General features: G+C 43.9%; 1 pseudogene across 1 annotated transcript; it reads left to right on the top strand.

Annotated features, from left to right (window-relative positions):
* The first annotated feature begins 8,426 nt into the window (after positions 1-8,426).
* On the top strand, positions 8,427-114,347 carry LOC110502224 (neural-cadherin-like; annotated as a pseudogene). Its single transcript, XR_016490523.1, has 33 exons — positions 8,427-9,877; positions 22,797-22,994; positions 24,251-24,476; positions 24,822-25,026; positions 26,438-26,549; positions 30,290-30,539; positions 35,539-35,681; positions 38,781-38,953; positions 39,902-40,070; positions 41,870-42,040; positions 42,347-42,519; positions 42,791-42,958; positions 43,299-43,548; positions 45,711-45,838; positions 46,169-46,355; positions 51,630-51,773; positions 57,282-57,565; positions 58,192-59,800; positions 60,600-60,693; positions 65,579-65,763; positions 67,072-67,298; positions 68,124-68,401; positions 73,539-73,753; positions 74,459-74,586; positions 74,726-74,853; positions 76,828-76,951; positions 77,505-77,685; positions 81,699-81,865; positions 102,828-103,092; positions 104,322-104,511; positions 105,600-105,850; positions 112,669-112,823; positions 113,702-114,347. The product of XR_016490523.1 is annotated as a neural-cadherin-like (transcript).
* Positions 114,348-144,179: the final 29,832 nt, after the last annotated feature.

The following is a 144,179-nucleotide window of genomic DNA, read 5'->3' on the forward strand; positions in this document are numbered from 1 at the left end:
AAGCATTTTGCTATGCCCACAATAACATCTGCTAAATATGTGTACAGTATGTGACCAATAACATTTGATTTGATATGACTGTGGGCTACACTAGTTAATTAAGCAGAAAAGATTTGCTTAGAACTCCTTGGCAGGATTTTAAAAGTATTTTATAGTATGAAGAATTCAATTGAACACAGCTTAATAAAAGAGAGGATATTTTCTCCAAACGATTTCAAAGGAAGTGCGCACATTCTGTGTTGAGCATTAACAAAGAAACAGGTCCTCCTATTTACTTAATTTGGAGTTATTTATGTAACTTCAGTTGTGATACAAACGTTGGTCTATATGTTTAGATTTTTACTACATTCTAAGGCTGCATGATGGTACTCTAATGATGATTTGAAAAAAGTTGCAAGCTGCACAAACTTCATCAGTCTCTCATTCACAATTTGACAAGCACTTGGTAATATTCTCACCAGGCCTCACATTTCCTAGTGGCATCCCCCTTGTGTGGCCGTAATGCACACTAAAAAATCCATGCCTTTTGTGGCCAAAGTGGCTGTTGTGCCCTTGGGTTGAATATAATAGGCTAATTATAATTCCCTTCTCCCAGCTGCCATGCTCCAAAACACCTCTCACTCATATGGCTCTCTCAGATGTAGCCAATGCTAATGAGGCGCTCACCTGGAATGCATTTAATTTAGCAGGTGTGCCTTGTTAAAAGTTCATTTGTGGAATTTCTTTCCTTCTTAATGCGTTTGAGCCAATCAGTTGTGTTGTTACAAGGTAGGTGGTATATTTGGTAAAATACCAAATCCATATTATGGCAAGAACAACTCAAATAAGCAAAGACAAATGACAGTCCATCATTACTTTAAGACATGAAGGCCAGTCAATGCGGAAACATTTCAAGAACTTTGAAAGTTTCTTAAAGTGCAGTTGCAAAAACCATCAAGCGATATGATGGAACTGGCTCTCATGAGGACCGCCACAGGAAAGGAAGACCCAGAGTTACCTCTGCTGCAGATGATACATCCAACTTCGGCGGAAGTCGTGACAGTAGTCTTGACACGACAGTAGTTGACAGTAGTCCAGCAGCGCGCCGACACCGGCCTCGGGGACGACCCGGAGGGCAAGTGCCAGGGCGATCCGGACGACGACGGTGGAACTCCTGCAGCATTGAAGGGTCCAACACGTCCTTCGACTGGAACCCAGCACCTTTCCTCCGGACCGTACCCCTCCCACTCCACGAGATACTGAAGGCCCCTCGCCCGACGCCTCAAATCTAGTATGGTGCGAACGGTGTACGCCGAACCTCCTGGACTCCTGGAGCGGGCCAGCCACCACCGGCCTGAGGGGAGACACATGGAACGAGGGGTTAATACGGTAATCAGGGGGAAGCTAACCTATAACAAACCTTGTTCACTCTCCTCAGGACTTTAAATGGCCCCACAAACCGCGGACCCAGCTTCCGACAGGGCAGGCGGAGGGACAGGTTTCGGGTCAAGAGCCAGACCCGGTCCCCCGGTGTGAACACTGCGGTGACGGTCTGCGTTCTCTTTTAAGGCGCAGCACAGCCCGCTGAAGGTGAACACGGGCAGCTTCCCATGTCTCCTCCGCGCGCCTGAACCAGTCGTCCACTGCAGGAGCCTCGGTCTGACTCTGATGCCAAGGCGCCAGAACTGGCTGGTACCACAGTAAGCACTGGATGGGAGAGAGGTTAGTGGAGGAGTGGCGAAGCGAGTTCTGTGCCATCTAGGCCCAGGGCACGAACACCGCTGGTCCTGGCAATAAGACCGCAGAAACCTGCCCACATCCTGGTTTCCTCTCTCCACTTGCCCATTACTCTCGGGACCCCCAGAGACCCCCAGACGTTCCATGAATGCCTTCCAGACCCTAGACGTGAACTGGGGACCTCGATCAGACACTATATCCTCAGGCACCCCATAGTGCCGGAAGACGTGCATAAACAAGGCCTCCGCAGTCTGTAGGGCCGTAGGCAGACCGGGCAGAGGGAGGAGACGAAAGGACTTATAGAACCAATCCACAACGACCAGCTTCTTCGAGAAGAAGGAACAGAGGCGGAGCTTCGGTGGCGTACCCGAGCGCTGAGAGAGCACAGCTCCTATCCCAGCCTCGGACGCATTCACCTCCACTATGAAGGCCAAAGAGGGATCCGGATGGGCCAGCAAGGGAGCCGAGGTAAACAGAGCACTCAGTTGACCAAAAGCCCTGTCTGCCTCAGCCGACCACTGCAAACATACCGGGCCCCCCTTCAGCAGTGAGGTAATGGGAGCCGCTACCTGACCAAAACCCTGGATAAACCTATGGTAGTAGTTGGCAAACCCTAAGAACCGCTGCACCTCCTTTACCGTGGTGGGAGTCGGCCAATTACGCAAGGTTGAAATGCGGTCACTCTCCATCTCCACCCCTGAGGTGGAAATGCGGTACCCTAGGAAGGAGACGGACTGCTGGAAGAACAGGCAATTTTCAGCCTTGACGTACAGGTCATGCTCCAACAGACAATCAAGCACCCTGCGCATCAGGGACACATACTCGGCGTGTCTAGTGGAGTATATCAGAATGTCATCAATATACACCACTACACCCTGCCCGTGCAGGTCCCTGAAAATCTCGTCTACAAAGGCTTGGAAGACTGATTGTGCATTCATCAACCTGTACGGCATGACGAGATACTCATAGTGCCCTAAGGTGGTACTGAAAGCCGTCTTCCACTCGTCTCCCTCCCGGATACGCACCAGGTTGTAAGCGCTCCTGAGATCTAGTTTGGTGAAGAAGCACGCCCTGTGCATTGACTCAATCGCTGTGGCTATGAGCGGGTAACTATACCTCACAGTGATCTGGTTCAGACCTCTATAGTCAATACACGGGCGCAGACCTCCCTCCTTCTTCTTCACAAAAAATAAACTCGAGGAGGCAGGTGAAATGGAGGACCGAATGTACCTCTGATGCAGGGATTCGGAGACATATGTTTCCATAGCCGCTGTCTACGCCTGTGAGAGGGGATACACGTGACTCCTGGGAAGTACAGCATCTATCAGGAGACCTATCGCACAATCGCCCTGTCGATGTGGTGGTAATTGAGTTGCCTTCTTTTTGGAGAAGGCGAGAGCAAAATCGGCATATTCAGGGGGAATGCGCATGGTGGAGACCTGGTCTGGACTTTCCACCGTAGTAGTACCGACAGAAACCCCTAAACACCTCCCCGAGCACTCTCACGACCACCCCGTGAGAGCCCTCTGTTGCCAAGAAACAGCGGGTGGTCGAAGACTGCCCGGAAACGGCGGGTGAACTCCTCAAACTGGTCCAACACTGCATCTCCCTCTCTCCACACGGCGTTGGCCCACTCCAGGGCTTTCCCGGTGAGGCATGAGATTAGGGCGGACACCCTCTGTCGGTATAAGTCTAGCTGCAACAGGAACCCCTGGCAGTTCACAGCCGTCCCATTGTATTCCTGGGGAAGGGAGAGATGAATCCCACTGTGACCAGGAGAAGACCCTGGTTGTGCTGGTGGAGGCGCTGGTAGAACTTCGCCGGAAGTCATGACACACTTCTGTGAAGCCATTTAGCAAAATCTTCAATGGGGGGGGGGGCATCTTACCCCGGTAGCTGGGCAAAATGCCCCTTTCCTAAAAAATGTATTTGATTCATTAACAAAAACTCTGTAGCAATTTATTTTCCTTTATAGTTTGTTACCATAAGCATGACCATCATCCAACAATTTTTTTTATCCAAACTGCGTTTTTTGTGTCAGCAATTAGACATTGATCTTAGATTTGATGATGGATTTCACAGAAGCGTCTTACCCCCCCATGTTACCCTACACGTCTCTCCCCCCTAACAATGGTAATCATTGTCAGTAAAAAGCTGCCCTGCGGGTGGTCTAGCTCCCGCCTATCCTTTATTTGGATTGGTGGATACATCTCATTATTGTAAGCCTTTTTTGAATATTCAATGAGGGCTGTTGACAATAACCGCTTGTATTCAGCAGAGAGAGATGCTATGCTACTAGCCTCATTTTGTGAATTTGCATACTCATCTCTAGACAACTCCGCTACAAAGTGTTTTTTCTCAAAATTGCCGGTATGTCATGTGCCCTACTCATATCCGTACACTCATAACATCATTTTCCCATGCGCTCTCATTGACATCCATACAAAAACTCTTTGCTTGGTAGGCGAAACAACAAAAAAACGCCACCTGCTGGAGGGGAGACAGATTTTCCTCCAGGTTGAGCCTCTCTCTTCCTCTCTGTTGGAGACAGCTTGTGTCATTTCCTATGACTTTCTGCCTGCAGTAAACCCAGTGTATAATGCTGGAAATAATGGTCAAAGCAAACCCCCCACAAAAAAACAACCAAAATGCCTGACCCTAGTAATGGTAGCTAAGATAGGTATGCTGTTTGTATAAAAACATTATGAATCTACCTGAAGTAATCTTTCAAAATAAGCAAAGGCCTAACATGATAGTTTGTGCCCAGGTATCCCCTACATCATTATCTCATTCCCACATATCCCTTTTTATTTTTATGGGAGAAAACATCTTAGCCTAGAGCTGATTATCTTTTTCTTTCATTTTTATTGACAATCATCTCCCAGCTTCTCTGATAGTAGGGAATTAATTTAGTGATCTTATAAGTGGGTATGATTCTGTAAGTTATCCTTTAAATCAATGATTCTTTGTGAGTGTAATCACTTAGCTAGTGCTCAAGCTCCTCTAATCAGGGGAATCATAATAGAGTCTCTCCTCTGAGCTTCACAAAAGGCCCTGATGGCGCTAGGCCTTGGATGTATTTGTTGGTTAGAACCACCCTATTAGGCAGACAATGCAGGTCTTATTTATAATTTCAATGACATAGCCCGATGCTATTTTCTGGGCTTCCTTCGTGAGTAATTGTGTTTGAGGGGGAGGACTGTGAGGAATATTATTCACACACACACACACACACACAAACGCACACGCACACAAACGCACACACACACACACACACACACACACACACACACACACACACACACACACGCACACAAACGCACACACACACACACACAAACGCACACACACACACACACACACACACACACACACACACACACACACACACACGCACACAAACGCACACACACACACACACACACACACACACAGACACACACACACACACACACACACACACACAAAGCACCCCCCCAACAATTACACATTCACTCCTCTCAATCTGTTTTCACTTTGATACTTTGTTACAGAAGATGATACTGTATATGACCCCCAAATGATAGTCGTCAAACATAAAATACTTAACTTGATTTTGAATATGGTGCTTGTTTCATTACTTATTAGTATATTTTATTTGTATTCATTTTTCTTTACAGTTCATTAATGCACAGTGATTGTTTCTATACCGTAACAGTATAGCTGAAGTAGTTCAGAAGGTGGTCGCTTGAGGGAGGCTTACCGCTCTGGGCCATTTAGAGATAGTTGAAACAATACAGCTTATATGCTGCTACAGTAGCTATGGTAGTTGCCAAAGGCTTTTGTTGAGGAATAATAGCTTGAACCACCACATGCACAGGAATACTACTCAGTGTGGCACCACATGCCTTGCTATAGTGGTGTAATAGTACCTCCCTGAGTGTGGCGCTGCATGCTGTTCCCTTGAGGAGGGTGTGGGACAGGGCATCTATAAATGTGCATGAACTACATGAATAGTTCTGAGGTTTAGTCATTCACTTCGGGTTTCAATCATTCCTGGGTTTGTCTGTCCGTCCTTCCATTCATCCATCCATCCATCCAACCATTTTTTTCTGAATACAGTTAACATTAAGCACACATTGTCAGTAACCCATGGTTACCCTCTCGCTCCTCCGTTATTGTTCCAGACTTCCAAGAAAAGTGTGGTCATTCCCAGGTTGGTGGATTCCTCCTCAACCCCTCACTCCCTCTCTCTCGCCCTTTCTCTCTCTCGGTCTCTCTCGCCTTCTCTCTCTCTCTCACTCTCACTCTCTCTCACGCTGACTCTCTCTCTCTCTTTTGCCCTCTCTCTCTCTCTCTCTCTCTCTCTCACTCTCAGACACAGACAGAGCACAGACACAGGTAAATATGCAACACCAGTTTCAACAAGTGCTGCTCCTGTAACATACTTCAACATTTGCCTTTTTGAAGCTAAAACCGCTTCTATTTGAGTGAAGGGAATGGATTTGGTCAATTATTCATTAAGTAAGCATAAAGCTAATGCTGGCTGTTGGCTGGGTATTCCCCCCTGGTACACTAGGGCTCTCTGTTATTTCTGTTGTGAGAGGGATGATGAAACGTTTTCTCACAGATTTCATATTCATTGCAGGTTTGTTGTTTTTCATGTGTGTGTGTTCAACCTGTTGGTTTTCCATCCCTGCAGGCAGAATCTCAGCCTCACCCCCCTGGGTGTGCCAGTTTGATCTTGTTCGAGTCATCTCTCACACTGACAGTCGCAGTAGTAAATTCAGTATGTAATATACATTTTTATTTTAATGACATTCAGATTTGTATTTATTTATTTAAAAAAAAAATGTATTTCCAGTTGAATAAAGGTCAAATATATATATATTTTTAAATCATTCAAAATAAAAATATAATCATTATGAATATGGAATGAATGTTTGTCATGTTCTGTCTTGCAACCAGTGGGTTAATATAGGAACAATATGCACTCATAAAGTATTCATCATTAATTGATGTAACTAACACAGTGGTAACCTCATAGATCTCATTAGGATGGAGAAGGATCCTAATGAGCCCCCATGTCTCTTCACAGTCCCTAAGTCCAGAACAGAGTACTGCATAGAGCCATGACTACATGGAACTATCTTCCACATCAGGTAACTGAAGCTAGCAGCAAAATCATATTTAAAAAACAGATAAAACAACACCTCATGGCACAATGCGGGCTAGAAGAGACACAAAAACACACACGCATACGCACACACACTCTAACACATGCGCTTTACACACACACAGATTGTATGGTTGTGGTATTTTGGTATTGTGGATTTTATATTGTACATTTGTAATGAGTGACTAATAATGTAATAACATAATATTGTGTGATGTATAGTTTTATGATGTACACTGTTGTTGTGTTTTGTTGTGATGTAATTGTTTTAACCTTGTTTGGACCCCAGGAAGAGTAGCTTCTGACTTGGCAGCAGCTAATGTGAATCCTAATAAAACCTAAGTACTAGATCCTCTTTTAAAATGTACTGGTCAGGGAGGAGCCCTTGACTCCTGTTCATAAATGTGCACTTGCACACTCCCTGTCATTTAACAATGTTGGAAACTCCCTCCAGTCAATGCTTACACTAATCCAATGTTTTTCAATCTGTGACAGGAAATGCAACTTTGAAAGAAAGTGTAGCCTATTGGTCAGGGAAGAGCCCTTGTTCCTCAATGTGTACTTGCACACTCCCCATCATGGATTTAACAATGTTAGAAACTCCCTCCAGACAATTCTTACACGAATCCAATGTTTTTCTGTGACAGGATATGTTATTTACAAAGGAAGTGTGGAGAATCGAGACTCACCTCAATAGACAGCGTCCACAACGTCTCTGTGCTGAATGACAACAAGGCAAACAGTTCCACTATACCTTTATCTTCTTATATATTTTGTGTCGCTGAAAACACATTTTGCAACATGGAACAGGCCTATGCACAGTCCATATCCACATATTTAGCTATCGCCATATACTGTAAGAATCAAGAGCCATAACATTTCTGTGAGGATTTGTATGTGTGCAGATCTGGATTCTGGATTGTGGGTGGGTACACTAGCAGGGGGTAAGGAGCAGTGACAGTGTTGATCATTAACACTCTGCTGAACACAGCACACAGGCAGCACAGAGATACTGCACAGTTTGCAAATCCCTTTTCTCACTCTGATAATAGGGAACAGGGATATCTAGTCAGCTGCACAACTGATTGCATTCAACCAAACTGTGTCTTCTGCATTTAACCCAACCCCTCTGAATTAGAGAGGTGCAGGGGGCTGCCTTAATCTACATCCATGTCATCGGCGCTTGGGTAGTTGTTGTTTCAGGGTTAACTGCCTTGCTCAAGTGCAGAATGGCAGATTTCTTCCACCTACTCGGCTTGGGATTCAAACCAGCGACCTTTCGGTTATATCTCACAATGCATGTTTTTTTGTTGTTTGAGGGCCCATTTACAGCAGCCTAACCTTGATTCCCCATTTGCTATTATGCTGTGTATTCATATTGTCTCTACCATTTGTCATATTCCTAGCTTTCCACATCAAATTTAATCTCTGAGTTGAAATGGACTTTGTGCTAGGTTTGTGCTAGGAGAGAGCTGCTTCACTGCTCAACTCCCACTAAGGCTTCGGACTGAAGAGTGGAGATCAATAACTGAGAGTGCTCAATGGTTCATGGTTGTACTTGTGGTTTGTTTATTGTCGCAGACGTCTTGACCGCATTGGAACGGACTTGATCCCAACGGACTTGATCTAAGCATCCTCCAGGCGGTCACATGGGGTGCGAGGATTCTGTCCCCGTGCGCCACGCCCCCGCGCTTGGCGCTGTCCAGCACGCCAGGACTGAAAGCTGCTGGTTGCGAGCAGCCAGTAACTGCCTGCAGCGGTGGACTGCACGTAGTGCTGAATTGAACCAGCGACAGACAGTCGACAGATCTCACCGGATACTAAGGTGAAAGTTCAGTAGAAATAAATTCAATTCATGGAGTAGACATCGTACAAATATGTGACAGCTTTTAGATTTTACCAGACGGGGACATTTTTATTTTGCCTTTCAATGATTTGCTGTCACAATTGAAACTCCTGAACCACTTGGTGGTAGGCTAAAACTTGTTACCACCATGATTTGGGTTATTTTACTGTCTTATTGCCTGACGTTTGTTTTTGGATATAATTCGGATGATCGACTGCCTTTCTTTTATGGGCATGCATTTGAGAACTCTCCGACGGCATCAAAAGTGAACGGACTAAGCATTCCTGTTAAACGCATCAACCCACAAAAATGGTGTCCAGAATCGGGAATGCACTTTAAACTGTATGGAAATGGCAGCGAGGATTTCCACGTCTTTGCCCACCACAAACGGGGAAATATATTACTTAAAACTTCCAAGGTTTTGGACAGGGAAGAGCGTTACGAATACCTACTGAGTATATGGTTATGTTGCCAAACATGCGTGTCAGCGGACCATGTTGTCTTTGAGGTTGCGTCGGTGAAAGTGGACGTTTTGGACACCAACGACCACGAACCCACTTTTCGCAGTGCAGACTTGAAATTAACTTTGAATGACGCGACTCCACTCCGGTCTGTGGTTCACACGGTAAATGCACTTGATGCAGACAGTGGAAAGAACGCAGAGTTGACATACTTCTCCGTTCCCAAAAACGGCATATTCTACGTGGTACCACGAACGGGTGAAATTTTACTGGTGGACTCCATACTGGGGCTTCCATCTACAGTCAAGTTTTATGTTTTTGCAAAAGACCACGGTTGGCCCAGCAGAATCAGTAAGGGGGTTGAGGTCACGGTTATCCCACGACAGTGGTGCCCACTGCGCCCAGGCCAGACAGGGGAGTTAGGCCGCCTGGGCAGGGCAGGGCGGATGCAGAGGGCATTGTTGGACTCTGGTAGCACGGTCTCCCTCAATGTATCCGAAGATGTAAGCATCGGTTCAGTCGTTATGAACCTGAGCCCAGCCAAGTTTCAGGCAGCCTCATTTGAGCTGGTTTACCCGGAGACAGATATCACCCCAATCAACGTGGGCAAGGAGAGTGGACATATCGTGGTAGCCAGGCGCCTGGACAGGGAGACTGAACCGTTCGTGGAATTTACTGTCAAAATACAAGATCAACAAGGTGCGTACTAAATCTGCACTTTACTGGGCGCTTGTCTTCAGTGCGATATGTGCGGAGTGGTAATGCCCTTATTTAATTGGCAAACGTCTATTACGCATGCATGATGTCACTTTAATAGCGCAGTATTTTGCGACCATCTGGGTGGCTGAAATAAAAGTCCCCCTGCAGTCACTATCCCTCAGTAATGCCCCAAAAGAGCATAATGTACATTGGGATAAATAGCCAGGTCGGAAAAAGCTATTAGCGCAGGCTAGCTACAATACATCCAACAGGTACACAAGGTATCCCTTTACCTGCTTCAGTGGAAAAACAACAACAACATGATTTGTAATTATGACATGCTCATACAATAATATGATGTATCTCATGTTTATGTATAACTCTAACAGCTATTACTTTTTTAAATTAAGGCCAAATAATTATGGTTATTTTAATTAGGGCCAAATATTCTTCTTCTTAAATAGACTCCAGTCAATTTATGGCTACCATAGACTCTACTGTAGACTCGGCTGTGAAGTTGTTTCCAACATGAACCATTTTGGAGTGGAGATCCAGTGTGACCCCAATGCTGTCTGTTTCCTTGAGGGCTGGTCTTTTTAGTTTTATTTTCATCCTTGAAAAAGCAGACTACCCATCACCCTTTTTGTGTTTAAACACATATTCTGCTGGATTTTTATTTTATTTTGAGTCTGTTTTGCACCAACAATTAGTAACTTATTAGTATGCTATACTGCATGTGGTTTGCTTGTGTTCCATTTTTCCCTTTGGCTGTGTGGTGATAGCAGGTGGGTCCACAAGGATATTAGTGTGACTTGTGTCACTAAAGCTGTGTGCATGTGGCCCAGTGGCCACTTGTCTACACCCCAAGGCTGTCCTCATTGGGGAACTCTTTGAATAACCCTTTTTGATTCCAGGTAGAACTCTTTTGGTTCCAGGTAGAACTCTTTTTGGTTACATGTAGAACCATTTCCACAGAGGGTTCTACATGGAACCAAAAAGGGTTCTCCTATTGGGACATCCGAGGAACACTTTTTGAACCCTTTTTTCTAAGAGTGTATGTGTAGTCTCTCTCTGTCACCTCTACACCAGTAGCTGGGGAATCGGCATGGAGAGACAGAAGGAGAAGCCAGTGAATTAGGTCATCATGATAGACACTAGTAAGGTGTCATGTTGGAGAGAGGTAGAGAGAACTCTACATTCGTCCTGTGTAAAGATTTAGTTTCCACAAAGGCCATCAGCTTAATAGCTTAGTTTTATTGGAACAGAATGTAAAGTATAAGCTGTTTCTCTTCGACTGTGACTTTTTCCTGCCCCTGTGCTTGAATCAGTTAATGTTATTGGAAGGGGCAGGATAATGGAGAAGTATTGAGCAAATGGGATAGTCCTTGGTGAGGTGGAAGAGAGGGGATGGGATTGGACTGAAGTGATTCCCCTTTTGGCAGGGGGGTGGTTTGGAGTGGAGCTGTGTCTCAGCTTGTGGTAATCACCAAGGGTCGTATGTATGTTTTTTTTTTCTACTGTGTTATTGACTTGTTAATTGTTTACTCCATGTGTAACTCTGTGTTGTCTGATCACACTGCTATGCTTTATCTTGGCCAGGTCGCAGTTGTAAATGAGAACTTGTTCTCAACTAGCCTACCTGGTTAAATAAAGGTGAAAAAAAAAAGAAGAGATCTTCTAACTGTAGGAGTGCTGAATTAAGATCAGTTTTTCCTTCAAGATCAAAATGAATAAGATTACCTGACGAAGATCCATTTAGGATGGAAACGTTGTCAATAAAGCAGTGAATTGGGAGCTTTAACAGTGTGCGGGCCTTCTTGTTCTTTACTGGGATCTGATTCTATATCAGCTCTCCATTATCCATATGGCACCTAAGCTCAGCCTGCTTTGTCAGAGAACTTCAGCTCTCTAATTCTAGTCAGCCTCTTGTCTAGTTGCAAATACATTTGCATGTTCATAATGTGATTTGAAATTAATTGGGATGAGACCTGATCTTAATTCCTGTGTAATGTGTGACTCTGGGGCTGTATATTTAATACAGAAAACTATTTCACAATGCCATGCCATCTGCATTTATTACATTTGTAAAGAAACCCAAGATGTGTGTGTGTGTGTGTGTGTGCGTCCATGCATGTGTGCTTGCGGATTTGTGTGTATGCGCACGCCCATGTGTGTGTGTGTGTGTGTGTGTATGTTTACCTCCCTGTGGTGGGACATAGCTCCTTTCTGCTTGAAGTGCATTGTCAATACATTTACAAGCAGTTGCATGTTAGTTTCCACCCAATCTATTTCTGCTCTATGTTCTGCTTGGATATTGTCTTTGCCCCAAGTGGCACTCTATTCCTTACATAGAGCTCTATTGGCCTTGGTCCAAAGTAGTGCACAGTATAGGGAATACGGTGCCATTTGGGGCGCACATTTGTCTGTCTGGCCGTGTCAGAGGAACATTCTTCCCTGCAATGCTGTCTCCTCCAATGTACAGCACCACACCACACCACTGCTCATCTGATGGCCAGGAGAAAGGAGAGGTGTAGCCTAGTTCCATGAGGATGGGTCCAGGGCAGAGGGTTTATTAGACCGAGAGGTTGCATTATTTATGTCCATTATTACAGAAATTGTCAGGCCCAAGACATGGCAGCCAGGGAGGAAGATAATAGTGACAGTCAGGGGCAAATGCCTCTCTCCTCCTCCTCCTCCTCCTCCTCCTTGGAGGAGTATTCCTAAGGCACAGATTCCCTGCTACGTGCCCATGCACCATGCTGAGTGATAAATGACTACAGTGGTCCTTACAGTAGCCCCAGTCACCACCAGCTGAGGTGGTGTTACACAAATGACAGATTTTACCGATGGTGCAGCAGTACAGATCCAGAAGGGCGGGTGGGGGTGTCTGTGCGAGGAGATCCTGTCTGTTGTTTTATTTGTCTAACATTCTAACTGGCCTTCTGTTCTTTTGGAATGCAGTTGACACCTAAACATAGTTGTTAAGTTAAGGTAGACTCAACGTTATAATGTTGCCACGAGCAGCTCTGTAGATATTGCAATGTGCTCGAACACAGTCACACAGAGTGTCTGGGCATGTGCACGGGTTTGCTTCACCCTGCTACAACGTGGTAGCTACGGGACCATAAAGCAGAAAAGTTTAGCCTCGCGCTTCAATGCGCTTAGTTGTTGCATAAATCTCGCCGGCCGGGTCTATACCTTGAACAATTCCGGATAAAGATTTTGAAGGGCCACAACCCCTGTCTGTCAATCCAGAAACATCTTTGTTTACTGAGTTTTGTTTTGCCTCAGCTCCACATCCTCGCTGTTGGCATTTCCCCTCTGGGCCAGAATCGATTTGCCGCTATTGATTAAGCAAGCAGGCTTCTGTTATGTTCCAGTCACAAAACATTGCTTTAAACACAATTTATGTGTCAGAGAAGGCCTGCCATAGACTGCTACTAATAGTTTGCAAACTGGTAAAGAGTTAGGACTGTGATTGAGCGGACCACAGATGTAACTTTCTGGGACCATTTAATGAATCAGAGCCAGGCGTTTCAGACTAGACGAGCCAAGACCAGACTGAGCATAGAAAATTGGTGTTGGCACTCAGACCTACCAAAGGAATTGTCTGGTCTGTGTTTATTTATCTATATTGTGTTGAGTTTCTTTACCTTTTTCCCCCTGAGGTCCAATTAACTGAGTAAAACAATGGTTGCGGCTCAACTTTCAGCCCACGAGAAGAGCTGTTAATTAAAACCAAAATACAGGGTGTATAGACAGCTCTGAAAATTTTTGTTTTGTGGACAAAGAGATTTTGCTGCAGAAAAATGACATGTCTGGCAGAGTTGCTTGGTACAGTATTTCGATAGGAATTTCCATAAGAGAAAATACATGTAATTGCCGTAATGGCGTAACATGTTGTAAGGGACTTCTGTCAAAAGATGAAATGGCAGTTTGATTAAAGATTGAAGGAAGAAATTTGAAGCTGGCTTGTGATCAAAACAAAGCAAGGCTGACATGAGTCATCAGTATGCACAGTATTGGCCAGCTTGTTGGTGTGTGTGTGTTTGTGAGTGTGTGTGCACAGAGAGAAAGAGAGAGAGAGAGAGAGAGAAGGGGAGAGCCCATGGTGATGTAGCCTACCCACAACCTAGGCTGATGTGTGAACAACTCTGTGTCTACTGCTGACTGCTTAGCATTCCATTTGTTGCATTCCCATTACAGTTGGAACATATACTGTATCCTATGCTTTTTTTTATGGCTTCCGCGTCTGTGGTCGGGCTACCCCCGTGTGTGCTTTAATCCAAGTTTGACAGTATGTCTGTGCATTGTTCTCGTCATGTGGTTCGACATGTTGTTCTCTATGGAACAAATGAATGTGGTCCTCCTCTCCATATCGTCAGTGTGGGGGTCCGGCTTCATGCTGTGGACTAATAAGAACATATGGTCTCCACAGTCTTATGATGGTCTGAGGAGGAGGATGGGACAGTAGTGATGGTGGTGGAGTCATTAGTAGTGCTTCCAGTGGACACGCACACACAGACACACACACACACACACACCAAGCATAATGATCCAGATCTGGGTGTAACTTCCATCTTAGGCTACTGCAATACAGTACTGTACTTAGAGTTCCTGGTCTTAAACTCAACACATAATACACTACAGAGACGCTCAGGATAGAAACCATGAGAAATCATTTAAATCAAGTTTTTTTCTGTGTCAACGCTTTCGAGAGGTTCAAATTGTTTCACATCGTGACTATTGCACAAGATGTGTGGCGTCTAATTACTTGTGCTCTTTGTGCCCCAGGAGGCCAGAGCGATAGCATTTTAATCATTCAATTTTAATCATTAATTGCATGAATGTGTGTTAAGTTGCTTATGATGGATCTCTTGGGTGCATAACATTCACTGCATCTGTCAAATCCTTAATTTAGTCCCTAAGAATTGTATGGTAGTTAATAAAATAATCATACATTTGTCATAATTAAGTCATACTTTTATCACGTTGATATTAAACATTTAATACCAGAAAGTCATGCATTTAGTTGTAAAAAATTAAACACCCCTGATAATGCATTAATATTGTACTATGAGATATAGGATAATCAAAGATTTGGGGAATTAAGTCCCCTTAATAGTCCTATTTACCATGTAAATAAGAGATCATCATAGATTTCTGTTTTTAATATGTCACTTCTGTCACACTAATATAATCATCCAAGTTAGTGATCAGGGGTGTTAAACGTTGGGTGTTGATACCTCCTCCTCTACTCTCCCGCTGTGTGATGAGCATTGATCTGGTTTAATCACGCTGGCTTCCTACTAATGCAGATTAGGATGTGTGTGGGGAGATGATGGTATACAGCACAGGCTGTTCACTGGATTACATTCAGAAAATGAGGGGTTTATCCTCACTCCTGTCCCCATTAACAACGCTTCTAAACACGCTGCTGTCTTAATGTGTGTGTGTGTGTGTGTGTGTGTGTGTGTGTGTGTGTGTGTAGGGGAGAGGTGTAGAGAGTGTTTGTGTCAAATCAAATCAAATTGTCTTTGTCACATGCTTTGTAAACAACCGGTGAGACCAACAGTGAAATGCTTACTTACGAGCCCTTCAACAATGCAGAGAGAAAAATATAAATATAATAGAAAGATAATAACACAGGAATAAATACACAATAAGTAACGATAACTTGGCTATATACACGGGGTACCAGTACCGAGTTAATGTGCAGGGGGATGTGGTTATTGAGGTAGATATGTTCATATTGGTAGGGGTAAAGTGCCTAGGAAACAGGATAGATTATAAATAGTAGCAGCAGCATATGTGATGAGTCAAAATAGAGGCAGTATGCTAGCTAACACCTGTTGTCTTGGTTTGGTAGAGGCAGCATGCTAGCTAACACCTGTTGTCTTGGTTTGGTAGAGGCAGCATGCTAGCAAACACCTGTTGTCTTGGTTTGGTAGAGGCAGCATGCTAGCTAACACCTGTTGTCTTGGTTTGGTAGAGGCAGTATGCTGGCTAACACCTGTTGTCTTGGTTTGGTAGAGGCAGCATGCTAGCAAACACCTGTTGTCTTGGTTTGGTAGAGGCAGCATGCTAGCAAACACCTGTTGTCTTGGTTTGGTAGAGGCAGTATGCTAGCTAACGACCCATTATGTTCGTTAGGTAGAAGCAGTATGCTAGCTAAAACCTGTTGTCTTGGTTTGGTAGAGGCAGTATGCTGGCTAACACCTGTTCTCTTGGTTTGGTAGAGGCAGCATGCTAGCTAACACCTGTTGTCTTGGTTTGGTAGAGGCAGTATGCTGGCTAACACCTGTTCTCTTGGTTTGGTAGAGGCAGCATGCTAGCTAACACCTGTTGTCTTGGTTTGTTAGAGGCAGCATGCTAGCTAACACCTGTTGTCTTGGTTTGGTAGAGGCAGCATGCTGGCTAACACCTGTTGTCTTGGTTTGGTAGAGGCAGCATGCTGGCTAACACCTGTTGTCTTGGTTTGGTAGAGGCAGTATGCTGGCTAACACCTGTTGTCTTGATTTGGTAGAGGCAGTATGCTAGCTAACGACCCATTATGTTCGTTAGGTAGAAGCAGCATGCTAGCTAACTCCTGTTGTCTTGGTTTGGTAGAGGCAGCAGGCAAGCTAACACCCGTTGTGTTGTGTCAATTTGTTAGAGGCCTCTCAGTGACTTAGTGTTGGAGTCGTTCGGAGGGTGAGAGAGTTCCAGAGAGGCCACGTCCGCTTTTAGAGCAGCCCCATTATTCTCCATTACGATCCCATTCTAGACCTGAGAACACCACTGAGAGTGGATCCTCCAAATTGGCCCCATACTTTACGCTCCTATATCTACCATCACCATCATAACACAAACATGACCCCTCCCTCCACCACAGCAGCACAGCATAGAGCGTGAGCTTTCTGAAGCCTCGAACATAAACAGATAGCCACAGATAGAGGTGAATGGACAAAATAATTCTGCTTTATGAACAACACCCTCGGTTCTGGTTACAGAGGTGGATAGATATCTGGAAATATGAAGAGAGAGAGAGAGAGAGAGAGAGAGAGAGAGAGAGGATGGAGCAAGAGACGGAGGGGGATGCTCCCGACCTGGGAATGTCCACACTTTTCCTGGAAGAGATATGACTCTCCTTTTAGCCACAACCCTCTTCTGGCTCTCTGTTGTGAAGTGGCTTTTACAGAGTCTTTTCTTAGAGTTGTATAGTGTTTCTATGAACTCCCCACTGTTCCCAATCCACTTCAGGCCCAGTGTGGTGATAACAGCTGGAGGGACGAAAGAGCCTGAAGTGTACAACTATCTCCTACTGCTAGTGTCCTTTCTCCTCGCAGCACACAACAGAAGACAATAAGGAAAGCCCCACAAGGAAAGCAGGATAAGGCTAAAGAATATTTGACTTTACATTAGATTCTGTTATAGAGGATATTGTGTATATATATTCCATATGCGTGAAGCCATTTAGATTCACTTCTGTGTCACCTAGTCAGCAATGCATTGCATTTAAATGGTGTGTTAGATTGTGTGTGTGCATGCGTGCACACGATTACAGTTAGTGAGTGTGCCTGTGCCTGTGGAGCTCTGTGTGTGTCCGAAACTTGGAAGCCTTGAGCCACTACAATACAGAGTGCAGAGGACGGATCTTAATAGATTTCAGTCCTCTGAGCTTTCAGTGTGTTGATCCTATGCTGACTGGTCCAGACTCACAGTGCTTTAGGCTCACAGTGGGGGGATTTACAATAGGGCCCCTTTAACACGGCAAACGTTTGGTTAATATGTCTTAATTCTTCCCTGCTGCGCTGAAATTCACTTTATACCCACAGACTGCTAAAAAGCCTAAAAGGTCTCTGATGCACCATCGGGTATTTATGTTTGCAGATGCAATTTCTATTAATTTGGTACCCAATTGATATATTTGTTTCATGTTTTATTTTCCTGCAACGGGCTCGAAGAAGAAGCAGTAGGCAAATCAGTGTGGGGTCCATATTATGTGGAGCCTTTGAAATTACAGTAATTAGATGGTATATCGCAATACAATTCTCTCCTGTGCTGTGTTCGAGTGCTGTCCTGTATTGTGTACTATACACAGATCATGTTCACTTGTGTGTGTTCACATGTAGTGTTTTGTTTAGCTGTTCGTGTAGTGCCATAGACTACTTAGGCTGCTCAGTTTCCTTTGTACTGTCCTCTTATACTACTCTGTTCTCTTAGGCTTCTCTGCCGTGCATTGCACTCCACATATGAACACACACACACACACACACACACACACACACACACACACACACACACACACACACACACACACACACACACACACACACACACACACACACACACACACACACACACACACCCCTCCTTGTACCGTGGGCAGTCTATGAGAGCACTTGAGAAAACTTTTTTATACCAGCAAGCCACTTAGCAGCTTTATATAGCTACTGCCCAAGGAGAGGATTACCAGCAGGCAGCAACAACACAACATCCCTGCAGGGAGACAGTGGAGGGAACAGCACACTGTGACACTCCCAATGTGTTATACCTGCTATCCAATTTATCACGTTACATTTCATTACAGCCATTTAGCAGATGCTATTTTTCGTTAGATACTGAACAGTAGACCTTATTCATCCGATTGACCTACAGTTAACCTTTCTGATCTCCCCATCCCGGATCCGGGTTCGTGAATACAGACTCAAGCTCATTACCATAACGCAACGTTAACTATTCATGAAAATCGCAAATGAAATGAAATAAATATGCCATCTCTCAAGCTTAGCCTTTTGTTAACAACACTGTCATCTCAGATTTTCAAAATATGCTTCTCAACCATTGCAAAACAAGCATTTGTGTAACAGTATTGATGGCTAACGTAGCATTTAGCATTAGCATTCAGCTGGCAACATTTACACAAAAAAACAGAAAAGCATTCAAAAAAATCATTTACCTTTGAAGAACTTCAGATGTTTTCAATGAGGAGACTCTCAGATAGCAAATGTTCAGTTTTTCCTGAAAGATTATTTGTTTAGGACAAATCGCTCCGTTTTCTGCGTCACGTTTAGCTATGAAAAAACCCCTGTATCCAGGATTGTGTAAATCTATCAGCAAGCTCATTAGCATAACACAACGTTAACTATTTATGAAAATCGCAAATGAAATGAAATAAATATGCCATCTCTCAAGCTTAGCCTTTTGTAAACAACACTGTCATCTCAGATTTTCAAAATATGCTTCTCAACCATAGGAAAACAATCATTTGTGTAAAAGTAGCTAGCTAGAGTTAGCATTTCGCGTTAGCATTTAGCGTTAGCATTAGCGTTAGCATCCAGCACGCAACATTAACAAAAACATAAAAGCCTTCAAATAAAATCATTTACCTTTGAAGAACTTCTGATGTTTTCAATGAGGATACTCTCAGTTAGATAGCAGATGCTCAGTTTTTCCAAAAAGATTCCTTGTGTATTAGAAATAGCTCCGTTTTATACATCACATTTGGCTACCAAAAAAAATCCATAAATTCAGTCCTCAAAACGCAAACTTTTTTCCAAATTAACTCCATAATATCGACTGAAAACATGGCAAACGTTTTTTAGAATCAAGCCTCAAGGTGTTTTTCACATATCTCTTCATTGATACATCGTTCTTGGAAACATGCTTTCTCTCCTGAATCCCAGGAGAAAATGACCGCACCTGAAGATTACGCACAAATTTAGACAAAGGACACCGGGCGGACCTCTGGAAAATGTAGTCTCTTATGGCCAATCTTCCAATGATATGCCTACAAATACGTCACAATGCTGCTAAGACCTTGGGCGAACGACAGAAAGTGTAGGCTCATTCCTTGCGCAATCACAGCCATATAAGGAGAGAATGGAAAACAGAGCTTCAGAAATTCTGCTAATTCCTGGGTGATGCATCATCTTGGTTTCGCCTGTAGAATGAGTTCTGGGGCACTTACAGACAAAATCTTTGCAGATTCTGAAACTTCAGAGTGTTTTCTTTCCAAAACTGTCAAGAATATGCATAGTCGAGCATCTTTTCGTGACAAAATATCGCGCTTAAAACGGGAACGTTTTTTATCCAAAAATGAAATAGCGCCCCTAGAGCTCTAACTGGTTAATACTTTGTATGGGCTTTGTAAATTCAGAGGAGACTTAAATCTGATTCGTCTTACATTCATTTGATTATAGCACTTGGTCTCAGTCAGGTGAGATGCTGTGAGGCGAGTTCCAGCCTGAGTGTTTTTATCACTGCTCTTTTTGTGGCTCCATAGATCATAGGAGCCTCATGCACACGCGCACACACACACACACGTCGGCTTTGACACACTCTTCATTATCATTCTAGTCCGGATGGTCTGTAATTATGTGGCTTGGCACTGATTAGACGCTCCATAACAAGCTTATTAAGCCAGCCTTGTAAAATCATCACCACCATTAGCTATAAGAGACATGGCTGGGAAAGGCAGAAACTTGCGAAAGCACTGCACTTTCTCCCCCCGCTTGTCACAACATAACGATATTTAACCAAATGTAAAGTGATTTGTCCTTGATAGAGTGCCTCTTAGACCTTCCAGATCTGAAAAAATACATATCTGTGATCATTGCTCAGCATAAATGGGTTCTGGATTTCTTTTTTTACAGCTCTTTAGCTGGCGTAAACTGCCTCTGTCGACATTTCCACAGATACTATCTGAACATTGATGAGTTTCTCTGCCCCCATGATACTGTTCTATTTATCCAAATGAGCTATCGCCTGATCCGCAAGAACTTTTCTCCACAAACAGACTTCAAAGCGCCGGTAGCAAAACTAGATTAATTATCTCCTCTAGCCTCTGCCTTTTAGTTATTATCCTTCTAACAGGGATTTTTCTGCCACTGAAATCCTTGGGTGGGCCGTCTGAGTGTTTTTCTGGGTCGCCTAAGTACAAACAGTGAAAATAAAAGAATGTAGAAAAGATAATGGACCTCTAAATATATATATAAAATACATAAAATACATAAAATTGCAAGAACTTAGCTTTAAAATTGCAAAATGTCCTCTCAGCTCCATGGCAGATGATGTACTGTAGAATCGCAGGACATGTTCTTTAAAACGTGGCAACATGACATAATTTGTAGAATTGCAGTAAATTAGCTTTAAAACTCCTAAAATGTCTCTCAGCTTCATGTAGAAATTTGTACAACTGCAGGAAATTTGATTAAAAATGCTAACATTTCTTTACATTGGCAAGACGTGAGCCGTCCGCGCCATATTTTTATTTTACCTTCATTTAACTAGGCAAGTCAGTTAAGAACAAATTCTTATTTACACTAACGGCCTACCCCGGGCCAAACCCGGACGATGCTGGGCCCATTGTGCGCCGCCCTATGGTACTCACGGCCAGTTGTGATACAGCCTGGATTCGAACCAGGAACTGTAGTGACGCCTGTGCGCCACTCGGGAGCCTGCATTGTTTAAACTCTGCATCGTTGGGAAGGGCTCGTGATCAAGCATTTCACAATAAAGTCTACACCAGTCATATTGGCACGTGACAAATAAAATTAGATTTGACTTGCCACGCCCCCTTCCACCCCCCCCACCACGCCCACCAGCTAAGCCCCTTTTTTATCCAGATTTTTGTAGTGCTCTAACAATTAAATGACAGATCATACAAACTCATACAGTATACAGTATAATACAGTATAGCACATCATAGACCAGGTAATAGACTGTGAGTGACGGAGGGTTAGAGTCGGGTTAGAGCAGAAATACAGCTCTTTCTCCTTGGTAAACAACAGCTGTCATGGAAACCAGTAAAGGTGAAAGTCAGTAGCTACTTCCTGCAACAGTTGTTTAGATTGTTGAAGATCAGGAGACACGTTTATAGCCTGTAGTCAGACAGAGGAGGTTTAAGACAAATCCTCTGTTACCTTTGACCCCGGGATAACGTGCGTGGGACTCTAGCTACCTAACCTTGCTAAGGTGAAACAAAGAACAACTGAGGAGAGTGTGATCGTCCCATAGAGGTGGATTTAATTGATGGCATTTGATGAGTCAATATGTCTATGTCCTAGTCTTAATCTCTCAATATCTGTAAAACGTGCTTAGCATTCAAACTGTTTAATTTCCTGACAATGCCATAACATTCTTGATTATATATTTAGCATACCCATTGTTTGAATGTGCTTTTCTGTCTAGTCCTTCAGTTTCAGCTCTGAACAATACAGTATCCTCTTCAGCCCTTTCCAGCTCACTTCAGAAGTCAACTGAGCTCTGTGGACCATATCCACATCTCAGACCATGCATTCTCTCTCTCTCTCTCGCTCTCTCTCTCTCGCTCTCTCTTTTTTCACACTCCCGGTTCCTCCCTGCAGATTGATAATTGGATTGCAGGAATCTTCTTATTCATTCCAGCGTGGAAGGAGCATGGCAGTAGCAGTGTTCAGGTGACAAAGAGTCTGTGGACGTAAGGCATTATCGCCAAGCTCCTGGGAGATCACATAGGCTGTGCTGGGTCAGGGCAGATCAGCTTGTGGCTGGGCCAATCTCCCAGGGGAGTCAGGGTTTCAAGAAGTCTGCTGGGCTGGCAGCTGTCCTGAATTGAAGAACCATCTCCTCACCCTTGTGACATTGTGACATCCATCCTGCACTCCCAGAAAGGCCTTTAGTCATGTAGCGCAAGAATCAATCAGAGAACTATATCGGTGATACTGTTGTTATGTAGCCCTAGACTGCACTCATTTTGATGAGCAGTTTACTATGTGTAGCTCATAGAAACAGAATGATTAGAATAGAAATCCCCATCAATTTTCTTTGATGGGTGGAATGGCATGGGTATTGAGTGTACCCATAAAAAAGCAGTAAAGCAGGAAGTACAGGATTCTATTTCTATGGTCTAGCCTCTTCAGTTGACTCAATATCTCTCTCCTTTCCTGTCCTCAAGGGCCTGACTGGTACCTTACCAAGGTGAAGCTGATGGTGACAGATGTCAACGACAATGTCCCCGAGTGGGCTATGGAGCCATACCCCTACCTGGCCGTGGTGTCCTCCGAGGCCCCCCCTGGGGTGCTGGTTTACCTGCTCCATGCCCGCGATGGGGATGAGGGCAGCAATGGCGAGGTGGAGTACTTTCTGGCCGATGGTACGGAAAGCACACATAGACACACACACGGTGGGCCAAGCCCATCACTTAATGATTCATTAGTATTGTACATAACAAACCAAATATAATAGCATAGTATAACGATAGGCTCTACTGTTAGACCAAAAACACCACGTAATTAGGCTATTTGTTACATTTTTCTCCTCATGAGACCAGAACTCAACAGCCACGCAACTAGGCTAAATATGCTTTGATTGAAACAAAATATGCAACTTACATCATTCAAGAAGAATAAAATCAAAATGCATAATCCCATGAAAGTGATTGGGATCAAATGGTTGGCATGCAGATGGCTCATGGACGTTTCACCTGTAAAACGTGAACATTTTTCTTTCATGATTGACAGTGATGAAAGCCTAATTTATAATAAGGTAGGCCTTTTATGACATGTTATTTGAGCCACTATGTGTATAGGCCGTCATTACATTTTCATTATGCATTATAGTATATGTATATTCTAAAATGATATCATACAGTAGACTAATAAAAAGGAACATGTGCTCTTGTGGCTAATAAAATAGCACTACACCACTGGGTCCAGTCAAGAGATCTGCATCTGTGGAGCCCCTGTGGGCTGCGGAGGGGGTTCTGGAGTGGGGGTTGGGTTGATCCGTCTGCCCTCTTCTCTGACCTGCATGAACTCAGTGCACTACCACTGATGCAGATAAAACCCTCACCAAATGACCAGTCAAACCCACCAGTACCACTTTTGGAGTGGATTGACCCACTTCTCTTTCCTCATTCTACTCAAACAGATGTTGAAGATGAATTGTAACTAAGCACTGACATCAGATGAGCCCCAAGTGGTACAATCTAAATGGAAACCAGCAACCACCCGCTTAGAATTTTTAAATCAGATTTAACAATGATTTATATGACTTAATCCTCCAAACATTCCGTAGGTTTAACTCTTCATCTAAAGAGGATGACAGCCCTGATCTTGCACAGCAGCAAAGTCTACTGGCTTACATTTGACCTCGTTCTATACAGTGTGATTGTTGGTAGCCTTACTGTATGTTACTCTAATGTACTGTCCATGCATGGATTTACAGCAAGACTAGGATTAGGATGTTGCTACTGTATATGAATACATTAATATGGAAATATTACCCTCAGTCTATTTGTCAGGTGAAATATGCCTTTCACATCAATGCCACAACACACAAGGGCTTTACAAATAAATCTGACTGATTGATTCATTAATATATGTATTGCCTGATTGATGTACCTAACAGGTGGTGATGGCTGCTTTGCAGTGGACAAGAAGAGTGGTCACGTCCTGACCACGGGTCTCCCCCTGCAGAGAGACAGGGAGTATCTGCTGAGTGTTGTGGCCTTTGACAGGCTGGGAAGCCGCAGTGCTCCGGCTATGGTGTCGGTCATAGCAGGACCCAGAGCACCACAGTTCACCAACGCGTCCTACGTTATCTCCATACCAGAGAACACCCCAGAGGGACAGTCGTGAGTACTGGGAGTGTATAGGTTTATACACATATGAAATAGATATACACTAGCCTGAGTGCCAGTCTGTTTGTGCTATCACACAAACATGGCTTGACAATGACAGCAATGGAGTTGGCAAGAGCACAAACAGATCTGAGGCCAGGCTAGATGCATACACACTCAACATGTTAACGCAGGTGCACACACGCACACACGCATATCACACATTGCCACATCAGTGAAAACAGCAACGTTGGGAACATCCTTGGTCCCACAACAGGCACAACTTCACTTCTTTTGGTCCAGAACTGTAGCACTATACTATTAGTATACTGTTAATGACATATTTCTGTTTCCTCTAAGCTTCCTGGTGGTGTTGGCCATCTCCTTCCAGAAGCAGCCAATCTGCTACAGCCTGCTGATCAACCCCAGCAGCCTGTTCAGCATGCAGCAGGAGACGGGGGAGATCAGCCTGACCCGCACACTGGACTATGAGAATGACCAGAGACGATACCTCCTCATGGTCAGGGCCAGTGAGGGTCCAGGGGGCCTCAGCAGCGCCATCGAAGTTAGTGGAGTGTGTGTGCAATTGGTGTGTGTGGGGTTAAAGGAGGGATGTATGTGTATGTGTGTATGTGTGTATGTGTGTGCATTTAGCCTCGATTTCCAGACTTCCTCACATTCGATCCAGTGAAGAACGGGACTTGGAAGGAAGGCATTGTGAAACTAGGGATGGTCTGGACACCTAAATCTCAATTTGTCACACTACTTTCTTATCTATGTCTCAGTGTAAGTGTTGTATGTACAGTAAAGACTGTCACGAGGTGTCGAGCAAATCTATAGCAACCATGAAGTTGACTCAATCAGACAGCCATCTCCCTATAGAATTCAGCCTGGAAGTCAGTTTGCTTACCAGAATTATTTAAACCTTCTCAATTATTTAGTAAATGATTTTGTCATCCAATTATCAAAACAGAACTTTATATCTGACTTGGTCTGTTGGACGTAGAGTGTTGGCTTATAGGAAACCTTTCCAGCTATTTTCAGTGCTATTATTCAGCTGTCACTTCACGCTTTACACTCTTACAGTGACAGAGAGAGAGAGAGAGAGAGAGAGAGAGAGAGAGAGAGAGAGAGAGAGAGAGAGAGAGAGAGAGAGAGAGAGAGAGAGAGAGAGAGAGAGAGAGAGAGAGAGAGAGAGAGAGAGAGAGAGAGAGAGAGAGAGAGAGAGAGAGAGAGAGAGAGAGAGAGAGAGAGAGAGAGAGAGAGAGAGAGAGAGAGAGAGAGAGAATGGAGCGAGGGACAGAGCGAGTGAGTGAGTACGGGTGCAGCGCTAAGGGCCTAGTTCTGCCAAAAAGACAGGTCGGGAACATTTCCATTTTAGAAGCAGAGTTCATGAGCTGGAAGATAAAGGAAATGTTGAGGTGGCAACTTTTAGAAACTAAAGTGCAATTTAGTTTTTCTCCTCCCAGTATGATATTTCAGTAACAATTGACTTATTGTTTATTGAAATGTCATACTGGGAGGAGAAAAATTTACCGATGCGGTCATAATGCATTGCAAGACGTCATGAGCATCAATAACCCCATTTTAATGACACATTTTCATCTCATAATGATCTTGACGAAATTTTGAGTCAGTTGAGATGTTGATACATAAAAATATAACCTATTATAAGCTTTGTTATAAGACATTATAAAGGCTTATACGTGCTTATAAATAGTTGTAGGGCATTATACCCGCAGGATTTTATATAGTCTTAACAAAATGTCCCACTTCTGTGTCCTAGATGTAGAACTATGGGTTACGAGAGACTTGCTAATTTTCCATTTATTTCCCTCTCTTCTCTGTCACCTGTCCCCCTCATGTCTCTCTCTCATTTTCCCATCTCCTCTCCCTCTTGGCTCCCTCCCTTCTAACTTTCCCCATATTATTTTCCTCCTCATCCCCCTCTTCTCTCTCTCGTTTCCCCTGAGCAGGTCCAGGTGGTGATAACGGATGAAAACGACTGTGTCCCAGAATTTCTCCAGTCCATTTACAGCGTTGATGGAGTCTCTGAGACAGTCACCACAGCAACCTCTCTCCTGCAAGGTAAGATGAGAATGCAGCTCTGTCTTCCTAGTGTGTGTTGTGTGCTGCGTGTGTGTGTTTTACTATACCAGAAGTCCTCACAAGAATAGTAAAGAATAGTAAAGGAGAATTCAGACAAGTGAGGACATTTGGCCGGTCCTAAAAAGGACATTTTGGGCTTAGTGATTAGTTTAGGGTTAGGGTTACAATTAGGGTTAGGGTTAGTAGTTTGGAGTTAGGGTAAGGGTTAGAGTTAGGTTTAAGGTTAGAGAAAATAGGATTTTGAATAGGAATCAATTGTTGCTCCTCAAAAGTATACAATGGCGCCGGAAGGGATGGCTGCCGTTTTAAGGACTCCTAACCAATTGTGTTATTGTGTGTGTTTTTTGCATTATTTGTAACTTATTTTGTACATATTGTTTCTGCCACCGCCTCTTATGACCGAAAATACCTTCTGGATATCAGAACAGCGATTACGCACCTCGTACTGGACAAAGATTTTTTCTTTAATGAGTTTAATTTACAGTGGAGGTCTGTGTCTATTTGTCAGTAACAGCTGGTGCACGAAATCTACTATTAATGAAGTCTACAATTTTTGCTCGCCTGACGTAGAGTATCTCATGATAAGCTGTTGACCACACTATTTACAGAGAGAGTTTTCATCTATATTTTTCGGAGCTGTCTATTTACCACCACAAACTGATGCTGGCACTAAGACCGTACTCAACGAGCTGTATAAGACCTTAAGCAAACAAGAAAATGCTCATCCAGAGGCGGTGCTCCTAGTGGCCGGGGTCTTTAATGCAAGGAAACTTAAATCTGTTTACCTAATTTCTACCAACATGTTACATGTGCAACCAGAGGAAGAAAACCTCTAGACCAGCTTTACTTCATACACAGAGACGCGTACAAAGCTCACCCTCCATTTTGCAAATCTGACCATAATTATATCCTCCTGATTCCTGCTTACAAGCAAAAATGAAAGCAGGAAGTATCAGTAACTTGCTCAATACGGAAGTGGTCAGATAACGCAGATGCTAATGTACAGTGCTGTTTTGCTAGCACAGACTGGAATATGTTCCGGGATTCTTCCGATGGCATTGAGGAGTACACCACATCAGTCACTTGCTTAAGTAAGTGCATCTATGACGTTGTCAACCACAGTGACTGTACATACATACCCAAACCAGAAGCCATGGATTACAGGCAACATCCGCACTGATCTAAAGGCTAGAGCTGCTTCTTTCAAGGAGCGGGACTCTAACCCGGACACATATAAGAAATCCCGCTATGCCTTCCGACAAACCATCAAACAGGCAAAGCATCAATACAGGACTAAGATTGAATTGTACTACTCGTCGGATGTGGCAGGATTTGCAAACTATTACGGACTACAAAGGGAAGCACAGCTGCGAGCTGCCCAGTGACACAAGCCTACCAGTAGAGCTAAATTACTTCTATGCTCGCTTCGAGGCAAGCAACACTGAAGCGTGCATGAGAGCACCAGCTGGTCTGGACAACTGTGTGATCACGCTTTTCGTAGCCGATGTGAGTAAGACCTTTAAACAGGTCAACATTCACAAGGCCGCGGGGCCAGATAGATTACCAGGATGTGTACTCCAAACATGCGCTGACCAACTGGCAAGTGTTTTCACTGACATTTTCAACGTGTCCCTGACCGAGACTGTAATACCAACATGTTTCAAGCAGACCACCATAGCCCCTGTGCCCAAGAACACCAAGGTAAGTGCTTTGAAAGTCTGGTCATGGCTCACATCAACACCATTATCTCCAATTTGCATACCGCCCCAACAGATCCACAGCTGACGCAATCTCTGTTGCCCTTTCCCACCTGGACAAAAGGAACACATATGTGAGAATGCTATCCATTGACTACAGCTCAACACCATAGTGCCCACAAAGCAAATCACTAAGCTAAAGACCCTGGGAGAAACACCTCCCTCTGCAACTGGATCCTGGACCTCCTGATGAGCCTCTCCCAGGTGGTAAGGGTAGGTAACATCACATCTGCCATGCTGATACTCAACACGGGGGCCCCTCAGGGGTGCATGCTCAGTCACCTCCTGTATTCCCTGTTCACCCATGACTGCGTGGCCAAGCACGATTCCAACACCACCATCAAGTTTGCCGATGACACAACAGTGGTAGGCCTGATCACCGACAACGATGAGACAGCCTATAGAGAGGAGGTTGGAGACCAGGCAGTGTGGTGCCGGGAAAACAACCTCTCCCTCAACGTGATCAAGACAAAGGAGCTGATCGTGAACTACAGGAAAAGGAGGGCCGAGCACGCCCCCACTCTCATCGACGGGACTGTAGTGGAGCAGGTTGAGAGCTTCAAGTTCATTGGTGTCCACATCACCGACAAACTGTCATGGTCCAAACACACCAAGACAGTTGTGATGAGGGCATCACAATGCCTTTTCCCTCAGGAGACTGAAACTATTTGGCATGGGTCCTCAGATCCTCAAAAAGTTCTACAGCTGCACAATTGAGAGCATCCTGACTGGTTGCATCACCGCCTGCTATGGCAACTGCTCGGCTTCCGACCGCAAGGCAGTACAGAGGGTAGTACGTACGGCCCAGTACGTCACTGGGGCCAAGCTTCCTGCCATCCAGGACCTCTATACCAGGCGGTGTTAGAGGAAGGCCCTAAAAATATCCAAAGACTCCAGCCACCCTAGTCATACCCTGTTCACTCTGCTACTGCACGACAAGCGGTACTGGAGCGCCAAGTCTAGGTCCAAGAGGCTTCTAAACAGCTTCAACCCCCAAGCCATAAGACTCCTGAACAGGTAACCAAAAGGCTACCCAGACAATTTTTACACTGCTGCTACTCTCTGTTTATTATCTATGCATAGTCACTTTTACTCTACCTACATGTACATATTACCTCAATTACCTCAACTAACTTGTTCCGCCGCACATTGACTCTGTACCAGTACCCCCTGTATATAGCCTAGCTACTGTTATTTTATTGTTGCTCTTTAATTATTAGTAATTTTTCAGAAAAAAATGTTTTCCTCCTTTTTTCTTCTTTTTTTCTTTATTTATTGTTTACTTCAGTTTAACTAGTAAATATTTTCTTATCACTTATTTTTTTCTTAAACCTGCATTGTTGGTTAAGGGCTTATTTTTTTCTTAAACCTGTATTGTTGGTAAGCATTTCTATAACGTGTGCGCTGGGACTCGAGAAGCAAGTTCAGGGAGTGAGTGTTTTAATAAATAAATGCACCATGAAACAAAACAAGAAACGCTAACAACGCACAGACATGACACAGGAACAGAAACAATAATGCCTGGGGAAGGAACCAAAGGGAGTGACATATATAGGGAAGGTAATCAGGGAGGTGATGGAGTCCAGGTGAGTGTCATTATGCGCAGATGTGCGTAACGATGGTGACAGGTGTACGCCATAACGAGCAGCCTGGTGACCTAAACGCCTGTTGTAGACCTTACAATGAATTATTCTGAAATTATTCTGTTGTTACAGAAATAAATAGATGCTAGCGTGCAGCTCTGCCGACATATGCCAACAGATTCATCAGATTTCTGTTCCAGACTGTGACCTTAGAGACCAGGGTGGTGTTCATTTGGGCACACCATAGAAAAACACATTGCAATGGAAACCGAAATGTGTGTTTCTTATTGGAAATGTTCAGCTAGTGCCCTCTTGTTTTCAGTACCTTTTCTCCGATTTGGTGCCTAATAAATACAACACTTCTGTACCTCTGCTACAGTGTTAGCCAGTGACTGTGACTCTGGGTTGAATGCGGAGCTCACCTACTACACTCTAAGCCCAGACTTCAGCATTTCTCCCCACGGAACCATCTTCCCTGCGGGCCGTCTGGACTACGAGAGGCCCAACCACCTGTATGAGTTTGTGGTGATGGCTGTGGATAACGGGGAGGAGCCTCACTCGGGCACCGCCACCATCCGCATCCGTATGGCCAACATCAACGACCAGGCCCCAGAGTTCTCCCAGACTGTGTGAGTGAATATGCAGGTCTACTGTACACTACAAACCCCATAACCTCTTCCCCCAACATCAGTAGACCATACTGTACTTTAAGATTTCATTAGGATCCCCATCATCTGTTGCAAAAGCATTAGCTACCCTCCCTAAAGCATAACAAAATACAGAACAATAACAATTGAACTACAACCCCCTCCTCCATCAGTATTGAACTACAACCCCCTCCTCCTCCATCAGTATTGAACTAACCCCCCCCGCTCCATCAGTAGTCCAGTTTAGCAGGATAATCCCGCTCCCATTTTAGCTGTATGGTGGAGAGTTCTTCTATAATATAGTAGTAGTGACAGATTTAAAAGATCAATTGATACACTTGTTACTAATATTTTATGTTTAACCTTTATTTGACTAGGCAAGTCAGTTAAGAACAAATTCTAATTTACAATGACATCCTACCGGGGAACAGTGGGTTAACTGCCTTGTTCAGGGGCTGAATGACAGATTTTTACCTTGTCAGCTTGGGGATTCGATCCAGCAACCTTTCGGTTACTGGCCAAAATGCTCTAACCACTAGGTTACCTGCCGCCCCAATATACTGCACATAATTATACCTAACAAACATCACACAGTGTAATGGGATTCTTCCTGTGAAGGAGAGGCGGACCAAAATGCAGCGTGGTTATAATTCATGGTTCTTTAATAATGAAACTACACATGAATAAACTACAAAACAAGAAACGTGAAAACCCGCAACAGTCCCGTGTGGTACAAACACTGACACAGGAGACAACCACTCACAAAACCCAACACAAAACAGGCTACCTAAATATGTCTCCCAATCAGAGACAATGACTAACACCTGCCTCTGATTGAGAACCATATCAGGCCCAAACACAGAAACAGACAAACAAGACATCCAACATAGAATGTCCACTCAGATCACACCCTGACCAAACAAAACATAGAAACATACAAAGCAAACTATGGTCAGTGTGTGACACACAGATTACACCCTACCCAATTGAGAGGTAATACCATACAGGTATCTTAGAATCAAAATGAGCGAACCATGTGTAAAGTGGGTGAAGGTGTTTTTGGAAAGCTGACAGGGAGGAGGGTGACAGTTTTTGACGATTTTCATATCTGCTGGCTGCATTAACTCTTCTGAGTGACTCAGGTCTTGTACTGTCAGTCATGTGCCAGAGAACTTCGCTACAGCGCCAGCACATCTAAGATGCCCTCTCATGTCTAAGTGTTAGGTATCAGACTGAATCGACAGACAGGGTAAGTTTTGTGTGGTATCGTCTCCTTAGATCAGCGAGAAAGAGGAAGAGATACATTGAGGATAGGAGGAGTGATACTCAGCGGAGAAATGCCTGAGCAGTCCCGTCTAGAGGCGCGTGAAGTGCCCTTTGAGCCGGATGACAGATTACAGGTCACTCATGTTGCCACGGCGACTGTCACAGCTGGCGGAGATTAATCACCCATCAGCGTTCTTCTGAAAACCATCAATCACATCGGAGACACACAAACAAACACACACACAGGTTTGCATTCTGCTTACGAGTCAACTTAAACTCACTCAAACTCTGCTACTCTTCTTACATTATACTCCTGTCTATTATTTCTTTCTCTCTCTCTCTCTCTCTCTCTCTCTCTCTCTCTCTCTCTCTCTCTCTCTCTCTCTCTCTCTCCATCTCTCTCCCTCTCTCTCTCTCTTTCTATACCTCTGTACCTCTCTCTCTTCCACATATCACTGCCCGTGTCATTTAACTTTGAAGTTTTTTCTCCTCCCCCTTAAGCATGGTTTTCCCACCAACCCCCTCCCCACCCTCTCTCCAATCCTCTACCAAACAAGTGAACAAGCCTCTCTACCCCATCATCCCACTTCACCAGTCTATTAGTTTCTTGTTCCTGGCTTGGCTATCCCAGTTTCCAACACCACACAGCAAGCAAATCACTGTTGACATTTTAAAAGGCACTGATCAAATGTCACAGAGTGGGCTGGCACTGTGAAAGGGATGAGTTCAACATCCCAGCAAACATGATAATTTGTCTTTGGCCGGCTCATAGTAGTTAAATCAAAGTGGCAGGTGAAGCCAGGCTCATAACTCTGCTGATTCTTTGACTATGTGCTTGATACAGTCTGTACAGTACACGGTGTGTGTGTGTGTGTGTGTGTGTGTGTGTGTGTGTGTGTGTGTGTGTGTGTGTGTGTGTGTGTGTGTGTGTGTGTGTGTGTGTGTGTGTGTGTGTGTGTGTGTGTGTGTGTGTGTGTGTGTGTATGCGTGCATCTCCACACACAGACAGACATCTTTAAGATGATCCTCCAACGGGACATTTAAAACTGTAATATCTTATGTTTCACTGAGTTGTGGCTGAATGACAACACGGATAATATAGAACTGGCAGGGTTTCCCATGCATCAGCAGGATAGAACAGCTACGTCTGGTGTGCCTAACAGCTGATGCGCGATGTCTAATATTAAAAAAGTATTGAGGTATTGCTCGCCTGAGGTAGACTATCTCATGATAAGCTGTAGACCATGCTATCTACCAAGAGTGTTTTCATCCATATTATTTGTAGCCGTCTATTTACCACCACAGGCCGATGCTGGCACTAAGACCTCACTCAACGAGATGTATAAGGCCATAAGCAAACAAGAAAATGCCTAGTGGCCGGGGACTTTAATGCAGGGAAACTTCAATCCGTTTTACCTCATTTCTACGATCATGTCACATGTGCAACCAGAGGGGAAAAAAACTCTTGATCATCTTTACTCCACACACAGAGATGCATACAATGCTCTCCCTCGCCCTCCATTTTGCAAATCTGACCATAATTCTATCCTCCTGATTCCTACTTACAAGCAAAAACTAAAGCAGGAAGTACTCGTGACTCGCTCAATACGGAAGTGGTCCGATGACGTGGATGCTATGCTACAGGACTGTTTCACTAGCACAGACTGGAATATGTTCCGGGATTCATACAATGGCATTGAGGAGTATACCACCTTAGTCACCGGCTTCATCAGTAAGTTCATCGACGACTTCGTCCCCATAGTGACCGTGCGTGCATATCCCAACCAGAAGCCATGGATTACTGGCAACATCCACACTGAGCTAAAGGGGAGAGGAGTGGGACACTAATTCGGACGCTTATAAGAAATCCCACCATGCCCTCAAGGGCTCTGACACTCGTTGGATGTGGCAGGGCTCACAAACTATTACGGACTACAAAGGGAAACCCAGCCGTGAGCTGCTCAGTGACGTGAGCCTAGTGTACCAGACGAGCTAAATGCCTGTTATGCGAGCTTCGAGGCAAGCAACACTTAAGCATGCATGAGAGCGCCAGCTATTCTGGACAACTGTGTGATCACGCTCTCCGTAGCTGATGTGAGTAAGACCTTTAAACAGGTCAACATTCACAAGACCGTGACGCCAGACTGATTATCAGGACATGTACTCAGAACATGCGCTGACCAACTGGCAAGTGTCTCCACTGACATTTTCAACCTCTCCCTGACCGAGTCTGTAATACGTACATGTTTCAAGCAGACAACCATTATCCCTGTGCCCAAGAAAGCGAAGGTAACCTGCCTAAATGACTACCGCCGCGTAGCACTCACGTCGGTAGCCAGGAAGTGTGTTGAAAGACTGGTCATAACTCATATCAACCACATCATCACGGAAACCCTAGACCCACTCCAATTTGCATACCGCCCCAATAGATTGACAGTTGACTCAATCTCAATCGCAGTCCACACTGCCCTTTCCCACCTAGACAAAAGGAACACCTATGTGAGAATGCTGTTCATTGACTACTGCTCAGCGTTCAACACCATAGTGCCCACAAAGCTCATCACTAAGCTAAGGACCCTGGGACTGAACACCTCAGTCTGTAACTGGATCCTGGACTTCCTGACGGGCCACCCCCAGGTGGTAAGGGTAGGCAACAACACATCTGCCACGCAGATCCTCAACACAGGGGCCCCTCAAGGGTGCATTCTTTGTCCCCTCCTGTATTCCTTATTCACACACGACTGTGTGGCCAAGCACGACTCCAACACCATCATTAAGTTTGCTGATGACACAACAGTGGTAGGCAACGATGAGACAGCCTATAGGGAGGAGGTCAGAGACCTGGCAGTGTGGGGCCAGGACAACAACCTCTCCCTCAATGTGAATAAGACAAAGGAGCTGATCATGGACTACAAGAAAAGGAGGGCCGAACAGGTTGCCATTAACATCTACAGGGCTGGATTGAGGCAGGTCGAGAGTTTCAAGTTCCTTGGTGCATCACCAACAAACTATCATGGTCCAAACACCCCAAGACAGTCGTGATGAGGGCACGACAACACCTTTTCCCCTCAGGAGACTGAAAAGATTTGGCATGGGTCCCCAGCTGCACCATGAAACAAATCCTTACCGGTTGCATTACCGCCTGGATGGCGCTACAGATGGTAGTGCGTACAGCCCAGTACATCACTGGGGCCAAGCTTCCTGACATCCAGGACCTACAGTATATACTAGGTGGTGTCAGAGGCCCAAATAATTGTCATAGACTGTTCTCTCTGCTACCGCAAGGGAAGCGGTACCGGAGCGCCAAGTCTAGGTCCAAAAGGCTCCTTAACAGCTTCTACCCCCAAGCCATAAAATTGCTGAACAATTAATCACATGGCCAACTGGACTATGTACATTGACCCCCCCGCCCTTTGGTTTTATACTGCTGCTACTCGCGGTTTACTATCTACGTATAGTCACTTTACCCCTACCTACATGTACACATTTTTACTTTAGTTTATTTTGTAACTATTTTCTATTACTCTATTTCTTGAACTGCACTGTTGGTTAAGGGTATGTAAGTAAGCATTTCACGGTATGGTCTACACATGATGTATTTGGTGCATGTGACAAACCTATTTGATTTGACCTGATGTGTGTGTGCAATCAGGCCTGTTTGCTATTGTCTGTATTGTTGTTGTACACATAATGATTTTCTCCTATCCCTCACCAGCTATCGGACCTTTGTCTCTGAGGATGCAGGCCCCAACACTCTCGTTGCCACGGTACTGGCTAAGGACCCGGATGGTGATGGAATAGTGTACTCAATTACAGCTGGCAACGAGGAGGGCAACTTTGTCATCGACAGCCAGAAAGGTGACACTTACTTTGTTACTTTATAATTTACATTTTACATTTTCTCCTTGGGCTTTCATAGCATTCCTAATATACAGGTATAACTCTTGCCCATACGTGTCCTTGCTTATTAACAGAATGAGCCCTATTTTGTATGTGGAATGATTTGTACTTATTTTATGCTGTGTCAATACTTTTGACACTCAAGGTTGATGAAAATGCAGCAATTTCAATAGAAGCGCAGTCTGTTTGTTATTGAAGTCATAAATATAAAGAACTACATTACTGTATTTACCAACATACACTGAACATAAATATAAACACAATATGGAAAGTGCTGGTCCCATGTTTCATGAGCTAAATAAAAGATCACACACATTTTCCATATGCACAAAAAGCTAATTTCTTTCAAATGTTGTGCACAAATTTGTTAACATCCCTGTTAGTGAGCATTTCTCCATTGCCAAGATAATCCATCATGCTGACAGGTGTGGTATATCAAGAAACAGCATCATCATTACACAGGTGCACCTTGTACTGTGGAAAATAAAAGGCCACTAAAATGTGCCGTTTTGTCACACAACACAATGAGCTGTTGCCAGATAATTTAATGTTAATTTCTCTACCATAAGCCCCTCCGAATTTGCCAGTACGTCCCGGTGACAATACAATTTATTTGATTTGATGTTGCGTTAATATTTTTGTTCAGGGTAGTTTATTCTCTCATATAGAAAATAGTTATCTGCTGAGTACTCTGTATTTTGTGGCTGTGCAATCTGTCATTCTTTATTCACCCTCTGATCCGTAACCAGCAGGACATTTGTCAGACTGGGTGACATTTGTTAACCAACCCTTTCAATTCAATTTCACATGAGTTGCTCAATCATAGCTCACAATCTACAGCTTCTACACTGCCAGCCCCCATCTTGGAGTTTACTCTTCTTTTCTCCTCTCCTCTGTCCTCCCTTTCTCATTGATCTTAAAGATTATGCCAAAGGCAGGCAGCTGTACTTTAATAGGAGAACAGACAGCCAGGGAGCCACCACAGTTGTGTCTTATTGAAATGATACATTCTGTTATTTTAAGAGAGCACTTTAAATAGGGTAGACCAGAACATCAATGTGTCTTTTTTTGTCTTATTTTTCTTATTTTCTTTGTTGTTGAATTTATAACAGCTTTTTGGTGAAAACATACAGTATGGGAAAAAAACAACATGAGACCGGAGAAATATATTATATCATTAATAGTTTTGTGTCTAGACATTTTCGATTAACAATCATTGTCTGTATAAGCAGAGACCTCTTTCTCCAAGACAATGAGAGAGAAATAAGGAGACTACAGTCAGAACGAGTGGAGTGAAAGAACACCTGTCCCATTTGGGTGCGTGCTTGTTGTCTTTAATCTGCGAGGAACAGTGGGAGATGAATGATACCACAACAAGAGCAACAAGTCCTGTGCTCTCTCTCTCTCTCTCTCTCTCTCTCTCTCTCTGTCTCTGTCTCTCTCACCTTTGCTCTCGCCCTCTCTCTCTCTCTCTCTCTCTCTCTCTCTCTCTCTCTCTCTCTCTCGCTCTCTCTTTTACCTCAGTGAAATTTCCCCAGATCACAAGTAGCTCATCTTGCACCCATTGATGTTGGTGTTGACAGAGAGAACAGTTGACTCAAATGCTGTTCTCCTCTCATCTGTTATTTCATCCTTCCTGTTATGCAAAAGCAAGACAAGGGGAGAATAATCAAACGTGCATGCGTGCTGCCTGGTTTCTAGCCTTGGGAATGAGAACCTTTTCCCCGCTGAGCAGGGTGACAGTACAGTTGGGGGCATTCAAAAGTTGATCTGTTCTGAAATTCAATAGAAAAACATGTGGTTAAAAATGGATGTAACTGCACCATCAGGGGTATATTTAACCTCTCTGGGATATGTGGGACGCTAGCATCCCACCTGGCTAAAAGCCAGGGAAAATGCAGAGTGCCAAATTCAAATAAATTACTATAAAAATCAAACTGTCATGAAATCACACATGTAAGATACAAATTAAAGCTACACTTGTTGTGAATCCAGCCATCATGTCAGATTTCAAAAAGGCTTTTTGGCGAAAGCAAACGATGCTATTATCTAAGGATAGCACCTCCGTAAACAAAGAGAGAAAAGCATATTTCAACCCTGCAGGCGCGACACAAAACTCAGAATAAAATGTATAATTCATACCTTACCTTGGACGAGCTTCTTTTGTTGGCACTCCAATATGTCCCATAAACATCACAAATGGTCCTTTTGTTTGATTAGTTCCGTCTATATATATCCAAAATGTCCATTAATTTGACGCGTTTGATCCAGAAAACACCGGTTCCAACTTTTGACTACAAAATATCTCAAAATATCTCAAAAGTTACCTGTAAACTTTGCCAGAACTACTTTTGTAATACAACTTTAGGTATTTTTTAACGTAAATAATCAATCAAATTTAAGACGGGATGATCTGTGTTCAATACAGGAGGAAAACAAACTGTAGCTAGCTTTCTGGTCACGCGCCTCTATCTAACAGTACACGACAAGCGACCCTCGTTCTGAACAGGGCTACTTTCATTACACCAAGGAAAAACCTCAACCAATTTCTAAAGACTGGTGACATCCAGTGGAAGCGGTAGGAACTGCAAGAAGGTCCCTTAGAAATCTGGATTCCCAATGAAAAACCACTGAAAGGAGAGTGACCTAAAAACAACAACATCTGAATGGTTTGTCCTCTGGGTTTCGCCTGCTAAATAAGTTCTGTTATACTCACAGACATGATTCAAACAGTCGTAGAAACTTCAGAGTGTTTTCCATCCAAATCTACTAATAATATGCATATCTTATCTTCTGGGGATGAGTAGCAGGCAGTTGAATTTGGGCATGCATTTCATCCGGACGTGAAAATACTGTCACCAAGAAGTTAAGACATGTATTTCATTACATGAGTTATGGTTAGAGGGTGTTGTTTGGCATCACCCTGTGAGATAGTAAGTCACATTTACAATGTACCTGGCTGCAGCAAAACTAAAAAGTAACTTTTTACTACCCCCAACACTAGGTGGGGGTCCTTTGCTAAGGTTGTAATGGTACTCTGGTCTCTCATCTTTTTAGGGTTGATCCGTCTGCGCTTCACCCCCGCTCCCAAGCTCCAGGGCCTGGAGTACGTCCTCAATGTAACAGCTACAGACGACAACGCCTCCGGGGGGCCACACCCACTCTCTGCCACCGCCTGGGTCATAGTGGGTGTTGATGATGTCAACAACAACAAACCCGTCTTTGAGAAGGTGAGAAAAAAGCCTTGTGGATGAATCCTTTATATACACAGTAACACAACAGCAGTAGTAAAATAATTGTCTTCTAGGTAGCCTTCGATGTCTTAGTCTGTCTGTCTGTCTGACCGTCCGTCTCTCTCTCACTCTCTCACTTCCCCCGTCTCCCTACAGTATCCCCTTATGTTTCCCCCAGAGCTCTGATTAGTGTGTCCAGCCGTCCACCCATGCTATCTTTAGGTATTCCACAGGGATTTGAATTCATTGATGAAAAAAGTACTGTATCATCATGATATACTATACGTGTCAAATTAACTTCCTCCTTAATTAGGTCTGCGACGTGTTCATAAAGTCCATGAAGGTATGCGGTCCAGCAGATGGCTGGAAGGTGTCGAGTTGATATTTCTAAATTTAAATTTATGCCTGAATACCCAGAGCCTAGGTATTTTTATGATATATTTTTATACTTTGACATTGATATTGCTAATATGTATAGTTTACTGTTTGGCATATTGGCTCCTCTCCCTCCCGCTCCCGCTCTCTCTCGCTCTCTCTCTCTCTCTCTCTCTCTCTCTCTGTGGGGTGTCTGTGCTTTGACGGTACTCTGAGAGAGTATTTGACTTGTATGTGTGTTAATTAAACAGAGGTCTCTCTGGGGCAGACTCATCGAGGGATAAAGTAAACAGGATACCAGGGAAAGACAGGGTGGGCTGAGGTTTGATGCGGTGGTGGACCTTCAAACAAAGGAATATCATTGCTCTATTCTCCGTCCTATCACGTGTACTGTACAAATGTAGACATAGACTACATTGAGTAGTTTATAACTATCCGTTTTAACTTGTTATTCCCCCTTTCTCTCTCCCTCTCACACACACGCACGCACGCGCACACACACACACACACACACACACACACACACACACACACACACACACACACACACATCCTTCCTCCCTCTCTCAGTGTCAGCAGTACAGGGAGCAGGCGTCCGTGTTGGAGAACCAGCTCACAGGAACCTTCGTATTACAAGTGCACGCGGTGGATGCAGACGAGGGGGCCAATGGGAAGGTCAAGTACGGCCTGATGCACAGAGACAGCGCCATACCTGCCTTCAGAGTCCACCATGACACAGGTAGGTACAGTCGACAAGGATCCCACAGTCCAGTTAGCCCCAGGCTGCTCTCTGACTGATGGGAACTGTATGAACATAGGTGTACCAGTCTGTGGCGCCAGGGGGCACTGTAATGGGCAGTGGGACTCCTTCAGCTGCCAGTGTGGGCCCGGGTACACAGGGATCCACTGTGAAGATGGTATGTCCTTAGAGAATTAACAGTCAGATTATAACAGGTGTTGTTTCTGGGTATCATGAGGTGGAGTGGACTGCATTGCATAGCAGAGTCCTAATATGATCTAAACGACATACAGTTGAAGTCGGATGTTTACATACACTTAAGTCGGTTAGGACATCTACTGTGTGCATGACACAAGTCATTTTTCTAACAATTGTTTACAGATAGTGACTTATAAGTGAAATAATCTATCACAATTCCAGTGGGTCAGAGGTTTACATACACTAAGTTGACTGTGCTTTTAAACAGCTTTGAAAATTCCAGATTTAAAAAAATATATATATATTTTTTTAAATGTACCCCTTTTTCTCCCCAATTTCGTGGTATCCAATTGTTAGTAACTACTATCTTGTCTCATCGCTACAACTCCCGTACGTGCTCGGGAGAGACGAAGGTCGAAAGTCATGCGTTCTCCGATACACAACCCAACCACGCCGCACTGCTTCTTGACACAGCGTGAATCCAACCCGGAAGCCAGCCGCACCAATGTGTCGGAGGAAACACCGTGCACCTGGCGACCTTGGTTAGCGTACACTGCGCCCGGCCCGCCACAGGAGTCTCTGGTGCGCGATGAGACAAGGATATCCCTACCGGCCAAACCCTCCCTAACCCGGACGACGCTAGGCCAATTGTGCGTTGCCCCACGGACGCGGTCGCGGCCGGTTGCGACAGAGCCTGGGCGCGAACCCAGAGTTTCTGGTGGCACAGCCCTTAACCACTGTGCCACCCAGGAGGCCGCCGTGGTGGTATTTGTTGAGATAGCCATAGACCCATAGTCACAGCCCCATAGATCCATAGTCACAGCCCCATAGACCCATAGTCACAGCCCCATAGACCCATAGTCACAGCCCCATAGACCCATAGTCACAGCCCCATAGACCCATAGTCACAGCCCCATAGACCCATAGTCACAGCCCCATAGACCCATAGTCACAGCCCCATAGACCCATAGTCACAGCCCCATAGACCCATAGTCACAGCCCCATAGACCCATAGTCACAGCCCCATAGACCCATAGTCACAGCCCCATAGACCCATAGTCACAGCCCCATAGCCATAGCCATAGTCAAGCAGGATGTGAGCATATTGGGATTACAACATGACAGTTGAAACTGACCTGAAAAAGAATCTACAAGAATCCACAATTCCCATGTAGTCTTCACACTCTTCATTAAAAAAAAATAATAATGTTAGCGTTCGATAAATTACCTCTTATACCTGTACAGTAATCCAAAGAGCCCCATTGAAATGAAGTGTAACACCTCATACTTAACCTTTATTTATGTCCTATAACCATGTTTTGTAGTATAACAATATCCTGTATTAATTATAAATGGTTTCAGGATAAGTATAACAATATGTTAATCAATAATGTCATGACAAATAGAGCTATTATATTAACAAGCCACTCTACAACCTTGAGTTTTTCCTGACCACATGAGCTGACCAGGAAAAATCTAACTTAAGGACTGACATTTTTGTCTAAAACTAGTGCCCAGAGTTTTTCCTCAATTTCATGGCCACATAGTTACCACAGGAAAAGTCAAGGGGTCTAGTCATGACCTTTGGCCTCTGACCTCAGGTGTGATCGTGACAGCGCGGCGGTTCGACCGGGAGCGTCAGAGAGAGTACTCCATCACGGTGACGGCTACAGACTGGGCTGAGGAGCCCCTTATAGGGATCTGTCAGCTCAACGTCATCATCCTGGACCAGAATGACAACAGCCCCAAGTTTGAGAACCTACGCTACGAGTGTGAGTGTCGTAGTATACATATGATAATACATAATATTAATAATACGTATGGTTGATGGCAGACTAATCATTCATTTTAATGATATAGACCATTAACCAAAGCTATTCGAAAAGGGTTTATGTACGTTATGCATAGTTCCTTTTTACTTTTCATCATAATGTTTCCATTATGTCTTTAACTGTATTGCCATACATAAAGATGTAAACATACATAAACACACTTAAGTATGTAAACAATTGATTTGTGGTCTACTGATTCAGCCTGTGACCGACCGATATTATTTTGTCTGTTACTGTCTCTCATAGATTTTCTGAGAGAGGACACAATGATCGGCACCAGTTTCCTGCGTGTGGCGGCACATGACGACGACTTTGGTACCAACGCTGCCGTCACCTACTCCATATCCCAGGAGCAGCCTGAGTACCTGAGGGTCAACCCTGTTACCGGCTGGGTGTACGTCAACCAGCCCATATCACAGGTCAGTCAACCAGACGTCAACCATTCAGTCAACCAGCCCATATCACAGGTCAGTCTACCATCAGTCAACCAGCCCATGTCACAGGTCAGTCATTCAGCCGGTCAACCAGCATCTTGCTCAAGCAGGGTAAAATTGATCAGGGCAGGTGATACAGCTATATAGCAGTATAAAATACAGTCCCATAAACTTACTGGACCATGTCAGGCTTAATGAACTAAATGAACCGTATTTCAGACAGAATCATATTTCCTTGCTATTGTTTTGACTTCAGAGGTCCTCCATTACCCGGGAGATTATGGCCACGGACGGGGGGAACCGCAGCACATCTGTAGAGATGTCTGTGACCATTACCAATGTGAAGAACCAGCCCCCGCAGTGGGAAAAGGACAGCTACAGCGTGGTCATCCCAGAGAACACTGCCAGGGATACTCCCATTGTGGTGCGTGGAACAGTCCGGGTACCAGCCTGGGTGGCATGGGAAGCCAATCTCATTATGGCATATGGGGGTACCTTTTTTTTAGCTATTTGGTTTGCTGGCTGCATACACATTAGTACATTTTTTTGCAGAAATGTTCATTACTTTTTTTAGTTGATTACATTTTCGGTTGCACGCTCTGATTTAATCAGTAAGCACTAATTGACTTGACAATGAGCGCTAATTGTTGCTCCACAAACAAATTACCTCAATATCATACCGGAGTGTATAAGATTGTATAACATTGAATGTTTTTGTCATATTTACCCCCCAAAAAATATTGTTTGTGTTCTGTTTTTGTCAGACGATCAAAGCAACCTCGTTGCTAGGCGACCCCAGGGTGACCTATAACCTGGAGGAGGGTGTGGTCCCGGAGACTAACATGCCCGTGCGCTTCTACCTGTCGCCCAATCGCGAGGATGGCTCAGCCTCCATCCTGGTTTCGGAGCCGTTGGACTACGAGACCACGCCCAGTTTCTCCCTGAGGGTGCGGGCTCAGAACTTAGCAGCGGTACCACTGGCTGCATTCACCACCATCTATGTCAATGTCACAGGTAGGTCTCAACTCAGACACCATGCAAATGCCCCATCACTAGGGGGCAAATCCTAACTTCCACTTAACATCAATTTTTTTTTACTCAGTCATGAATTGATGTCACTGGGAGACTAAGTGAAAATGTCACTTCAGAGGAAGTTAAAGCAGCCCCTGGGTGAATTGTAAGCATTCATTATTGTCCTCTGTTGACATTGATCCATGACTCATACGTTATTTTTTCTCAGCTATAATTATATAACATTATTCTTTGAAATCTGTAATTGTATACATCCATTAGCACAAAGTCAGTGAAAAGCTTAAATACTGAACAGAGTTTAATGGCTGTGATAGTAGAAAAGTGAGGATGGATCAACAACATTGTAGTTACAATACTAACATAATTGACAGCACACAAAGAAAGAAGCCTGTACAGAATACTAATATTCCAAAAGATGCATCCTGTTTGCAACAAGGCAACAATGAACTGTTTGTCCTGAATACAACGTGTTATGTTTGTGCAAATACAATACAACACGTTACTGAGTACAACTCTCCATATTTTCAAGTGTAGTGGTGGCAGCATCATGTTATGGGCACGCTTGGAATTGTTATGGACGGGGGAGTTTTGGGGATAAAAAATGAATGGAATGGAGCTAAGTGCAAACCAATTCTATAAGAAAACCTGGTTCTGTCTGCTTTCCACCAGACACTGGGAGATTAATTCACCTTTCAGCAGGACAATAACCTAAAACACAAGGCAAAATCTACACTGAGGTTGCTTACCAAGAAGACAGAGTTATAGTTGCGAGTTATAGTTTTGGCCTAAATCTGCTTGAAAATGTATGGCAAGACTTGAAAATGGTTGTCTAGCAAGGATCAACAAGCAATTTGACAGTTTGAAGAATTTTGAAAATAATATTGGCCAAAAATTGTACAATCTAGGTGTGCAAAGCTCTTAGAGACTTACCAAGAAAGACTCAGCTATAATCACTGCCAAATATGATTCTAACATGTATTGACTGTGTGGTTACTTAGGTATATTAATGATATATTACTGTATTTAATTTTCAATAAATGTGCAAACATTTCTAAAAACATGTTTTCATTTTGTGATTATGGGGTATTTTGTGTAGATGGGTGAGAATTATTATTTTTTAATCCATTTTGAATTCAGGCTGAAACACAACAACATGTGCAATATGTCAAGTGGTATACATTATTTCTGAAGACACTGTAAGTCATATTGAAATGTAAAGTTCAGTCAATTGAGTTATGTTTGTAGGCTACACTGTCTGTAATTGTTGCCTCAATATATTTCATGATGTGTAACAACATGTGCGCAATGATGTGCCAAATGAGTCTGTGATTAAGTGCATTATTATTGGGTAAGCATTAGAATAAGCCGCCTCAATATTTGCAGCCTCTCTATGAGCTGATCCGTCATCAGTGTTGTGAAATAATTATAATGTTCAGGTAAGATTTGAATGGAGAAAGCTGATCAGAGATCAGCGCTGCCTTTCTTTCGATCCTATCAGTATTGGCACATGTTTTGGGAAACGCATGTTACAGCTTCAGCCTTTATAGGAAATTTGCATTGTTAAAACACTCAAAAGCCTAAATTCCATTGCTATCGGGAAACCGGGCCCTGGTAACTTTACCAGTATATCCAAACATTTGGGGGCACAGAAAGAAAGGAAAAGGGATGGCTTCTTCTTCAGGAGACCAATGATCATATCAATAAATGAATGACAGATATCTTGCATGTAGTCAAACATTTGACATTTTTAAAGAGACAATGTACAATTATCAATGTAATAATGCGTCTCAGTAGGAAAATAGTGCTTTTACACAATGTAGAAACCTGATATTCCACAAATGACTTTGTAAGTTCAATGACAGGTACAGTACAGTATCAACATTTTAGCTATTATAATAATTGAATGTATTTACAGTGTTACATATTAGGTTCTAGGGCACAACATGTAATTAGCTAGAATTCATATAGGGCCAATGTAGACTGTATCTCTATCAATTAAAACAATCTTATTTTCTGGGGCTCCTAAATTCCGTGGTGCTCCTAAATTATTTAAGTTGGGAGCACCAGTGATACCAATGAACATTTTTCATTTTGAGTCCTGGATATAGTTTCTAAATAATTATGTTTTCAATCTTGTCTCTTAGATGTGAACGACAATGTTCCATTCTTCACCTCCTCCATCTATGAGGCTTCAGTGACGGAGGGAGCCAAGGTGGGGACCATGGTCCTCCAGGTGTCTGCTCAAGACAAGGACCTGGCTTTCAATGGACAGGTGAGTGGCACATCTGCAACATCTAACACAGCACAACACAACATCCATTCACCCATCCATAACTTAATATCACATAGCTGTGGTGGTCAAGTGGTTGGGACTGTGTGTTATTCTGCCTGTGTGGCTTTGACCATACGACTGTGAAGGAGAACTTATATATATAAGGATTATGTTGCAGTGACTCTAGTTTCTATGAACAGTCGTTGACCACAAGGATGTGATAGAATGATGCTATAAGGCATCCATATCAGGAACTCATCACATTTCTGTAATGTGTTCACTTCTTAATATGGGAACCATCATTAATTGTACTCTGTCGTGGCCCTATAGATCACTTACTCCCTCTTGAGTGACAGTAGTGGGGACCACCGTCTATTTCGTGTAGATCCAGAGCTGGGCTCCATATATACAGAGGCTGTGTTTGACCGCGAGGCGCAGGGATCCTACCTACTGGAGGTTCAGTCTGAAGACGGCATGGAGTCAGCACGGCCTGGGAGGAACAAACAGCCCAACTCTGGTGAGAGCTGGTAGTAAGAGGAGGAAGGGAAGCGCTACTAAGGTACACAATAGTACATTTTGGTCGATAGAAGGTGCTCTTTGGAAAAAGGGGTTTATTGGTCATCAAAAAGAAAGGAGGACCAAGGCACTCTTTTCTGGTGATGGCTGGGTTGTATTTATTAGGGCACAACGTGGCAAAAAGGTTTGCAATGGGTAACAAAAACAAGTTTCTAAGTTCACTTACTCCCTCCCTGTTTCAGTCTGTTTTTTTCCAGTTTGGTATACAGTATGTGACCGACCTGCTCGGATCGGTCTTACGTAGCAAAATATGAAATTGTGTTTTTTATGTTGGATAAAAGTAGAGACTAAGAGCTAGAAAATGGTATATCATACAGTACATACAGTACAGCAGAACAATGGAAAAGTAATTCTGCTTTGAAAGTTTATAATCTTCTAACCCCACTTTTGAGGAAATGTCCCTTGAATGTTTTGGTATACCTACTAGAGAGCTCTTTTTTTGTCTACACCCATTCAGCATCATGCCCACCATCTTAAGCCTTAGCCCCACCCATCTTTTTAATGATTCACATGTGAGGCCATGTGCTAAACAGAGTGAGTACTCTAGTGTACAAAACAACCAAAGATTTCTAGACTAAAGGCTGGTTTATACAACGTCTATCGACATGTCTGTATAAAGTTGTCGCAGTGACATTATGAACATTTTATTGTCGTCCACCATCAAACTTGTCATTGTCGTTATGAAAAAGTATAAACACAAAAATGACAGGCTGCATGACATCAGTAGCCGGGTGGTCCAAAATAGCATAACTGGTGTATTTTAAAACCAATATACCCATCCATTTAAAAATGAATTTAGTATACTGTATGTCAATCTAGCAAACCAGGCAACTAAAATAAACTTTCTAAACAATGTTTTGGTTCGTTTCTAGCTTGTTAGCTAGTTAGTTAATGTGAAGTTCAAATAATGGCCATATCTTATAGCTGACAAAATCTTAACTTCAGCAAATTTTTATTCATTATTACAGGGAAATAAACTCACAACAAGATCAATATTTACAAGTTAATGGCGAGATAATTGCAGAAAATAGCTTTTGGTTGTAAGTGTGATGAAATGAAAGCAGGGCATTATATTATATATATATGTGTGACTCTATAAATATGTTGGATGCATTTGCTGTTTGTTTGGATTGTTTAAGATTATTTTTGTGCCTAATAGAAATTAATGGTGAATCATGTTATATTATATATAATATGTACTTGTCCTCTTGCTCAGTTGTGCACCGGGGCCTCCCACTCCTCTTTCTATTCCGGTTAGAGCCAGTACTGTGCTCTGTACTGTGAAGGGAGGAGTATCAAATCAAATCAAATCAAATGTATTTACAAAGCCCTTCTGATATCTCAAAGTGCTGTACAGAAACACAGCCTAAAACCCCAAACAGCAAGCAATGCAGGTGTAGAAGCACGGTGGCAAGGAAAAACTCCATAGAAAGGCCAAAACCTAGGAAGAAACGTAGAGAGGAACCAGGCTATGAGGGGTGGCCAGTCCTTTTCTGGCTGTGCCGGATGGAGATTATAACAGAACATGGCCAAGATGTTCAAATGTTCATAGATGACCAGCAGGGTCAAATAATAATAATCACAGTGGTTGTCGGGGGTGCAACAGGCCAGCACCTCAGGAGTAAATGTCAGTTGGCTTTTCATAGCCAATCATTCAGAGTATCTCTACTGCTCCTGCTGTCTAGAGAGTTGAAAACAGCAGGTCTGGGACAGGTAGCACGTCCGGTGAACATGTCAGGGTTCCATAGCCGCTGGCAGAACAGTTGAAACTGGAGCAGCCAACCCAGACAGGAAGATCACGTCAGTGACTCAACCCACTCAAGTGACGCACCCCTCCTAGGGACGGCATGGAAGAGCACCAGTAAGCCAGTGACTCAGCCCCTGTAATAGGGTTAGAGGCAGAGAATCCCAGTGGAGAGAGGGTTAAATTTAAAGAGGAGTCTGTAATTTGCTTTCTACTAATCATGATATATAGCCTTCCTTTCTCAGAACAAGAATAGACTGACGAGTTTCAGAACAAAGTTATTTGTTTCTGGCCATTTTGAGCATGTAATTGAACCCACTAATGCTGATGCTCCAGATACTCAACTAGTCTAAAGAAGGCCAGTTTTATTGCTTCATTAATCAGCACAACAGTTTTCAGCTGTGCTAACATAATTGCAAAAGGGTTTTCTAATGATCAATTAGCCTTTTACAATGATAAACATGGATTTACTAACACAACGTGCCATTGGAACACAGGAGTGATGGTTGCTGATAATGGGCCTCTGTACGCCTACGTAGATATTCCATAAAAGCCGTTTCCAGCTACAATAGTCATTTACAACATTAACAATGTCTTCACTGTCTTTCTGATCGATTTTATGTTATTTTAATGGACAAAAAAAATGATTTTCTTTCAAAAACAGGGACATTTCTAAATGATCCCAAACTTTTGAACGGTAGTGTATATTATTTTATTTTGTACTTTTCCCCCTTTTTCTCCCCAATTTCATGATATCCAATTGGTAGTTACAGTTTTGTCCTATCGCTGCAACTCCCATATGGACTCGGGAGAGGTGAAGGTTGAGAGCCATGCGTCCTCCGAAACACGACCCTGTCAAGCCACACTGCTTATTGACACTCTGCTCGCTTAACCCGGAACCCAGCCGCACCAATGTGTTGGGGGAAACACCGTATAACTGGTGACGCAAGTCAGCTTGCAGGCGCCCGGACCACCACAAGGAGTTGCTAGAGCGCGTTGGGACAAGGACATCCCGTCCGGCCAAACTCTTGCCTATCCTGGATGATGCCGGCCCAATTGTGTGTCGCCTCATGGGTCTCCCAGTCATGGCCGGCTGTGATACAAAAGCAGGGCGTTCTACCTGAGATTTTTTGAACTTGGACACTGTGTCATTGGCCTAACGTTATATCCTAATTTGACATTGGTGCAGGTCATGTTGTTCTTCACATTACCATCTCTGATAAACACAAACTATATCAAATAAAAACTAGGTTTATTTGTCACATGCACAGGATACAGAAGGTGTAAACGGTACCGTGAAATGGTTACTTGCCTAGTGGAGTCTTTTGTTTAGACATGTAGTTAGCTAGCTAGATAAACAATGAACCAATCCCAACTCTTAACGTTACTTCCCTGCATGAATGTACACATACAGTAGCTAAAGCTAACCAACTACTAGGTTCAATGTTAGCTAGCTAGCTAACATTAGGCTATAACTAGAAATGCAAATGGCTCTGAGATATGAATAATATTACTACACAGATAATACACGTAATGTTAGCTAGCCAGCCAGCTAAGGTTAGCTAGCTACTTAACAGTACGCTTTAACTTGCAATGAAATTGACTTTCTGACAAAATTAGAAATGCATAATATAATATCTAGCTAGACTCTCTTACCGTATACATATTTTGAACGCTTTTCCCTCCCTGTCACAGATGCCATGGTTGCCCTTAGTTTAATGTTGTAATCCATAGACAGGTGTTTAATTCAACACAGCCTTCTGTGTTCTCTTTTCGACTCCATACGCATTTGCAATCATACGCATGAATTTTCTCCTTAGCGATCATACTTTGCTTCCACTGGGTAATCCACTGAGTTCAAAACTTGATCCTCCAGAAGGTGGAGCGCCTTAGCAACACATTTGTTGTTGTTAGTGATACCTTTCAGAAATGCAACGGTAGAAAGGATTACCCACACATACTGAACAGCTCATGTTAGCTATAGACAGAAGTGTACTACATGGCAGACCAATTTGAACAAGATGGAGGGAAAGTTGAAGCATACCTAATGAAATTACAGTTAACTAAAATGTACACTTAATCCAGAGTAAACTAATATATCGAATTTATTATCCACAAATTCTGCAGCACAATGGCAGAGCCATGTCTTATGTGTAAAATGAATATATGACTTAATAATCTATGCTTTCTGGGAATGCTATAAGGTCCAGAAGTTTTGGGCAGAGCCAGAAAATTGGCTGTCAGAAGTATTACAATGTAACATACTTTTAATCTGTCTCTCTGCATATTTCAAGACATGGCACATGGGGGTATAGTGAGATACCCAATGGGCTGGAGGATTCTCTTCTCATCCCTCATCTGGAAAAAACGTAAATCAATCAAAACTAAAAATGAATTCATGCACTATGCACATTGTTTTACATAGACAAGAATTGCCTAGTGCATTCTATTCATTTTCCTCCTGCGAGAACAAGCATAATCAGACAGCCTCTTGTCTCTTCCCTATAGAAAAAAACGCTGTGAGCGTTGTGGTACATCGTTTTACAAAACATTTTTCAATTTCTCAATTGACTGTTCAGAAATCAGAATTTCTGTTTGGCTTTGTCCTACATGATGACAGAATGCATTCTGTTTTGGTATCGCAGGTAATGTTATAAGAAGGTTTGCGTTATGGGTGAGGGGTTTTTAACAAATGTTTGCGGAGAAGGTATTAGGGGTAAGGGTGAACAGCAAAGCCTTCTCTTTAGGGGATGTGAGGGGGCTGCTTAGCATTTCCAAATGAACCTTAGCGCTGTGTTAGCGCTGTCTTCTACCACATATCTGCACCAGCAGAAGGGCTCATCTCCTTAGTAAATACTATCTGTCTGTCGGGTTTACCCCTGGAAGGAGGGAGGGAGAGAGAGAGTGCAAGGGAATGCAGACAGAAAAATAGCAGTACATGGCCATGTTCCTACCTACTGAGCCTATCACATCTGCCAAACACGTCACAAAATGTATTTAGCTAAATATATCTATGTACGAGTTAAAGACAAGGAATGGTGTGAAAAGGGAACCAGACAGACAGAGATGTAAACACTTGCCATCCCAGAGGAGAAGTGGATAGGTTCTTCAACTTTTTTTATTTCAGAAAAGTCTGTTCCCGAGGAAGTTTTTTGCTGCCAAAATGTTACCTGGCTAAAACAGTGAACCATCTACTCTGGTTGAATACTTTCTGTAATCCCGAACACCTTGTTGACAATAACATTATTTCTGATTTGCATGTCAAGTGAGGCACATTACATTAGGTTAAGTGCTTCGCTACCCACAAGAGTGTCATTGGCTCACACTGACTGACAACATCCTCTGATGAAAAGAGGGATTGGAAGAGATGGAAAGAGAAGTGTAAGGATGAGATGAGAGAGAGGAGGACGACAGAGCGAGTTGTAGCTGTATGGTGTTTAATCTCTCTCTTGCTTGTCGTTCTTCTTGCAGACACAGCATATGTGCGGGTTTTCATCAGCGACGTGAACGATAACAAACCCGTCTTTGCTCAGCGCCTCTATGAAGTTGGGGTTGACGAGGATGCAGATATCGGCCTGGCTGTTGTCACTGTCAGTGCTAATGACGAAGATGAAGGTATGGAAGAAAAGAGAGAGAGCAGCGAAGCCCAAGAATTTCCACCAGTGATGGCACTTTTGCACTAATGGCAGTGAAATTAGTGAATGTGTAACATGCATTTTTTTCTCAGGAGTGCATGTTAAGCCAGTGAGGCAGGTAACCTGGCACAGGTATAACATTTCATGAAAAAGTTGAGGGAAAAGTACATTTTTCACATTCTGTGCAGGGCCAAAACTGTCATTGGTAAGACATTAGACTTTGGGCAGAGGTAACTGTCAATCACAGAATTACATTTTTCCCAAACCTAGACTCGTCTAGTTTTAGAGACAATGCGGGCATTGAAGGGTTAAAATGTTCCAAAATGACACACCACAAGTGCCATCTCCCCATCTGGATGTAGCTCTGCTGGAATCATGCTGAGACGAGAGAAGCTGAGCACCATGCTACATTAAGACGCAGCCATTTAATAGTCAAGTAATGCAACACTACATATGTTCTGAAAAGACAGACACACTTCTCCTGCACAGTACAGTAGGTGGGTGGGATTTGGTGTGATAAACCAGTTTATCCCCTGTACAGCGGCAACACTCTCTGTAATATCAGCTATGTTTTGGGTTGTTAATCAAGTATTTATCGCAAGCGGGGGTTGGTGCTGCTTAGTTTATAGGGTAGCCTATTTAGCACTAGCTGCAACCAAGCCAAGATGAACAACCAGACAACACCAGCCCCCAGCATTTAAAGGAGCCTAAACCCAATCTGTCTTTTTTTTATCCACACATGGGCTCAACTAGAAGCTTATAGGAAAGCCCTGAGGGAGCACTTTGTCTGCTGATTTATGTTAATAGCAGAGATTAGACTAGTATTTTCATTGGGTTTGTAGCTCCTTTAACACAACAGACTGGTTTAAAGGGGAGTCATGAAATATCCATAGGACTATTTTATCTGGCTAAATTAGCCCACAGGGCGGTCTCCATGGACACACACTGGAGATCTACTTCCTCATTGATTTCTCAACCCTCATAGTGACATACAGATGTAGGATCTTAATTTGACCTATATTGTTCCAGCAAAATAATCTGTCAGCAACAGGATTTGAACGTTTAGTCCATAATGTTGCTTGATCGGTGGTTAGCTGGCCAAAAGTAGGCTACATAAAAAGTGCTATACTGTAGTACTCAACCTGTCTCGAGTCTGGTCTCAAGACCACATTTTGAGTGTCTTGGTCTTGTCTCAGTGTCAGATACATTTGTACTTGGTCTTGACTCGGTCTCGGACAGTGAGGACTCGTCATTTCTTCCAGAGACCACCCGAGACCAGCAGAGTAAGAAACGTGTAATTATCAACTTCCATTCAGTAAGCGCATAAAACCGCTTTGCCAGGCCAAATATATACAATTCTTTCTTGAAACAGTAATACCTGCAGTCTTTATATCTAGTATAGACATGTTTGCGCAGTGGCTCAAACATTTGCAAACCATGTGAAATATATTCACATGCACACCGCACACAGCCTAGTTTCAACTGACTATCATCTGCAGGCAGCAAGAGCACACAGCTCTCAACTGGTTTTGACATGGAGCAGCTCACAGAAGAATGACATCGGTAGCCTGCAGGGTAGGTAGGAAAGATGTTTCAACTCATGATATCTACCAGTAAATTCTAACTAAGGCAACAATGGGTATGTAAACCAGGTATTGAAAAAGTATGATCTTCAGTCTTGGTTGATGCTGTAGGCTTTTTGTGATGCACAATTCAGTCATCATGCCCTGTTTGCATCAGGGGCGTAGGCATAGGTGGGCCTGGGTGGACACAGACCCACCCACTGGGGAGCCAGGTCCAACAAATCTGATTGAGAAAAAACAAAAAAAGAATACATTATTATTACAAAAATACTCCATTTTCCCAGACCTCCAAAATGGTTCCATGACGTGGTTTAAGCATTGTTGTGGACTTAGAACATCAAATTACAATAAAAAAAAAATATCTTTAGAAAGTGTGATTTTGAGAGTGCAAATCTGAAAAATATTTAAGAAAACTAATAAAAAAAGAGGACATTTTCACAAAGGGTGCCTTTCTTTCGTTGGGCACGCTGTTTGGGGAATTTTGTCATATGCTGCATTTGCTATAGGGCAATTGTTTACCTTTTGTTCGTGACACTTTGATATCTTGATAATATGCAGCTCTTTAAAGGGCAAATCTACAAATGTAACAATAACAAAATGGGCACCCCGCCACTGTTATGGTTAAAATCTGAGGGGTGGGACTGAAGAAATATAACCATTCTCAGATTAGTAGACAGAGCTACAGTATGGATGCAAGGACTGACCATCCATGATATGAAAATTATTGTTTTAACCATGTTATGAAGCTATAAAGTGTTTGTTTACATTTACAATGATTACAAACATTGGAGTAAAACAAGCTCATATTTTGGGTTTGCATGGATTGTGACAGTTGAACTAAGCTCATGAGGCATTTATAAGTTATATTCTTCAAGAATCAATGGATATACAGTACAAGTCAAAAGTTTAGACACAACCAGGGTTTTTCTTTATTTTTTAAAACTATTTTCTACATTGTAGAATAACAGTGAAGACATCAACACTATGAAATAACACTGGCTCTCATTAGGACCACCACAGGAAAGGAAGACCCAGAGTTATCTCTGCTGCAGAGGATAAATTAATTACCAGCCTCAGAAATTGCAGCCCAAATAAATGCTTCACTGAGTTCAAGTAACAGCAGCATCTCAACACCAACTGTTCAGAGGCTGCGTGAATCAGGATCATGATCAAATTGCTGCAAAGAAACCACTATTAAAGGACACCAATAATAAGAAGAGACTTGCTTGGTATAAGAAACATGAGCAATGGACATTAGACTGGTGGAAATCTGTCCTTTGGTCTGATGAGTCCAATTTTGAGATTTTTGGTTCCAACCGCTGTGTCTTTGTGAGATGCAGAGTAGGTGAATGGCTGATCTCCGCATGTGTGGTTTCCACCGTGAAGCATGGAGGAGGCGGTGAGATGGTGTGGGGGTGCTTTGCTGGTGACTCTGTCAGTGATTTATTTAGAATTCAAGGCACACTTAACCAGCATGGCTACCACAGTTTCTGCAGTGATACACCATTCCATCTGGTTTGCTCTTAGTAGGACAATTATTTGTTTTTCAACAGGACAATGCCCCAACACACCTCTAAACTGTGTAATGGCTATTTGACCAAGAAGAAGAGCTGCATCAGATGACCTGGACCCCAAAATCACCTAACCTCAACTCAATTCAGATGGTTTGGGATGAGTTGGACAGCAGAGTGAAGGAAAAGCACCCAACATGTGCTCAGCATATGTGGGAACTCCTTCAAGACTGCTGGAAAAGCATTCCAGGTGAAGCTGGTTAAGAGAATGCCGAGAGTGCGCAAGGCTGTCATCAAGGCAAAGGGTGGCTACTTTGAAGAATCTAAAATATATATTTCTTTGCTTACTAAATGATTCCATATGTGCTATGTCATAGTGTTGATGGCTTCACTATTATTCTACAATGTAGAAAATAGTAAAAAATTAAGAAAAACTCTTAGGTAGGTGTGTCCAAACCTTTGACTGGTACTGTATATACAGTTGAAGTCGAAGTTTACAAACACCTTAGCCAAATACATTTATACTCAGTTTTTCACAATTCCTGACATTTAATCCTAGTAAAAATTCCCTTTCTTAAGTCAGTTAAGATCACCACTTTATTTTAAGAATGTGAAATGCCAGAATAATAGTAGAGAGAATGATTTAGGTAGGTAGAAAGGTAGAATGGTGGTGATGTGGACGCCAAGGAACTTTAAATCAAATCAAATGTATTTATAAAGCCCTTCTTAGCTGATATCTCAAAGTGCTGTACAGAAACACAGCCTAAAACCTCAAACAGCAAGCAATTCAGGTGTAGAAGCACAGTGGCTAGGAAAAACTCCCTAGAAAGGCCAGAACCTAGGAAGAAACCTAGAGAGGAACCAGGCTATGAGGGGTGGCCAGTCCTCTTTTGTCTTTGCCGGGTGGAGATTATAACAGAACATGGCCTAGATGTTCAAATGTTCATAGATGTTAATTTATTTCAGCTTTTATTTCTTATGTGATATTCCCAGTGGGTCAGAAGTTTACATACACTCAATTAGTATTTGGAAGCATTGCTTTTAAATTGTTTAACTTGGGTCAAATGTTTCGGGTAGCCTTCCATAAGCATCCCACAATAAGTTGGGTGAATTTTGGCCCATTCCTCCTGACAGAGCTGGTGGAACTGAGTCAGGTTGATAGGCCTTCTTGCTCTCAAACACTTTTTCAGTTCTGCCCACAAATGTTCTATAGGATTGAGGTCAGGGCTTTGTGATGGCCACTCCAATACCTTGACTTTGTTGTCCTTAAGCCTTTATGCCACAACTTTGGAAGTATGCTTGGGGTCATTGTCCATTTGGAAGACCCATTTGCGACCAAGCTTTAACTTCCCTACTGATGTCTTGAGATGTTGCTTCAATATATCCACATATATTTCCGTCATCATGATTCCATCTATTTTGTGAAGTGCACCAGTCCCTCTTGCAGCAAAGCACCCCCACAACATAACGATTGGGATGGTTTTCTTCGGCTTGCAAACCTCCCCCTTTTTCCTCCAAACATAACGATGGATATTATGGCCAAACAGTTATATTTTTGTTTAATCAGACCAGAAGACATTTCTCCAAAAGGTATGATCTTTGTCCCCATGTGCAGTTGCCGACCGTAGTCTGGCTGTTCATCTCTAGGAGACAGAACGGTATGACACCCATGGTGTTTATACTTGCTTACTATTGTTTGTCAGATGAACATGGTACCTTCAGGCGTTTGGAAATTGCTCCCAAGGATGAACCAGACTTGTGGAGGTCTACAATTTTTTTTCTAAGGTCTTAGCTGATTTATTTTGATTTTCCCATGATGTCAAGCAAAGAGGCACTGAGTTGGAAGGTAGGCCTTGAAATTCATCCTCAGGTACACCTCCAATTGACTCAAATGATGTCAGTTAGCCTATCAGAAGCTTCTAAAGCCATGACATAATTTTCTGGAATTTTCCAAGCTGTTTAAAGGCACAGTCAACTTAGTGTATGTAAACTTCTGACCCACTGGAATTGTGATACAATGAATTATAAGTGAAATATTCTGTCTGTAAACAATTGTTGGGAAAATTACTTGTGTCATGCACGAAGTAGATGTCCTAACCGACTTACCAAAACTATAGTTTGTGAACAAGAAATCTGTGGTGTGGTTGAAAAAGGAGTTTTAATGACTCCAAGTGTATGTGAACTTCTGACTTCAACTGTATGTACTGAGACTGCATATGAAAGAGCACCATGTTCCTTGTATGAAGCACTGCTTTTGAACAGAGACTATGGGGCAAAAAAGTATTGTACTAAATAAGGAATAGGGCTTCATTTCAGACTTGCCCAAATTCTAAGTACAGCATCTAAAACTCCATACCCCAGAATCCCCTCTTAAATTCCCTGGTCCCTCCCCAGGTGCCAATGCCAAGTTGCGCTACCAGATAACTTCGGGCAACACAAGGGGGGTGTTTGACATGGAGCCTGAGGTGGGAACCATCTTTGTCGCCCAGCCTCTGGACTACGAGCAGCAGAAGAGGTACAAGCTGCTGGTGCTGGCATCGGACGGGAAGTGGGAGGACTACGCCGGCGTGGTGGTCAACGTGGTCAACAAGAATGATGAGGCGCCCGTCTTCTCCATGAATGAGTACTATGGCTCAGTGACAGAGGAGCTAGATGGCTCACCGGTCTTTGTGCTCCAGGTGTGTGTTCTTTCTCTAACCTGGGTGCCAGTCTGTTTCTGTTTGAGCGGTCAGGTACCGAGGCTCAATCAACCATGTCAAATGCATGCTTCTGTATACTAACTGTATATATGCTAGCTATAACTACATGTCACTCTACAAGTTATTTCGGTCTCTAGCCTGGGTGTCTTTCTGTTTCTGCTTGAATCAAAACATAGTTTTGTTCATGGACAAGGCAGGGATTCATTTTGAATGCACAAACAGTCAGCTACCAGGATAATCTTTATCAAGCATAAATATCAAATACTTGCTTCTGTATGTCATGCATGTACATGACAAGTCTGCTATTCATTACATAAACAACGGATGTAAAGATAGATTGATGGGATGCTTGCTTAGAAAGACAGGCACACGGATGCATGCACACACACGCACGCACATGCACACACACACGCACGCAATCACGCACATGCACACGCACGCACGCACGCACGCACGCACGCACACACACACACACACACACACACACACACACACACACACACACACACACACACACACACACACACACACACACACACACACACACACACACACACACACACACTCTTAGATGTTGATTGCTGATGAGTTGGGTGTCTCACCAGGTGACGGCCACGGACCCAGACAAGGATGCAGACCAGGACGCCGTCCGCTACTCTCTCCATGGTCAGGGGGCGGACTCTCAGTTTATGGTTAATGAGAACACGGGGGAGATGTACGCCCAGAAGACGCTGGACCGCGAGGAGCGGGCTGTGTGGCGCTTCGTGGTCCTGGCCACGGACGAGAAAGGGGAGGGGCTCACCGGCTTCACTGACGTCATCATCAACGTGTGGGACATCAATGACAACGAGCCCGCTTTCACCTGCGCACCCGATGGCTGTCACGGCAACGTAGCCGAGAACTCACCCCCAGGAACTTTTGTCATGGAGATGATGGCGGCAGACCTTGACGACACGGCAGTGGGTCAGAACGCCATCCTCACCTATCGTATCATCAAGAACGCCCGTGACGCAGATTCTGAGGAACTATTTACAATCGACACTAGTACGGGCACCATCTCCGTGGTGACCGGCGGGCTGGACAGGGAGGTGGCAGAGCGGCACCAGCTGGTGGTCGAAGCCAGGGATGGAGGGGACATGGTGGGTACAGCTACCGCCACTATCATCATCATGGACCTGAACGACCATACCCCCCGGTTCAAAGATGAGTGGTGTGGGGCTCGTGTGTCTGAGAGCAGCCCTCCAGACTCAACCGTGCTGGAGCTGGAAGCTGTGGACCCAGACTCTGGCCCTCACGGCCTGCTGGGTTTCAGTGTGGTGGCGGGGGACCAGTGGGAGAGGTTCTACATGGTGAGCCACAGAGCAGAGCAGTCTGGGAGTCTGAAGCTGAGGAAGGGGCTGGACTATGAGAGGCCCGGAGAGCAGCGCTTCAACCTCACAATCCAGGTGGAGGACTCTGACTTCTCCAGCCTCATCCACTGCATCATCCAGGTGCTGGATGAGAACGACCACATCCCTGAGTTCACCACCACCTTCTACCCCCTCGCTCCTCTAGTGGAGGATGTTGCCGTGGGAACCAGCATCACCCAGGTGATGGCCAATGACTCAGACTCTGACCTGAATGGGGAAATAGTCTACAGCATCTCCCCGGAGTCAGACCCGTACGGTAATTTTATAGTGGACCGAGACGGCATTGTGACCGTGACCCGCCCGCTGGACAGAGAGACAATGCCCGAGTACCAGCTGGTTGTCATGGCGACAGACCGCGGGAGTCTGGCGTTGACGGGGAGCGCCACGGTCCAGCTGAGCCTGCTTGATGTTAATGACAATGGGCCAGAGCTGGAGGTGGCCTATACCCCTGTCCTCTGGGAGAACAGCCCTGCTCCACAGCTGGTGTGGCTCAACCAGACCTCCACGCTGCTCCACGTTATCGACAGGGACTCCCCAGAGAACGGGCCTCCCTTCTCCCTCGCCCTTCCCCGTCTTTACGCCCCCGACTTCCACCTGCAGGACCATGGCAATGGCACGGCAACGCTCACAGCGCTGCGCCGCTTCGACCGTGAGCGCCAGAGTGAGTTCCTCCTGCCCGTGGTCATGACGGACAGCGGCCGTCCGCCAATGACGGTCACCAACACGCTCACCATCACCGTGGGCGACCAGAATGACAACGCCCACCAGGAGGGAGAGAAGGAGATTTACTTTCACAGCCGGAGGGGTGAGTCCCAACTTTCTATAAACTTTTAGACAGTCGTATTCACGAAGCCTCTAAGAGTAGGTGTGCTGATCTAGGATCAAGTCCCCCCTTTTATTCTTCATGATTTAAAAGGCGACACTAAGATTCTTTGTGAATATGGACCCAGGCCTTTCCCCAAGTTAGCACAGCATGGCGGTGCTCTTTCTGTCTTTCTGTGTACCTATTATGTATTGTCTGAATTAGTAATTGATACACCCTAGGCAAATATTAGCATTGTGTTGCAGCATTTCATGATTCTTGATTGCAAATCATTCCTATCGGGCTTAAGAACATTCGACCCCCACACACTCTCTCCACTCTGCTAATTGTATCTGGCCCTGATGTTAACTTGACCATTATAAGATCTGTGGTGTTCCTCAGGGGTGATTGTTAGGCCCATTAAAGTTCTGATCATAGACCTGGATTTTTTAGTTTTCAGTAATTGTATGAGACACTGCAGCAGCTTGACTCATACAGGCCCTGGTTGTTTACCCAGCTGCAGTACGCTGGCACTGGGGCTCGATGATAACATAATCCATAGAGAGATAGCCCTGACTTCCTTAAGCTCTCAGCGCTCCTCGCATCTCAAGTACTGGAAGCCTATTCAACCCAGACAGTGGGACTTCACACTCATGAACAGAATAGGAAGAACAGAAACAGCAGAATCACAGAACAGCAGATAAGAAAACGGCTGAAGATAAGTGGCCTGGGGCCTCTATCACTTTCGGTTTGGAAACCGTTGTTTTCAGACAAAATCAAAGTCTTTGTGTGCGCTGGACAGGAAGGATGCAGACTACTTCGCTGGGCAAGGTCTATGCCCCTGATCAAGATGATTGGGACAACAAGACCTACACCTTAGACGCAGGAGGAATGAGGTAGGTGTTATGTTTGTCTGTAACCAGCGTGAGTCATAACAGGACAGTTAATCAGTTAAACAGTTAACATATGACAGATGCAAATATGTATCCCTATAAATATGACTTTCAGCTACTTTCATTCAAAGTCTCAGAGTCAAATAAAATGAAATGTGATTTGTCAGATGCTTGGTTGTAATGCTCCGGGTGTCGTGGGTGTGGAGTCAAATGCAGGAGACAGAGAGTTCAATGCTGCGCGTCTTTTAATCGCACCAATGCACCACAGGGTGCTCACAAAAACGTTACGTTCCCAAAACACAGGGAATCAAAATGTACAATGGGAAACAATCCCGACCGGACACTAACACGTGCCTATACCACAGAGCCGAAGGTTTACATAGAAATAATCCCGCACAACAACCAGGCGGGCCGGCTGTCTAATAAAGACAAACTAATTAAACATTCACAGGTGCTACCACTCAACATACAAGGAGGGGAAGGAAAAACAATCAGTGGCAGCTAATAGGCCGGTGACGACGACCGCCGAGCGCCACCTGCCCGGGAAAGGGAAACACCCTCGGTCGGACTCGTGACAGTACCCCCCCCCCTGACGCGTGGCTCCCGCAGCGCGCCGACACCGGCCTCGAGGTCGCCCCGGAGGACGAGGCGCAGGGCGATCCGGATGGAGGCGATGGAAATCCCTCAACATGGAGGGATCCAAGATGTCCCCCACCGGTACCCAGCACCTCTCCTCCGGACCGTACCCCTCCCAGTCCACGAGGTACTGCAGGCCCCTCACCCGGCGTCTTGAGTCCAGAATGGCCCGGATCGTGTACGCCGGGGACCCCTCGATGTCCAGCGGGGGGGGGGAGGGACCTCCGGTACCTCACTGTCCTGCAGGGGACCAGCTACCACCGGCCTGAGGAGAGACACATGAAACGAGGGGTTAATACGATAATAGGAAGGGAGTTGTAATCGATAACACACCTCGTTTATCCTCCTCAGGACTTTAAAGGGCCCTACACACTGCGGACCCAGCTTCCGGCAGGGCAAGCGGAGAGGTAGGTTTCGGGTCGAGAGCCAGACCCTGTCCCCCGGTACAAACACGGGGGCCTCACTGCGGTGGCGGTCAGCACTCCTCTTCTGCCGTCCACTCGCTTGTCGTAGAGATTCCTGGACGGCCCTCCAGGTCTCCTTGGAGCGCTGTACCCATTCCTCCACCGCAGGAGCCTCGGTCTGGCTCGGATGCCATGGTGCCAGGACCGGCTGGTACCCCAACACACACTGAAAAGGGGACACGTTAGTAGAGGAGTGGCGTAGTGAGTTCTGAACCATTTCAGCCCAGGGAATGTATCGTGCCCACTCCCCTGGCCGATCCTGGCAATACGACCGCAGAAACCTACCCACCTCCTGGTTCACTCTCTCCACCTGCCCATTACTCTCGGGGTGATAACCGGAGGTCAGGCTGACAGAGACCCCCAAACGTTCCATGAACGCTCTCCATACCCGGGACGTGAATTGGGGGCCCCGATCAGAAACGATGTCCTCCGGCACCCCGTAGTGCCGGAAGACATGGGTGAATAAAGCCTCCGCAGTCTGTAGGGCTGTAGGGATACCGGGCAACGGGAGGAGACGGCAGGACTTAGAGAACCGATCCACAATTACCAGAACCGTGGTGTTCCCCTGAGACGGCGGGAGATCGGTTAGGAAATCTATGGACAGATGTGACCATGGCCGCTGTGGAACAGGGAGGGGTTGTAGCTTCCCTCTAGGAAGGTGCCTAGGAGCCTTACTCTGAGCGCACACTGAACAGGAGGAGACATAACCCTTAACGTCCTTAGCCAACGTAGGCCACCAATACCTCCCCTGAAGGCTCCCCACTGTCCTCGTCACCCCAGGGTGACCCGAGGAGGGTAGGACGTGAGCCCACCGAATCAGTTTGTCCCGAACACCAAGCGGCACGTACCTTCGCCCCGCTGGACACTGAGGAGGCGCGGGTTCAGCCCGTAACGCCCGCTCGATGTCCGAGTCCACCTCCCATACCACTGGGGCTACCAGCTTCGAGGCGGGAAGGATGGGAGTAGGTTCGGTGGACCCATCCTCCGTGTCATAAAGGCAGGACAGTGCGTCAGCCTTCACGTTCTGGGAGCCCGGTCTATAAGACAAAGTAAATCGGAACCGGGTGAAGAACATGGCCCACCTTGCCTGACGTGGGTTAAGTCTCCTAGCTGCCCGAATATACTCCAGATTCTGGTGGTCGGTCCAGATGAGAAAGGGGTGTTTAGCCCCCTCAAGCCAGTGTCTCCACACCTTCAGAGCTCTAACCACCGCTAGCAACTCCCGGTCCCCCACATCATAGTTACGCTCCGCTGGGCTGAGCTTCCTTGAGAAGAAAGCGCAGGGTCGGAGTTTTGGTGGCGTACCCGAGCGCTGTGATAGCACGGCACCCACCCCAGCCTCGGACGCGTCCACCTCCACTATGAATGCTAGAGAGGGGTCCGGATGCGCCAACACGGGCGCATCAGTAAACAGCGCCTTCAACTTGTTGAATGCTCCGTCCGCCTCTGCTGACCACTGCAAACGCACCGGGCCCCCCTTCAGCAGTGAGGTGATGGGAGCCGCTACCTGGCCAAAACCCCGGATAAACCTCCGGTAGTAGTTGGCAAAACCCAGAAAACGCTGCACCTCCTTTACCGTGGTCGGAGTCGGCCAATTACGCACGGCCCTAATGCGGTCACCCTCCATCACTACCCCCGAGGTGGAAATGCGATATCCCAGAAAAGAGACGGCTCGTTTAGAGAACACGCATTTCTCAGCCTTGACGTATAGGTCATGCTCCAGCAGTCTACCAAGCACCTTGCGCACCAGAGACACATGCGCGGTGTGAGTGGTCGAGTAGATCAGAATGTCATCGATATAAGCCACCACTCCCTGCCCGCACAGGTCCCTGAGAATCTCGTCTACAAAGGATTGGAAAACGGCTGGAGCATTCTTTAACCCATACGGCATGACGAGGTACTCATAGTGGCCTGATGTAGTACTAAATGCGGTTTTCCACTCGTCTCCCTTCCGAATACGCACCAAATTATACGCGCTCCTGAGATCCAGTTTTGTGAAGAACTGCGCTCCGTGGAACGATTCCACCGCCGTAGCGATGAGAGGTAGAGGGTGATCAAACACGGCGCGGAAGCGACGGGAAAACTCTGGGTAGTGCTCCCGCGCTGAGTCTGGACCATTCCAGACCGCTTTCGCCCATTCCAGGGCACGACCCGTGAGGCAGGAGATGAGGACACTCACCCTCTCTTCTCCTGAGGGAGTGGGTCTGATGGTGGCCAGGTATAGCTCCAGCTGGAGCAGAAACCCCTGGCAACCCGCCGCCGCTCCATCATAAGCCCTCGGTAGCGTCAGACGGAGGGTGCTGGAGTCGGGAGATGGGGAGTCCGGAACCGTGGGTGCCGAAGGTGGAGAGAGGAGCCCACTCCTCTCCCATCTGTCCATTCTCTCCATCACTTGATCCATCGCGGATCCGATCCGATGAAGGACGGTGGTGTGGTGGAGAACCCGTTCCTCCATCGATGGGAGAGGGTTGGCTGCTGCTCCTGCTGACTCCATCAATTTGATAGGTGCGGGATTCTGTAATGCTCCGGGTGTCGTGGGTGTGGAGTCAAATGCAGGAGACAGAGAGTTCAATGCTGCGCGTCTTTTAATCGCACCAATGCACCACAGGGTGCTCACAAAAACGTTCCGTTCCCAAAACACAGGGAATCAAAATGTACAATGGGAAACAATCCCGACCGGACACTAACACGTGCCTATACCACAGAGCCGAAGGTTTACATAGAAATAATCCCGCACAACAACCAGGCGGGCCGGCTGTCTAATAAAGACAAACTAATTAAACATTCACAGGTGCTACCACTCAACATACAAGGAGGGGAAGGAAAAACAATCAGTGGCAGCTAATAGGCCGGTGACGACGACCGCCGAGCGCCACCTGCCCGGGAAAGGGAAACACCCTCGGTCGGACTCGTGACATTGGTAAAGAACAGGTGGAGACTAACAGTGACATGCTTACTTACGAGCCCTTCCCAACGATGCAGAGAGAAAAATATAAATATAATAGAAAGATAATAACACAGGAATAAATACACAATAAGTAACGATAACTTGGCTATATACACGGGGTACCAGTACCGAGTTGATGTGCAGGGGTACGAGGTCATTTAGATAGATATATACATATAAATAGGGATAAAGTGACTAGGCAGCAGGAGAGACAATGAACAGTAACAGTCAAAGAAAGTCAAAGAAATGGAAAGGATGGAGGATATTACCACATTTCCTACTTGGCCAACAAGTGCCTCTTGTTCAACATGCACTTAACCCTAATTGCTCTTGTAAGTCGCTCTAGATAAGAGCATTTGCTAAATGACAAAAATGTCAAATGTTAATGTAATCAGAGCAATCAGTGGATGCATTTGTATCACATCAACTGGTGGACTCGCTGGGGAACAAGGATCAAGAATATTTACACCAAGATTGTTTGCAATTTTGCATCTAACACAGTCAGGGAACAGAAGAAAATCCCAATTGCATATTTTACACATTCCTGTTTTATTCATATGCCAATCCTGACCTGTTTCTATGACTACCGAGCTCCTTTGGTGGAGATGTAAACAAAATAGCGTTTACCTCCCAGCAGAAACAAAACAGTTGTTATTTCCGTTAATTTCCTTTGGTAGGCACAAAATGGAATAAAACATGGAATAAACACTTAAATTGCTTGTCCATGTCCAATAAGAAACATTTATTTCCATTTTCCGTTGTATTTTAAAATATTTTCCATTGCATGCCCTTAATGAATACTACCCAGTCTTTTCCACCACATGTATGTCCTCCCCTACAGGTATTTCACTCTAAACAGGAGTTCAGGCCACCTGGCCATCAGACAGAACACCCTAGCAGGGAGCTACTATCTCAGAGTGGGAGTGTCGGACGGGGTGTGGCCAGACGTGGTGTCTGGGGTCACAGTTCACGTCCGGGAGCTAGAAGACATGGCCATCCACTCGTCAGCCTCCCTGCGTCTGACCGGTAAGCTACTGCAGCATGACAACATCGTACTTATCTATTCTACAGTTTATGTCATGATTCGTGATTACACTCTTAGAAAAAAAGGTGCTGTCTAGAACCTAAAAGGGTTCTTCGTTGTCCCAATAAGGTTCCTAGTAAAAAACCTTTTTGGTTCCAGGTGGAACCCTTTTGGGTTCTATGTAGAACCCTGTCAACACATCGTTCAGCAACTAGAGTCATGCTTCTTCAGCTGCTGTTACTCCACAGCAGGGATGCTCTATATGAGATGATGGGCCTGAACCTGTCAACATGAATAACTTTTTCCATTTGTTTTCCTTTCTCTTGCACTCTATCGCTCATCTTTCCACCCACACCAAACGTCAGGCTTTTTATTTTACTTCGTTCTGTTGTTGGAGAGATAGACAATGATACCATCAGCTGCTGCTCTCTGGATTAAAATAGAAGAAAGAAGAATGAGTAAATTATTTTTTAAAGTGAATGAATTAAAAAACATACAGAACCCTGTAGACTTACAGTATACACCTTAAAATAGAGAGTATCTCTGGATCTAGAACTGGTACTTTTAAATCTGAGGCTACGCTGTGAGTCAGTAAATTCAATGGATTGGATTTATGTTAATCTTTAACAAAAGATCCAAGCGATTTACGTCGAATTGGGGGAGCTCACCTTTTCACCTTTACAAGCTGTAAGGTATGTACTTTAAAGCAAATCAATTAGGATAACCTATAGTCGCTATCACTTCAAGCAGCAGTGTGTATCACACCTCAGGTGCCGTTTTCACAAACATATGAAGTTTAATGTCTTGGTCTTTTGGCTCTCTCTGGGCAAATCCCAAATGTAAAGGTCAATTTCAAAACTGCCAGGTTAGTCCTTGACATTTGAAAAACCATTTTATGAATAGACTGCAAGGCTATTAGGCATGCCAGGGCATCAATTTCACTTTGTAGAGATTAAAGAGGACTTTTTCCATCCTCTCCGATATTATTAGAAGAGACGCATTGCATTGCTAATGCTTCGACCTCTAAATCTATTTGACAGTGAGGCCGTCAATGTTTTATACTGGAGCCAAGAATCGGTCTCAGTGGAAATAATTAAAGAACGGTAAGTTAAATAGTTTCACTACATGGGTGAGTGAATCAATGTGAGGCCAGTATAGATCAATTATATTTGCTAATTGAACCAAGACTGAGTTCACTTTGATCAATTTCTCCTGTCAGTAAATAGTGAATGTTCTTGAGGTTCTAATGCCTGAGGTGTGTTTCTGTCTTTGTGTGTGTGCATATGTGTGTGTATTTCCCCCTTCTGCAGGCATCACTGCCAGAGAGTTTATTGAGTCCCGGGTGGACGAGAGGAGTCGACAGGATATGTTCAGGAGCTTCCTGTCTGAACACCTGTCCATCAGATCAGGCACAATCAACGTCTTCAGCCTGACAGACGTTAGACCGAAGACGCTGGACGTGCGCTTCTCTGTGCACAGCGATGGCTACCTGCGTCCAGAGAAACTACACGGATACCTGGCGGCGCATATAAAGAAGGTACACGCCTCGATGTTTTCCCATCTTGAAGATAGGGATCTTAGCTCATACATCTCTAGGTGCAGAGCTTGGTGTTGTCGATATTGTTTCTTTATCAGCTAAGAGGTGTAATGTGCATTCATATCTTTTTCAATAATGTTGTTCGCACCAACTCTCCCCGTTCTGTGTTCATAACTGCTTCCTTACTCATTCTCTCTCTCCCTCACCTCATTCCCTATATCTCTCCATCCCTCTTTCACTCTCTCGCCGACCCTCCTTTCTCTGTCTCTCATTTCTCATTCATTTATTGAAAATAAATCTGCCATTTTGGAGATGTACTCGTTTCTTTATAAGTAAATATTTGTATGTGTGAGGAGTATCAGCCAGACTCATCCCTCTCTGTCCTCCCTTACTTCCCTTACCCTCTTCTATCTATCTATCTATCTATCTATCTATCTATCTATCTATCTATCTATCTATCTATCTATCTATCTATCTATCTATCTATCTATCTATCTGTCTATCTGTCTATCTGTCTATCTGTCTATCTATCTATCTATCTATCTATCTATCTATCTATCTGTCTATCTGTCTATCTGTCTATCTGTCTATCTGTCTATCTATCTATCTATCTACTCCTCCCCTCTCTCTCCCTATTTCACTCTCCCTCTCTCTCTCTCTTTCCATCTCTCTCTCCCTCTCCCCCCTCTCTCTCGCTCTCTCCAACTCTCTCTCCCTTTCTCTTTATCTCCCCCTCTCTCTCCTTCCCTCTCTCTCTCTCTCTCCATCTCTCTCTATCCCCCTCTTTTTCTTCCCACCAACCCCTCTCTCTGTCCCTTTCCTCAGCTGCAGTCTCTGCTGCGGGTGAACGTGTCCCAGGTAGAGGTGGATGAGTGTGTGTACACAGACTGCAGGCCGGGTGGCGGCTGCTCCACACAGCTCAGCGTCAGTGACACACCCACCCTGGTCGATGCCGGGAACATAGCACTGGTGTCTATGACGATGATGTCCTCTGCCCGGTGTGGCTGCTCTGCCAGGGACCGGGTCCATCAGGCTTGTTCCTCCTACCGCACAAACCCCTGCTTCAATGGAGGCACCTGCATGGATACCCTCAGTGGGTACAGGTGAGCAGAGAGCAGGGACCAAAGCAATGCCATCACCTGAGGACTATGTGAACTGGGTTTTGTTCACTAGGGCACATCGCAGCAGAAAACACACATAAGAGTGTCTTATTTGACACGCGCAGATAGTTCCTCATTTTTTCACTCTATTTCGGACCTTTTTCTTCCACTTTAACTCTACCGAACACGATTGTATCCTGTCTTTATTGTAATTAATTTATTACACAAGATAAAGATCCTTCCATCAGAGACAATTGAGAGATAATTAAGAGAAGGCGATAGAAATAGTCAGGAGGAAATCTAGACACAGATGGTGATGTGGAGAAAATTATACCATAATCAGAAATAACACCAATCTGAATAAATTAGAGAAGAAGAATGACAATAAATTCAGGGTAAAAAAATCTATAGTTTGATGATAAATTGCCTCATAATTATATACTAGAGCCTTGAATGCTAAGCATATAAAGCAGTCAGAAATCCATTTTAAAAAAGTACAAGGCCCCATGTGGGTGTATCACAGAGGAAATAGCATGGAGCTAATTTGATGATGAGAATTGGTAGGATTTAAGAAATGTGGGCCAGTGAGATTACAACAAGCACTACACACCCCTCTCCCAAGTGCTGACAACTTTTCAGAATCCCACTTAATACCATTTACATGAGCATGTAAAGTTAAATAAGGCAAACAGACGTCTGCCTTAAGACCTTAGAACATAGAGCCCTATGGCACTAGTCAAAAGCATGCTGCAGTCTGCAGTCTTGTGAGAGAGCCCTTGTCAGAATATAGATGCTGCTATATAACCCAATGTGTATTCAGAATGTGTGTGAAAAATCTAATTTTAGGCCAATCCCATGTCGAGAGAGCTTAATAGCCAGTCTGAGACGTTGGCCTTATCAGATCGTGTCAGTCAGAGGAAGAAACATGCCCTGTGCTCTGGAGTCTGGATTGGCATTGCTCTCTGGAGTCACATGGCGAATGCCTGGGAAGGTCTGTTATGTGTGTGTATATGTATGTGTGTGTGTACGTGTGTACGTGTGTGTATGTTCAGGCACAAACATGTGTGCATGCTTTCTCCATGTATGTATGTGTGTGTACATACATCACATAATCATCCCCTGTCTCTCTCTGTATGGATCAGTATTCCTGACATGTCTTGGCCCTCTGCAGAATAAACAGAGTTGGAGATGTTGACAGAAAGAGAAAACAGCCCCTAACTGTACATAGCAGAGCCATCCACTCAGATACAACGCCACATGAAAATAGATGGCTCTCACATTATCTACCAAGCCCAGTTAGTCACACATCACGTTTCGCCAGGAGTCTGAGAATATTCTGTCCTGTTTTGGATCCAAAGTGATATTTTTCTCTGTGTGTATTTCTCTTTATATCAAGGCATTTATTTGATTACTGTTTACGGATAGTAGGTATGCAGATTCACTAGAGGAGGCATACAATAAAGAAGTGGCAGAATAGCATGAAGAAGTGGAGGATGAGCATGAAGAAGTGGAGGAATAGCGGGAATAAGTGGAGGATGAGCATGAAGAAGTGGAGGATGAGCATGAAGAAGTGGAGGAATAACATGAAGAAGTGGAAGAATAGCATGAAGAAGTGGAGGATGAGCATGAAGAAGTGGAAGAATAACATGAAGAAGTGGAGGAATAGCGGGAAGAAGTGGAGGAATAGCATGAAGAAGTGGAAGAATAACATGAAGAAGTGGAGGAATAGCATGAAGAAGTGGAGGAATAACGGGAAGAAGTGGAGGATGAGCATGAAGAAGTGGAGGAATAGCATGAAGAAGTGGAGGAATAACATGAAGAAGTGGAGGAATAGCGTGAAGAAGTGGAGGAATAGCATGAAGAAATGGTGGAATAGCATGAAGAAGTGGAGGAATAGCATGAAGAAGTGGAGGAATAACATGAAGAAGTGGAGGAATAGCATGAAGAAGTGGAGGAATAGCATGAAGAAGTGGAGGAATAGCATGAAGAAGTGGAGGAATAACATGAAGAAGTGGAGGAATAACATGAAGAAGTGGAGGAATAACATGAAGAAGTGGAGGAATAGCATGAAGAAGTGGAGGAATAACATGAAGAAGTGGAGGAATAACATGAAGAAGTGGAGGAATAACATGAAGAAGTGGAGGAATAGCATGAAGAAGTGGAGGAATAACATGAAGAAGTGGAGGAATAACATGAAGAAGTGGAGGAATAGCATGAAGAAGTGGAGGAATCAGCCATTTCACCCGTGATACAAGTCAGTATTCGACGTCCATCCAGAGACTGAAAAACAGCTTCTATCTCAAGGCCATCAGACTGTTAAATAGCCATCACTAGCCGGCCTCCACCCAGTACCCTGTTCTGAACCTAGTCACTGTCACTAGCCCGCTACCACCCCGCTGCCCTGTGTACATAGACTTGGAATCACTGGTAACTTTAATAATGGAACACTGGTCTTTAATAATGTTAATAATGTTTACATATTGTTATATTCATTTCATACTCTATACCGTATTCTAGTCAATGCCATCCTATTCAACTATTGCTGTATATATACACTATTCTATCTTATATATTCTACAGATACACTAAATAGTCTATCCACATACTGTCCATAATGTCTATACATCCCATCACACACTGTCCATAATGTCTATACATCCCATCACATACTGTACATAATGTCTATACATCCCATCATATACTGTCCATAATGTCTATACATCCCATCACATACTGTCCATAATGTCTATACATCCCATCACATACTGTACATAATGTCTATACATCCCATAACATATATACCAGTCAAAAGTTTGGACATACCTACTCATTCAAGGAATTTTCTTTATTTTTACTATTTTCTACATGTAGAATAATACTAAAGACATCAAAACTATGAAATAACACATATGGAATCATGTAGTAACCAAATAATTGTTAAACAAATCAAAATATATTTTAGATTTTAGATTATTCAAAGTAGCCCCCCTTTGCCTTGATGACAGCTTTGCACACTCTTGGCATTCTCTCAACCAGCTTCACCTGGAATGCTTTTCCAACGGTCTTGAAGGAGTTCTCACATATACTGAGCTATTGTTGGCTGCTTTTCCTTCACTCGGCGGTATCAGAACTCAGGATAAGACCCAGATGCAGACAGCTAGTCACAGATGTTTATTGGCAAACGACAGGTCAAATGCAGAGGTCTGTAATCCAGGGCAGAGTCAATAAGGTACAGAACAGCAGGCAGGCTCAAGGTCAGGACAGGCAGAATGGTCAGAACCGGTGAAACGAGGAAACAGAACTTGAGAAAGCAGGGAGACGGGAAAACACTCTGGTAAGACCTGACAAGACAAGAACTGGCAACAGACAAACACAGGTATAAATACACTGGGGATAATGAGGAAGATTGGCGACACCTGGAGGGGTGTGGAGGCAAGTACAAAGACAGGTGAAACAGATCTGGGTGTGACAGGCGGTCCAACTCATCCCAAATCATCTCAATTGGGTTGAGGTCGGGTGATTGTGGAGGCCAGGTCATCTGATGCACTCCATCACTCTCCTTCTTGGTTAAATAGCCTTTACATAGCCTGGAGGTGTTGGGTCATTGTCCTGTTGAAAAACAAATAATAGTCCTAATAAGCACAAACCAGATGGGATGGCATATAGCTGCAGAATGCTGTGGTAGCCATGCTGGTTTCATAGTTTTGATGTCTTCACTATTATTCTACAATGTGGTAAATAGTAAAAAGAAAGAAAAACACTTGAATGAGTAGGTGTGTCCTAACCTTTGACTGGTACTGCACATGTTATTCAATCATTGCCCCAACACTGTTCGTGTGCGTCAATGAGTGTTTGTGTAGCCAGGCGCTAAAATAGAACTTGGTTCTATTTGTGAAGCTTGAAGCACTGCAAGTCCTGCCTCTCCCATCTCCTCATTGGTTTTTAGGAGCATGTACCCACTTGCCATCTCCACATTGGTTTTTAGGAGCACATACCCACATTGGTGATTTAAAGAGGAACTTAGGTCCACACTCCAGGCCAGTTGGTAGTGGTAATGCACCTTAAAGTTGGTTGCCAACCACCATATAAAATCCATAGTAGAAGAAGAAGCCTGAAGGAGGGGAGATTACTAGAAACGAATTTGGTGCACCCTTTTATCCGTCGATTAATTGTCGGAGTAGAGGACCTTACCTTAATTTCAGGTAAAATAAGAACCCAATGTTTATATCCCAAGACAAATTAGCTAGCGATAGCTAGCTAGCTAGCTAAATTACCATAAATGTTTAATGCTTTTCGACCTGTCCCCAAATTAATATAGTTGGTTCAGAGTTCGTTTTGATATTTCAACCTGCGTGTCCTGATCGTGTCTAGTTTGAGTGGACAAAATCAACATGCGTGGTACTGGTCTGGCCAGCATGTACCTTAAACATTTGGAGCTAAACATTAAACACTTCGAAATGAAAAGTTTTGCAACAACTTCGAAATTTGATGTTTGAGAAAAAATGTATGAACGTCTAATTGTTAGTTGGGAGGAATACCATGAAGAAGTGGAGGAATAACATGAAGAAGCACTCTAGCTGATTTATCGGTGATTACTTCTCCTTTCCCTTCCTTTGCCTTGATTACAGACTCGAGCTCTTCTATGGACCACTGCTAGCTTAACACACACATACACTTCACCATGCCAGGGAATCTGCACAGCAGAGTAATGGGTCGGAAACAAGGAGATATTGAGAATCAGTGATACTGTAGGGTACCTAGAAAAGTATTAATCATGTTCGAACAAAACGATCTGATGTGCTGCTGAGCGGTTGTAAGGGATTTTTCAGCAACAAAGCCTGTGTTGAGGCTCACAGGCTGAACAATGTGATAAGGATATCTAATGTATTAAATGCAGTATTTTCATATGTACTTGATGTGTTTCATGCCTAAAGCACTAGCAGCTACTGTATGTGGTGTGTTTTATTAGTCCTATTCTCCTGTCTGTCTACTGTATGTTGTCATTTATAAACATAGTCACATCCCACAGCACTTTACACAGAGATATATGACAGTAGAGACAGCCCCATCATAATGTTTCAATAGGGAAAAAAATCACTGTTAATGTTCTCTGGGCTGCTTTTGTTTCATGCCACCACAGGTGCCAGTGCCCACCGCAGCATGAGGGTCCTGAATGCCAGCAGACGAGGCGAAGTTTCCTTGGCAACGGCTATGCCTGGTTTCCTCCCATAAGGCCGTGCTTTGATAGCCATCTTTCCCTGGAGTTCATCACAGAGGCTGAGGACGGCCTGCTACTCTACAGCGGGCCCCTGGCCACCCTGCAGCCTGGAGACCCAGAAGACTACATGGCTATAGGTAGGGTAATGTGTTACTCACCCAGGATTTGAACACGGGTCATGGAGATCACAAAAGCCCTTTGAGCTAAAGCCTAGGCATTAACTGGAAGCTACTGTAACTCTGGATTTTAGGTCTCAGGCAAGGTTACTCATCATCTTGGGATTATGAACTTGGGTCGTCTGCGTGCCTCAATATGACACGTTAGCCCGCTGAGCTAAGCGATCGGCATTAGCTTACTTGTTTTTTCGGGGGGAGACAAGCAAGGTTATTCATCAGGCTAGTATGGTTTAACAAACCACCTCTGTTGCACAATGGCAAATGTATACTGTCGCTGCCTCCCAGTCCAACCAAGGTGCATGAATTAAATAACAAACTGGATGTGTGGGAGATATTCAGCATGATTTGCATTTATTGGGTTGCTTAGTCATACAGCCCATACAGAGTCAAGCCACTCAAACTAAAACAATGTAGCCTTGTTTATTGATTGACTTTTTCATCATTGTAGACCAAAATAATGGTCCATACCTTTGGAATGAACTGTATATATACAGTTTCATGTTATGTATGTACATTTGTATGAATTTACTATTTGACACTGAACAACATCCCTCTAAGAGTATAAGAAGAGCATCCTACACCACTGTTGAACTTTGACCCTTTAAGTCTGTAGGTGGAATGGCATGTTGATGATGCTGATATTGATGACCTCTCTTTTCCCTTCAGAGCTGATTGGTGGAACACCCAGTCTGAAGATCAACCACGGGTCTGGGACACTGGTCCTGCAGTTGCAGGGCAACATGGTTGTGTCTGACAGACGCTGGCACCGACTGGATGTTAGAAGCAACAGTAAAGTAAATGGACTATTAGATGACTCTATTCAACACATTATTTTGTGTGTGTGTGTGTGTGTGTGTGTGTGTGTGAGAGAGAGAGAGTGTGCGCAGACACAGAAACACAGACACATGTTCTTAACTTTGCTCCTGTTTTCAGGATGTGCATTTCACCCTGGACCGCTGCTCCAGTGCTATCGTTATGGAAACTGAGGGTGTGGACAGCTGGGCCATGACTGAGGACCGCTCCTCCTGTGAGGTCAGAGGAGTCACGCCTAATAGGGACAGGTAATGTCCTCCTCAGAACCTCGCCCCTTGGGACGTCGCACCAATCACACCTGCTAGCCAGCCAAGGCATTGTGGATGGACACAATGATTCCTCTGAAAAGCATAACAAAAACGAATAACCTCTATCCATCCATGATTATCTGTGATCACGGTATCATCCACATTCATGTAGAAGTGTTCAGAAACATATTATATTCTTATATACAGTAAAAGTGATTTCAAAATGACACATTACAATATTTACAATTATATTGGGCGCAACATAATGTAAAACAAACCAAAATAAACTGCAAATGCATCCAACAAGTGTGTAGTCACCAGCTTGATGGAATCATTCTCTCAACCAGCTTCACCTGAAATGCTTTTCCGACGGCCTTGAATGAGTTTCCACATGCTGAGCACTTGTTGGCTGCTTTTCTTTCACTCTGCTGTCCAACTCATCCCAAACTCATCCCAAACAATCTCACTTGGGTTGAGGATGGGTGATTGTGGAGGCCAGGTCATCTGATGCAGCTCTCCATCACTCTCCTTCTTGGTCAATTAGCCCTTACACAGCCTGCAGGTGTGTTGGGTCATTGTCCTGTTGACCAACAAATTATAGTCCTACTAAGCGCAAACCAGATGGGATGGTGTATCACTGCAGAATGCAGCGGTTTCCATGCTGGTTAAATGTGCCTTGAACTCAAAATAAATCAGACGGTGTGGGGTGCTTTGCTGGTGACACCATCACACCTCCTCCTCCATGCTTCACAGTGGGAACCACACATTCAGAGATCATCCATTCACCTGCTCTGTGTCTCACAAAGACACAGCGGTTGGAACCAAAAATCTCAAATTTGGACTCATCAAACCAAATGACAGTTTTCCACCAGTCTAATGTTCATTGCTCTTGTTTCTTATCCCAAGCAAGTCTCTTCTTATTATTTGTGTCCTTTAGTAGTGGTTTCTTTGCAGCAATTCTACCATAAAGGCCTGATTCACGCAGTCTCCTCTGAACAGTTGATGTTGAGATGTTTCTGTTACTTGAATTCTGTGAAGCATTTATTTGGGCTGCAATCTGAGATGCAGTTAACTAATGAATTTATCCTCTGCAGCAGAGGTAACTCTGGGTCTTCCTTTCCTGTGGTGGTCCTCATGAGAACCAGTTTCAGCACCTCGCTTGATGGTTTTTGCAACTGCACTTGAAGAAAGTTTCAAAGTTATTGACCTTTTCCAGATTGACTGACCTTCATGTCTTAAAGTAATGATGGACTGTCATTTCTCTTTGCTTATTTGAGCTGTTCTTGCCATAATATGGACTTGGTATTTTACCAAATAGCCCTATCTTCTGTATACCACCCCTACATTGTCACAACCCAACTGATTGGCTCAAACGCATTAAGAAGGAAAGAAATTCCACAAATTAACTTTTAACAAGGCACACCTGTTAATTGAAATGCATTCCAGGTGACTACCTCATGAAGCTGGTTGAGAGAATTCCAAGCGTGTGCAAAGCTGTCATCAAGGCAAAGGGTGGCTACTTTGAAGAATCTCAAATATAAAATATATTTTGATTTGTTTAACACAAATGATTTGGTTATTACATGATTCCATGTGTGTTATTTCATAGTTTTGATGTCTTGATGAGTAGGTGTGTCCAAACTTTTGACTGGTACTGTAAGTTAATTTGTCCGACTACTTATGGCACCTTCAAATATGGGGACAAGAACATGAAGTGCTTTCATTTCTAAACGGTAAAACAGATATGTATGAAAATACCCTCGTACTTTCGCCTCATATGAAACATTTGATCTCAAATCCAAAATGCTGGAGTATAGAGCCCCAAAAAAAACATTTTAGCTTCACTGTCCAAATAAATACGTAGGTGAGTGTATATTGCGAATAAACAAACTTAAACTTGAAGGATAGATAGCTGGATGGATCGATGGACGGATGGAATGGTCAGACATTGACAGTGAAATGTGTCCTCCACAGGTACCTGAATGTGAGTCAGGTGTTGCAGCTAGGTGGAGTCAACGAGAACATGTCCTATGAGTATCCCCAGCTACAGCAAAAGCACTTCAATGGTTGTCTGCGCAACCTGGTTGTGGACAGTAAGGTAAGACACAAAAGTCTACAGCTCTGCCCTAAACACCCTAACAAGAAAATAGTCTACCTCAATAACTCCATCTTGGCTCTAAACATTGCAGTTGTATTTATTTTATCACACCTTGGTCTGTTTGGTTGACTTGCTGGAAGATGTTTTTAAAAACGGAAGTTCAAGAGGAATGTAAATGTGAGCTCAAGGCTAAGCTGGGAGTATCTTCTGAATGCTGATGTCTCTGTCATCACATTCCACTTTAGTCAGACTATATCAGTGCTGTCAGACAGGTTACATGTACTGGTGCAATGTATTCTCCTTCAAGTTCTTTCTCTCATTTATGCCCATGATCTTTGCACCTCTCTACTTTAGGCCTTAGAAAAGGATGTATTGTGCATTATTGAAGATACACCTAAAATATCATGCCATCTCTCTCTCCCTTATTCTTTTTTCTCTCTCGCCCTCAATTTGTATTTTTTTTCTCTTCCTCTCTCTTCCTCCCTCTCCCTCCATATCTCTCACACCTTCCCTCATTGCTTCCCCCCCCCCCTCTCTCTTCCCTCTGCTCCAGCTCTATGACCTTGGCTCTCCCTCGGCATCCTCCAGCACTGCCCCAGGCTGCTCTCTGACTGATGGGAACTGTATGAACATGGGTGTACCAGTCTGTGGTGCCAGGGGGCACTGTAATGGGCAGTGGGACTCCTTCAGCTGCCAGTGTGGGCCCGGGTACACAGGGATCCACTGTGAAGATGGTATGTCCTTAGAGAATTAACAGTCAGATTATAACAGGTGTTGTTTCTGGGTATCATGAGGTGGAGTGGACTGCATTGCATAGCAGAGTCCTAATATGATCTAAATGACATACAGTTGAAGTCGGATGTTTACATACACTTAAGTCGGTTAGGACATCTACTGTGTGCATGACACAAGTCATTTTTCTAACAACTGTTTACAGATAGATTATTTCACTATCACAATTCCAGTGGGTCAGAGGTTTACATACACTAAATTGACTGTGCCTTTAAACAGCTTTGAAAATTCCAGATTTAAAAACAAATATATATATTTTTTTAAATGTACCCCTTTTTCTCCCCAATTTCGTAGTATCCAATTATTAGTAGTTACTATTTTGTCTCATCGCTACAAATCCCGTACGGGCTCGAGAGAGACGAAGGTCGAAAGTCATGCGTCCTCCGAAACACAACCCAACCAAGCCACAATGCTTCTTAACACATCCAACCCGGAAGCCAGCCTCACCAATGTGTCGGAGGAAACACCGTGCACCTGGCGACCTTGGTTAGTGCGCACTGCGCCCGGCCCGCCACAGGAGTCGCTGGTGCGTGATGAGACAAGGATATCCCTACCGGCCAAACCCTCCCTAACCCGGACAACGCTAGGCCAATTGTGCGTCGCCCCACGGACCTCCCGGTCGCGGCCGGCTGCGACAGAGCCTGGGCTCTGACAGAGCCGAACCAAGAGTCTCTGGTGGCACAGCTAGTGCTGCGATGCAGTGCCCTAGACCACTGCGCCACCTGGGAGGCCCTTAATTGACATCATTTGAGTCAATTGGTGGTGTACCTGTGGAAGGCCTACCTTCAAACTCAGTGCCTCTTTGCTTGACATCATGGGAAAAAGAAAAAAATCAGCCAAGCCCTCAGAAAACAAATTGTAGACCTCCACAAGTCTGGTTCAAACTTGGGAGCAATTTCCAAATGCCTGAAGGTACCACGTACAATTGTTTGTACAGATGAACGAGCATAAACACCATGGGACCACGCTGCCGTCATACCGCTCAGGAAGGAGATGCGTTCTTTCTCCTAGAGATGAACGTACTTTGGTGCAAATAAATCCCAGAACGACAGCAAAGGACCTTGTGAAGATGCTAGAGTGAAACGTGTACAAAAGTATCTATATCCGCAGTAAAACGAGTCCTACAGTGCCTTGCGAAAGTATTCGGCCCCCTTGAACTTTGCGACCTTTTGACACATTTCAGGCTTCAAACATAAAGATATAAAACTGTATTTTTTTGTGAAGAATCAACAACAAGTGGGACACAATCATGAAGTGGAACGACATTTATTGGATATTTCAAACTTTTTTAACAAATCAAAAACTGAAAAATTGGGCGTGCAAAATTATTCAGCCCCCTTAAGTTAATACTTTGTAGCGCCACCTTTTGCTGCGATTACAGCTGTAAGTCGCTTGGGGTATGTCTCTATCAGTTTTGCACATCGAGAGACTGAATTTTTTTCCCATTCCTCCTTGCAAAACAGCTCGAGCTCAGTGAGGTTGGATGGAGAGCATTTGTGAACAGCAGTTTTCAGTTCTTTCCACAGATTCTCGATTGGATTCAGGTCTGGACTTTGACTTGGCCATTCTAACACCTGGATATGTTTATTTTTGAACCATTCCATTGTAGATTTTGCTTTATGTTTTGGATCATTGTCTTGTTGGAAGACAAATCTCCGTCCCAATCTCAGGTCTTTTGCAGACTCCATCAGGTTTTCTTCCAGAATGGTCCTGTATTTGGCTCCATCCATCTTCCCATCAATTTTAACCATCTTCCCTGTCCCTGCTGAAGAAAAGCAGGCCCAAACCATGATGCTGCCACCACCATGTTTGACAGTGGGGATGGTGTGTTCAGCTGTGTTGCTTTTACGCCAAACATAACGTTTTGCATTGTTGCCAAAAAGTTCAATTTTGGTTTCATCTGACCAGAGCACCTTCTTCCACATGTTTGGTGTGTCTCCCAGGTGGCTTGTGGCAAACTTTAAACAACACTTTTTATGGATATCTTTAAGAAATGGCTTTCTTCTTGCCACTCTTCCATAAAGGCCAGATTTGTGCAAAATACGACTGATTGTTGTCCTATGGACAGAGTCTCCCACCTCAGCTGTAGATCTCTGCAGTTCATCCAGAGTGATCATGGGACTCTTGGCTGCATCTCTGATCAGTCTTCTCCTTGTATGAGCTGAAAGTTTAGAGGGACGGCCAGGTCTTGGTAGATTTGCAGTGGTCTGATACTCCTTCCATTTCAATATTATCGCTTGCACAGTGCTCTTTGGGATGTTTAAAGCTTGGGAAATCTTTTTGTATCCAAATCCGGCTTTAAACTTCTTCACAACAGTATCTCGGACCTGCCTAGTGTGTTCCTTGTTCTTCATGATGCTCTTTGCGCTTTTAACGGACCTCTGAGACTATCACAGTGCAGGTGCATTTATACGGAGACTTGATTACACACAGGTGGATTATATTTATCATCATTAGTCATTTAGGTCAACATTGGATCATTCAGAGATCCTCACTGAACTTCTGGAGAGAGTTTGCTGCACTGAAAGTAAAGGGGCTGAATAATTTTGCACGCCCAATTTTTCAGTTTTTGATTTGTTAACAAAGTTTGAAATATCCAATAAATGTCGTTCCACTTCATGATTGTGTCCCACTTGTTGTTGATTCTTCACAAAAAAATACAGTTTTATATCTTTATGTTTGAAGCCTGAAATGTGGCAAAAGGTCGCAAAGTTCAAGGGGGCTGAATACTTTCGCAAGGCACTGTATATCGACATAACCTGAAAGGCTGCACAGCAAGGAAGAAGTCACTGCTCCAAAACCGCCATAAAAAAGCCAGACTACGGTTTACAACTGCACATGGGGACAAAGATTGTACTTTAGGGAGAAATGTCCTCTGGTCTGATGAAACAAAAATAGAACTGTTTGGCCATAATGACCATTGTTATCTTTGGAGGAAAAAGAGGGAGGGTTGCAAGCCGAAGAACACCATCCCAACCGTAAAGCACGGGGGTGGCTGCATCATGTTGTGGTGGTGCTTTGCTGCAGGAGGGACTGGTGCACTTCACAAAATAGATGGCATCATGAGGAAAGAAAATGATGTGGATATATTGAAGCAACATCTCAAGACATCAGTCAGGAAGTTAAAGCTTGGTCGCAAATGGATCTTCCAAATGGACAATGATCCCAAGCATACTTCCAATGTTGAGGCAAAATGGCTTAAGGACAACAGTCAAGGTATTGGAGTGGCCATCACAAAGCCCTGACCTCAATCCTATAGAAAATTTGTGGGCAGAACTGAAAAAGCGTGTGCGAGCAATGAGGCCTACAAACCTGACTCAGTTACACCAGCTCTATGAGGAGGAATGGGCCAAAATTCACCCAACTTATTGTGGGAAGCTTGAGGAAGGCTACCGAAACGTATTACCCAAGTTAAACAATTTAAAGGCAATGCTACCAAATGCTGATTGAGTGTATGTAAACTTCTGTATGTAAACTTCCCACTGGGAATGTGATGAAAGAAATAAAAGCTGAAATAAATCATTCTCTCTACTATTATTCTATTTCACATTCTTAAAATAAAGTGGCGATCCTAACTGACCTAAGACAGGGAATTTTGACTAGGATTAAATGTCAGGAATTGTGAATCATTGAGGTTAATGGTATTTGCCTAAGGTGTATGTGAAACTTCCGACTTCAACTGTAGCTCTGAAGGTTTAGAGCTCTTGTTAGCTTCAAGATGTAACTCTTTTTTTATTATCCTATCTTTTGGAATGTAAAATTGTCTGAAGGCTTTACATGCATGACTCACACGTAAGATGACTGTGTCTGGCTCCTTTCACATGTGAATTGTCTCGTATTGTCTACTGAGTGCATACAATAGTGGGTACAGTATAATTAATTAATTGTATGTTGTATTTGAATACCTCATGGTATCTCTATTCAACTCTTATGTTTTTCCCTCTTCAACTGACAGAAGTTCCAGAGTTTTCCTTCAATGGGAGGAGCCATGTCCAGTACCAGGTGGGCTGGTCACTCCCCGCTCGTCACACCAGCTTTCAGCTCCAGGTGCGAACCCACACCCCCAGCGGTGTCCTCCTCAGCCTCCTCTCGCAGGAGCAGAATGAATACTTACGTCTGGAGGTGAGTCTTGTATTTGTTATGGATCCACATTAGCTGCTGCCAAGGGTCCAGCAACATAAGACAGTTTAAAATACTACATGACGTCACATTTCATAACACCTTACCCAACACATTCAGTGTGTTCCCTCAGGCCACCACTCCACCACAACATATATTTACAATACAACACCCATGTGCACGTTTGTGTAGAGTGCGTGTCTTATCATGTGCCTGTGTGTGTCTCTTCACAGTCCCTGCTGTTCCATCAGGTGTAACTTTATTTGGTTTTTTAAAATCTGATTCTACTGCTTGCCTGAATTACTTGGCTCTATGTAGTACTGTGACACTTCCATAGTCTGTTCTTGACTTGGGGAATGTGAAGAGACCTTTGGTGGCATGTTTTGTGGGGTATGCATGGTGGTTTTTATTTATTTTTTATTTAACCTTTATTTAACCAGGTAGGCTAGTTGAGAACAAGTTCTCATCTACAATTGCGACCTGGCCAAGATAAAGCAAAGCAGTGTGACACAGACAACAACACAGAGTTACACATGGAGTAAACAATAAACAAGCCAATAACACAGTAGAAAAAATAGTCTATATACAGGGTTTGCAAAAGGTATGGGGAGGTAGGCAATACATAAGCCATAGGAGTGAATAATTACAATTTAGCAGATTAACCCTGGAGTGATAAATGAGCATATGATGATGTGCAAGTAGAGATACTGGTGTGCAGAAAAGTAAATAAAATAAAAACAGTATGGGGATGAGGTAGGTAGATTGGGTGGGCAATTTACAGATGGACTATGTACAGCTGCAGCAATCGGTAAGCTACTCAGATAGCTGATGTTTAAAGTTGGTGAGGGAAATAAGTCTCCAACTTCAGCGATTTTTGCAGTTCGTTCCAGTCACTGGCAGCAGAGAACTGGAAGGAAAGGCGGCCAAATGAGGTGTTGGCTTTGGTGATGATCAGTGAGATATACCTGCTGGAACGTGTGCTACGGGTGGGTGTTGTTATCGTGACCAGTGAACTGAGATAAGGCAGAGCTTTACCTAGCATAGACTTATAGATAACCTGAATATGGCGATGAATATGTAGCGAGGGCCAGCCGACTAGAGCATACAGGTCGCAGTGGTGGGTGGTATAAGGTGATTTGGTAACAAAACGGATGGCACTGTGATAGACTGTATCCAGTTTGCTGAGTAGAGTATTGGAAGCTATTTTGTAGATGACATCACCAAAGTCGAGGATCGGTAGGATAGTCAGTTTTACCAGGGTAAGTTTGGCGGCATGAGTGAAGAAGGCTTTGTTGCAAAATAGAAAGCCGATTCTAGAATTGATTTTGGATTGGAGATGTTTAATATGAGTCTGGAAGGAGAGTTTACAGTCTAACCAGACACCTAGGTATTTATAGTTGTCCACATATTCTAGGTCGGAACCGTCCAGGGTGGTGATGTTAGTTGGGTGGGCGGGTGCGGGCAGCGAACAGTTGAAAAGCATGCATTTGGTTTTACGAGCGTTTTAAGAGCAGTTGGAGGCCACGGAATGAGTGTTGTATGGCATTGAAGCTCGTTTGGAGGTTAGTTAGCACAGTGTCCAAGGAAGGGCCAGAAGTATACAGAATGGTGTCGTCTGCGTAGAGGTGGATCAGGGAATCGCCCGCAGCAAGAGCGACATCATTGATATATACAGAGAAAAGAGTCTGCCCGAGAATTGAACTCTAAGGTCCGGACAACATGCCCTCCGATTTGACACACTGAACTCTGTCTACAAAGTAGTTGGTGAAGCAGTCATTAGAAAAACCAAGGCTATTGAGTCTGCCGATAAGAATATGGTTGACAGAGTCGAAAGCCTTGGCCAGGTCGATGAAGACGGCTGCACAGTACTGTCTTTTATCGATGGCGGTTATGATATCGTTTATTACCTTGAGCGTGGCTGAGGTGAACCCGTGACCGGCTCGGAAACTGGATGGCACAGCGGAGAAGGTACGGTGGGATTCGAAATGGTCAGTGATCTGTTTATTAACCTCTTTGTGATAGGGGGCAGCATTTTCACTTTTGGATAAATAGTGTGCCCAATTTCAACTTCCTGCTACTCTTGCCAAGAATATAAGATATGTATATTATTAGTTGATATATTTTTCATTTATCACAGATGGACACACTCTGAAAACCTGGACTACAGTTCAGTCGTGTGGTCAGGTGCCGCAAAACCCCAAGGAATTATTTTTATTTTGAGGTCACTGTCTATTCATTGAGTTTCATTGGGAAACAAGATTTCTAAGGCACTTGTTTGCAGTTCCTACCGCTTCCACTGGATGTCACAAGTCTTTGGAAATTGGTTGAGGTTATTCCTTTGTGTAATGAAGAAGTACGGCCATCTTGGATCAGGGTAACGTTATGTGTACTGTTTGAGAGTTGCGCAAGACTAGAAAAGTAGCGTTAGTTTGTGATCCTCCTGTATTGAAAACAGATAGACCCGTCTTCAATTTGATCGATTATTAACGTTTAAAAATACCTAAAGTTGTATTACAAAAGTAGTTTGAAATGTTTTGGCAAAGTTTACAGGTAACTTTTGAGATATTTTGTAGTGACGTTGCGCAAATTGGAAGCTGTTTATTTCTGGATCAAACGCGCCAAATAAATTGACATTTGGATATATATCAACGGAATTAATCGAACAAAAGGACCATTTGTGATGTTTATGGGACATATTGGAGTACCATCAAAAGAAGTTTGTCAAAGGTAAGGCATGATTTATATTTTATTTCTACGTTTTGTGTGGTTTACTGTTGTGCTATCATCAGATAATAGCTTCTTATGCTTTCGCCGAAAAGCCTTTTTGAAATCTGACATGTTGGCTGGATTCACAACGAGTGTAGCTTTAATTTGGTTTCTTACATGTGTGATTTAATGAAAGTTTGAATTTTATAGTATTTTATTTTAATTTGGCGCTCTGCATTTTCCCTGGCAATTGGCCAGGTGGGACATTTGCGTCCCGCCTATCCCAGAGAGGCTTTCGAAGACTTCAGACAGGCAGGGCATGATGGAAATAGGTCTATAACAGTTTGGCTCTGGGGTGTCACCCCGTTCGAAGAGTGGGATGACCGCGGCAGCTTTCCAATCTTTAGGGACCTCGGATGATACGAAAGAGAGTTTGAACAGGCTGATAATAGGGGTTGCAACAATGACGGCTGATAATTTTAGAAAGAGAGGGTCCAGATTGTCTAGCCCAGCTGATTTGTACAGGTCCAGGTTTTGCAGCTCTTTCAGAACATCTGCTATCTGGATTTGGGTGAAGGAGAAGCTGGGGAGGCTTGGTTGAGTAGCTGCTGGGGGGGGGGCTGTTGGCCGGGGTTGGAGTAGCCAGGAGGAAGGCATGGCCAGCCGCTACCCTCTTGCAGCTCCCCCCTTACTTTGTGCAATTTCCGCCTGAAGACACACCCAAATCTAACAGCCGGTAGCTCAGGCACAGAACCAAGGATATGCATATTCTTGGTACCATTTGAAAGAAAACACACTGAAGTTTGTGTAAATGTGAATTCAATGTAGGAGAATAACACACAATAGATCTGGTTTAGATACAAAAATAAAAAAAATATGTTTTTTTTCATTGTTTTATCTTTAAAATGAACAAGATTAAAACAAGCATTCAGATAGGATGATGGGGACAATTTCAGTGAAAAATATGAGGGCAACAGTACTTGTGCAAAGTTTCAGAATGATAACTTCCAAAATGAGTGTGCTACATGACATTTATCATGAAGTCCCCCAGGTGTCCCACACAAGTAGCCCAAATGTACCCAAGTGGCCAAATTGGTATAAGTATACATTTTGAAACAAATAACTATATACAAAATACCAAAATGGTATTCTAACACACCCCCCCCCCAAAAAAAATTTTAGAAAAATAAATGAAAAAATAAATAAATGGGAAAAAAAAGAATTATTGATTAAAAAATATGAAAAAATATATATACATTTACAAAATAAAATGGGTAACTATTTACACACTTTCAATATTTGGAAGACCCTCAGTCCTCTATCAAATCTATTTATATAGCCCCAGCCTAAAACCCCAAACAGCAAGCAATGCAGGTGTAGAAGCACGGTGGCTAGGAAAAAGTCCCTAGAGAGGCAAAAACCTAGGAAGAAACCTAGAGAGGAACCAGGTTATGAGGGGTGGCCAGTCCTCTTCTGAGATCACAGTGGTTGTAGAGGGTGCAACAGGACAGCACCTCAAGTAAAAATGAACAGTTTAGGGTTCCAGGGTAGCCGCAGGCAGAACAGTTGAAACTGGAACAGCGGCAAGGCCAGGTGGACTGGGGACAGCAAGGAGTCATCATGCCAGGTAGTCCTGACGCATGGTCCTAGGGCTCAGGTCCTCCTCCGAGAGAAAGAGAATTAGAGCGAGCATACTTAAATTCACACAGGACACTGGATAAGACTCCCATTCGGAGTCAGTGTCACTGTGAAAGAAAATGTTCAGTTAGAATAGTTTCACATATGAGGCCTGTATCAACAGGTATAATAAACAGATGTATATAGAGAGTTGAAGGTTGAATATATTATTATTACCTGCTAGAACTACTGTCTCTTTTATATTATGACAGACCAGCTAGATCTACTGTCTTTATTATATTACAACAGACCAGCTGTATCTACTGTCTCCATTTCACTTTGGCCATTGATGTGGTCCTGCCCTCTCCTCAACAGCCTCAAATAGGCTATTTCATGTGGGTTGGGGTGGGGCGGCAGACACATGCATCTCACATTTCATGACATTAAATGTTTATATATGGCTTCTAAAATAAAATAAATAAAAAATCACAATTAATATTTTATATTATTAATTTCAAACAAGGGCATTAGCATGATAAGAACTTACCAGTCCAAAACGATGTCCTCTCCCGTTCAAAAATGATTCCTCCACAATCGCTAAATGAAGTGTCCTACAAGAATCTCTGTCTCACCTTCCCAATCAATTTATTATAAAGTTGTGTGTACATCTGTATATCTAGACTTGACTTAGTCGCCATAATGATTGCTATATAAACAGCTGAATCTGCGCGTTCACCAAACAATGCAATGCATAATATGTGTGTTCTCCTTCCGGCATGAAAATTCAATAGCGCATGACTCTCTTTACGCTGGAGCTTACTACATGGGTTGGTCTTGCAACACATAAACATGGCGTATTGCCGTTTAGCTCAGCTCATTGGCTATCTACCCAGCTAGATTTCAAGACGATCAGTGGTCATTGGATTAAAAGACAGTCAATCAACGAAACAGCGGGCAAATCATTGGTGCACAATGATGTCATTACTTGTTGTCTTCAAATCGGTTTCTTTCAGTCAATACATCCCACGAAATGGCCCATCAGGTTTGATTGTGTTACAAACAAACCAGTTGATTGCAATGAAACCAAACATGACTGGAAAAGTCACGTTCTGTGTGGGTGATTTACCTGGAATGTGTCGTCGAAAATGGAATGAGACGGAATTCACTACACAAGCGGTTCACAAAATGTTTCGTGTTAGGCTATAAAAACGGATTTTATCAACAAAAGATCATTCATTGTGTAACAATGATCATTGGAATTGCAAACAGGCGAAGATCGTCAAAGGTAAACTATTTATTTTATTGCAGTTTGTGATTTTGTTATGCCTGTGCTGGTTGAAATAGTTGTTTTTTATGGGGCTCTATGCTCAGATAACCGCATCGTATTCTTTCGCAGTAAATCCTTTTTTGAATCTGACAACGCAGTTGGATTAGCAAGATTCTAGGCTTTCGATACATGTGAGAAACTTGTATTTTCATGAATGTTTAATATGACTATTTATGTAGCGATCACCGTATGTTGTGGAATTTCAGCCCGCTAGCGGATTCCGTGCACAGAGAGCTTAAGAAATGCTTATTGAAATGTTCGATTATCATGGATTTATCGGTGTGACCGTGTTACCTAGCCTCAATACAGTGGGCAGCTGGGAGGAGGTGCTCTTGTTCTCTGTTACGTTCCCCAGTTTCTGTGTTGTAGTTTGTATTTTAGTGTGTGTTTCAGGAGATGGCTTCTTGAATTCTCCCCAAGCAGCTGATTGGTCAGCCCCATTGATGATTGGAGTTGACCCCGCCCCCTCGTCAAGATACAGCTGTATCCGATTAGACTCCTTCTGAAGCTATATAAAAGCCAGTGTTCTGTCCAGGAAAAATATAATTGCTGGGAGGTCATTGTTGAAAGATGATTGCTGAGAGAGGAGTTTTATGGCTGAGGGTTATATCATGTTGGTTGTTGCTAACAGGGTTATTATGTTCTATGTTAGTTGTTGTTGGGAGCAGCTTTGGTATGTGCTGTGTTTCCTGCTTTGTCAGAGCTTCTTTAATGTCCTGAGTTAGTTTTTTCTCAGTTTTTGTTGTGAAGTTTGTATTGTATTTCATTTGTTCCCAGGGGGAAGGGGAAGGCACCTAGGAAGTGCTTAGGCAAGAGGCCCGCGGGCATACATATACCCGTAGTATATTCACTGTCTAGGCACACTAGGTACGACCTGGGCGGACCACCCACTGTATTTTGGTTAGGCCACCAGGTGGTGCTAAATTAGGTGTGTAGTGGGTAGGCAGGTAAGGTAGTAGAGGGGGCTTTGAGATTTACTTTCTTTGCTTTGGTTCCGTCCAGCCCCGTTTCCCCATATTACCGTGTGACGGAATAAATTCCTAGTAAACGGTAAATTCTCTGCCTTTTGTCATCCTTACTATCACCTACAGTCCATACCTCTTTCACTTCACGGAGAGTTGAGTTGTAGCAGGGTGTTGCATTCCCTCTTCATAGAGGCGTGCGTAACATTCTCCATGGACTTTACAGTGCCCCAAAACTTTTTGGAGTTAGAGCTACAGGATGAACATTTCTGCTTGAAAAAGCTAGCCTTGACTGACTGCGTGTATTGGTTCCTGACTTCCCTGAGCAGTTGCATATTGCGGGGACTATTCGATGCTATTGCAGTCCGCCACAGGATGTTTTTGTGCTGGTCAAGGGCAGTCAGGTCTGGAGTGGATTTATCAGTGGTGACCGTGTTACCTAGCCTCAGTGCAGTGGGCAGCTGTGAGGAGGTGCTCTTGTTCTCTGTTGCGCTCCCCAGTTTCTGTGTTGTAGTTTGTATTTTAGTGTTCATAGTTCTGCATTTTGGGGATTTATTTTGAACGGGGCATGTTTATGCAAGATGGTGAGGAAATTACTTTTAAAGAATGACCAGGCATCCTCGACTGACGGGATGAGGTCAATATCCTTCCAGGATACCCGGGCCAGGTCGATTAGAAAGGCCTGCTCGCAGAAGTGTTTTAGGGAGCGTTTGACAGTGATGAGGGGTGGTCGTTTGACCGCGGATACAGGCAATGAGTCAGTTATTGCTGAAATCCTGATTGAAAACAGCGGTGTATTTGGAGGGCAAGTTGGTCAGGAGAATGTCTATGAGGGTGCCCATGTTTATGGATTTAGGGTTGTACCTGGTGGGTTCCTTGATGATTTGTGTGAGATTGAGGGCATATAGCTTAGATTGTAGGACTGCCGGGGTGTTAAGCATATCCCGGTTTAGGTCACCTAACAGAACGAACTCTGAGGCTAGATGCGGGGCAATCAATTCACAAATGGTGTCTAGGGCACAGCTGGGAGCAGAGGGGGGTCAATAGCAGGCGGCAACAGTGAGAGACTTATTTCTGGGGAGATTAATTTTTAAGAATAGAAGGTCGAACTGTTTGGGTATAGACCTGGAAAGTATGACAGCACTTTGCAGGCTATCTCTGCAATAGATTGCAACTCCTCCCCCTTTGGCAGTTCTATCTTGACGGAAAATATTGTAGTTGGGTATGGAAATCTCAGAATTTTTTGTGGCCTTCCTAAGCTAGGATTCAGACACGGCAAGGACATCAGGGTTGGCGGAGTGTGCTAAAACAGTGAGTAAAACAAAGTTAGGGAGGAGGCTTCTGATGTTGACATGAATGAAAACAAGGCTTTTTTGATCACAGAAGTCAACAAATGAGGGTGCCTGGGGACACGCAGGGCCTGGGTTTACCTTCACATCACCCGAGGAACAGAGGAGGAGTAGGATGAAGGTACGGCTAAAGACTATCAAAACTGGTCGCCTACAGCTTTGGGGACAAAGAATAAAAGGAGCAGATTTATGGGTGTGGTAGAATAGATTCAGGGCATAATGTGCAGACGGGTATGGTGGGGTGCGGGTACAGCGGAGGTAAGCCCAGACACTGAGTGATGATGGGAGGTTGTATCTCTGGACATGCTGGTTATAATGGGTGAGGTCACTGCATGTGTGGGAGGTGGGACAAAGGGGAGGTATCAGAGGTATGATGAGTGGAACTAGGGGCTCCATTGTAAACTAAAGCAATGATAACTAACCTAAACAACAATATACAAGGCATATTGACATTTGAGAGAGACATACAGCTAGGCCTAAAGTAGTCGCAGGTGTTGATTGGGAGAGCTAGCTAGACAACGGGTGAGACAACAGCTGATCAGCTAAAACAACAACAGGTAAAATGGTGATGACTGGGCAGAGAGGGTCGGTTAACTACACACAGAGCCTGAGTTCCTGGCTGGGGCCGACCAGATAAACAAAAAATAAACAGAATGGAGTACCGTGATTAATTGACAGTCCAGCAGGAATCAGCTAAGTGATCATAGGGGGCAGCAATAGATGGAACAGGGAAGCCGCGGAAGTAGTCGCTACTACGCTTTAACGCGGGCAACACCGAGTTTAAAGTTAGTAGCCCGGGGCTAGTAGAAGCGTCTGCTCCGACGTCCGACGGAGGCCGGTTGAAGGCACAGCGGATGGAGTATTCGTCGGCAGACCAGTCGTGGTGGTGCGGCGGGGCGCCGTGTCGACAAAGGTTCCAAGCCAGATGGCGAAAGAGGTGTTGTAGTAATTTAGTTTGCTAGCCGGGAGATCAGCCTGGCTCATGGCTAAACTGGTGCTAGTTTCGGGGCAGGGGCGTTAGCCACTAAAGCCACTCGGAAGCAGCGGTGATCCGGTGCCAAGGTGCAGAGCTTACAGCAAGGATCTGGTGGAGTAGTGGGTTCTACCCGTGTTTGGGTGGAGTCCGGGTGAACAACTGAGCAGGCCGGGAGTTGGGCTACGTTGTAGTAGAGAGACAGTCCGATACTGGTGGGCTGGCGAGTATTATACTGTGTAGAAGGTAAAGGCCGCTAGCAGTGGCTAACAATAAATAAATAGCTTGTAGCTAATTAGCTGGTTAGCTTCTGATGGCTAGGTGGTTCTTGCTTTAAAGGTCTAAAAATGTAAAATAATAGTGGTTCCGTATCTCACTGGGTGAGGCAGCTTACCGGAAGGTATAATTTAATTGAAATGGAAAAGAGATTGAAAATAAAATTTAAATATATACATATATAAAAGGCTTTACTCAAGGCCAGTGACATGTCATTAGTAAAGATTTTTAAAAGGGGCCTAGACAGCTGCCCTGGGGAATTCCTAATTCTACCTGTATTATGTTTGAGAGGCTTCCATTAAAGAACACACATTAAAGAACACCCTCTGTGATCTGTTAGACAGGCAACTCTTTATCCACAATATAGCAGGGGGTGTAAAGCTATAACACATACGTTTTTCCTATGATCGATAATGTCAAAAGCTGCACTGAAGTCAAACGAAAGAGCTCCCACAATCGTTTTATCATCAATTTCTCTCAGCCAGTCATCAATAATTTGTGTAAGTGCTGTGCTTGTTGAATGTTCTTCAACAAGCATTAGTTAGATTGCACACAGGTGGACATTATTTAGGTGTCGCATGATCTTTCACATGATCTCAGTATATATACACCTGTTCTGAAAGGCCCCAGAGTCTGCAACACCACTAAGCAAGGGGTACCACCAAGCAAGCGGCACCATGAAGACCAAGGAGCTCGCCAAACAGTACAGATCAGGGTTGGGTTATAAAAAAATATCCAAAACTTTGAACAGCCCACAGAGCACTATTAAATCCATTATTACAAAATGGAAAGAATATGGCACCACAACAAACCTGCCAAGAGGGACGCCCACCAAAACTCACGGACCAGGCAAGGAGGGCATTAATCAGAGAAACAACAAAGAGAGCAAAGATAACCTTGAAGGAGCTGCAAATGTCCACAGCGGAGATTAGAGTATCTGTCCATGGGACCACTTTTCTGTAAACCCCAGCTCTGTAAGCCGTACACTCCACAGAGCAGGGCTTTACAGAAGTGTGGCCAGAAAAAAAACATTGCTTAAAGAAAGAAATATGCAAACACATTTGGTGTTCGCCAAAAAGCATGTGGGAGACTCCCTAAACATATGGAAGACGGTACTCTGGTCAGATGAGACCAAAATTTAGTTTTTTTGCCGTCAAGAAAAATGCAGTGTATTTTGCAAACCCAACACCATCCCCACAGTAAATTATGGTGGTGGCAACATCATGCTGTGGGGATGTTTTTCATCGGCAGGGACTGGGAAACTGGTCAGAATTGAAGAAATGATGGATGGCGCTAAATACAAATTCTTGAGGGAAAACTGTTTCAGTCTTCCAGAGATTTGAAACTGGGATGGAGGTTCACCTTCCAGCAGGACAATGACCCTAAGCATACTGCTATAGCAACACTCAAGTGGTTTAAGGGGAAACATTTAAATGTCTTGGAATGCCCTAGTCAAAGCCCAAACCTCAATCCAATTGAGAATCTGTGCTATGACTTAAAGATTGCTGTACACCAGCAGAACCCATCCAACTTGAAGGAGCTGGAACAGTTTTGCCTTGAACAATGTGCAAAAATCGCAGTGGCTAGATGTGCCAAGCTTACAGAGACATACCCCAAGAGACGTGCAGCTGTAATTGCTGCAAAAGGTGCATCTTCAAAGTAGTAGGCATGTTGTTTAAATCAAATGATACAACCCCCCCCCCCCCCCCAAAAAAAAAAAAAAAAACTAAAATAATAATAATTCCAAGTTTTAAGACAACAAAATAGGAAAAATGCCAAGGGGGGTGAATACTTTCGCAAGCCACTGTATCTGGTCAAACTAAAAAAAAATGTTTTCAATAGTTTCCTAAGGGTTGGTAACAGCCTGATTGGTCTGCTATTTGAACCAGTAACGGGGGCTTTACTATTCTTTGGTAGCAGAATTAATTTAGTTTCTCTCCAGGCCTGAGGGCACACAGTTTCTAGGAGGCTTAGATTAAAGAAATGGCAAATAGGACTGGCAATATCATCGGCTATTACTCTCAGTAATTTTCCATCCAAATTGTCAGACCCTGGTGGCTTGTCATTGTTGACAGACAACGATATTTTTTTCACTTCTTCCACACTCACTTTACAGAATTGAAAAATTACAGTTCTTTCATAATTTGATCAGTTATACTTGGATGTTTAGTGTCAGCGTTTTGTTGCTGGCACGCCATGCCTATGTTAGCTAATCTTGCCAATGAGAAAATAATTAAAGTAGTTTAGTGATGAATGAGCCATCTGATTCAATGAATGATGGAGCTGAGTTTACCTTTTTGCCCAACATTCTTTGTAATTTATCTTTGTTTCATAGTGTAGTTTCTTTTTATTCAGTTTAGTCACGTGATTTCTCAATTTGCAATGTGTATGGTTTTTTAAATTATTTATTATTTCACGTTTATTTAACAAGGTAGGCCATTTGAGAACAAGTTCTCATTTACAACTGCGACGTGGCCAAGATAAAGCAAAGCAATGCGACACAAACAACGCAGAGTTACACATGGAATAAACAAACATACAGTCAATAACACAATAGAAACGTCTATATACAGTGTGTGCAAATGAGGTAAGATTAGGGAGTTAAGGCAATAAATAGGCCGTAGTGGCGAAGTAATTACAATTAGCAATTAAACACTGGAGTGATAGATGTGCAGAAGTTGAATGTGCAAGTAGAGATACTGGGGTGCTATTTTGTCAATTACATCGCCGAAGTCCAGGATCGGTAGGATAGTCAGTTTAACGAGGGTATGTTTGGCAGCATGAGTGAAGGATGCTTTATAGGAAGAAGGAAGCCGATTCTTGATTACATTTTTGATTGGAGATGCTTAATGTGAGTCTAGAAGGAGAGTTTACAGTCTAACCAGACATCTAGGTATTTGTAGTTGTCCACATATCCTAAGTCAGAACTGTCCAGAGTAGTGATGCTGGACGGGCAGGCAGGTGCGGGCAGCGATCGGTTGAAGAGCATGCATTTAGTTTTACTTGCATTTAAGAGCAGTTGGAGGCCATGGAAGGAGAGTTGTATGTCATTGAAGTTCGTCTGGAGGTTAGTTAACACAGTGTCCAAAGAAGGGCAAGAAGTATACAGAATGGTGTCGTCTGCGTAAAGGTGGATCAGAGAATCACCAGCAGCAAGAGTGACATCATTGATGTATCCAGAGAAAAGAGTCGGCCTGAGAATTGAACCCTGTGGCACCCCCATAGAGATTGCCAGAGGTCCGGACAACAGGCCCTCTGATTTGACACACTGAACTCTGTCTGAGAAGTAGTTGGTGAACCAGGTGAGGCAGTCATTTGAGAGATCAAGGCTGTTGAGTCTGCCGATAAGAATGTGGTGATTGACAGAGTGCAAAGCCTTGGCCAGGTTGATGAATACGGGTGCACAGTATTGTCTTTTATCAATGGCGGTTATGACATCGTTTAGGACCTTGAGTGTGGTTGAGGTGCACCCATGACCAGCTCGGAAACCAGATTGCATAGCGGAGAAGGTACGGTTGGATTCGAAATTGGATTCGAAATGGTCGGTGATCTGTTTGTTAACTTGGCTTTCAAAGACCTTAGGGGTAGGATAGATATAGGTCTGTAACAGTTTGGGTCTAGAGTATCTCCCTCTTTCCAATCTTTGGGGATCTCAGATGATACGAAAGAGAGGTATGAACAGGCTAGTAATAGGGGTTGCAACAATTGCGGCGGATAATTTTAGAAAGAGAGGGTCCAGATTGTCTAGCCCAGCTGATTTGTAGGGGTCCAGATTTTGCAGCTCTTTCAGAACATCAGCTATCTGTATTTGGGTGAAGGATAAATGGGGGAGGCTTGGGCAAGTTGCTAGTGGGGGGTGCAGAGCTGTTGACCGGGGTAGGGGTAGCCAGGTGGAAATCATGGCCAGCCGTAGAAAAATGCTTATTGAAATTCTCAATTATTGTGGATTTATCGGTGGTGACAGTGTTTCCTAGCCTCAGTGCAGTGGGTAGTTGAGAGGAACTTGACTAGGGTTGCACATTTTGGGGAATATTCAGAGGTGGAAACCTTCCATGGGAATTAACAGGAATATATATGGGAATTAACAGGAATATATATGGGAATTAACTGAAATATATGCACATTAATATTAATACCATTTAAATGTAGATGTTTTTTGCATTGGATATATACCACATCATATGGACACAGAAACAAAAACCTTTTACCTTATAATAAGTAGACATAATTGCAAATGATGAAATCCTTCCAATAGAAATAAAATCGTAACTAAATAGTTTTAAAATAAATAAATAATTAAATGAGTTGACTTTTCACATGGGATTAATTCACTGAACAACAAAAGAAAGGGAATATTGAATGGTTCCCAATGATCCATCGCATCTCTCAAATGTTTTCAACATACATCTGTAAAATGATAACTATAGCTTTAGTCTAGAAACTATCTTCCTCTCAGCCTTCCATGTCTTCTCCCTGGACCTCCTCAATGTCCACCTCTTGAACATCAGACTCTGAGGCCTCATCTTCAGTGTCACTTTCCAACCGTTTTGAGGATAGCTCGTTGTCAGGCTCACAAATCCTCAAATTTGCACAGATGGTCACCAATTTTTCAACCCTTGTATTGGTCAGCAGGTTAAATGCTTAAGTGTGTGTGTTCCCAAACAAGGACCAGTTGCGCTCTGAGGCGGCAGATGTTGGTGGGATTTGGAGGATGATGGAGGCAACAGGGGAAACAGCCTCAGATCCACAAAGTCCCTTCCACCAGGTGGCTGATGAGATGTGTTGGCACGACTGCCATATTGCATCTCCATCCCAAAGCCCTTGCTTGGAAGTGTACTTCGCTAGACTGCCAAGAACCGTGCCCTCATCCAGGCCAAGGTGGCGAGACACTGCTCTTGCCAGGATACTTGGGGTACAACGTGGGCTTCAGGCAGAAGTCTTCATGCTTTTTGATGTATTTCAGAACTGAAGTTTCCTCTGCTTGGAGCAATTGTGAAGTGAGCAGGGCAGAACGGATTTCTCTTACATCTGCAAGCAGAGTCTGGACATCAGACAGGATGGCATTGTCTCACTCAATCCGTGCAATGGCTAATGCTATAGGTTTCAGGCTGGGATATGGCCATTTCTTGGAGAGACTCTCCCCTCCAGGAGACTGTCAAACATGATGACAACACCACCTCAACGGGTGTTGCTGGGCAGCTTCAATGTGTTGCTTTTATTCTTCTCACTTTGCTTGGTGAGATAGATTGCTGTTATAACTTGATGACCCTTCACATACCTAACCATTTCCTTGTAGAGTGTATCCATTGTTTTCAGTACCATTTTTTTTATTTAACCAGGCAAGTCAGTTAAGACAGATTTCTACCTTGTCAGCTCGGGGATTCGATCTAGCAACCTTTCGGTTACTGGCCCAACGCTCTAACCACCTGCCGCCCCAAATGTCTGAGGAGCAGATTCAATGCACGAGCAGCACAGCCAATGGGTGTGATGTGAGGGTAGGACTCCTCCACTTTAGACCAATCAGCCTTCATGTTCGCAGCAGTGCAAATACCTTCTGTGGTCCAAGGTCATTGATGACTGCCTTCAGCTTATCTGCAATGTAGAGACAGGTGTGTCCCTTGTGTCTGTGCTCTTATAGAAGATGATGGAGATGATGTAGTTAATTATTCCGTGCCTACGAACATTTGACCACCCATCAGAGATGATTGCAATACAGTCTGCTTTCTCTATCATTTCCTTGACATTCACCTGAACTCTGTTGAACTCTGCATCTAGCAAATGAGTAGATAAAGCATATCTGGTTGGAGGGGTGTATGCTGGGCGAAGAACATTCAGAAATCTCATCCAATACACATTGCCTGTGAGCATCAGAGGTGAACCAGTTGCATACACAGCTCAAGCAAGACATTCATCAACATTTCTCTGACTACGTTCCGGCGGCAGGGTAGCCTAGTGGTTAGAGCGACCGGAAGGTTGCAAGTTCAAACCCCCGAGCTGACAAGGTGTCTGTCAAGGACAATCTGTCGTTCTGCTCCTGAACAGGCAGTTAACCCACTGTTCCTAGGCCGTCATTGAAAATAAGAATTTGTTCTTAAATGACTTGCCTAGTTAAATAAAGGTAAAAGAAACTTCTGATTCCAGGAGGACCATGAGCTGTTGCTATCGATAAGGTGTCTGATTCATCATTTTCACTTCGAATAGAAGTGAAGAAGAGGGACTATTGTCAGAGGCTGCTTGTAGCTGCAGTGAAATGTCTCCACACAACAGATAGTACCCGTGGCTTGTTGTGACCGCTGAGGGAACTTTATGGTCTCCTGACCCCTCCTGTCTCAGCCTCCAGTATTTATGCTGCAGTAGTTTATGTGTCGGGGGGCTAGGGTCAGTTTGTTATATCTGGAGTACTTCTCCTGTCCTATTCGGTGTCCTGTGTGAATCTAAGTGTGCGTTCTCTAATTCTCTCCTTCTCTCTTTCTCTCTCTCGGAGGACCTGAGCCCTAGGACCATGCCCCAGGACTACCTGACATGATGACTCCTTGTTGTCCCCAGTCCACCTGGCTGTGCTGCTGCTCCAGTTTCAACTGTTCTGCCTTATTATTATTCGACCATGCTGGTCATTTATGAACATTTGAACATCTTGGCCATGTTCTGTTATAATCTCCACCCGGCACAGCCAGAAGAGGACTGGCCATCCCACATATGCTCTCTCTAATTCTCTCATTCTTTCTCTCTCTCGGAGGACCTGAGCCCTAGGACCATGCCCCAGGAATACCTGACATGATGACTCCTTGCTGTCCCCAGTCCACCTGACTGTGCTGCCGCTCCAGTTTCAACTGTTCTGCCTTATTATTATTCGACCAAGCTGGTCATTTATGAACATCTGAACATCTTGGCCATGTTCTGTTATAATTTCCACCTGGCACAGCCAGAAGAGGACTGGCCACCCCACATAGCCTGGTTCCTCTCTAGGTTTCTTCCTAGGTTTTGGCCTTTCTAGGGAGTTTTTCCTAGCCACCGTGCTTCTACACCTGCATTGCTTGCTGTTTGGGGTTTTAGGCTGGGTTTCTGTACAGCACTTTGAGATATCAGCTGATGTACAAAGGGCTATATAAATAAATTTGATTTGATTTGATGTATGCACTTGGCCAGATGATTCTGCATCTTTGTAACATTCTTCACATATGATTTGGCACAGTATTTGCAAATGCACACAACATTGTCTTATACATTAGCTGCTGTGAAATGTCTCCACATATCATAAAGTTCCCAGATTAGAAAAAAATTGTTAAAAAAAACTAATACAATTCCATGTACAGACAAATAGTTAAGCAGTTAGATTAAACAACTCCTTTGTAAGATAAATGTTTTAACATGAAACATGTATGGAAACAGGTGAATTAACACTCCCCAGTTAGCCTAGGACCATGCCCCAGGACTACCTGACATGATGACTCCTTGTTGTCCCCAGTCCACCTGGCTGTGCTGCTGCTCCAGTTTCAACTGTTCTGCCTTATTATTATTCGACCATGCTGGTCATTTATGAACATTTGAACATCTTGGCCATGTTCTGTTATAATCTCCACCCGGCACAGCCAGAAGAGGACTGGCCATCCCACATATGCTCTCTCTAATTCTCTCATTCTTTCTCTCTCTCGGAGGACCTGAGCCCTAGGACCATGCCCCAGGAATACCTGACATGATGACTCCTTGCTGTCCCCAGTCCACCTGACTGTGCTGCTGCTCCAGTTTCAACTGTTCTGCCTTATTATTATTCGACCAAGCTGGTCATTTATGAACATCTGAACATCTTGGCCATGTTCTGTTATAATTTCCACCTGGCACAGCCAGAAGAGGACTGGCCACCCCACATAGCCTGGTTCCTCTCTAGGTTTCTTCCTAGGTTTTGGCCTTTCTAGGGAGTTTTTCCTAGCCACCGTGCTTCTACACCTGCATTGCTTGCTGTTTGGGGTTTTAGGCTGGGTTTCTGTACAGCACTTTGAGATATCAGCTGATGTACGAAGGGCTATATAAATACATTTGATTTGATTTGATGTATGCACTTGGCCAGATGATTCTGCATCTTTGTAACATTCTTCACATATGATTTGGCACAGTATTTGCAAATGCACACAACATTGTCTTATACATTAGCTGCTGTGAAATGTCTCCACATATCATAAAGTTCCCAGATTAGAAAAAAATTGTTAAAAAAAAACTAATACAATTCCATGTACAGACAAATAGTTAAGCAGTTAGATTAAACAACTCCTTTGTAAGATAAATGTTTTAACATGAAACATGTATGGAAACAGGTGAATTAACACTCCCCAGTTAGCCTAGGACCATGCCCCAGGACTACCTGACATGATGACTCCTTGTTGTCCCCAGTCCACCTGGCTGTGCTGCTGCTCCAGTTTCAACTGTTCTGCCTTATTATTATTCGACCATGCTGGTCATTTATGAACATTTGAACATCTTGGCCATGTTCTGTTATAATCTCCACCCGGCACAGCCAGAAGAGGACTGGCCATCCCACATATGCTCTCTCTAATTCTCTCTTTCTTTCTCTCTCTCGGAGGACCTGAGCCCTAGGACCATGCCCCAGGAATACCTGACATGATGACTCCTTGCTGTCCCCAGTCCACCTGACTGTGCTGCTGCTCCAGTTTCAACTGTTCTGCCTTATTATTATTCGACCAAGCTGGTCATTTATGAACATCTGAACATCTTGGCCATGTTCTGTTATAATTTCCACCTGGCACAGCCAGAAGAGGACTGGCCACCCCACATAGCCTGGTTCCTCTCTAGGTTTCTTCCTAGGTTTTGGCCTTTCTAGGGAGTTTTTCCTAGCCACCGTGCTTCTACACCTGCATTGCTTGCTGTTTGGGGTTTTAGGCTGGGTTTCTGTACAGCACTTTGAGATATCAGCTGATGTACGAAGGGCTATATAAATAAATTTGATTTGATTTGATGTATGCACTTGGCCAGATGATTCTGCATCTTTGTAACATTCTTCACATATGATTTGGCACAGTATTTGCAAATGCACACAACATTGTCTTATACATTAGCTGCTGTGAAATGTCTCCACATATCATAAAGTTCCCAGATTAGAAAAAAATTGTAAAAAAAAAAACTAATACAATTCCATGTACAGACAAATAGTTAAGCAGTTAGATTAAACAACTCCTTTGTAAGATAAATGTTTTAACATGAAACATGTATGGAAACAGGTGAATTAACACTCCCCAGTTAGCAGGCTCAAGCAAGCTAAAACCCACATGGTAGCAAAAACGAACTAGCAGAAATTGTTAACAAGTTAGAAATTATTATAACCCAAAACTTACCAGAAAACATGTAGTCCTTGGCTCAGACAGTGTAGTAGTGTGGTCTTAATAATAGCATTTCAGTGTGCAATAGCTTGACAATCAGCTGTACATGTATGTGCAGAGCATGGAAGTGCACCGTGTACACAGAGGGTTGCAATTCCATTGAATTTGGGATAGTTTAACCAAAACAAGACCTAGAATTGCCTTGTGTATCCCACAAAAAAGTTTCACTGTTATAAGCTAACTTTTTTTTTTTATGAATTAAAGCAAAATTCCCCAAATTACAGGGCTTAACTTCCCATGGAAAATTCTGGAAATTTACCGGAAAGTTTCCGACCCTTTTCAACCGTAGGCTTGACTTCTTAACAGTAGAGTGAGTAATAGCAGGCTTGGAATACAGGGTGGGTACTATATGTATGTTCGGAGTGTATTTATATTGCCTTAGGGTTGTTTTGAGATGTGCCTATGGAACATTACAGAACAGTTTTCAGGGTTATTTCAGTGTCTAGTGTCTACTGTCTCGTGATAAGCACATCTCTCCTTCAGTATTAGGGTATAGGAAAGTGGGTAGCTGTTATTAGTTGGACGTAAGAGCTGTCTTCAGTGGAAAGAGCCAATTTTGTCTTTTGTCCTTCAAGCTATTATTGAGAGCTTTTTCAGTGGATTGCTCGAATTGTGTACCCTGTTTGAACTGGAAAACATGAAGTGGCATTTTCAATCAATGTAACTTACCTTTAGTGTCTGCTTCTTCATAAGGCTCTTCTCTGTCTGGCTTTGCCAGGAAAATAGAACACATTTTCTGAGTGTGAATGCCATTTCTGTGGAGATAGGATGTTGGGGTTCAATGGTTGTAGGAGCTTTTGGCCTCTGAGTGACAGTGTGTCCACAACACCTGGCAGGAGACTGCTCGGCTAGCGTCTGTCACGCAAGAACACCTACCCAAACAGGTCAGCTGTTTCCATGGCTCTATCCTACTATTGCTTCCTCGTGACAAACATATCTCTCCAACAGCTTGTTGGTGTCAGAGAGAGCACCAACATGCAGTCTCACTGCTATAGCACTGCTATTGCTCCTCTTGGAATATCTGAGTCAGAGTAGCAGCAACCCCCCTCTACCCTTCTCTGCCTACCAGCCCCATATATCAAAACATTGGGACTATAAGGTTATGTCTGCAAAATAATGATTCTGAGATAATTGGCTTTAAAGTTCCGAACCGTAATTGGTTTGAATGGAGTCAGCAATGTTTGTCTTGTATTCTTTTGAACTTAACAACATGAATTTGGGTATTTAGAGTACTATATAGGTAGAGATCATTGAACAGAAGAAGGCTATATGAATAATAACATTTTGACAAAAATGTATTTATCTTTGAGTCGGCGAACTGTTTAAAAACGCTAGTTTTCTGGCAAAAGCAGCATACTCTGTCTGAAGCATTTGTTTAGGAAAGCATCAGTGCTCTCTGATAGACACTTGAGTGTAGATCCTGACAACAAGACCAATTTACATGGCTGTCTCTCAGAACCTCAGCCTGCTTGCTCTGATGGGTAAGAAGGGGTGGAAATGGAGGATGACGCTCATGCTGAATGAATAACTAGACATTAACAAGGTTACCGGGGACTGTCGAGTTTTAGGTCTCTGAAACATTTTCTCATTCCTGTTGATGTGTCTTTATCTTTACATAATGGCATCCTTCAACGTGTTTTTATAACCCACAGGGTTGCTTTATTTTGTTGAGTGTTAGTGTAAAGGTGTAAATCAATGCTTATAACCCTCATCGCTTATTAAGAGGCTTTTTATTTATTTTCCTAGCTGGTGTTTTATAAGTCAAATAGTAAGGTTTTACTCAATAAAATATTGGCAGTTTTTCCTTTGCAGTGAAATGTTTGCATGGTTGGATTCTGTTCAAAGTTGGGATCGATTGAGTTCATTGTCTTTTGTTTGCTTAGGCTGCCCGGGGGGGGTCCATAGGGGTGCGGGGGAATAGAATGTTGGCATTATGATCTGATGACAATGCTGAGGGAGCAATAGTTAAAACAAGCTGTGCTATATTGCTGCATATATTAAAACACAGTATTGAATTATCTCTGCTCCACAGTTTCCAATTAGGGGATGGACATGTACAAACTGCAGTTGAAGCAGCCAGCAGCCCCCCTCAGCCCTATTTCCAGTGCAGAGTGTTTGCTCAGCCTTAGCTGCTGTGGATAATTGTTGTCTGTGATATTCTCCCTCTGGACTAAATTAATTGATGTCCGTGGCAGTTTTGTGAAGCATGATCAAATACAATGGGTTTAATTGAAAATAGAAAATAGAAAATTGCCTTCTTAATTGTACATTGCCATTTTTGAACTGCATGTTTTAAAGGCGAACTCTGTGATTTTTATAGCCATTTTGGATTATTTAATTTGATTGATATATTCTGCTTATTTCAGATGTTTCAGGGGCTACTGGCTGTCTTTTACAACCTGGGTGACAGACCCTACAACCTCACGCTGCCCTTCCATCGCCTTGACAATGGAGAATGGCATGAGGTGGAGCTTGATCGTCATGGCAAAGAGTTCACCCTTCAATTGGACGGTGGCGGTGGAAGGCGGGAGGTTACGGCCGCTCCTGGGCGGAGTCAGGAGATAGTCATCGACCAATCAGTGGTGATGCTGGGAAACTCCTTCCCCTCAGGACACAACCGCAGCTTCCTAGGTATGGTACTGGTACTGCCATCTGGTACTGACCATTAGTACTGTCCCCTGGTACTGCCCCCTGGTACAGCCCTCTAATACTGTACTATCCACCTAACCTCCAATAGCGTAGCACACACCCATCCAACCCCCACAAGGCTGGGGGCCCACAAACTTTGGGGGCTCAGGGGCCCTCCTTTTATTTCATGTCATAATAAATGTTAAAATATTACACAAAATTAGCTTTAAAACTGCTAAATTCTCTCTCAGCCTCATGGACAAAATGTGTAGAATAAAAGGAAATTAGCTCAGATTTTTGAAAGTCGGGACAATCCTTGTCCAGAAGGGAAACTTTATTTGTATAGTTGTATTGTGTAGCATTATTTGAGCTTAACATGTACATTTAGTGGAATATTATACATTTATTATACATTTTTATATCGGCCCTTTCCCCGCATAGGGCAAAGGATCACATTTTCAAACTCTTCCATTTTTTTTATATCAACTGAAAAATAAATCTTATGTAATTTCTTGCTTTAAAGAATATTTCTGTCAAAACTGTGATTCCTAAAAGATGTGTCCGAGATTTGCCAAGAGTGTGCAAGCTGTCATCAAGGCAAAAGGTGGCTACTTTGAAGAATCTGAAATGTAAAATATATTTTGATTTGTTCAACACTTTTTTTGGTTACTACATGATTCAATATGTGTTATTTCATAGTTCTGATGTCTTCACTGTTATTCTACAATGTAGAAAATAGTCAAAAGAAAAACCTTGGAATGAGTAGGTGTGTCTAAATGTTTGACAGGTACTGTATATATTACACATTTTATTAAAATTAAGTTAAATATTTGAAAAGTTGAGATTGTCCCATCGTTCAAGAATCCCTGACCTCAAAAACAGCATGAGATTAGCTATAATACTGCACATTTTTGTCCCTGCTCCATGTAAGGAGAAACCCCCACCCCCTCTGTATAAATGTGTTTCGTCTCTCCCTCCCAGAGGCTGGCCAGCCAAACTAACGGAGTAAATATCCTTCAAAACAGAGGGCTCGCACTGACAGCTAAGCCCTGGGCTGTGTGTGTGTGTGTGTGTGTGTGTGTGTGTGTGTGTGTGTTCTATTCCTGTGTGTTCATGTGTCTCTGTCCCTTCATGAAACTTACTTAAACGCTTTTTGCCTTAGGCCTGGTGTGTATGAATGTCAGTTATATTGCTGTCTTATCTCTCTTTCCCTCTCTGTGTTTTTCCTCCAGGATGTCTGCGAGACCTAAGGCTGAACGGGCGGCCCATGCCCATTGCCAAGGAGCCCTCTGTGGGGTCTGAGGGGCTCCAGGTGGTCACTTCTCAAGGGGTCTCCCCAGGCTGCCCCTCAGATGCCTGCAGGAAACACCAGTGCTCTCCCCCCTTCATCTGCATGGATCTTTGGAGGAAACACGAGTGCAGGTACATAAATGGCAGCAGGGAATCATGTAAGGAAAAACTCTGGGCTATAACTGAGGGCCAGCAATTTTCCAGGTGAGGTCACATGTTCAGGAAGAACTCTGGGGCCTGGTCATGAGGTTATAGGCCACAACTCCTTGAATTATGCCACACTGGCCATTCACTGTCCCAGTATAACAAAGAGACACTGACTTCTCTTCAAGCAGAAAACATCCCCCCAGACAAAGACACGTCAGTTGTACCTGGACTAGGTATGTAGCAGCTTAACAACTGGACAAGGCTTAGTAGTCTATAGCATGGCCTGTTTTGACCTGTCCTGAACGTTACAACCTTGGCCATGTCAGACAGGGACAATCTTCTTTTGTCTTTCTCTCTTCTCTTTCTCTCTGTCTCTCTAGCTCTTTTGAGAATCCTAGCCGTGTGTCAACCTGAGCTGAATAAAGCCCTGTTCTAATCATAGTGACAGGGAGTGTTTCGGCAGCAGTGTCTTTAAACACCCCAGGACTCCAGTGCTTCCTGTCGTACTGACTGGGATCAGAGCGTGTAAAACTACTCCAAAAGCCTTTCATCACTATGGGATGTCCACACAGGGTACTAAGCTTGTAGAGACTATCTTCAGGAGCGGCGGAAATATACTGACAGAAATGAGGACATGGAACAACAAGGCTACTGTTACTGAGATTAATGCTTTGCTTAATGACCTAAGTGTATGGAAACTTCCGACTTCAACTGTATTTCTGAAACGACAACATTGTATCAGATAAAGCTATCAGAAACAATACACTCTTAGAAAAAAGGGTAATTTAGCTGTCCCCACCTTTTTTGGTTCCATGTAGAACCCTCTGTGGAAAGGATTCTACATAGAACCCAAAATGGTTCTAACTGGAACCAAAAAGTGTTCTTCAAATGTTTATCCTATGGGGACAGCTGAAGAATCCTTTTAGGTTCTACATAGCACCTTTTTTTCTAAGGGTGTACCTATAGATTTTCACAGTGCCAGGTTGACTATTCCCTTCTAATTTAAAGTTTTTTTCAATCCAATGATAGCCTAATCAGTCACCACAACCTCTTCATCATTTGCATCTCCACAGGTGCCCCCCTGGTCACATGATGAAGAAGAATGCCTCGGGCAAGGTCTGCGTCTACACGCTGTGCGCCAGCAGGCCCTGTCGCCATGGCACCTGTGTGGCCCACTCCCCCTCCAAGTACTCGTGTCACTGCTCGGAGGGCTATCGCGGGCTCCACTGTGAGGTCTCTCTGGCACTGTACCACAACGACGACAGCAACACGCTGAGCCTCAGCTCTGCGTTTGCCATCAGTATCTGTGTCCTGGCCTTCCTAGGTAGCTATATGGACTATGTCATCTACTACCTGTGGTGACCATACCATCTTTCATCCTCACTCTCTCGTCTGGTTTCATCTAGTTCAATCTGATTTAATCTGGTTTTGGTTGTTCCCAAGGCTGGAATTCAATGGAACACACCATATTAACGCTTATGCAGTGTCTTTATTTATAAACTGGGTACACAGATTTCTAGATCTGAGAACTGAATGCTTCAACCTGTGAGACATGTCTACCTGGTAATAGATTCTTGCAGTACCCAAATCATCTGTGATTTATTTTGGCCATGGGAAAACGAGATACTGGAATGTGGGTTCGATGGTATTGAGCCCCAAGTGTTTTGTTAGTTTGGGCCTCAGGGTCTGTGAGTGGGCTCAGTCAGTGTGGCTGCAAAGGTCCTGGCTAGAAACATTGATTTTGTCGACTGTGAGCCACAAGAAAAAACTCTGAAAGCTTTCACTGGGTCACAGTTCAAAAGGTTTGGGGGGCCCTTCAGTCATCCCCTCCTCACATCTATTGTGTCTTTCCTGATGTTTGTGATGTAAATTCATACTTGTATTTGTCATCCTCCTTTGTCTTACCTTTTTATCTGTCCGACTTGTTTTATCTCGTCTGTTTGTCATTCCAGTTCCGTTATGTCTGTTTTTATCTCTCCCTCCGTATTTCTTTGTCAATTACTTTCTTCTCCATTCTTCCTTTAACCTAAATGTGTCCATGTCTGGCTCATTCCACCAATTCAGTGCATTTTGAGAAGGGTAACTTGGTCAAACAAAAACTCTGATTTCACCCAATTTCAACATTCTGCTACAAAGAGCAGTTCTTTCTTCATAAAGAAAACGTGTTTTCCCAATCTCAAGAGCACCAAATAAAGAAACCGTGTTGACGATTTCTTTGTAAATCAACCATAAATCCCCTTGTGACAGGCGGAATGGAAACTTGTGTGCAACGGAGTGGTAATTGAATACAAGCGTCACAAAAAAAAGACAAGGTTATTAAAACATTTCTAGCCTGTATACATGGGTAACAGGGTTAAGGTGTTATGCCTGACCAGCTCAGTTTTCCACCAAAAGAAAGAGTGTAGAACCAGTTCACCTGCTTTTATACTATGGCTTGACTGTTAAATGTTCAATGTTTCTTTTGAAATAAATATTTAAAAAGGAATAGTTTTACCATATATATATATATAAAAATAATTCAGTTCACATAACATGGCCGACCCAAAAATGAGGGAGAGATGTAAATGAATCACTAATCACATGAAATAAATAATAATCTCCGTAAATTACTTTGTCAAAGCAACAAAATAACTAGGGCTTTACAATGATGGTGAAACAGGGTTTAGCAAGCCTTTACTCATATAAAAACATCTGATTGATTTAATTATTTATGTTGTCTACATTAAAGGGCATTTCATTTAATATAACAGGCTTTAAAATTCAATATTTGTGCACAATTTCTGTTTAATATATAAAAGGGATGCAAAAGACACTCATTTCATGGAACAACCCGTTTGTTTCTGACACGTAGTAAGCTGTGTTTTGTGTCCAGTACAGAGGGCTATCTCTCCATGGAGCTACTACTATACAGTTTATGAGGCTCTCTGTCACCAACAGGGTTATAAAATGGTCTGACGATTCAATACACTGTCTCTACTAGCGCTATAACTGACTCAACAAACCAACACCTTCCTGGGGCATTTGGCTGGTGAATTGCAACATCAGTTATTTTGACACGCTGGCTCCCCGAGAGAAACCGATAAAACGATACTTCAGTGTTTGATATAATGAATACAAAGATAACAAACTGAGGCCTTGGCATCATTTATGAACATTCATGTGTTGAATGTGTAAATGAAACTGCCTGGTGCTGTCATGTAAGGTACCTAGTTGCTACAGTTACTTTAGTTCCTGGCATTTATAAGCTGCACTCAAACCTTTGATCTCCAGATGAATTAGTCTATTTCTTCAATATATATCAAATGAGAGGTCGCCAAGAGTTTATATGAACTTTTCTCCAACCGTCTCTGTAACAGGAAATACAGTACAGTAGCTAGCAACACTTGTCTGTCTCTTACAAGACTCAGGCTACAGTTCTTAGACTGGGGCCGTCTTTAACAGGATAACACGGTTGAAGGTCCTTTCATGAACTGTTAAAGTTGTTGTCATGGCGACCACCTCATCCTCCTCCCTTTACGTCATAACTGAGAGAAGACGAGGCAAGGTGGAGATGACAGAGTTGTGTCTGTATGCATGCATGCGCGTGTGTTTGTGTGCGCATTGTGTTCGTGTGCCTGCAAGTGACAAACACGCCTCATAGGCCCAGACAGACTGCGACACCGGGAGAAGCCGCACACACATTACACACAACACACACTAAGGCGGGGTGAAGTCACGCTGCTAAATTAAACTGGAACTCTCTGTCTCTGCTCCTCTGCCTCAAACTCCATTTAAAAGTGATCATCCATAATTCAGATTGACATAACCCATCAGACTGGCTGATTGCCGAGTTCAACTTTTGCTACAGACAGAACCAGAGACGAGCACATTTGGGCAATATAAGTATGCTTCATTAAGCCTGTTAAATGGGTTTGAAATTCAAAATTTAAAAGCTTTATTGTCCATCACATTTACATTTTTACTGTTGTGTTGTTGGATTTGATATTCAATGAAGAAGAAAATATTCCATTGCCTTTCCATATAGAATGGGAATGGATGTGAACAGTCGTAAAAGTGCCTGTATTTTTGTATTAGAACATACTTTCCCTAATAAAGCCTTCTCACACCATTTCTCTTCTCTCATCTGTCTCCAATTTATGTCCTTCTTTTCTCCTTGCAATGTATATTTTCTCTCCATTTTCTATGTTGTATATCATTGAGTGTCTGACACATGCATTAACATGCATAAATGTTTCATGTGTACATCATACTGATTTATCCATGTCATACCCTTCATGTTACTATAAACATTCAACCGAACATCCCAAGACCACCATGGTTGGTGGATAACCTCAAAGCAGCAGCATGTGGATTGATGGATAGGAGCTGTGTAAGGTCTCCAGCCTGAGTTCTATTGATATATTTGAAGATATCACAACACGACCACTGCACATCTCTGTGTGTGTTTTCATCGGAGTCTGTATGTGTGCGTATGCACGTGTGTGTTCTTCATTGTCAATGGCTTGGTGTGTGTGTGTGCGTCCATTTCTCTGTGTGTGTGGTAAAGCCCCACTGATGGGCATGTTGACTGATTGGCACATAGAAGTGTGGAGCTGGTAATTACTGTGGTTGAGGGAAGGTCTGAGTACTGCTGGTAATACTGTGGTTGAGGGGGAGGTCCTGAGTACTGCTGGTAATACTGTGGTTGAGGGAAGGTCTGAGTACTGCTGGTAATACTGTGGTTGAGGGGGAGGTCTGAGTACTGCTGGTAATACTGTGGTTGAGGGGGAGGTCTGAGTACTGCTGGTAATACTGTGGATGAGGGGGAGGTCCTGAGTACTGCTGGTAATACTGTGGTTGAGGGGGAGGTCTGAGTACTGCTGGTAATACTGTGGTTGAGGGGGAGGTCTGAGTACTGCTGGTAATACTGTGGTTGAGGGGGAGGTCTGAGTACTGCTGGTAATACTGTGGCTGAGGGGGAGGTCTGAGTACTGCTGGTAATACTGTGGTTGAGGGGGAGGTCTGAGTACTGCTGGTAATACTGTGGTTGAGGGGGAGGTCTGAGTACTGCTGGTAATACTGTGGTTGAGGGGGAGGTCCTGAGTACTGCTGGTAATACTGTGGTTGAGGGGGAGGTCTGAGTACTGCTGGTAATACTGTGGTTGAGGGGAGGTCCTGAGTACTGCTGGTAATACTGTGGTTGAGGGGGAGGTCTGAGTACTGCTGGTAATACTGTGGTTGAGGGGGAGGTCTGAGTACTGCTGGTAATACTGTGGTTGAGGGGGAGGTCTGAGTACTGCTGGTAATACTGTGGCTGAGGGGGAGGTCTGAGTACTGCTGGTAATACTGTGGTTGAGGGGGAGGTCTGAGTACTGCTGGTAATACTGTGGTTGAGGGGGAGGTCTGAGTACTGCTGGTAATACTGTGGTTGAGGGGGAGGTCTGAGTACTGCTGGTAATACTGTGGTTGAGGGGGAGGTCCTGAGTACTGCTGGTGATACTGTTGTTGAGGGGGAGGTCTGAGTACTGCTGGTAATACTGTGGTTGAGGGGGAGGTCTGAGTACTGCTGGTAATACTGTGGTTGAGGGGGAGGTCTGAGCACTGCTGGTAATATTGTGGTTGAGGGGGAGGTCTGAGTACTGCTGGTAATACTGTGGCTGAGGGGGAGGTCTGAGTACTGCTGGTAATACTGTGGTTGAGGGGGAGGTCTGAGTACTGCTGGTAATACTGTGGCTGAGGGGGAGGTCTGAGTACTGCTGGTAGACCTCCCCCTCAGCCACAGTATTGAGTACTGCTGGTAATACTGTGGTCTGAGTACTGCTGTGATCGTAGCTCATCTGGATTCCTCAGCGTGTTTCTCTGGATCTGTACAGCACAGTGGAGGGGATGGAGCAAGGTTAGCTGATCAATAGAACTCTACAGTACATATACCTCCAGCACACACTGAGCAGGCTTGGGGAAGGTTAGCTGATCAATATAACTCTACAGTACATATACCTCCAGCACACACTGAGCAGGCCTGGGGAAGGTTAGCTGATCAATAGAACTCTACAGTACATATACCTCCAGCACACACTGAGCAGGCCTGGGGAAGGTTAGCTGATCAATAGAACTCTACAGTACATATATCTCCAGCACACACTGAGCAGGCCTGGGGAAGGTTAGCTGATCAATAGAACTCTACAGTACATATACCTCCAGCACACACTGAGCAGGCCTGGGGAAGGTTAGCTGATCAATAGAACTCTACAGTACATATACCTCCAGCACTCACTGAGCAGGCCTGGGGAAGGTTAGCTGATCAATAGAACTCTACAGTACATATACCTCCAGCACACACTGAGCAGGCCTGGGGAAGGTTAGCTGATCAATAGAACTCTACAGTACATATACCTCCAGCACACACTGAGCAGGCCTGGGGAAGGTTAGCTGATCAATAGAACTCTACAGTACATATACCTCCAGCAGACACTGAGCAGGCCTGGGGAAGGTTAGCTGATCAATAGAACTCTACAGTACATATACCTCCAGCACACACTGAGCAGGCCTGGGGAAAGTTAGCTGATCAATAGAACTCTACAGTACATATACCTCCAGCACACACTGAGCAGGCCTGGGGAAGGTTAGCTGATCAATAGAACTCTACAGTACATATACCTCCAGCACACACTGAGCAGGCCTGGGGAAGGTTAGCTGATCAATAGAACTCTACAGTACATATACCTCCAGCACACACTGAGCAGGCCTGGGGAAGGTTAGCTGATCAATAGAACTCTACAGTACATATACCTCCAGCACACACTGAGCAGGCCTGGGGAAGGTTAGCTGATCAATAGAACTCTACAGTACATATACCTCCAGCACACACTGAGCAGGCCTGGGGAAGGTTAGCTGATCAATAGAACTCTACAGTACATATACCTCCAGCAGACACTGAGCAGGCCTGGGGAAGGTTAGCTGATCAATAGAACTCTACAGTACATATACCTCCAGCACACACTGAGCAGGCCTGGGGAAGGTTAGCTGATCAATAGAACTCTACAGTACATATACCTCCAGCACACACTGAGCAGGCCTGGGGAAGGTTAGCTGATCAATAGAACTCTACAGTACATATACCTCCAGCACACACTGAGCAGGCCTGGGGAAGGTTAGCTGGACCTTAACCTTTTTACAGTGAGCCTTTTTCTAATCAACATTTGTTTTAGTTTTTTAAATGGTGGATTTGAAAACATATTCAGTTGAGTGACCTTGATGAGTGTGATATGGGTTCAGTAAACCATTACTTCAGTCTAATGTGATTAACGCAATGCACTTCATCAAAGAATCCTCAATTATTAAATTGATGAACGGATGCTTCCAAACCTACTGCACAAGCAAAGCACAATAGAAAAGATGGCAGTTCTGGTGCATCACCTTTAAGTGTGAGAGATTAAAGCCGTACGGAGTCTGGAGACAAGGAGAGCGGAAAGAAACACAGAGAGTCAAACAAGAATGAGTGAGAGAATGAGAGAGAGAATGAGAGAGATAAAGAAATGAGAAACAAAGCGGGAGACAGAGAGGGAGGGCAGACAGGAGAAGAAATATTGGTTGAGATGAATTAACTTTAAAGGTCAGTGCAGCATACTGTATATTTCAACACACAATAGATGTGATTGATGTCAGTGCTTCAGCAGCATTCCTACAACGCTCTCACAACATTCCAGGGAGTGCCGGTTCTGTGAACAGGGTTGAGTGTTTTAAGGGAAGAATGCATCTCTAGTACTTTGCTTTACAGGATTGGATAAATGCAGATTAGCAATGTGATGGAAAGACAACAAACCCTGACCATTCCCAATGACTGCTTTTTTACAAAGAAAGGCTGGTATTGAGAGTTATTGTGTATCTCATATCTGGGTGTAAAGTGTCAATTTTGTGTTGTTGGCTCATCTATCTGACATGTTGTACTCTAAGAACTGAGGCACTAAATGTGCTTATCGGGTACCACACCCCTCTCCCCAACTCATCTTCACAGTCCATTTTAACTTCTTTATTACAAATCGTTGCTGACTGTCTGGATTTATTTCTAGTGTTTTTAATTGATAGAACATTGTGTGAAGATGACTACACCTGTCCCTTCCCTGTCCTAACTTGCTCTATGGCGACCCCCCCCCCCCCCCCCAGTGCTGATGCTGGGCCTGTTCCTCTACTCCTGCTGGAGGAGACACAAGGGCCTGAAGGAGAGCGTCTACCACGTATCAGCACACCACGGAGAATGGGAGGACATCCGAGAGAACGTGCTCAACTATGATGAGGAGGGCGGAGGGGAGCAGGACCAGGTACAGATAGACACTGAATCCCAAATCAAGCCAGCGTCCCTGGTTGCCCCCATAGGCACTTGTGTAGAACAAAAAGGATGGGATCGGTTTAAACAGTTTGATGATTGCTTCCCCATACCTTCTGATAGGCTGGGTGAAGCTTACACCTATCCAGATATACAGGCCTATAGTGTGTAGGAGCTAGAAGATGATTGGGAATTCAAGGAGACACTGGTATTCAGACAGAGGAAGTAAACCAGGTACCATACAGCTACTGCCTATGGCGGCCTTTCTCAATAGCAAGACTATGCTCACTGAGTCTGTACATAGTCAAAGCTTTCCTTAATTTTGGGTCAGTCACAGTGGTCAGGTATTCTGCCGCTGTGTACTCTCTGTTTAGGGCCAAATAGTATTCTAGTTTGCTCTGTTTTTTTGTTAATTCTTTCCAATGTGTCAAGTAATTATCTTTTTGTTTTCTCATGATTTGGTTGGCTCTAATTGTGCTGCTGTCCTGGGGCTCTGTAGAGTGTGTTTGTGAACAGAGCCCCAGGACCTTCTCCAGGTTCATCTCTCTGTAGGTGATGGCTTTGTTATGGAAGGTTTGGGAATCGCTTCCTTTTAGGTGGTTAAAGTATTTAACGGCTCTTTTCTGGATTATGATAATTAGTGGGTATCGACCTAATTCTGCTCTGCATGCATTATTTGGTGTTATACGTTGTACACAGAGGATATTTTTGCAGAATTCTGCGTGCAGTCTCAATTTGGTGTTTGCTCTCTCTCTCTCTCTCTCTCTCTGTGTGTCTCTGTATCTCTCCCTCTCTGTGTGTCTCTGTATCTCTCTCTCTCTGTGTGTCTCTGTATCTCTCCCTCTCTCTGTGTCTCTCTCTCCCTCCCTCCAGAATGTCTTCAACATGGTGGAGTTACAGAGGTCTCTGCAGCCCAGCCCAGCCCAGTCACTGAGATACAGCTACCCACAATGCATTATCTCCTACCCTCAGACGACCAAGCCACCGGACACCAAGAATGGGACCAAACCAAAAGGATCAAACGAACCCAGAATCGGCAGCACAGCGATCGCCCTGCGTCTGGCCCACCCTCCGTCCGGGTCTGCTACCCTCCCCTCTCCCCTCGCCATGCGGCAATCCCATAAGTCCCTGTCCTTCTCCAGTCAGGACCTGGCCCGCTACCTGTGTGAGATCATAAGGGACACGGACCATCCCCTGGGGGACAACCCTGGCTTCATGACCTCACAGCGTCGCCTGTCCAATAGGGGGCAGCATGGTGGTCTAGTTGTGCGCTCACTTAGCTCCCTCAGTGCTGGAGGTCAGGGGTCAGAGGTGAGGGTTCAGGGAAGTCAGGAGAGCCTGGAGCGTCAGAGAGCCCAGAGCCCACGGCTGGACAGGCTCAAAGCCCTGCGAGCTGTAGTCAGTGAGCTCAGAGTGGACGCTGCTGTAGACTGCTGCCACCAAGAGCACAGAGGGACAGAAGGACAAAGCGAAGGAGAGGGAGACCAGGGGGCAGGCCAACTGTGAGAAGAGAGCATGAGACTGGAGTTGTGCAATTTTTAAATCGATTGATCCAAAGATGGTGTTGGGGGAAAAAAAAACTAATGAGAACAAATAGTTAAGAAATGTACATTTCTGATTTGTAATCCATTTGTAAAGTATTCTATGGGTGGATTGTGGCAAAAATGTGATGCATCTTTAAAAAAAAAAAAAAGCAGCACCATTTTCTTGGCAATGCCCTGTCTATACCCCACAAAAATATATGTAAAAGAAGGCTAAATGAATCTAGATTTTAAATAGGGTTCCTTTTTTGTTGTTGATAATTATCGTAATATCATTTCTGTGAGAAAAAAATATTTTGTTTGTTTTGTTTTGATTTAACGCCTTTTAAATAAATGAATCTTAGAAATGTATGTCTGTGATAATAAGACATTGCTATCTTTGAGGTTCATTTTGTGATGCATTTTTTGTTTCAGATTTTTACCAACCAATTTTCATTATCAAAAGCTATGCTTGGTAAATGCATGCCTCTATTCCTCAGCAACTTAAGTACATCACTGCACTACCTCTTATTTACTGATTCATAATAGCGCCTAAATATTATATGCAATTAAAACCCACTTGTCTAGACTGGAAAGTGTGTGGGTTGAGAACCAGGACCAGTATCTACCAATATCCTGACTATGACTACTTCACTCCACTGAGTATTGTCTCTCAAGCTCCTCATCAATCATGTGCACACAGGTGCTGTTGACCTGGTTAAAACTCTGAAATTCAGTTGAAAAAGTTGTAAAAAAATGCTACAAAAAGGTAGCATAGCATCCAACTCAAGATGGACAATGTAAGAAACAAGAAAACACACATTCACCACACAACGTTGCTCCAAAGGTTTTAAAATGACTCAAATGTCCAACGTGTGACTCTAGCAGTTAGCAACAGGCTACAGTACATTTAAATATGATGATGATGAAGATGGTAATTAATGATGATGATCAGTTCATTCCTGCTCCAGAGTGAATCATTCATATCCTGTACCCAAACCTTGCTGACCCTTTTGGAGTTCTCTGACATGTACTTAAAGAGTATGTAGCTCCCGCAGACTGACCTCTTCAATACTTAATTGCACTGCGTGACTTCAGTTAAATGGCAGTGAAATTGGAGCTTTCATAGGGAAAGGAAGCAGTGCTGCTTTTATAGAAATATAATTACTAGAAGGTACCAAGCCCTTACATGTGCCGTCTAGACATGTAACACGTGCTTATCCATGTCAGTGATGTCACACATACTGGCCTTGTGTTGAAACATGTATAGACCCATAAGTCTTGGAGCCAAACAAATATAAATAGCATCTTCAAGTTCAAACATGAAATCAAATCAATTTGTATTTTTCACATGCCCTGAATACAACAGATATGTGTGTGTATGTGTGTGTGTGTGTGTGTGTGTGTGTGTGTGTGTGTGTGTGTGTGTGTGTGTGTGTGTGTGTGTGTGTGTGTGTGTGTGTGTGTGTGTGTGTGTGTGTGCGCTTGCATGTTTGTGCCAGCAAATGTTTACATACAGTGGGGCAAAGAAGTATTTAGTCAGCCACCAATTGTGCAAGTTCTCCCACTTAAAAAGATGAGAGAGGCCTGTAATGTTCATCATAGGTACAATTCAACTATGACAGACAAAATGAGGAAAGACAATCCAGAAAATCACATTGCAGGATTTTTTATGAATTTATTTGCAAATTATGGTGGAAAATAAGTATTTGGTCAATAACAAAAGTTTATCTCAATACTTTGTTATATACCCTTTGTTGGAAATGACAGAGCTCAAACGTTTTCTGTAAGTCTTCACAAGGTTTTCACACACTGTTGCTGGTATTTTAGCCCATTCCTCCATGCAGATCTCCTCTAGAGCAGTGATGTTTTGGGGCTGTTGCTGGGCAACACGGACTTTCAACTCCCTCCAAAGATTTTCTATAGGGTTGAGATCTGGAGACTGGCTAGGCCACTCCAGGACCTTGAAATGCTTCTTACGAAGCCACTCTTTCGTTGCCCGGGCGGTGTGTTTGGGATCATTGTCATGCTGAAAGACCCAGCCACGTTTCATCTTCAATGCCCTTGCTGATGGAAGGAAGTTTTCACTCAAAATCTCACGATACATGGCCCCATTCATTCTTTCCTTTACACGGATCAGTCGTCCTGGTCCCTTTGCAGAAAAACAGCCCCAAAGCATGATGTTTCCACCCCCATGCTTCACATGGTGTTCTTTGGATGCAACTCAGCATTCTTTGTCCTCCAAACACGACGAGTTGAGTTTTTACCAAAAAGTTATATTTTGGTTTCATCTGACCATATGACATTCTCCCAATCTTCTTCTGGATCATCCAAATGCTCTCTAGCAAACTTCAGACGGGCCTGGACATTTAAAAAAAAATAATATTTTTTTATTTCACCTTTATTTAACCAGGTAGGCTAGTTGAGAACAAGTTCTCATTTGCAACTGCGACCTGGCCAAGATAAAGCATAGCAGTGTGAGCAGACAACACAGAGTTACACATGGAGTAAACAATTAACAAGTCAATAACACAGTAGAAAACAAAGGGGGAGTCTATATACAATGTGTGCAAAAGGCATGAGGAGGTAGGCGAATAATAAAAATTTTGCAGATTAACACTGGAGTGATAAATGATCAGATGGTCATGTACAGGTAGAGATATTGGTGTGCAAAAGAGCAGAAAAGTAAATAAATAAAAACAGTATGGGGATGAGGTAGGTGAAAATGGGTGGGCTATTTACCAATAGACTATGTACAGCTGCAGCGATCAGTTAGCTGCTCAGATAGCTGATGTTTGAAGTTGGTGAGGGAGATAAAAGTCTCCAACTTCAGCGATTTTTGCAATTCGTTCCAGTCACAGGCAGCGTACTGGAACGAAAGGCAGCCAAATGAGGTGTTGGCTTTAGGGATGATCAGTGAGATACACCTGCTGGAGTGCGTGTTACGGGTTTGTGTTGCCATCGTGACCAGTGAGCTGAGATAAGGCGGAGCTTTACCTAGCATGGACTTGTAGATGACCTGGAGCCAGTGGGTCTGGCGACGAATATGTAGCGAGCGGACTAGAGCATACAAGTCGCAGTGGTGGGTGGTATAAGGTGCTTTAGTGACAAAACGGATGGCACTGTGATAGACTGCATCCAGTTTGCTGAGTAGAGTGTTGGAAGCCATTTTGTAGATGACATCGCCGAAGTCGAGGATCGGTAGGATAGTCAGTTTTACTAGGGTAAGTTTGGTGGCGTGAGTGAAGGAGGCTTTGTTGCGGAATAGAAAGCCGACTCTTGATTTGATTTTTGATTGGAGATGTTTGATATGAGTCTGGAAGGAGAGTTTGCAGTCTAGCCAGACACCTAGGTACTTATAGATGTCCACATATTCTAGGTCGGAACCATCCAGGGTGGTGATGCTAGTCGGGCATGCGGGTGCAGGCAGCGATCGGTTGAAAAGCATGCATTTGGTTTTACTAGCGTTTAAGAGCAGTTGGAGGCCACGGAAGGAGTGTTGTATGGCATTGAAGCTTGTTTGGAGGTTAGATAGCACAGTGTCCAATGACGGGCCGAAAGTATATAGAATGGGGTCGTCTGCGTAGAGGTGGATCAGGGAATCGCCCGCAGCAAGAGCAACATCATTGATGTATACAGAGAAAAGAGTCGGCCCGAGAATTGAACCCTGTGGCACCCCCATAGAGACTGCCAGAGGACCGGACAGCATGCCCTCCGATTTGACACACTGAACTCTGTCTGCAAAGTAATTGGTGAACCAGGCAAGGCAGTCATCCGAAAAACCGAGTCTACTGAGTCTGCCGATAAGAATATGGTGATTGACAGAGTCGAAAGCCTTGGCAAGGTCGATGAAGACGGCTGCACAGTACTGTCTTTTATCGATGGCGGTTATGATATCGTTTAGTACCTTGAGTGTGGCTGAGGTGCACCCGTGACCGGCTCGGAAACCAGATTGCACAGCGGAGAAGGTACAGTGGGATTCGAGATGGTCAGTGACCTGTTTGTTGACTTGGCTTTCGAAGACCTTAGATAGGCAGGGCAGGATGGATATAGGTCTGTAACAGTTTGGGTCCAGGGTGTCTCCCCCTTTGAAGAGGGGGATGACTGCGGCAGCTTTCCAATCTTTGGGGATCTCAGACGATATGAAAGAGAGGTTGAACAGGCTGGTAATAGGGGTTGCGACAATGGTGGCGGATAGTTTCAGAAATAGAGGGTCCAGATTGTCAAGCCCAGCTGATTTGTACGGGTCCAGGTTTTGCAGCTCTTTCAGAACATCTGCTATCTGGATTTGGGTAAAGGAGAACCTGGAGAGGCTTGGGCGAGGAGCAGCGGGGGGGGGGGGGGGGGGGGGGCGGGGCTGTTGGCCGAGGTTGAAGTAGCCAGGTGGAAGGCATGGCCAGCCGTTGAGAAATGCTTATTGAAGTTTTCGATAATCATGGATTTATCGGTGGTGACCGTGTTACCTAGCCTCAGTGCAGTGGGCAGCTGGGAGGAGGTGCTCTTGTTCTCCATGGACTTCACAGTGTCCCAGAACTTTTTGGAGTTGGAGCTACAGTATGCAAACTTCTGCCTGAAGAAGCTGGCCTTAGCTTTCCTGACTGACTGCGTGTATTGGTTCCGGACTTCCCTGAACAGTTGCATATCACGGGGACTATTCGATGATATTGCAGTCCGCCACAGGATGTTTTTGTGCTGGTCGAGGGCAGTCAGGTCTGGGGTGAACCAAGGGCTGTATCTGTTCTTAGTTCTGCATTTTTTGAACGGAGCATGTTAATCTAAAATGGTGAGGAAGTTACTTTTAAAGAATGACCAGGCATCCTCAACTGACGGGATGAGGTCAATGTCCTTCCAGGATACCCGGGCCAGGTCGATTAGAAAGGCCTGCTCACAGAAGTGTTTTAGGGAGCGTGTGACAGTGATGAGGGGTGGTCGTTTGACTGCGGCTCCATAGCGGATACAGGCAATGAGGCAGTGATTGCTGAGATCCTGGTTGAAGACAGCGGAGGTGTATTTGGAGGGCCAGTTGGTCAGGATGACGTCTATGAGGGTGCCCTTGTTTACAGAGTTAGGGTTGTACCTGGTGGGTTCCTTGATGATTTGTGTGAGATTGAGGGCATCTAGCTTAGATTGTAGGACTGGCGGGGTGTTAAGCATATCCCAGTTTAGGTCACCTAACAGAACAAACTCTGAAGCTAGATGGGGGGCGATCAATTCACAAATGGTGTCCAGGGCACAGCTGGGAGCTAAGGGGGGTCGGTAGCAGGCGGCAACAGTGAGAGACTTATTTCTGGAGAGAGTAATTTTCAAAATTAGTATTTCGAACTGTTTGGGTATGGACCTGGAAAGTATGACACTCTGCAGTAGACTGCAACTTCTCCCCCTTTGGCAGTTCTATCTTGACGGAAGATGTTATAGTTGGGTATGGAAATCTCTGAATTTTTGGTGGCCTTCCTGAGCCAGGATTCAGACACAGCAAGGACATCAGGGTTAGCAGAGTGTGCTAAAGCAGTGAGTAAAACAAACTTAGGGAGTAGGCTTCTGATGTTGACATGCATGAAACCAAGGCTTTTTCGATCACAGAAGTCAACAAATGAGGGTGCCTGGGGACATGCAGGGCCTGGGTTCACCTCCACATCACCCGCGGAACAGAGAAGGAGTAGTATGAGGGTGCGGCTAAAGGCTATCAAAACTGGTCGCCTAGAGCGTTGGGAACAGAGAATAAGAGGAGCAGGTTTCTGGGCATGGTAGAATATATTCAGGGCATAATGCGCAGACAGGGGTATGGTGGGGTGCGGGTACAGCGGAGGTAAGCCCAGGCACTGGGTGATGATGAGAGAGGTTGTATCTCTGGACATGCTGGTTGTAATGGGTGAGGTCACCGCATGTGTGGGAGGTGGGACAAAGGAGTTATCAGGGGTATGAAGAGTGGAACTAGGGGCTCCATTGTGAACTAAAACAATGATAACTAACCTGAACAGCAGTATACAAGGCATATTGACATTTGAGAGAGACATACAGCGAGGCATACAGTAATCACAGGTGTTGAGTTGGGAAAGCTAACTAAAACAGTAGGTGAGACAATAGCTAATCAGCTAGCACAACAACAGCAGGTAAAATGGCGTTGACTAGGCAACGGGGCCAACAGATAAAACAAACAAGCAGAATGGAGTACCGTGATTAATTGACAGTCCAGCGTGCATCAGCTATGTAGCCAAGAGATCAGTGTCCAGGGGGCAGCGGTGGATGGGGCAGGGAAGCTGGACTGGCGAGTGTTATCCAGGTTAAAAAAACTAACAATGACTAAATAGCTTGTAGCTAGTTAGCTGGTTAGCTTCTGGGGGTTCTTGAGTGTGTTCTAAAAATTAAAAATAATAGCGATTCCGTATCACATTGGGTGAGGCAGGTTTCCGGAAGGTATAAACAAGTTAAAAATCAAAAAGAGATAGAAAGTAAATATGGATCCAGTGAGTGTTTGGGACGCGGCGATTCAGACGGTTAGCAGGCCTGTGCTAACAAGCTAACAGTTTGTAGGCCCGGGCTAAACAAGGTAGCAGTTAGCGGACCGGAGCTGGACAAGCTAGCAGTTAGCAGGCCGAATTAGCAAGCAGGGAGATAGCGAGGGCTAGAGAGTTAGCTGTACTGGCTTAAGCAGGGGGACACGTCTGGCACTGCAGGATTTGAGTCTCTGGCGGCGTAGTGTCTTACTGATGGTAGGCTTTGTTACTTTGGTCCCAGCTCTCTGCAGGTCATTCACTAGGTCCCCCCCATGTGGTTCTGGGATTTTTGCTCACCGTTCTTGTGATCATTTTGACCCCACGGGGTGAGATCTTGCGTGGAGCCCCAGATCGAGGGAGATTATCAGTGGTCTTGTATGTCTTCCATTTCCTAATAATTGCTCCCACAGTTGATTTCTTCAAACCAAGCTGCTTACCTATTGCAGATTCAGTCTTCCCAGCCTGGTGCAGGTCTCCAATTTTGTTTCTGGTGTCCTTTGACAGCTCTTTGGTCTTGGCCACAGTGGAGTTTGGAGTGTGACTGTTTGAGGTTGTGGACAGGAGTCTTTTATACTGATAACAAGTTCAAACAGATGCCATTAATACAGGTAACGAGTGGAGGACAGAGGAGCCTCTTAAAGAAGAAGTTACAGGTCTGTGAGAGCCAGAAATCTTGCTTGTTTGTAGGTGACCAAATACTTATTTTCCACCATAATTTGCAAATAAATGCATAAAAAAATTTACAATGTGATTTTCTGGATTTTGTTTCACATTTTGCCTGTCATAGTTGAAGTGTACCTATGATGAAAATTACAGGCCTCTCTCATCTTTTCAAGTGGGCGAACTTGCACAATTGGTGGCTGACTAAATACTTTTTTGCCCCTCTGTATATCCCCAGGCTATGGATCCAGGGACGAGACATTATGGAGGACCCCTCTGTCAGTCGTGCCAAAAGTGGGATGCTTGTCAGCTCCACTAACAAACGGACTCGTCCTCCTGCCCACGATCCCGGCTGCAAATGCGGGACATGTCTTCTGACAGATCGACACAGCGACACAACAACACAGTGGCCTTCCCGTGAAATGCTTACTTACAAGCCCTTAACCAACAATACAGTTTTAAGAAAATATTTACTAAATAAACTAAAGTAAAAAAAGATTTAAAATGAAACAATAAAATAAAAATAAAGAGGCTATATGGTACCGAGTCAATGTGCGGAGGTGGAGGTTAGTCGAGGTAATTTGCACATGTAGGTAGGGGTAAAGTGACTATGCATAGATAATAAACCGAGTATCAGCAGAGTAAAAACAAAGTGTGTGGAGGGGGTCAATGCAAATAGTCCGGGTGGCCATTGGATTATTTGTTCAGCAGTCTTATGGTTTGGGGGTAGGAGCCTTTTGGACCTAATTTTGGTTTTCTCCCAATTTTTGGGCCTTCCTCCCAAGACTTAAGTAGCTGTTTGTAACATAAGCTTTGCTACTCCGACACATTGGAATCTGTATTTCTGTACTAAGCAGTCTTCTGTCATGATCTCAGTCTTGAATATACCTATTACCACATTCCCATCTAGTGGTGACTTCCTAGAATTGCATTTCCTCATGATTTTTTTCTTCCATACATGTAGTTCTCCAATTGAACACTACAGGGCAGTGCTAGTCCATAAACTAGACAGCTGGGTCAGGAAAGAGCCTGGAACAGGAACAAAACACATGTTTCCAGAAATGTTTAAATGATGCATGTACAGAAAGAAATGGCTACACAAAAGCACATTTTTTCATTTAAAGCCATCTTATCAGATCCAAATGGTTTCATTCAAAATGTTTATGTCAACACCAATTGGTGGTGTTCCATACTGTAGGCCTCCAGATGCATGCCAGGATGTCTCTTAAAACAGTTCAATTGATCCATCAGAAAGGGGCAAAATCTTGGTCTCTCAAGCGATGCAGCGAAACTACCAAGCTAATGAGATCTCAGTGAAGAATGGATAGGGAGAAGAGAGGGGAAGTGGGGAGGTAGGGTAATGGGGGCGGCTGCTTGATGTGAAAGCTGGAGATTGTGGGAATGAGCAGTGACAGAGCCAGAGTCCTAGCCCCAGACAGTCAGTCAATCGTCACTCCCACAGACAGTGTGCCCCTTACTCACCCCTGTGTGTGTGTGTGTGTGTGTGTGTGTGTGTGTGTGTGTGTGTGTGTGTGTGTGTGCGCGCTTGCATGTTTGTGCCTGCAAATGTTTACATATATCCCCAGGCTATGGATCCAGGGATGAGACATTATGGAGGACCCCTCTGTCAGTCGTGCCAAAAAGTGGGATGCGTGTCAGCTCCACTAACAAACGGACTCGTCCTCCTGCCCACGATCCTGGCTGCAAATGCGGGACATGTCTTCTGACAGATCGACACAGCGACACAACAACACAGTGACATCACAGTGGACAGACAGAACACGAGCAGTCAGGTGGGATGTGAGGGGGTCACAGGCAAGAGACGGGAGGGTGAGTGAAAGCACTCTGATGTCAACACAGCTGGAGATATTGTGCTACACAACTATCGCTGCACCTTACTGACATCCCTTTGTTCCCATAGGACAAGCCCATTATCAACAAGTTTTCATCTTACAAAATAGAATTTGTGAATGCTGGGTAACCTATACATAATAATTCAGGGTGTTTTCTTTGTATGGAACATATAAGAGGACAGACAGAGGTAATCTATAGAGATTGTAATTCTTCCTTTCTATACTGTACGTGTGTGTAATTCTGGACTACATCTACAGATGGCAGTCTAATCCACATCTGAGGAGTGTCACACCACTGGTCTGTGCTCACCTCAATGTCCTCAATTTTCTTTAATCTTCAATACCTTACCTGTGTGGTTCAGCTCTAACATTCACTCTGCTCTGCAATGTTGTACCAACGATGTCAGAATGTTGTAGAAATGTTGTCTGTAGAAATGTGCTGTCTACCGTTGGAGTTATTGGGATTGTCTAATGACACAAACCTGATTGATTCTAGAAGAAAGGTTGTATTGATTATATCTCCTAGCCGTGAATAATCCATGAGTTAGCATTCACCTCTGTTGTAAACCACCTCTGCATTTCCCCACCATTCTCAAGAGTTTAGCATTGTCTCCTTTTCCAACGCTTCTTGATTCCTCCAGATTCCTTCATTACTATGAAAGTGGTGCAGTCTAAGTTCCATGTGTCTGTCTGTCTGTCTGCGAGAATGTGAGAGACTCTGTTGTCAAGTTTCATAAGAACACATTGGCGTTGAATGTGAGACATTCTGTTGTCTCATGTAACTTACCATTTTGTGGATTCGCAGCACAGCCAACCGTCATGGAAGAAGAGGAGGGAGGAAAGGAGAGGAAGAGAGGAGAGGACAAGCAGTTGGGCCTGACAGATGGGCTTAGTGAGTGAATCATTGACAGGGTCATGCTAACGGATGCTGTGCCCATCAACAGCTCAAAGCCCCTGTGATGAATTACTGCAGACAAACAATGCTGACTGAGCAAATGTGCTTTTAACAAAGTCAGGCCAAATATTACAGCTTCTTTGGAAGAAGACTAAGGGAGCGAGAGAGAAATCTAAAGACCACGGTAGTACTGATCTCACCTGTTCTTAGTTGGTAGAGTCTAACTTGTGGTGCAAATGATTCATTTTGTAAAAAACAAAACAGGAAGGAGTGTGTGTGTGTGCGCGGGCATTAGAGAGAGCGTTATTCATTCATATCTAATGAAATAGAATGAAACATCACAATCCTAATTCTGTTCCTAAAAATAGAGGTAGAAAGCCCCTTCTACTTAATCTCTCTTCACACTTCCTGACCTTTGTCTGTCCTTGTTCCTCATCCTTCAGACTGTTTTGCACGTTGTTTCCTCTCTTCATGACAAGCCAGTGCTACACCACGTTCAGGGATAAACAATGGCTCTGGCCCTACAAGGATCAATGCCAGTTCACTCAGAGTGAGTGTCTCATTCCTTCAAGAGATGACTTGGATAAATGACATGGTCCATATGTCTCATCAGCATCCTCTCTACAGACTACTACTGAGGGAGCCCTGCCCTGACTACAAGCCTGCCTGCAGCCTCTTTTGTTTCAACATCAAGAGAGAGTTACATGGTGACATAACACAATCACACACGCATAGCTAAAGTCCCAATAATATGTCTATGGCAAACTCCAGTCTTGTATTTCATTGATATTACAAATTGCGAAAAATATTATTAATTGTGCATTTTTAAGCAATGTCTCTATGTGGATGCTTTATGAATCTCACTGAACGTCTGTGTGCTGTGTGCTGGCCCTTCCGTGTCCCAGGCGTTTTCTCACCTGTCAGAAACAGCCGGCTGCAGACAGGGAAGGCATGACCGGTGGGCCGGGGGCTGTGGAGGACGGGTCAACAGCGTGTTACAAGTGTTACAGACAGGCAGACAGACAGACATGCGGAAGGAATCTCCCAGTAACAGGCTGTCCGAGTATGTCTGTCTGTCAGCCCACCTCATCTGACGACACATTCATGCAAAAACTTGTTTTAAATAGTCCACATTATTTACTGTATTTACTTGTATTTATTCAGGGGAGCCCAAATGAGACCATTCTCTCATTTTCAATGGTGCCCTGAGGACAAAAACTCCATCAACACAACAACAAAAATATAAAAAACAGTTATAAATGAGGCTATTACAACAAGTTATAATAATCAATTGAAACAATTGCACACTTCAGGGAACTCATTTAACACAGTTTTAAACTGCCCTATTGGCACCTGGGAATCCAGGTTTAATTTAACTCCAATTGGGTCCATCATTTAAATTCTTTCAACATGAGATAAAATGGGTGTCACCGTCATCATGTTACATGTTACACGTATTGTTTCAAACATAGCCCTGTGTCTGACTAGTTATCCCAACACAACCCCCCTGCACCCACATCACTTCATGTGACATTTTGAGTTCCACAGGAGATGTGTGTTGTCAATAGTAATGCTGACAGGGTCACAGACTGCAGTATGAACTGATGGAGGAAGGGACACGGAGAGAAAACAATATCCTATCAGATCAATACAGGACACAGATCTACAGCGATAGTTCATTGGCTGCTGTCAATCCATTGTGTTTGTCATGTGGTCATTATCTGCCCTTCACTGTGTGTCTGGACAAACAAGCAGGGTGGGTGAGGTTGGAGATTCGTAAATACAATCTTCACCAAAGTAACTCAGTTCAATCAAAGCTACATTATATGCTCTTAGAAAACAAGTAGCTACCTAGAATCATAGAAAAGGTCCCTGGCTGTCTCTGTAGGTGAACCTTTCTGGTTCCAAGTAGATCTTAACACCAAAAGGTTCTTTGTGAATTCTTTCTTGGGTAAAAATGCTCAAATTGCAAGCGAAAGTATTCTACCCTAAACCAAGAAAGGTTTTGTCTACCTACAGGAACAACAATCAAATCAAATTGTATTGGTCACATACACATGGTTAGCAGATTGTTAATGCGAGTGTAGAGGAATGCTTGGGCTTCTAGTTCCGACGGTGCAGTAATATCTAACAAGTAATATAACAAATTCACAACGACTACCTTATGCACACACAATGTATGGGGAAGAATACATACATATAAATATATGGATGCGTGATTGACATGCGGCATAGGCAAGATGCAATAGATGGTATAGAATACAGCATATACATATGAGATGGGTAATGTAGGATATGTAAACATTATAAAAGTGGCGTTATTTAAAGTGACTAGTTATATTTTCATTAAATCCATGTATTAAAGTGGCCAGTGATTTGAGTCTGTATGTTGGAAGCAGTCTCTCTATGTTAGTGATGGCTGTTTAACAGTCTGATGGCCTTGAGATAGGAGCTGTTTTTCAGTCTCTCGATCACAGCTTTGAATCACCGGTACTGACCTCGCCTTTTGGAAGATAGCGGGGTGAACAGGCAGTGGATCGTGTGGTTGTTGTCATTGATGATCTTTTTGGCCTTCCTGTGACATCGGGTGCTGTAAGTGTCCTGGAGGGCAGGTAGTTTGACCCTGGTGATACGTTGTGCAGACCGCACTACCCTCTGGAGAGTCTTGCGGTTGAGGGTGGTGCAGTTGCCATAGCAGGCGGTGACACAGCCCGACAGGATGCTCTCGATTGTGCATATGTAAAATGTTGTGGGGGTTTTAGGTGACATGTCAAATTTCTTCAGCCTCCTGAGGCTGTTGCGCCTTCTTCAACACATTGTATGTGTGGGTGTGATTTTTACGCCGAGGAACTTAAAACTTTCCATCTTCTCCACTACTGTCCCGTCGATGTGGATCGGGTGGTGCTGCATCTGCTGTTTCCCGAAGTCCACAATCATCTCCTTTGTTTTGTTGACGTTGAGTGAGAGGTTATTTTCCTGACACCACACTCTAAGGGCCCTCACCTCCTCCCTGCAGGCTGTCTCGTCGTTGTTGGTAATCAGACCTAACACTGTAGTGTCGTCTGCAAACTTGATGATTGAGTTGGAGGCGTGCATGGCCACGCAGTCAAGGATGAACAGGGAGAAGAGGAGGGGGCTGAGAACGCACCCTTGTGGGGCCCCAGTGTTAAGGATCAGCGGGGTGGAGATGTTGTTTCCTACCTTCACCAACTGGGGTGGCCCGTCAGAAAGGTTTGTAGGCCTCCTTGATTGCACACGCTTTTTCAGTTCTGCCCACAAATTTTCTTTGTGATGGCCACTCAAATACCTGGACTTTGCTGTTCTTAAGCCATTTTGCCACAACTTTGGAAGTATGTTTGGGGTCATTGTCCATTTGGAATAACTATTTGCGACCAAGCTTTAACTTCCTGACTGATGTCTTGAGATGTTGCTTCAATATATCCACATAATTTTCCGTCCTCATGAAGCCATCTATTTTGTGAAGTGCACCAGTCCCTCCTGCAGCAAGGCACCCCCACAACATAATGCTGCCACCCCCGTGCTTCACGGTTGGGATTGTGTTCTTCGGCTTAAAAGCCTCCCGCTTTTTCCTCCAAACATAACAACGGTCATTATGGTCAAACAGTTCTATTTTTGTTTCATCTGACCAAAGGATTTTTCTCCTAAAAAGTCCATCTTTGTCCCTAAGGGCAGTTGCAAACCGTAGTTTGGCTTTTTTATGGCGGTTTTGGAGCAGTGGTTTCTTCCTTGCTGATTGGCCTTTCAGGTTATGTCGATATAGGACTTGTTTTACTGTGGATATAGATAATTTTGTACCTGTTTCCTCCAGCATCTTCACAAGGTCCTTTGCTGTTGTTCTGGGATTGATTTTCACCTTTCGCACCAAAGTACCTTCATCTATAGGAGACAGAACACGTCACCTTCCTGAGCGGTATGATGGCTGCGTGGTCCCATGGTGTTTATACTTGCGTACGATTGTTTATACAGATGAATGTAGTACCTTCAGGCATTTGTAAATTGCTCCCATGGATGAACCAGACTTGGGGAGGGCTATCATTTTTTTTCTTTTGATTTTCCCATTATGTCAAGCAAAGAGGCACTGAGTTTGAAGGTAGGCCTTGAAATACATCCACAGGTACACCTCCTATTAACTCAAATGATGTCAATTAGCCTATCAGAAGCTTCTAAAGCCATGTCATCATTTTCTGGAATTTTCCACACTGTTTAAAGGCACAGTCAACTTAGTGTATGTACACTTCTAACCCACTGGAATTGTGATACTGTGAATTGTAAATGAAATAATCTGTCTATAAACAGTTGTTGGAAAAATGACTTGTGTCATGCACAAAGTAGATGTCCTAACCGACTTGCCAAAACTATAGTTTGTTAACAACACATTTGTGGAGTGGTTGAAAAACTAGTTTTAATGACTACAACCTAAGTGTATGTAAACTTCCGACTTCAACTGTAGGTATTCCTCTTGTCCAGATGGGTTAGGGCAGTGTGCAGTGTGATGGCGATTGCATCGTCTGTGGACCTATTGGAGCGGTAAGCAAATTGGAGTTGGGTCTAGGGTATCAGGTAGGGTGGAGGTTATATGATCCTTATCTAGTGTCTCAAAGCACTTCATGATGATAGAAGTGAGTGCTACTGGGCGGTAGTCATTTAGTTCAGTTACCTTAGCTTTCTTGGGAACAGGAACAATGGTGGCCATCTTGAAGCATGTGGGGACAGCAGACTGGGATAGGGATTGATTGAATATGTCCGTGAACACACCAGCCAGCTGGTCTGCGCATGCTCTGAGGACAGCCTTGTGAGGGTTAACACGTTTAAATGTTTTACCCAAGTCGGCCACAGAGAAGGAGAGCCCACGATCTTTGGTAGCGAGCCGTGTCGGTGGCACTGTATTGTCCTCAAAGCGAGCAAAGAAGTTGTTTAATTTGTCTGGGAGCAAGACGTCGAAGTTCGCAACGGGGCTGGTTTTCTTATTGTAATCTGTGATTGTCTGTAGACCCTGCCACATACGTCTTGTGTTTGAGCCATTGAATTGCGACTCTACTTTGTCTCTATACTCATGCTTTGCTTGTTTGATTACCTTCCGGAGGGAATAACTACACTGCTTGTATTCAGTCATGTTTCCAGTTGCCTTGCCATGATTAAATGCGATTGTTCGCGCTTCAAGTTCAGCTCAAATGCTGTCATCAATCCACGGTTTCTGGTTATCCATGCAAATGCTGTCACTGTGGGTACAACATCTCCAAGGCACTTCCTAATAAACACACTCACGAGTCAGGGTATACGTCAATGTTATTGTCTGAGGCTACCCGGAACATATCCCAGTCCACGTGATCGAAGCAATCTTGAAACATGGAATCCGAAATCTGATTGGTCAGATCAGCATTGGATAGACCTAAGCACGGGCGCTTAATGTTTAAGTTTATGCCTATAGGAGGGGTGCAAAAAGATGGAGTCATGGTCAGATTTGCCAAATGGAGGGCGGGGGAGGGCCTTGTATGCATTGCGGAAGTTAGAGTAGCAGTGGTCCAGTGTTTTGCTCGAGCGGGTACTACAATCAATGTCCTGGTAGAATTTAGGTCGCCTTGTTCTCAAATTAGCTTTGTTAAAATCCCCAGCTACAATAAATGCAGCCTCAGGATATATGGTTTCCAGTTTACATAGAGTTCAGTGAAGTTCTTTCAGGGCCGTCGAGGTATTTGCTTGGGGGCAGGGGGGGGGGGGGGGAACAAAAGGACTTGAGTTCCTGTATGTTGCTTTGATTACAACATGAGTCCTTAATCATGAGGCATACACCCCCGCCCTTCTTCGTACCAGAGAGATGTTTGTTTCTGTCGGCGCAAAGCATGAAGAAACCCGTGAGCCATGTTGAAACAGAGAATGTTACAATCTCTAATGTGTCTCTGGAAGGTAACTCGTGCCCTAATTTCATCGACCTTGTGGTCTAGAGACTGGACATTGGCGAGTAATATGCTCAGAAGCGGTGGATGGTGTGCAAGCATTCTAAGTCAGGAGTCCTGTCCGCCTCTACCATGGCGACGACATTGCTTTGGGTCGGCCTCTCCTGCGGTGACCACGTTGTTTTGGGTTGGCCTCTGGGATTAGATCCCATGTCCAGGGTGGAGGTCCGAACAAAGGATCTGCTTCGAGAAAGTCGTATTCCTGGTCGTAATGTTGGTAAGATGACGTCGCTCTTATATCTAATAGTTCTTCCCGGCTGTATGTAATAACACTTAAGATTTTCTGGGCTAACAATGTAAGAAATAATACAGAAAAAACTAATTACTGCATAGTTTCCTAAGGGCTTGAAGCGAGGCGACCATCTCTGTCGGCACCATCTAGCTATCTGTAACCGAAGATCCCTCCTTCATATTTCTAGGTAGTACCTTTATTTCCAAAGAGGGTAGCATTATAAAAAGAAGAAGATACTGTACTTTCACAAATAGACACATACGTTACAGTGCAGACCAGGCAGTATGATGGAGTAAACATAGGCACTGCATAAACACGGCTGTGGCAGGACTGATTGAACACTAGCCTGTAAGCTAATGTCTGTGTTAAAGCCCAGTGATGTATGCCGGTGTTGTGGAGGCTTGTTGTCTGCTCAGCTCTAACTAGAGAGGTTTGTGAGGTACCGGAGAGATGGAACATGACAACAAAATATGCAAAACCAAAAGAATACTTTGCTGCAGGGCACAGATTTTTAATGATGAATATATTCATTATGGAATGAGGTCATTATGCTTTTGTTGTTGTGGAAAGTACACATTCATCATAAATACACTCAAGAACAAGTCTGCTGTCCTGCTTTACATCATGACCTGGGTGTAGCTTTTACAAAGTTAACAATTATATAAACATGGACACACACACAGAGGGTTGGGAGTAACTGATTACATGTAATCTGATTGCAAAAAAACTTGAACTGTAATCAGTTACGTTACCAGCAAAAAATATTCCAATCAGATTACAGATACTTTTGAAAAACTCTACATTATGACACCTTTCTGTTGTCTCAATGACATTAAATTCATAATTGAAAAAAGGCGCAAGTTTAAATTTGTTCCACAGGAGCAAATCTGACTCCAATTCAGAGACCACAAGTCAGAGACCACTATGATGACACAAAAAAATGTGTTTGATGGATCCTTTTTGTATTCTTGTAATGCCTCTTAAAGGGAAAGTAATCCAAAAGTTATGTTACCAATTAAAATGTTGGACAGATAACTAGTAACTTTAACGGATTACATTTAGAAAATAACCTACCCAAACCCTGCACACACACACACACACACACACACACACACACATTTGTCAAAAAATTTGAGACAAATGTTGGGTAAATGTTTTCTATTTTCCCCCCTGTGGGAAGTTCATCAGTGCTGTAACATCATTAGAATATCACCCAGATATACGAGCCTGTAATCAAACATTTTATGCTAATTGTATTTGTTTATGAGCGAATTAACGTCAGGGATGCAAAACAAATGATGCTGTGAGTGCACACTGCACACAACATGATGGGATTCCTGAAGAATTCATTAGTTGTTTACAGGTAATTAGAGGTTATAATTAAGGTGATTAGTGTGCATGACGCAGACACGCACACATACATACACACACGCATGCATGAAGGCACAAACGTACGCACACACACACACACACACACACACACTAAATCAAAGGATCTAATTCTCCCCTGTACTTCCCTCTCTGGGTTTCTGTGTCATTATGGAAAGTGCTGACATAGTTGTCTGCTATAACCCAAGCATTGGATGTAGAGAGTTTGGTAACACGTTATTTTAAGGGTTCATAATAAACCTTTTATAAGGCAATTACAAACCATTTGCTCACCATTTATTTATTATTACTTATATATATATATATATTTATATATATGTATATTTTTTTATCTTTATACTTTGCCGTTCTACCTCACTTCTACCAACACGTCTACTACACCACTAGGGGCGCAAAAACTCTAGACCACTTTTATTCTACCCACATAAAGGCATACAAGGCCCTCCCTTGTCCTCCCTTCGGCACACCTGACCATGACTCCATTCTCATGCTTCCTATTTACAAAAAAAGCTCAAACAGGAAGCACCAGTGATGCGCTCAATATGGAAGTGGTCGGATGAAGCAGACGAGGCTACAAGACTGTTTTGCTAGTACAGACTGGGATTGTTCTGGGATTCATTCATGAAGTCACAGGCTTTATCAATAAGTTCATTGACGATGTCATCCCCATAGTGACTATAAGAACATATCCAAATGAAAAACCATGGCTTACAGGTGATATCTGCGCTAAGCTAAAGGCTAGAGCTGCTGCTTACAAGGAAAGGGACACACAGCACAAGAAAGACCACTACGACCTCCGAAGAGACATCAAACATGCAAAAGGAAAATATAGGAGGAAGGTGGAATCCTATTACACTGGCTCCGACGCTCGTCGTATGTGGCAGGGCTTGCAGACGATAACAGATTACAAAGGGAAACCCAGCCTTAGTGGCCCAGTGATGCAGAACTCCCAAATGAGCTAAATGCTTTTATGCTCACTTTGAGGAATATAACACTGTGCCTTGCATGAAAGCCCCTGTTTTTCTGGATGACTGTGTGATCTCGCTCTCCATGGCCAATGTGAGCAAAACGCTTAAACACATTAACAATCACCGGAATACCAGGGCACAGACATGTCTTCACAGACATCTGTCCTTGTCCTAGTCTTTAATTCCAACATGTTTCAAGCTGACCACCATTGTCTCTGTTCTCAAGAGTTCCAAGGTAGCCTGCATAAATGACTATCGCCCTGTAGCACTTACATCTGTAATTATGAAGTGCTTTGAAAGGCTGGTCATGACACACATCAACACCATAATCCCAGACACCCTAGACAGCCTCCAATTCGCATACTGCCCCAACAGATCCACAGATTACGCTCTCAATTGCAATTCACACTTCCACCTGGACAAATGGGGAAATGACTACATTATGTTAGAAGGATCTTATTCAACGCCATAGTCCCCTCCAAGCTCATCACCAACTCAATATTAGGAAGGTGTTCCTAATGTTTGGTATACTCAGTGCATACACACCATATACACACTTACTCACACACAATACATTGACACTCCCACACAAAACCCCCACACATTCACATACACTACATACGCACACATACGCACACACAACACACACACATACAGTAGAAACACGACACAAACACACATATTACACACACACGCACACTTTTACACTCATAATTTTCCATTTTACTATCCTGATGCCTAGTCACTTAACCCTGCCTTCATGTACATATCTACCTCAAATAACTTGTACCACTGCAGAATGATCTGGTACTGCTACTCCCTGTATATAGTTCTACATTGATTTGGTACTGGTACTCCCTGTATATAGCTCCACATTGACCCGGAACTGGTACTTCCTGTATATAGCTCCACATTGATCCGGTACTGGTACTCCCTGTATATAGCTCCACATTGATCTGGTACTGGTACTCCCTGTAAATAGCTCCACATTGATCTGGTACTGGTACTCCCTGTATATAGCTCCACATTGATCTGGTACTGGTACTCCCTGTATATAGCTCCACATTGATCTGGTACTGGTACTCCCTGTATATAGCTCCACATAGATCAAATACATTTAAACTCAGTTTTTCACACTTCCTGACATTTAATCATAGTAAAAATTCCCTGTTTTAGGTCATTTAGGATCACCACTTTATTTTAAGAATGTGAAATGTCAGAATAATAGTAGAGAGAATGATTTATTTCAGCATTTCTTTCTTTCATCACATTCCCAGTGGGTCAGAAGTTTACACACACTCAATTAGTACTTGGTAGCCTTTAATTGTTTAACTTGGGTCAAACATTTCGGGTAGCCTTCCACAAGCTTCCACAATAAGTTGGGTGAATTTTGGCCCATTGAGTCAGGTTAGTAGTCAGGATCATCAGGATCATCAGTTACCACCTACAATCTACCCAGAACCCCTGTCTAAGCCAATGAGTCAGGTTAGTAGGCCTCCTCGCTTGCACACGCTTTTTCAGTTCTGCCCACAAATTTTCTATGGGATTGAGGTCATGGCTTTGTGATGGCCACTCCAATACCTTGACTTTGTTGTCCTTAACCATTTTGCCAAAACTTTGGAAGTATGCTTGGGGTCATTGTCCATTTGGAAGACCCATTTGCGACCAAGCTTTAACTGATGTCGCTTCAATATATCCACATCATTTTCCGTCCTCATGATGCCATCTATTTTGTGAAGTGCAACAGTCCCACCTGCAGCAAAGCACCCCCACAACATGATGCTGCCACCCCCGTGCTTCACGGTTGGGATGGTGTTCTTCGGCTTGCAAGCCTCCCCCTTTTTCCCCCAAACATAACGATGGTCCTTAAGGCCAAACAGTTCTATTTTTGTTTCATCAGACCTGTGTACATTTCTCCAAAAAGTACGATCTTTGTCCCCATGTGCAGTTGCAAACTGTAGTCTGGCTTTTTTATGGCGGTTTTGGAGCAGTGGCTTCTTCCTTGCTGAGTGGCCTTTCAGGTTATGATGATATATGACTCGTTGTACTGTGGATATAGATACTTTTGTACCTGTTTCCTCCAGCATCTTCACAAGGTTGTTCTGGGATTGATTTGCACTTTTCGTACCAAAGTACGTTCATCTATAGGAGACAGAACACGTCACCTTTCTGAGCGGTATGATAGCTGCGTGGTCCCATGGTGTTTATACTTGCGTACTATTGTTTGTACAGATGAACGTGGCTTGTGTCATGCACAAAGTAGATGTCCTAACCGACTTGCCAAAACCATAGTTTGTTAACAAGACATTTGTGGAATGACTTCAACCTAAGTGTATGTAAACTTCTGACTTCAACTGTATAACTTCAAAGGGGACGTGCATCTTCAACTAACTGTCTTGATTTCAAAAGTCTTCTTAGTACACTCTATTGTGATGATCATACTTAGCGTGATCCTCATTGTCTCAGTCCAGCTCGGAGGTCGGTTCATCACCCTGGCTCTGAAAACAGAAGGGACACTTCCCAGCAGGACTCCTGTCCTACCCACCGCTCCCAGAAGGCCATGCTCCAGCCATGTGTCCATCAGCGCTCTCGGGATGCATCTCGTTTGTGACCCTGCCATCCCGTTTGAAGCGCCACTCGCTGTCCAACCTCCTCTCCGCTCGCTGATGAGCCGTGTGACCTTTTTCCCTGTCAGGTGTCGCGCTCCCTTAAGTCAGGGTAGCGGACGCCGTGTCACAACGGGGCCTCCTCAGCCTCTTTTGACTCGATGAACGTTCCCCAGCGTTCCTGTTTGTTCTCATCGAGTGGCTGCTTTAGAGTGAAACGGGACCTGACGAGAGATGACAGCTGTGACACAGCGGTGACACTGACTGGGCGTTCTGGCGCAGGTCGAGGCAAAGAGGGTGAGGTTGCCTGGGCGCAGTGGGAGGTGTCCCAAGAAGACGGGCCACACATTGTTCATTATCCAGACGGTGGTGGACAGCTGCCAAGATGAAAGCTGAGAAGAGGCTGTGTGGTGACACCCCCAGACTGCAGGGAGGACAGTGTGGAGGCAGGGCCAGTCAACTCGGTTTAGAGACTTTACTCCACACACTGGACTGAGAAAGAGGGAGGGAGGGAGGGAGAGAGAAAGAGAGGGAGCGGGGGAGAGAGAGAGAGAGAAGACAGGGGGATTGCCCTTATGCCCATATCCCATCTGTACATGAAGTAGCACTGTGCCACTGAGACCAAACACTGAGACTTTTATTAACCAAAGATACAGTATTTGTATTAGTACGTTAATCTGTGTGTGTGTGTGTGTTTGTACGTGAGTGCATCCATGTGTGTGCGCATCTGTGTGTAAGTCAATGTGTGTGAACGTGCGTTTGTGTGTGTGTTTGTATGGGTGTGTGCATGTGTGTGGGCGTGTATGTGTAACATCTGTATGTGTAACAGGGAGTGTAGGCTATGTCTGTCCACTGTGTTCCCACTGTGTTATAACCCTTTCCTTCTCCCTCATTACTTCCCTCATGGTGGGTTGAGCATACAGCACACAGCAGAACACAGCGCTCACACCGTTGCCTCATCTAGTCAGGGCTGACTGGGACACCATAGCAGGCTTTTTCCAGTGGTCTACCCCGGGGCTACTCACCCCCAACTGTCACAGGACTGTATGTACCAGCAGTGCAGGGGTCAGTCCACCCCACACACTAACTCCCTCTGTCCACCACCATCGTGTATTATAGTAGAAACACACCAGAGCTGTTCCATAAATCAACTCCCCACTGTGGCATTCCTTTCAGAGTACTTTACACTACAGTACGTGGTGCTTTTGCATGATAAGTCGTCTTGATAGTTGATAGTCACGATGGCATTAAGGCTTATTATCAGTGTGTCTTGACTTTTAGTGGGCGTACACAGGGAGAATTGTGGTTGGGTTATGTTTTGACTAACATGTTTTGAATGCATATTTTAAGGATTTGTATCTATTTCAATGGCCACCAAGCCAATGGTAATATCCTGTCATGCGAGGAAGGACAGAGGGGGTATTTGTGATTGTGAAACAACCTGACTACAGTATAACATCCACACACAGCCAAACGACAGATACCCAGCAAACAACCACCACACCCACAATCCATTTTTATTGTGTTTGAGCAGCCGTCTTATATTTTCTGGCCTCCCCTAGCACCACACACACAGGGCACTCCAAACAAAAAATCCATACTATCGACCGGCCAATGTCACCACAATTACTCTTCCCAAACAGCCATTGAGGACAAATTACATCTGCACTGTCTTTTCACCCGGTCACTCCGGCTGAGCAGAGCTCTCTCCCTCCACTTCTCTATCCTACCTCTCTTGTACCCCAGAGTCTCAGGGACAGGATAGCAGAGAGGGGACAGGGGACAGGTGAAAGGGATAAGGGGACAGGGGACAGGGCAGAAGTATGAGGAGCTGTTCAGTGAAGCAAGTTCACATGACAAAGTAGTGTATTTGACGAGAGGCTTATAACTGGCTCAATTATTCTTATACTATCTAGTATTATAGGTATTATCTAGTATACCTATTCTCTTACTTTCCACCAAATCCCAAAGAAGCAGGAGGTGGAGGATTGGTCCACAGCTAGGTCTATAGTGGTAAGAGGTATAGTCTAATGATGCTCTAAGCGAAACCACTTCCCATGTCGACACGAACACAGCAGCACAACTAACACAAGAAGTCCTCTGGTGCGCTGCATTGATTTTGCTGTCTGGATGCAGCGACCCAATCATTTATTCACTATTGGAAGCTGGGTATAGCAGGAGCCTGCTTTTAATGCTCTTAGCTATTATATATATTTATAGTAATCTTGGAGAAAGTTACCCCCTTCAGTAGCAGACAAAATGATTTAATTTCTCACTTTAACTGACCAAAGAAGACATTTTCAATGACTTCTTGTGCAGGTGGCATGTAACTGAGTTTCAGACTGTCTGGGTCTCAATCTGATCATCAGTCACCACCTACAATCTACCCAGAACCCCTGTCTAAGCCAATGAGAGGCAGTGTTATACAATTATTACCCAATAATCCCTTCACACACTGGAACATTCTCAGCTCTTAGTTGATCAATATGATAAAACGTTTCATGTTCCCCCTCAGGCTCAGCAGCCTTTGTCAGTAGCAGCCATCTTATCTACAGCCGGGCTAGCCTATCCATAATACTCTTAAATAAAATTAAAGTTAGTGCCCGAAATGTATTCTTGTGCACAAGGACTTCTCTGCATCCAAAGCTGTAGTCGTGATCCATCATAAACTCAAACACCTCTCTCTCTCTTCTCTCTTCCTCGTAATCGTATTTATTATGATCTAAAAGCTAAACTGATCCTAGGTCAACTATCCTACTCTGAGACCCAGATGAAGAAACCCATCACGATTAGACTGTAAAGTCATCAGCAGTGTGAGGCTGTGGCATGTGGTCATCAGTCACTGTGTGATTATTCCCCCACTGGCACTAATGAGCCACGGCTGCACTCAGAACCTATTGCAGGCAAATTACACCTCCAGGGGGAGGTGCTACTGGCTGCTGCCTAGCCGCTTATCACCGCAAAATAATCACCTGGTTTTATTCTGGACTTGTAGTCTTAGACCCAGGTGGGAAGTGAGATATTGTCTAATGGGAGATAGGGGATTGAATATTTAATGATTCAATGATTAAGGCTGTACTGTAGAAGCATAGATCTGCAATAGTTTTAGTGTGCCAATATATGCCATCTGCCTGGTTCAGATTCCTACTCTGCTTGGTGTGAGGGATTGGTTACTGGAGGGGAATCGTAGAAAGAAGGAAAAACAGTGATGGGGGAGAGAGAAGAGGTTCAAAAAACTATCGGTAGCTCTTTATTTAAAGGACCTGTAATAAACCATTTATAAGGCATTTATAAATTGTGTGTTCAGTCTGTTTATTCATTATTACTCTGATCATCTATGAACGTTTGAACATCTTGAAGAACAATCTGGCCTTAATGGCCATATACTCTTATAATCTCCACCCGGCACAGCCAGCAGAGGACTGGCCACCCCTCAGAGCCTGCTTCCTCTTTAGGTTTCTTCCTTAGGTTCTATGCCTTTCTAGGGAGTTTTTCCTAGCCACTGTGCTTCTACAGTACATCTGTATTGCTTGCTGTTTGGGGTTTTAGGCTGGGTCTCTGCTGATGTAAAAAGGGCTTTATATATCGTTGTATTGAAATTTGATTGATACTCCCACATTTATAAACCATTTGTGAGCGCAATTTATACTTTATAAATGCTTTATAAATGTTTTGAGTGACCAGTGAAATGTATCACAAAGATGGGCATGCCATTGGTAGACACTCCTGCAGTACCTGGTAAAAAAAAATCACACAAACACAGGATGTTTAAGGAAATCAAATCAAATACATTTATATTTGTATCATGCGCCGAATACAACTGGTGTCAAGAAGGGCAGCAAGGAAGCCACTTCTCTCCAGGAAAAACATCAGGGACATACTGATATTCTGCAAAAGGTACAGTGATTGGACTGCTGAGGACTGGGGTAAAGTCATTTTCTCTGATGAATCCCCTTTCTGATTGTTTGGGGCATTCGGAAAAAAGCTTGTCCGGAGAAGACAAGGTGAGCCCTACCATCAGTCCTGTGTCATGCCAACAGTAAAGCATCCTGAGACCATTCATGTGTCGGGTTGCTTCTCAGCCAAGGGGTGGGCTCACTCACAATTTTGCCTAAGAACACAGCCATGAATAAAGAATGGTACCAACACATCATGTGAAAGCAACTTCTTTGGTAACCAACAATGCCTTTTCCAGCATGATGGAGCAAGGCAAAAGTGATAACTAAGTGGCTCGGGGAACAAAACATCGATATTTGGGTCCATGGCAAGGAAACTCCCCAGACCTTAATCCCATTGAGAACTTGTGGTCAATCCTCAAGAGGCGGGTGGACAAACAAAAACACACAAATTCTGACAAACTCCAAGCATTGATTATGCAAGAATGGGCTGCCATCAGTCAGGATGTGGAAGTTAATTGACAGCATGCCAGGGCGGATTGCAGAGGTCTTGAAAAAGAAGGGTCAACACTGTAAATATTGACCCTTTGCATCAACTACATGCAATTGTCAATAAAAGCCTTTGACACTTATGAAATGTTTGTAATTATACTTCAGTATTCCATAATAACATCTGACAAAAATATCTAAAGACATTGAGGCAGCAGACTTTGTGGAAATTAATATTTGTGTCATTCTCAAAACTTTTGGCCACGACTGTATACAGAGAGTACCAGTACCAGATCAATGTAGCGCTATATACAGGGAGTACCAGTACCAGATCAATGTGGAGCTACATACAGGGAGTACCAGTACCAGATCAATGTGGAGCTATATACAGGGAGTACCAGTACCAGATCAATGTGGAGCTAAATACAGGGAGTACCAGTACCAGATCAATGTGGAGCTATATACAGGGAGTACAAGTACCAGATCAATGTAGCGCTATATACAGGGAGTACAAGTACCAGATCAATGTGGAGCTATATACAGGGAGTACCAGTACCAGATCAATGTGGAGCTATATACAGGGAGTACAAGTACCAGATCAATGTGGAGCTATTTACAGGGAGTAGCAGTACCAGAACAAAGTGGAGCTATATACAGGGAGTACCAGTACCAGATCAATGTAGAGCTATATACAGGGAGTACCAGTACCATATTAATGTAGAGCTACAGTCGGAAGTTTACATACACTTAGGTTGGCGTCATTAAAACTAGTTTTTCAACCACTCCACAAATGTCTTGTTAACAAACTATAGTTTGGCAAGTCGGTTAGGACATCTACTTTGTGCATGACACAAGTCATTTTTCCAACAACTGTTTATAGACAGATTATTTCACTGTATCACAATTCCAGTGGGTCAGAAGTTTACATACACTAAGTTGACTGTGCCTTTAAACAGTGTGTAAAAAATAAGCTTCTGATAGGCTAATTGACATAATTTGAGTCAATAGGAGGTGTACCTGTGGATATATTTCAGGGCCTACCTTCGAACTCAGTACCTCTTTGCTTGACATCATGGGAAAATCAAATGAAATCAGCCAAAACCTCAGAAAAAACATTGTAGACCTCCACAAGTCTGGTTCATCCTTGGGAGCAATTTCCAAATGCCTGAAGGTTCCATGTTCATCTGTACAAACAATAGTACGCAAGTATAAACACCATGGGACCACGCAGCCGTCATACCGCTCAGGAAGGAGACGTGTTCAGTTTCCTTGAGATTTCCTTGAGAACGTACTTTGCTGCAACAAGTGCAAATCAATCCCAGAACAACAGCAAAGGTCCTTGTGAAGATGCTGGAGGAAACAGGTACAAAAGTATCTATATCCACAGTAAAACAAGTCTTCTATGGACATAACCTGAAAAGTAGCTCAGCAAGGAAGAAGCCACTGCTCCAAAACCGCCATAAAAAAGCCAGACTACGGTTTGCAACTTCACAAGGCACAAATATCGTACTTTTTGGAGAAATGTCCTCTGGTCTGATGAAACAAAAATATAACTGTTTGGCCATAATGACCATCATTATGTTTGGAGGGAAAAGGGGGAGGCTAGCAAGCCGAAGAACACCATCCCAACCGTGAAGGACCGGGAGTGGCAGCATCATGTTGTGGGGGTGTTTTGCTGCAGGAGGGACTGGTGCACTTGACAAAATAGATTGCATCATGAGGACGGAAAATTATGTGGATATATTGAAGTAACATTTCAAGACATCAGTCAGGAAATTAAAGCTTAGTCATAAATGAGTCTTCCAAACGCAAATGGGTCTTCCAAATGGACAATGACCCCAGCATACTCCCAAAGTTGTGGCAAAATGGCTTAAGGACAGCAAAGTCAAGGTATTGGAGTGGCCATCACAAAGCCTTGACCACAATCACATAGAACATTTGTGGGCAGAACTGAAAAAGCGTGTGCAAGCAAGGAAGCCTACAAACCTGACTCAGTTACACCAGCTCTGTCAGGAGGAATGGGCCAAAATTCACCCAACTTATTTTGGGAAGCTTGTGGAAGGCTATCCGAAACGTTTGACCCAATTTAAACAATTTAAAGGCAATGCTACCAAATACTAATTGAGTGTATGTAAACTTCTGACCCACTGGGAATGTGATGAAATAAATAAAAGGTGAAATAAATCGTTCTCTCTACTATTATTCTGACATTTCATATTCTTAAAATAAAATGGTGATTCTAAATGACCTAAGACAGGGAATTTTTACTATGATTAAATGTCAGGAATTGTGAAAAACTGAGTTTAAATGTAGTTGGCTAAGGTGTATGTAATTTTCTGACTTCAACTGTAAGTACATCAAACAACAGTGTTTTTTAAAAAGAACTAAGGCCTAGATTCAATCCGGACCGTGGAAGATCGGCACTGTAGCGTGCTTGACATTTAAAGGTAATTTCAAATTGAGACAACATATGCAGCATTTACCGTGAATGCAGTCTCCGCGGGAACATTGCCTGTAAAAGCTGCAGAGCTTTTTGGCCTAAGAAATTGTCTGAAACAAACACAGTTGCTTGAAGCCACCATTCCACTATAGTGAAATAAGCCACCATCACATCACAGAAATGAATATGAATAGACAGACAGAATGCAAAGTGGTATGATGGTGGAGTGAGTGAAGATGCAGCTTTGTATTTTATGCAGTGTTGGGGAGTAGTGAAGTACATGTAGCTCCACTAGTCATTCTGTTAACATTATGACCCCAAAGTGAGTTCATGACATTTCAGATTTACATACTATCATTTTTCACAAAGTAATATGGATGAAGCGAACTACTTTTTCAAAGTAACTTTATTTAGGTGAACTATGTCTTTCTTAAGGGTAACTTTAGTGTAGCTTAACTTCTTCCAATGTGAACCAATTGGTAACTTGGAAATCAAGCAATTGAACGGAAATTAAAAACTGTATTGTGTTTAAACGGAATAATAGAAAACCACACACACACACACACACACACACACACACACACACACACACACACACACACACACACACACACACACACACACACACACACACACACACACACACACACACACTGTGCCATCTTACATAAAACCAGGGAAAGTTACTCTTAAAATATAGTTGACCATCAATGTCATTTATCTTTCTTTTTACACTAAAGACCATGTAGGCAAAAAAAGGGCACAGGAACCGATGCAGTCGGTTCATGCCAATACCAGCATGCAGGTGCTCCCTCACCAAACACTTCAGCCATAAGCTCTCTGACACAAGGCTCCACCATGCCTCCGGACTGCATCACTTCCTGTGGGCAGCCGCCTGGGAAAAAACTAAATACGGGGTTTAAATACATGCTGTTCAAATCATATGAACTATCACTTAACCAATAGGAATTATTAATATAGATTGCATTCAAATAGTTCACACCTGTGACATGCATCTCCCCTAACTTCCACATGGAGCAGCAGTATGCTCATGGAGATCCTCCTCCTAGTGAGAGGCCAAAGACAATGTCCCTGAGGTTCCATTAGTGTGGCTTTGCTGTGGGCTGGTGACATCTGACTAGATCAGCGCTGCTTCAGACTGCTTCCCTCCTCTTATCCACTGGAGTCAATAAGCACAGTGAAACTACACCGTGAAACTGGTCACCAAGGGGTGGGCACATTCATTTGGTGGAAACTGTTTGTCTTTGTGAAGGTAAAGAATGTAATAAGTAATCATCTAGATTTCCTGTCCCATTTCATCAATTCCATCTTTGTGATTTGTAAAATGTTTTGATGATCGAAACTGTTAACGCAATCCATAAAAATGTGTTATGTTGTTGAATTTTTTTTATGTTGTGTGACAACATGTACACATTATTATGCTTATGTTTCTAACAGAGGCATTTTAGGTGGATAAAAAACACAATTCTAACAAGATATTTGTATGTTCACTATACCACAAGAATAACCAGTCTATCCTGTGCAAGCATTTCTCCCCCCATAAAGGATGAAACTTTGAAAGTCAAGCGGTCCTTTATCCTTCCCTGCTCTGACCTTTCTGCTAGGCTGCCCTGTACTCACTGGCTGTCAGTGGCTGTTTGTCAGCAGCCATCTGTCTCTGTCCGCCCTCTCCCCCTCCCCAAATCCCAGCCGACCCATTAGGCGCAAGGATCCGGGGAGCGGCAGTGCGGCCAGCCTATGGGAGATGGGCTCAGCCTGCTTCAGGGCCCTGGGAGCCCGCCTGGTATCCTTTGGTATCCAGGTAGTGGTACTCAAGTACCCCAGAGAGCTAGCTAGCTCTATATATAACATATGACAAAAACATCAACACAGCACAACTGTCTGACACGGACCCATGGGAGAGGGGAGCTTCG

The sequence above is a fragment of the Oncorhynchus mykiss genome, chromosome 2, assembly GCF_057628025.1.
Source record: "Oncorhynchus mykiss isolate SJ-2025 chromosome 2, ASM5762802v1, whole genome shotgun sequence".
NCBI lineage: Eukaryota > Metazoa > Chordata > Actinopteri > Salmoniformes > Salmonidae > Oncorhynchus > Oncorhynchus mykiss.